The sequence below is a fragment of the Callionymus lyra genome, chromosome 15, assembly GCF_982586985.1.
Source record: "Callionymus lyra chromosome 15, fCalLyr1.hap1.1, whole genome shotgun sequence".
Classification (NCBI taxonomy): domain Eukaryota; kingdom Metazoa; phylum Chordata; class Actinopteri; order Syngnathiformes; family Callionymidae; genus Callionymus; species Callionymus lyra.
In genome coordinates this window covers 24659937-24784011 of record NC_141832.1, presented here as the reverse complement: position 1 = coordinate 24784011, position 124075 = coordinate 24659937, and the positions used below count along the sequence as shown (strand labels likewise).

Here is a 124075-nt window from a genome sequence, read left to right as displayed (position 1 = left end):
TCACGAGAAACCTCAAGAGAAGGAAGTGCCTCCTTAGCGCACAAACTAGGGGGGTCTCTGCACAAGATCTGGTTACGCTATGCAGCCACACGAGACATGAGAGTGAGTCCTTGATCTTAGCAACACACTTTCTTAAAAGTAAGCCTGGCCTCGCTTGGACAGCAGAGGCAATTTCTGCAGGCACGTGGTAGCAAAGTGATGAAGTGGGTGAAGGAATCACAGCTCGGTGAAATAGAGAGCAGGAACATTTGAGGTGAGAGATCGCTAAGATGGCAGTTGACAGATGCTTATTCACACGTTTAAGCTGAGACACAACTGTCGGGCCTACAAAATCATCCAACAGTATTTTAACAGATTTGATAGTAGAGCCTACAATGGCCACTTATCACTCATTAGGACTGTCAGAAATGTTACACATCAGATGTTCAGTAAAATCAATGAAAAATACATGAAGCTGGTCTATTGTTCACGTAGGAAGTTTCCATATGTCCCCTGTAAGATATTCACATCAAGACTACCAAGTTACTCACAGGCCCAGCCTATAACCAGCCTATAGATAAGCCCACTTTGCTCCAGACATTCTCGCCAGGGCTGTGTTTTGCCCTTGCTCCCAAATCTCCATTGACATGAGAGTGTCGGAAAGTGTCAAATCTTTTTCAGAATTACACTCATCACATCTTGGCCTATTTATAGGAAGTCTACTGCGATACAATACGCTATTCATATGTTTCACATTTTTTTGATTAACAACACAATTAAGAGTGGACAAACTGTTTTGTAGTTGTAGTTTGAATCAGATATTAACATTTGATTTTTATATGTTCAATTATACAATTCGTCACACATGGATCCACACAGACTAAATCAAAACTATCTAGGAAATCACATACCTCTGAGAAGAAACCAGTTTAACATTACTTCATCAAAACAAAACATAGATCAAACCAATAAAACAACTTCCATGTCTCGGGTTTAACGCAAGTTTAAAGCCTGGGAATCGACCAGACCAGACAAATCAATACATTTTACTTATTTTTTAAATGCTAGGGACTGAAAGCCAGAGCAATGGTTCGAAGCCATATAAGTAAATGACCTTGACAACCTGTCTACATCCAATTGGAACTACAGAACGCCACCAAAACCTAAATACTAATAAGTTTGCCATTTTAAACACACTTGTCTTTCAGGAATTCCTGTCTCCTTGGCCAAATGTCCCTGTTTATCTGGTATTTAAATCTAAAACTACCCTACAGTAATTACATATGATCTCTCTTTAAGACGTCTATGTATTGAAAATGTAACTGGTCATCCAAGTGTACATAAATGTTTTTGGGCCTCCCGCGACCCTGGCAGGTTAGACAGAGCAGTTGAGCATTCCCTGAGCATTAGATTATATTTAACCCTGTGGCTCCCCTGCTGGACGGCCCTGCCATATACGGACCTGAGAGTGGGCAGTCCAGATACAAATGGACACACAATGAAGAAGTGTTGAAGACAAGATGATGGATGAAGGAAGGACAAGCTGGAAGACCTTCACGGGTCTGTGTTTACAGGAGGATAATAAGATATGGTTCATGCGTTTTGTCACAGGAAACCGTAAATCCACGAAATGACAAATACACAAAACTGTCAGAAGCTAGACAGAACTAGAACTAGACAGAAGCTGTCAGCAGGACACACAAGTCGACAACAACATCTGAGAATATAGAAATGTGACCTTGCAGACAACATTTCTGAGCTGGTCACAGAATGTTCAAGTGTGAGACAAGCGAGCAGCGAGACCGACCAATGGAGGGTATGGTATGTTTCAGACAGGTGTGTCTGTCTATGTGTGTGTGCGTGCATGCGTATGACAGGTGTTTAACTGGAATGGTGTTAAGCTTTAAGTGCTGCCCTGACCAAGCCCTATTCCTGGGATATGTAAACGCACACTTGCACACACACACTACCGAACTTGAGCGATTGTTGGTTCAGTCAAAGCAAACAATCATTTGGTTTCTTGTTGACAACAAGTTGTTGATTTTTGAACCGTGTTTTATTGACTGGATATGACATTTTTAAGCATTTTTACACAGCAACTGTTTTGCAACAATCAGAAAACACACCTGAGAGAAGGACCATATGATACGAAGGAATTTTCTTATTTCCTGAACATCTGCTGAGTGGGAAATATTGACAATAGTTGGAGCAATATTAAGTTTCTTGATGGCCACCAGATATGAAATAAACATATATAAGTTTATGTTGCATTAGTCAATGTAAAATCTGGGCTCTCAATGGTTAACATGGAGAGACTTGTCGGGGTCAACTTGAGTGTTACTGCAGTATAGTTGCAGCCTTAAACGTTTTGCTAGAAAAACATTGAATCTGTGATGTGCCGCCACATGTCACATGTCTTAGGGCATGCAGACTTTGGGTTTGGATTGAAAACAATTAGAAGATTGAATGAACATATCTTCAGATCGGCGTCATTCAAAATCCAAATATGAAAACAGGTTTATCAGTTCGTTGCATCTAGTTTAACATATTTATAATTTTTATAATGTTTATATTTTTTTATTGAATCATATTTCATGTAGACAATTATTACATTTTCTTAGTTCTCGAAGTAACCTTGGTCTCAAATTGGACCTGGAACTAGTAATAATAACAGTCAAAAACATCAGTTAGATCATTTGAAAAAAAATTGTGTGAACTAAAGTAACCTGGCAAATTATTTTCTACTTTCAAACATGCTATGGCAACAGATACATTTTGAATATCTATTTAAGTTGATTAGACACAACAGGGTTACCTCATTTAACTCTAAACAAGAACAGCAGTTTGCAGCGCTCATGTCAACAGTGACGGTTGCTCCTGCACTAAGAAGTGTCAGATCCATAATACATCTTACTTATGTCACTGCGGCTGCTTTGTTTACTTGCACACAGTCCGACCTGCTTGTTTGGGGATAGTTGGAGGGGCTCCTCCATGACCAGTCTGAGGTTATAAATCACCTGCAGTATGCCTGGAGCTCCATTACCGCTGCTGACCAGGATCAAAAACCACAAAGTGCAGAGAGACGAGCCAAGTCAATAATATAACTCTGAGTCTATCCGTGCTACCTGGGGACAACTCTCGGTGGGAGCTTGTGCGGGAAAAGACTGAGTTTGCATCATACATTAATGTGCCTGTGATAGATGGTTTATATCCAGCTTTCAAAGGGGGGTCCTTGCCTCTAATGGTTTGGAAAATGGCAGTAATTAGCAGTGCCGAAGGATCATTGATGCAACCGCCTTCTAAAATAGTTTGCTGAACAGAAGGTCCAATTTCTCCAGAGTGAGTTGACAACACTTCCTATTAATAGTGAGGATTGTCCTTGGGTATTTTTATAAAAGGAGATGCAGTGTGTGTTGGGTGTGTGTGCAAGAGAGAGAGTGTAAGGCAGCGAAACCACACACAGAAAATGATCATGTTACAGCAGACTTACGCACAACTCTTGACCCTGCGTCACACAATCTCTACGCTTCATCCATGCCTTTCCTCGAATCCTCTCCTCTGTCCTTCACTTCTCTTCTCCATATATCTACACAAACTCCTGCCAACTCGAAACGACTGGTGCTAACACCATTTTATAAAAATTAATGTGACATCTCGATATAAGTCGTAGTTCATGAAGAAGACATTTCTCAGTTATGCACATGAATACACACATGCAAAGACACACACTGACAGGGTTTATTTTTAGCATGCTGTGGGGTTTGAAGGTAGAGTTGGTTGACCCCTTGTCTCACCCCAGCTCCAAGCCTTACAAGGACCCCACTGTGGACACGGTTGCTAGGCGACCAGCTGTGTTTGTACCTAAGCTGTGAAGGTCCAGCGAGTGTCCTACAGCAGCCCTCCATCATCTTAATTATAAGTCTTCCTCCTTCACACTGTCATCATATATCCGTAGTTAAAATAAAACAATACTGAGTCTTCCTGTACCCTCTGTTGCCCCCCGTCGATACTAAACTGCTTCATTAAATGATTTAAACCACCACAAAAATGCTTTTTACACATATTCTACATCCGGCTAAATCAATTCAAGTGTGTAGTGAAGACTAGATACTAACAAGGGGTTTCTTCTTTGGGGTGTGAAACATCCACGTGGATTTATTTTCAGGAGCATCTAAACCAGGGATTTAATCTCCAATCTTTGTATTGGGCCTCCTTTACCAAACACTCTATCCAATTCCTTTCCTTGGATAAAAGTTCAACTCTTATTGGATGTCTGAAACATATATCTAAAACAATGACATCTTCATATGTCACAATATCACACAACATTGTATTTTTAATTATTATACTATTATACTATTATATGACTTAATTTCCGACCGGTCAAAGGTCGCCTGAGAGCAGCACTGTGAACTCCGTCAATGTGAGTTAAGAGACTGCCGACCTGTCTCTGTCTGGCTAGAGGTCAGCTGAGGATCGGGACTTTTTCATGAAGCCCTTCAGTGTCATTTATGCTGTGGGTTATATATATATATATATATATATATATATATACCTTTAATACATTATCTGACTATTAAATGACACTTTCCCATACTAGAGTGATTTTTTAAGGAGCATTATAAATATCCCAAATGTATGTCACACTGGTTGGTTTTAAGCACTTATTGATAATATTAGAGTTAGAGTTAATAGCTGAGAAAAGGCAGAAATACACATTTTCACTAGTCAACAGAAGATGAAAATGTTCAGCCACTACTTTTTATATCAAACTTCACCATTTCAAAAAAGCATTATTATCAAACAACAGAGCCCCTGAAGTGAAGTAAAAACTAATACTATGTAGTAATACTAGTGGGCACTAGATACTATGTAGTGAACACTAGATACTATGTAGTTAGCACTAGATACTATGTAGTGAGCACTAGATACTGTGTAGTGAGCATTAGATACTGTGTAGTGAGCACTAGATACTATGTAGTGAGCACTAGATACTGTGTAGTGAGCATTAGATACTGTGTAGTGAGCATTAGATACTGTGTAGTGAGCACTAGATACTGTGCAGTTAGCATTAGATACTATGTAGTGAACACTAGATACTGTGTAGTGAGCATTAGATACTATGTAGTGAACACTAGATACTGTGCAGTGAGCATTAGATACTATGTAGTGACCACTAGGTACTGTGTAGTGAGCATTAGATACTATGTAGTGAACACTAGATACTGTGTAGTGAGCATTAGATACTATGTAGTGAACACTAGATACTGTGCAGTGAGCATTAGATACTATGTAGTGAACACTAGATACTGTGTAGTGAGCATTAGATACTATGTAGTGAACACTAGATACTGTGTAGTGAGCATTAGATACTATGTAGTGAACACTAGATACTGTGTAGTGAGCATTAGATACTATGTAGTGAACACTAGATACTGTGTAGTGAGCATTAGATACTATGTAGTGAACACTAGATACTGTGCAGTGAGCATTAGATACTATGTAGTGAACACTAGATACTGTGTAGTGAGCACTAGATACTGTGTAGTGAGCACTAGATACTGTGTAGTGAGCATTAGATACTGTGTAGTGAGCATTATATACTGTGTAGTGAGCATTAGATACTATGTAGTGAACACTAGATGCTATGTAGTGAACACTAGATACTATGTAGTGAAGACTAGATACTATGTTGTGAGCACTAGATACTATGTAGTGAGCATTAGATACTATGTGGTGAACACTAGATACTATGTAGTGAAGAATAGATACTATGTCGTGAGCACTAGATACTATGTAGTGAGCATTAGATACTATGTAGTGAGCACTAGATACTGTGTAGTGAGCATTAGATACTGTGTAGTGAGCATTAGATACTGTGTAGTGAGCATTAGATACTATGTAGTGAACACTAGATACTGTGTAGTGAAGACTAGATACTATGTCGTGAGCACTAGATACTATGTAGTGAGTATTAGATACTATGTAGTGAGCATTAGATAATGTGTAGTGAGCATTAGATACTATGTAGTGAACACTAGATACTATGTAGTGAAGACTAGATACTATGTCTTGAGCACTAGATACTATGTAGTGAGCATTAGATACTATGTAGTGAGCATTAGATACTGAGTAGTGAGCATTAGATACTATGTAGTGAGCACTAGATATTGTGTAGTGAGCATTAGATACTGTGTAGTGAGCACTAGGTACTGTGTAGTGAGCATTAGATACTATGTAGTGAACACTAGATACTATGTAGTGAAGACTACATACTATTTAGTGAACACTAGATACTATGTAGTGAAGACTTGATACTATGTAGTGAAGACAAGATACTATGTAGTAAAGACTAGATACTATTTAGTGAGCATTAGATACTATGTCGTGAACACTAGATACTATGTAGTGAAGACTTGATACTATGTAGTGAAGACTAGATACTATGTAGTGAAGACTAGATACTATTTAGTGAGCATTAGATACTGTGTAGTGAGCACTAGATACTATGTAGTGAGCACTAGATATTGTGTAGTGAGCATTAGATACTGTGTAGTGAGCACTAGATACTGTGTAGTGAGCATTAGATGCTATGTAGCGAACACTAGATACTATGTAGTGAAGACTTGATACTATGTAGTGAAGACTTGATACTATGTAGTAAAGACTAGATACTATTTAGTGAGCATTAGATACTATGTCGTGAACACTAGATACTATGTAGTGAAGACTTGATACTATGTAGTGAAGACTAGATACTATGTAGTGAAGACTAGATACTATTTAGTGAGCATTAGATACTGTGTAGTGAGCACTAGATACTATGTAGTGAGCACTAGATACTATGTAGTGAGCATTAGATACTATGTAGTGAACACTATATACTATGTAGTGAAGACTTGATACTATGTAGTGAACACAAGATACTATGTAGTGAAGACTTGATATTATGTATTGAAGACTAGATACTATGTAGTGAGCATTAGATACTATGTAGTAAACACTAGATACTATGTTGTGAACACTAGATACTATATAGTAAGCATTAGATACTATGTAGTGAACACTAGATACTATGTAGTGAAGACTTGATACTATGTATTGAACACTTGATACTATGTATTGAACACTAGATACTATGTAGTGAGCACTAGATACTATGTAGTGAACACTAGATACTATGTAGTGAAGACTAGATACTATGTAGTGAAGACTTGATACTATGTAGTGAAGACTAGATACTATGTAGTGAAGACTATATACTATTTAGTGAGCATTAGATACTGTGTAGTGAGCACTAGATACTATGTAGTGAGCACTAGATACTATGTAGTGAGCATTAGATACTATGTAGTGAACACTAGATACTATGTAGTGAAGACTTGATACTATGTAGTGAACACAAGATACTATGTAGTGAAGACTTGATACTATGTATTGAAGACTAGATACTATGTAGTAAGCATTAGATACTATGTAGTAAACACTAGATACTATGTTGTGAACACTAGATACTATATAGTAAGCATTAAATACTATGGAGTGAACACTAGATACTATGTAGTGAAGACTTGATACTATGTATTGAACACTTGATACTATGTATTGAACACTAGATACTATGTAGTGAGCACTAGATACTATGTAGTGAACACTAGATACTATGTAGTGAAGACTAGATACTATGTAGTGTCCCATAGATACTATTAAGTGAGCATTAGATACTATGTAGTGAACACTAGATACTATGTAGTGAGCACTAGATACTATGTAGTGAGCATTAGATACTATGTAGTGAACACTAGATACTATGTAGTGAGCACTAGATACTATGTAGTGAGCACTAGATACTATGTAGTGAGCATTAGATACTATGTAGTGAGCACTAGATACAATGTAGTGAAGACTTGATACTATGTAGTGACGACTAGATACTATGTAGTGAAGACTAGATACTATGTAGTGAGCACTAGATACTATGTAGTGAACACTAGATACTATGTAGTGAAGACTAGATACTATGTAGTGAAGACTTGATACTATGTAGTGAAGACTAGATACTATATAGTGAAGACTATATACTATTTAGTGATCATTAGATACTGTGTAGTGAGCACTAGATACTATGTAGTGAGCACTAGATACTATGTAGTGAGCATTAGATACTATGTAGTGAACACTAGATACTATGTAGTGAAGACTTGATACTATGTAGTGAACACAAGATACTATGTAGTGAAGACTTGATACTATGTATTGAAGACTAGATACTATGTAGTAAGCATTAGATACTATGAAGTAAACACTAGATACTATGTTGTGAACACTAGATACTATATAGTAAGCATTAAATACTATGTAGTGAACACTAGATACTATGTAGTGAAGACTTGATACTATGTATTGAACACTTGATACTATGTATTGAACACTAGATACTATGTAGTGAGCACTAGATACTATGTAGTGAACACTAGATACTATGTAGTGAAGACTAGATACTATGTAGTGACCATAGATACTATGAAGTGAGCATTAGATACTATGTAGTGAAGACTTGATACTATATATTGAACACTAGATACTGTGTAGTGAGCATTAGATACTATGTTGTAAACACTAGATACTATGTAGTGAACACTAGATACTATGTAGTGAGCATTAGATACTATGTAGTGAACACTAGATACTATGTAGTGAAGACTTGATACTATGTATTGAACACTTGATACTATGTATTGAAGACTAGATACTATGTAGTGAGCACTAGACACTATGTAGTGAAGACTAGATACTATGTAGTGACCCATAGATACTATTAAGTGAGCATTAGATACTATGTAGTGAACACTAGATACTATGTAGTGAGCACTAGATACTATGTAGTGAGCATTAGATACTATGTAGTGAACACTAGATACTATGTAGTGAGCACTAGATACTATGTAGTGAGCACTAGATACTATGTAGTGAGCATTAGATACTATGTAGTGAGCACTAGATACAATGTAGTGAACACTTGATACTATGTAGTGACGACTAGATACTATGTTGTGAAGACTAGATACTACGTAGTGAAGACTAGATACTATGTAGTGAACACTTGATACTATGTAGTGAAGACTAGATACTACGTAGTGAAGACTAGATACTATGTAGTGAACACTTGATACTATGTAGTGAAGACGAGATACTATGTAGTGAAGACTAGATACTATGTAGTGAACACTTGATACAATGTAGTGAACACTAGATACTATGTAGTGAACACTAGATACAATGTAGTGAACACTAGATACTATGTAGTGAAGACTAGATACTATGTAGTGACCACTTGATACTATGTAGTGAAGACTAGATACTATGTAGTGAAGACTTGATACTATGTATTGAACACTAGATACTATGTAGTGAGCATTAGATACTATGTAGTAAACACAAGATACTATGATGTGAACACTAGATACTATATAGTGAGCATTAGATACTATGTAGTGAACACTAGATACTATGTAGTGAAGACTTGATACTATGTATTGAACACTTGATACTATGTATTGAACACTAGATACTATGTAGTGAACACTAGATACTATGTAGTGAAGACTTGATACTATGTATTGAACACTTGATACTATGTATTGAACACTAGATACTATGTAGTGAGCACTAGATACTATGTAGTGAACACTAGATACAATGTAGTGAACACTAAATGCTATGTAGTGAAGACTAGATACTATGTAGTGACCACTAGATGCTATATAGTGAGCATTAGATACTGTGTAGTGAGCACTAGATACTATGTTGTGAACACTAGATATTATATAGTGAGCATTAGATACTATGTAGTGAACACTAGATACTATGTAGTGAAGACTTGACACTATGTATTGAACACTTGATACTATGTATTGAACACTAGATACTATGTAGTGAACACTAGATACTATGTAGTGAAGACTTGACACTATGTATTGAACACTTGATACTATGTATTGAACACTAGATACTATGTAGTGAGCACTAGATACTATGTAGTGAACACTAGATACAATGTAGTGAACACTAGATACTATGTAGTGAAGACAAGATACTATGTAGTGACCACTAGATACTATGAAGTGAGCATTAGATACTATGTAGTGAAGACTTGATAATATGTATTGAACACTAGATACTATGTAGTGAGCATTAGATACTATGTAGTAACACTAGATACTATGTTGTGAACACTAGATACTATGTAGTGAGCATTAGATACTATGTAGTGAACACTAGATACTAAGTAGTGAAGACTTGATACTATGTATTGAACACTTGATACTATGTATTGAACACTAGATACTATGTAGTGAGCACTAGATACTATGTAGTGAAGACTAGATACTATGTAGTGACCACTAGATACTATGAAGTGAGCATTAGATACTTTGTAGTGAAGACTAGATACTATGTAGTGAGCACTAGATACTATGTAGTGAGCATTACTATGTAGTGAGCACTAGATACAATGTAGTGAACACTTGATACTACGTAGTGAAGACTAGATACTATGTTGTGAAGACTAGATACTATGTAGTGACCACTAGATACTATGTAGTGAAGACTAGATACTATGTAGTGAACACTTGATACTATGTAGTGAAGACTAGATACTATGTAGTGAACACTAGATACAATGTAGTGAACACTAGATACTATGTAGTGAAGACTAGATACTATGTAGTGACCACTAGATACTATGTAGTGAAGACTAGATACTATGTAGTGAACACTTGATACTATGTAGTGAAGACTAGATACTATGTAGTGAACACTAGATACAATGTAGTGAACACTAGATACTATGTAGTGAAGACTAGATACTATGTAGTGACCACTAGATACTATGAAGTGAGCATTATATACTATGTAGTGAACACTTGATACTATGAAGTGAAGACTAGATACTATGTAGTGAAGACTAGATATTATGTAGTGAAGACTAGATACTATGTAGTGAAGACTAGATACTATGTAGTGAAGACTTGATACTTTGTAGTGAAGACTAGATATTATGTAGTGAAGACTTGATACTATGTATTGAACACTAGATACTATGTAGTGAGCATTAGATACTATGTAGTAAACACTAGATACTATGATGTGAACACTAGATACTATATAGTGAGCATTAGATACTATGTAGTGAAGACTTGATAATATGTATTGAACACTAGATACTATGTAGTGAGCATTAGATACTATGTAGTAACACTAGATACTATGTTGTGAACACTAGATACTATGTAGTGAGCATTAGATACTATGTAGTGAACACTAGATACTAAGTAGTGAAGACTTGATACTATGTATTGAACACTTGATACTATGTATTGAACACTAGATACTATGTAGTGAGCACTAGATACTATGTAGTGAAGACTAGATACTATGTAGTGACCACTAGATACTATGAAGTGAGCATTAGATACTTTGTAGTGAACACTAGATACTATGTAGTGAGCACTAGATACTATGTAGTGAGCACTAGATACAATGTAGTGAACACTTGATACTACGTAGTGAAGACTAGATACTATGTTGTGAAGACTAGATACTATGTAGTGACCACTAGATACTATGTAGTGAAGACTAGATACTATGTAGTGAACACTTGATACTATGTAGTGAAGACTAGATACTATGTAGTGAACACTAGATACAATGTAGTGAACACTAGATACTATGTAGTGAAGACTAGATACTATGTAGTGACCATTAGATACTATGAAGTGAGCATTATATACTATGTAGTGAACACTTGATACTATGAAGTGAAGACTAGATACTATGTAGTGAAGACTAGATATTATGTAGTGAAGACTAGATACTATGTAGTGAACACTTGATACTATGTAGTGAAGACTAGATACTATGTAGTGAAGACTAGATACTATGTAGTGAAGACTAGATACTATGTAGTGAAGACTTGATACTTTGTAGTGAAGACTAGATACTATGTAGTGAAGACTTGATACTATGTATTGAACACTAGATACTATGTAGTGAGCATTAGATACTATGTAGTAAACACTAGATACTATGATGTGAACACTAGATACTATATAGTGAGCATTAGATACTATGTAGTGAACACTAGATACTATGTAGTGAAGACTTGATACTATGTATTGAACACTAGATACTATGTAGAGAGCACTAGATACTATGTAGTGAACACTAGATACAATGTAGTGAACACTAGATGCTATGTAGTGAAGACTAGATACTAAGTATTGACCACTAGATACTATGAAGTGAGCATTAGATACTATTTAGTGAGCATTAGATACTGTGTAGTGAGCACTAGATACTATGTAGTGAGCACTAGATACTATGTAGTGAGCATTAGATACTATGTAGTGAACACTAGATACTATGTAGTGAACACAAGATACTATGTAGTGAAGACTTGATACTATGTATTGAACACTAGATACTATGTTGTGAACACTAGATACTATATAGTGAGCATTAGATACTATGTATTGAACCCTAGATACTATGTAGTGAGCACTAGATACTATGTAGTGAACACTAGATACAATGTAGTGAACACTAGATACTATGTAGTGAAGACAAGATACTATGTAGTGACCACTAGATACTATGAAGTGAGCATTAGATACTATGTAGTGAAGACTTGATACTATGTATTGAACACTAGATACTATGTAGTGAGCATTAGATACTATGTAGTAAACACTAGATACTATGTTGTGAACACTAGATACTATATAGTGAGCATTAGATACTATGTATTGAACACTAGATACTATGTAGTGAGCACTAGATACTATGTAGTGAACACTAGATACAATGTAGTGAACACTAGATACTATGTAGTGAAGACAAGACACTATGTAGTGACCACTAGATACTATGAAGTGAGCATTAGATACTATGTAGTGAAGACTTGATACTATGTATTGAACACTAGATACTATGTAGTGAGCATTAGATACTATGTAGTAAACACTAGATACTATGTTGTGAACACTAGATACTATGTAATGAGCATTAGATACTATGTAGTGAACACTAGATACTACTGTATGTAGTGAAGACTGGATACTATGTATTGAACACTAGATACTATGTAGTGAGCACTTGATACTATGTAGTGAAGACTAGATACTATGTAGTGAAGACTAGATACTATGTAGTGAAGACTAGATACTATGTAGTGAAGACTAGATACTATGTAGTGAACACTTGATACTATGTAGTGAAGACTAGATACTATGTAGTGAACACTAGATACAATGTAGTGAACACTAGATACTATGTAGTGAAGACTAGATACTATGTAGTGAAGACTAGATACTATTTAGTGAAGACTAGATACTATGTAGTGAATACTTGATACTATGTAGTGAAGACTAGATACTATGTACTGAACACTAGATACTATGAAGTGAGCATTATATACTATGTAGTGAACACGTGATACTATGTAGGGAAGACTAGATACTATGTAGTGAAGACTAGATACTATGTAGTGAAGACTAGATACTATGTAGTGAACACTTGATACTATGTAGTGAAGACTAGATACTATTTAGTGAAGACTAGATACTATGTAGTGAACACTTGATACTATGTAGTGAAGACTAGATACTATTTAGTGAACACTAGATACAATGTAGTGAACACTAGATACTATGTAGTGAAGACTAGATACTATGTAGTGACCACTAGATACTATGAAGTGAGCATTATATACTATGTAGTGAACACTTGATACTATGTAGTGAAGACTAGATACTATGTAGTGAAGACTAAATACTTTGTAGTTAAGACTAGATACTATGTAGTGAAGACTTGATACTATGTAGTGAAGACTAGATACTATGTAGTGAAGACTTGATACTATGTAGTGAAGACTAGATACTATGTAGTGAAGACTAGATACTATGAAGTGAACACTTGATACTATGTAGTGAAGACTAGATACTATGTAGTGAGCATTAGATACTATGTAGTAAACACTAGATACTATGTTGTGAACACTATATACTATATAGTGAGCATTAGATACTAGGTAGTGAACACTAGATACTATGTAGTGAAGACTTGATACTATGTATTGAACACTTGATACTATGTATTGAACACTAGATACTATGTAGTGAGCACTAGATACTATGTAGTGAACACTAGATACAATGTAGTGAACACTAGATACTATGTAGTGAAGACTAGATACTATGTAGTGACCACTAGATACTATGAAGTGAGCATTAGATTCTATATAGTGAACACTAGATACTATGTAGTGAGAACTAGATACTATGTAGTGAACACTAGATACAATGAAGTGAACACTAGATACTATGTAGTGACCACTAGATACTATGAAGTGAGCATTAGATACTATGTAGTGAACACTAGATACTATGTAGTGAGTACTAGATACTATGTAGTGAGCATTAGATACTATGTAGTGAGCACTAGATACAATGTAGTGAACACTTGATACTATGTAGTGAAGACTAGATACTATGTTGTGAGGACTAGATACTATGTAGTGAAGACAAGATACTATGTAGTGAATACTTGATACTATGTAGTGAAGACTAGATACTATGTAGTGAACACTTGATACTATGTAGTGAAGACTAGATACTATGTAGTGAAGACTAGATACTATGTAGTGAAGACTAGATACTATGTAGTGAACACTTGATACTATGTAGTGAACACTATATACAATGTAGTGAACACTAGATACTATGTATTGAAGACTAGATACTATGTAGTGACCACTAGATACTATGAAGTGAGCATTAGATACTATGTAGTGAACACTTGATACTATGTAGTGAAGACTAGATACTATGTAGTGAAGACTAGATAATATGTAGTGAACACTTGATACTACGTAGTGAAGACTAGATACTATGTAGTAAACACTAGATACTATGTAGTGAGCACTGAGTACTATGTAGTGCACACTAGATACTATGTAGTGAGCACTAGATGCTATGTAGTAGACACTAGATACTATGTAGTGAGCACTAGATACTATGTAGTGGACACTAGATACTATGTAGTGAGCAATTGATACTATGTAGTGGACACTAGATACTATGTAGTGAACACTAGATACTATGTAGTGAACACTAGATACTACGGAGTGAGCATTAGATACTATGCAGTGAGCACTAGATACTATGTAGTGAGCATTAGATACTATGTAGTGAGCACTAGATACTATGTAGTGAACACTAGATACTATGTAGTGAGCACTAGATACTATGTAGTGAACACAAGTTACTATATAGTGACCACTTGATAGTATGTTTTGAGCCCTAGATAATATGTAGTGAACACTAGATACTATATAGTGAACGCTTGATACTATGTATTGAACACTAGATACTATGTATTGAAGACTAGATACTATGTGGGGAACACTAGATACTATGTAGTCAGCACTTGATACTATGTAGTGGAAACTAGATACTATAAAGTGAAGACTAGATACTATGTAGTGGGCACTAGATACTATGTAGTGAGCATTAGATACTATGTAGAAAACACTATATACTATGTAGTGAGCACTGAGTACTATGTAGTGGACACTAGATACTATGTAGTGAGCACTAGATACTATGTAGTGGACACTAGATACTATGTAGTGAGCACTAGATACTATGTATTGAAGACTAGATACTATGTAGTGAACACTAGATACTATGTAGTCAGCACTTGATACTATGTAGTGGAAACTAGATACTATATAGTGAACACTAGATACTATGTAGTGGGCACTAGATACTATGTAGTGAGCATTAGATACTATGTAGTAAACACTAGATACTATGTAGTGAGTACCAGATACTATGTACTGGACACTAGATACTATGTAGTGAGCATTAGATACTATGTAATGAGCACTTGATACTATGTAGTGAGCACTAGATAATATGTAGTGAACACTAGATACTGTGTAGTGAGCATTTGATACTATGTAGTGAACACTAGATACTATGTAGTGGGCACTAGATACTGTGTAGTGAGCACTAGATACTGTATATTGAGCATTGGATACTATGTAGTGAACACTAGATACTATGTCGTGAGCACTAGATACTGTGTAGTGAGCAATAGATACTGTGTTGTGAGCATTAGATACTGTGTAGTGAGCACTAGACACTATGTAGTGAGCATTAGATACTGTGTAGTGAGCACTAGATACTGTGTAGTGGGCATTAGATACTGTGTAGTGAGCACTAGATACTATGTAGTGAGCATTAGATACTATGTAGTGATCACTAGATACTATGTAGTGGAAACTAGATACTACGGAGTGAGCATTAGATACTATGCAGTGAGCACTAGATACTATGTAGTGAGCACTAGATACTATGGAGTGAGCACTAGATACTGTGTAGTGAGAATTAGATACTATGTAGTGAACACTAGATACTATGTAGTGGGCACTAGATACTGTGTAGTGAGCACTAGATACTGTGTAGTGAGCATTGGATACTATGTAGTGAGCATTAGATACTGTGTAGTGAGCATTAGATACTGTGTAGTGAGCATTAGATACTGTGTAGTGAGCACTAGATACTGTGTAGTGAGCATTGGATATTATGTAGTGAACACTAGATACTATGTTGTGAGCACTAGATACTGTGTAGTGAGCACTAGATACTGTGTAGTGAGCATTGGATACTATGTAGTGAACACTAGATACTATGTTGTGAGCACTAGATACTGTGTAGTGAGCATTAGATACTGTGTAGTGAGCATTAGATACTGTGTAGTGAGCACTAGATACTATGTAGTGAGCATTAGATACTGTGTAGTGAGCACTAGATACTATATCGTGAGCACTAGATACTGTGTAGTGAGCATTAGATACTGTGTAGTGAGCATTAGATACTGTGTAGTGAGCACTAGCTACTGTGTAGTGAGCATTGGATACTATGTAGTGAACACTAGATACTATGTTGTGAGCACTAGATACTGTGTAGTGAGCATTAGATACTGTGTAGTGAGCATTAGATACTGTGTAGTGAGCACTAGATACTATGTAGTGAGCATTAGATACTGTGTAGTGAGCACTAGATACTATATCGTGAGCACTAGATACTGTGTAGTGAGCATTAGATACTGTGTAGTGAGCATTAGATACTGTGTAGTGAGCACTAGATACTGTGTAGTGAGCATTGGATACTATGTAGTGAACACTAGATACTGTGTAGTGAACACTAGATACAATGTAGTGAACACTAGATACTATGTAGTGAAGACTAGATACTATGTAGTGACCACTAGATACTATGAAGTGAGCATTAGATTCTATATAGTGAACACTAGATACTATGTAGTGAGAACTAGATACTATGTAGTGAACACTAGATACTATGTAGTGACCACTAGATACTATGAAGTGAGCATTAGATACTATGTAGTGAACACTAGATACTATGTAGTGACCACTAGATACTATGAAGTGAGCATTAGATACTATGTAGTGAACACTAGATACTATGTAGTGAGTACTAGATACTATGTAGTGAGCATTAGATACTATGTAGTGAGTACTAGATACTATGTAGTGAGCATTAGATACTATGTAGTGAGCACTAGATACAATGTAGTGAACACTTGATACTATGTAGTGAAGACTAGATACTATGTTGTGAGGACTAGATACTATGTAGTGAAGACAAGATACTATGTAGTGAATACTTGATACTATGTAGTGAAGACTAGATACTATGTAGTGAACACTTGATACTATGTAGTGAAGACTAGATACTATGTAGTGAAGACTAGATACTATGTAGTGAAGACTAGATACTATGTAGTGAACACTTGATACTATGTAGTGAACACTATATACAATGTAGTGAACACTAGAAACTATGTATTGAAGACTAGATACTATGTAGTGACCACTAGATACTATGAAGTGAGCATTAGATACTATGTAGTGAACACTTGATACTATGTAGTGAAGACTAGATACTATGTAGTGAAGACTAGATAATATGTAGTGAACACTTGATACTACGTAGTGAAGACTAGATACTATGTAGTAAACACTAGATACTATGTAGTGAGCACTGAGTACTATGTAGTGCACACTAGATACTATGTAGTGAGCACTAGATGCTATGTAGTAGACACTAGATACTATGTAGTGAGCACTAGATACTATGTAGTGGACACTAGATACTATGTAGTGAGCAATTGATACTATGTAGTGGACACTAGACACTATGTAGTGAACACTAGATACTATGTAGTGAACACTAGATACTACGGAGTGAGCATTAGATACTATGCAGTGAGCACTAGATACTATGTAGTGAGCATTAGATACTATGTAGTGAGCACTAGATACTATGTAGTGAACACTAGATACTATGTAGTGAGCACTAGATACTATGTAGTGAACACAAGTTACTATATAGTGACCACTTGATAGTATGTTTTGAGCCCTAGATAATATGTAGTGAACACTAGATACTATATAGTGAACGCTTGATACTGTGTAGTGAGCATTAGATACTGTGTAGTGAGCATTAGATACTGTGTAGTGAGCACTAGCTACTGTGTAGTGAGCATTGGATACTATGTAGTGAACACTAGATACTATGTTGTGAGCACTAGATACTGTGTAGTGAGCATTAGATACTGTGTAGTGAGCATTAGATACTGTGTAGTGAGCACTAGATACTATGTAGTGAGCATAAGATACTGTGTAGTGAGCACTAGATACTATATCGTGAGCACTAGATACTGTCTAGTGAGCATTAGATACTGTGTAGTGAGCATTAGATACTGTGTAGTGAGCACTAGATACTGTGTAGTGAGCATTGGATACTATGTAGTGAACACTAGATACTGTGTAGTGAACACTAGATACAATGTAGTGAACACTAGATACTATGTAGTGAAGACTAGATACTATGTAGTGACCACTAGATACTATGAAGTGAGCATTAGATTCTATATAGTGAACACTAGATACTATGTAGTGAGAACTAGATACTATGTAGTGAACACTAGATACAATGTAGTGAACACTAGATACTATGTAGTGACCACTAGATACTATGAAGTGAGCATTAGATACTATGTAGTGAACACTAGATACTATGTAGTGAGTACTAGATACTATGTAGTGAGCATTAGATACTATGTAGTGAGCACTAGATACAATGTAGTGAACACTTGATACTATGTAGTGAAGACTAGATACTATGTTGTGAGGACTAGATACTATGTAGTGAAGACAAGATACTATGTAGTGAATACTTGATACTATGTAGTGAAGACTAGATACTATGTAGTGAACACTTGATACTATGTAGTGAAGACTAGATACTATGTAGTGAAGACTAGATACTATGTAGTGAAGACTAGATACTATGTAGTGAACACTTGATACTATGTAGTGAACACTATATACAATGTAGTGAACACTAGATACTATGTATTGAAGACTAGATACTATGTAGTGACCACTAGATACTATGAAGTGAGCATTAGATACTATGTAGTGAACACTTGATACTATGTAGTGAAGACTAGATACTATGTAGTGAAGACTAGATAATATGTAGTGAACACTTGATACAACGTAGTGAAGACTAGATACTATGTAGTAAACACTAGATACTATGTGGTGAGCACTGAGTACTATGTAGTGCACACTAGATACTATGTAGTGAGCACTAGATGCTATGTAGTAGACACTAGATACTATGTAGTGAACACTAGATACTATGTAGTGAACACTAGATACTACGGAGTGAGCATTAGATACTATGCAGTGAGCACTAGATACTATGTAGTGAGCATTAGATACTATGTAGTGAGAACTAGATACTATGTAGTGAACACTAGATACTATGTAGTGAGCACTAGATACTATGTAGTGAACACAAGTTACTATATAGTGACCACTTGATAGTATGTTTTGAGCCCTAGATAATATGTAGTGAACACTAGATACTATATAGTGAACGCTTGATACTATGTATTGAACACTAGATACTATGTATTGAAGACTAGATACTATGTGGGGAACACTAGATACTATGTAGTCAGCACTTGATACTATGTAGTGGAAACTAGATACTATAAAGTGAAGACTAGATACTATGTAGTGGGCACTAGATACTATGTAGTGAGCATTAGATACTATGTAGAAAACACTATATACTATGTAGTGAGCACTGAGTACTATGTAGTGGACACTAGATACTATGTAGTGAGCACTAGATACTATGTAGTGGACACTAGATACTATGTAGTGAGCACTAGATACTATGTATTGAAGACTAGATACTATGTAGTGAACACTAGATACTATGTAGTCAGCACTTGATACTATGTAGTGGAAACTAGATACTATATAGTGAACACTAGATACTATGTAGTGGGCACTAGATACTATGTAGTGAGCATTAGATACTATGTAGTAAACACTAGATACTATGTAGTGAGTACCAGATACTATGTACTGGACACTAGATACTATGTAGTGAGCATTAGATACTATGTAATGAGCACTTGATACTATGTAGTGAGCACTAGATAATATGTAGTGAACACTAGATACTGTGTAGTGAGCATTTGATACTATGTAGTGAACACTAGATACTATGTAGTGGGCACTAGATACTGTGTAGTGAGCACTAGATACTGTATATTGAGCATTGGATACTATGTAGTGAACACTAGATACTATGTCGTGAGCACTAGATACTGTGTAGTGAGCAATAGATACTGTGTTGTGAGTATTAGATACTGTGTAGTGAGCACTAGACACTATGTAGTGAGCATTAGATACTGTGTAGTGAGCACTAGATACTGTGTAGTGAGCATTAGATACTGTGTAGTGAGCACTAGATACTATGTAGTGAGCATTAGATACTATGTAGTGATCACTAGATACTATGTAGTGGAAACTAGATACTACGGAGTGAGCATTAGATACTATGCAGTGAGCACTAGATACTATGTAGTGAGCACTAGATACTATGGAGTGAGCACTAGATACTGTGTAGTGAGAATTAGATACTATGTAGTGAACACTAGATACTATGTAGTGGGCACTAGATACTGTGTAGTGAGCACTAGATACTGTGTAGTGAGCATTGGATACTATGTAGTGAGCATTAGATACTGTGTAGTGAGCATTAGATACTGTGTAGTGAGCATTAGATACTGTGTAGTGAGCACTAGATACTGTGTAGTGAGCATTGGATATTATGTAGTGAACACTAGATACTATGTTGTGAGCACTAGATACTGTGTAGTGAGCACTAGATACTGTGTAGTGAGCATTGGATACTATGTAGTGAACACTAGATACTATGTTGTGAGCACTAGATACTGTGTAGTGAGCATTAGATACTGTGTAGTGAGCATTAGATACTGTGTAGTGAGCACTAGATACTATGTAGTGAGCATTAGATACTGTGTAGTGAGCACTAGATACTATATCGTGAGCACTAGATACTGTGTAGTGAGCATTAGATACTGTGTAGTGAGCATTAGATACTGTGTAGTGAGCACTAGCTACTGTGTAGTGAGCATTGGATACTATGTAGTGAACACTAGATACTATGTTGTGAGCACTAGATACTGTGTAGTGAGCATTAGATACTGTGTAGTGAGCATTAGATACTGTGTAGTGAGCACTAGATACTATGTAGTGAGCATTAGATACTGTGTAGTGAGCACTAGATACTATATCGTGAGCACTAGATACTGTGTAGTGAGCATTAGATACTGTGTAGTGAGCATTAGATACTGTGTAGTGAGCACTAGATACTGTGTAGTGAGCATTGGATACTATGTAGTGAACACTAGATACTGTGTAGTGAACACTAGATACAATGTAGTGAACACTAGATACTATGTAGTGAAGACTAGATACTATGTAGTGACCACTAGATACTATGAAGTGAGCATTAGATTCTATATAGTGAACACTAGATACTATGTAGTGAGAACTAGATACTATGTAGTGAACACTAGATACAATGTAGTGAACACTAGATACTATGTAGTGACCACTAGATACTATGAAGTGAGCATTAGATACTATGTAGTGAACACTAGATACTATGTAGTGAGTACTAGATACTATGTAGTGAGCATTAGATACTATGTAGTGAGCACTAGATACAATGTAGTGAACACTTGATAATATGTAGTGAAGACTAGATACTATGTTGTGAGGACTAGATACTATGTAGTGAAGACAAGATACTATGTAGTGAATACTTGATACTATGTAGTGAAGACTAGATACTATGTAGTGAACACTTGATACTATGTAGTGAAGACTAGATACTATGTAGTGAAGACTAGATACTATGTAGTGAAGACTAGATACTATGTAGTGAACACTTGATACTATGTAGTGAACACTATATACAATGTAGTGAACACTAGATACTATGTATTGAAGACTAGATACTATGTAGTGACCACTAGATACTATGAAGTGAGCATTAGATACTATGTAGTGAACACTTGATACTATGTAGTGAAGACTAGATACTATGTAGTGAAGACTAGATAATAAGTAGTGAACACTTGATACTACGTAGTGAAGACTAGATACTATGTAGTAAACACTAGATACTATGTAGTGAGCACTGAGTACTATGTAGTGCACACTAGATACTATGTAGTGAGCACTAGATGCTATGTAGTAGACACTAGATACTATGTAGTGAGCACTAGATACTATGTAGTGGACACTAGATACTATGTAGTGAGCAATTGATACTATGTAGTGGACACTAGATACTATGTAGTGAACACTAGATACTATGTAGTGAACACTAGATACTACGGAGTGAGCATTAGATACTATGCAGTGAGCACTAGATACTATGTAGTGAGCATTAGATACTATGTAGTGAGCACTAGATACTATGTAGTGAACACTAGATACTATGTAGTGAGCACTAGATACTATGTAGTGAACACAAGTTACTATATAGTGACCACTTGATAGTATGTTTTGAGCCCTAGATAATATGTAGTGAACACTAGATACTATATAGTGAACGCTTGATACTGTGTAGTGAGCATTAGATACTGTGTAGTGAGCATTAGATACTGTGTAGTGAGCACTAGCTACTGTGTAGTGAGCATTGGATACTATGTAGTGAACACTAGATACTATGTTGTGAGCACTAGATACTGTGTAGTGAGCATTAGATACTGTGTAGTGAGCATTAGATACTGTGTAGTGAGCACTAGATACTATTTAGTGAGCATAAGATACTGTGTAGTGAGCACTAGATACTATATCGTGAGCACTAGATACTGTGTAGTGAGCATTAGATACTGTGTAGTGAGCATTAGATACTGTGTAGTGAGCACTAGATACTGTGTAGTGAGCATTGGATACTATGTAGTGAACACTAGATACTGTGTAGTGAACACTAGATACAATGTAGTGAACACTAGATACTATGTAGTGAAGACTAGATACTATGTAGTGACCACTAGATACTATGAAGTGAGCATTAGATTCTATATAGTGAACACTAGATACTATGTAGTGAGAACTAGATACTATGTAGTGAACACTAGATACAATGTAGTGAACACTAGATACTATGTAGTGACCACTAGATACTATGAAGTGAGCATTAGATACTATGTAGTGAACACTAGATACTATGTAGTGAGTACTAGATACTATGTAGTGAGCATTAGATACTATGTAGTGAGCACTAGATACAATGTAGTGAACACTTGATACTATGTAGTGACCACTAGATACTATGAAGTGAGCATTAGATACTATGTAGTGAAGACTAGATACTATGTTGTGAGGACTAGATACTATGTAGTGAAGACAAGATACTATGTAGTGAATACTTGATACTATGTAGTGAAGACTAGATACTATGTAGTGAACACTTGATACTATGTAGTGAAGACTAGATACTATGTAGTGAAGACTAGATACTATGTAGTGAAGACTAGATACTATGTAGTGAACACTTGATACTATGTAGTGAACACTATATACAATGTAGTGAACACTAGATACTATGTATTGAAGACTAGATACTATGTAGTGACCACTAGATACTATGAAGTGAGCATTAGATACTATGTAGTGAACACTTGATACTATGTAGTGAAGACTAGATACTATGTAGTGAAGACTAGATAATATGTAGTGAACACTTGATACTACGTAGTGAAGACTAGATACTATGTAGTAAACACTAGATACTATGTAGTGAGCACTGAGTACTATGTAGTGCACACTAGATACTATGTAGTGAGCACTAGATGCTATGTAGTAGACACTAGATACTATGTAGTGAACACTAGATACTATGTAGTGAACACTAGATACTACGGAGTGAGCATTAGATACTATGCAGTGAGCACTAGATACTATGTAGTGAGCATTAGATACTATGTAGTGAGAACTAGATACTATGTAGTGAACACTAGATACTATGTAGTGAGCACTAGATACTATGTAGTGAACACAAGTTACTATATAGTGACCACTTGATAGTATGTTTTGAGCCCTAGATAATATGTAGTGAACACTAGATACTATATAGTGAACGCTTGATACTATGTATTGAACACTAGATACTATGTATTGAAGACTAGATACTATGTGGGGAACACTAGATACTATGTAGTCAGCACTTGATACTATGTAGTGGAAACTAGATACTATAAAGTGAAGACTAGATACTATGTAGTGGGCACTAGATACTATGTAGTGAGCATTAGATACTATGTAGAAAACACTATATACTATGTAGTGAGCACTGAGTACTATGTAGTGGACACTAGATACTATGTAGTGAGCACTAGATACTATGTAGTGGACACTAGATACTATGTAGTGAGCACTAGATACTATGTATTGAAGACTAGATACTATGTAGTGAACACTAGATACTATGTAGTCAGCACTTGATACTATGTAGTGGAAACTAGATACTATATAGTGAACACTAGATACTATGTAGTGGGCACTAGATACTATGTAGTGAGCATTAGATACTATGTAGTAAACACTAGATACTATGTAGTGAGTACTAGATACTATGTACTGGACACTAGATACTATGTAGTGAGCATTAGATACTATGTAATGAGCACTTGATACTATGTAGTGAGCACTAGATAATATGTAGTGAACACTAGATACTGTGTAGTGAGCATTTGATACTATGTAGTGAACACTAGATACTATGTAGTGGGCACTAGATACTGTGTAGTGAGCACTAGATACTGTATATTGAGCATTGGATACTATGTAGTGAACACTAGATACTATGTCGTGAGCACTAGATACTGTGTAGTGAGCAATAGATACTGTGTTGTGAGCATTAGATACTGTGTAGTGAGCACTAGACACTATGTAGTGAGCATTAGATACTGTGTAGTGAGCACTAGATAATGTGTAGTGAGCATTAGATACTGTGTAGTGAGCACTAGATACTATGTAGTGAGCATTAGATACTATGTAGTGATCACTAGATACTATGTAGTGGAAACTAGATACTACGGAGTGAGCATTAGATACTATGCAGTGAGCACTAGATACTATGTAGTGAGCACTAGATACTATGGAGTGAGCACTAGATACTGTGTAGTGAGAATTAGATACTATGTAGTGAACACTAGATACTATGTAGTGGGCACTAGATACTGTGTAGTGAGCACTAGATACTGTGTAGTGAGCATTGGATACTATGTAGTGAGCATTAGATACTGTGTAGTGAGCATTAGATACTGTGTAGTGAGCATTAGATACTGTGTAGTGAGCACTAGATACTGTGTAGTGAGCTTTGGATACTATGTAGTGAACACTAGATACTATGTTGTGAGCACTAGATACTGTGTAGTGAGCACTAGATACTGTGTAGTGAGCATTGGATACTATGTAGTGAACACTAGATACTATGTTGTGAGCACTAGATACTGTGTAGTGAGCATTAGATACTGTGTAGTGAGCATTAGATACTGTGTAGTGAGCACTAGATACTATGTAGTGAGCATTAGATACTGTGTAGTGAGCACTAGATACTATATCGTGAGCACTAGATACTGTGTAGTGAGCATTAGATACTGTGTAGTGAGCATTAGATACTGTGTAGTGAGCACTAGCTACTGTGTAGTGAGCATTGGATACTATGTAGTGAACACTAGATACTATGTTGTGAGCACTAGATACTGTGTAGTGAGCATTAGATACTGTGTAGTGAGCATTAGATACTGTGTAGTGAGCACTAGATACTATGTAGTGAGCATTAGATACTGTGTAGTGAGCACTAGATACTATATCGTGAGCACTAGATACTGTGTAGTGAGCATTAGATACTGTGTAGTGAGCATTAGATACTGTGTAGTGAGCACTAGATACTGTGTAGTGAGCATTGGATACTATGTAGTGAACACTAGATACTGTGTAGTGAGCATTAGATACTGTGTAGTGAGCATTACATACTGTGTAGTGAGCACTAGATACTGTGTAGTGAGCATTGGATACTATGTAGTGAACACTAGATACTATGTTGTGAGCACTAGATACTGTGTAGTGAGCACTAGATACTGTGTAGTGAGCATTGGATACTATGTAGTGAACACTAGATACTATGTTGTGAGCACTAGATACTTTGTAGTGAGCATTAGATACTGTGTAGTGAGCATTAGATACTGTGTAGTGAGCACTAGATACTATGTAGTGAGCATTAGATACTGTGTAGTGAGCACTAGATACTATATCGTGAGCACTAGATACTGTGTAGTGAGCATTAGATACTGTGTAGTGAGCATTAGATACTGTGTAGTGAGCACTAGATACTGTGTAGTGAGCATTGGATACTATGTAGTGAACACTAGATACTATGTTGTGAGCACTAGATACTGTGTAGTGAGCATTAGATACTGTGTAGTGAGCATTAGATACTGTGTAGTGAGCACTAGATACTATGTAGTGAGCATTAGATACTGTGTAGTGAGCACTAGATACTATATCGTGAGCACTAGATACTGTGTAGTGAGCATTAGATATTGTGTAGTGAGCATTAGATACTGTGTAGTGAGCACTAGATACTATGTAGTGAGCATTAGATACTGTGTAGTGAGCACTAGATACTATTTCGTGAGCATTAGATACTATGTAGTGAACACTAGATACTATGTAGTGAAAACTAGATACTATTTAGTGAACACTAGATACTATGTAGTGAGCACTAAATATCGTGTAGTGAGCATTAGATACTATGTAGTGAACACTAGATACTATGTAGTGAAGACTAGATACTGTGTAGTGAGCATTAGATACTATGTAGTGAACACTAGATACTATGTAGTGAAGACTAGATACTATTTAGTGAACACTAGATACTATTTAGTGAACACTAGATACTATGTAGTGAAGACTTGATACTATGTAGTGAAGAGTAGATACTATGTAGTGAAGACTAGACACTATTTTGTGAGCATTAGATACTATGTCGTGAACACTAGATACTATGTAGTGAGCACTAGATACTATGTAGTGAGCATTAGATACTATGTAGTGATCACTAGATACTATGTAGTGGAAACTAGATACTACGGAGTGAGCATTAGATACTATGCAGTGAGCACTAGATACTATGTAGTGAGCACTAGATACTATGGAGTGAGCACTAGATACTGTGTAGTGAGCATTAGATACTATGTAGTGAACACTAGATACTGTGTAGTGAGCATTAGATACTGTGTAGTGAGCATTAGATACTGTGTAGTGAGCACTAGATACTGTGTAGTGAGCATTGGATACTATGTAGTGAACACTAGATACTATGTTGTGAGCACTAGATACTGTGTAGTGAGCATTAGATACTGTGTAGTGAGCTTTAGATACTGTGTAGTGAGCACTAGATACTATGTAGTGAGCATTAGATACTGTGTAGTGAGAACTAGATACTGTGTAGTGAGCACTAGATACTATATCGTGAGCACTAGATACTGTGTAGTGAGCATTAGATACTGTGTAGTGAGCATTAGATACTGTGTAGTGAGCACTATATACTATGTAGTGAGCATTAGATACTGTGTAGTGAGCACTAGATACTATTTCGTGAGCATTAGATACTATGTAGTGAACACTAGATACTATGTAGTGAAAACTAGATACTATTTAGTGAACACTAGATACTATGTAGTGAGCACTAAATATCGTGTAGTGAGCATTAGATACTATGTAGTGAACACTAGATACTATGTAGTGAAGACTAGATACTATTTAGTGAACACTAGATACTATGTAGTGAGCATTAGATACTATGTAGTGAACACTAGATACTATGTAGTGAGCACTAGATACTGTGTAGTGAGCACTAGATACTATGTAGTGAGCATTAGATACTATGTAGTGAACACTAGATACTATGTAGTGAACACTAGATACTATGTAGTGAGCACTAGATACTGTGTAGTGAGCACTAGATACTATGTAGTGAGCATTAGATACTATGTAGTGAACACTAGATACTATGTAGTGAAGACTAGATACTATTTAGTGAACACTAGATACTATTTAGTGAACACTAGATACTATGTAGTGAAGACTTGATACTATGTAGTGAAGACTAGATACTATGTAGTGAAGACTAGATACTATTTAGTGAGCATTAGATACTATGTCGTGAACACTAGATACTATGTAGTGAGCACTAGATACTATGTAGTGAGCATTAGATACTATGTAGTGAACACTAGATACTATGTAGTGAAGACTAGATACTATGTAGTGAGCACCAGATACTATGTAGTGAACACAAGATACTATGTAGTAAACACTTGATACTATGTTGTGAACACTAGATACTATGTAGTGAGCATTAGATACTATGTAGTGAACACTAGATACTATGTAGTGAAGACTTGATACTATGTTTTAACACTTGATACTCTGTATTGAACACTATATATTATGTATTGAGCACTAGATACTATGTAGTGAAGACTTGATACTATGTAGTGAAGACTTGATGCTATGTATTGAACACTAGATAATATGTAGTGAGCATTAGATACTATGTAGTAAACACTAGATACTATGTAGTAAACACTAGATTCTATGTTGTGAACACTAGATACTATGTAGTGAACACTAGATACTATGTTGTGAACACTAGATACTATGTAGTGAACACTAGATACTATGTTGTGAACACTAGATACTATGTTGTGAACACTAGATACTATGTAGTGAACACTAAATACTACGTAGTAAACACTAGATACTATGTTGTGAACACTAGATACTATGTAGTGAACACTAGATACTATGTAGTGAACACTAGATACTATGTTGTGAACACTAGATACTATGTAGTGAACACTAGATACTATGTAGTAACCACTAGATACTATTTTGTGAACTCTAGATACTATGTAGTGAGCATTAGATACTATGTAGTAAACACTAGATACTATGTAGTAAACACTAGATACTATGTTGTGAACACTAGATACTATGTAGTGAACACTAGATACTATGTCGGAATACTAGATACTATGTCGTGAACACTAGATACTATGTAGTGAGCAATAGATACTATGTTGGAGCACTAGATACTATGTTGTGAGCACTAGATACTATGTAGTGAACACTAGATACTATGTTGTGAGCACTAGATACTATGTCGTGAGCACTAGATACTATGTTGTGAGCACTAGATAATATGTAGTGAGCACTCAATAATATGTACTGAGCACTAGATACTATGTAGTGGGCACTAGATACTATTTAGTGAACACTAGATACTATTTTGTGAACACTAGATACTATGTGGTGAGCACTCAATACTATGTAGTGGGCACTTGGTACTATGTAGTGAGCACTAGATACTATGTCGTGAACAATAGATACTATGTGGTGAGCATTAGATACTATGTAGTAAACACTAGATACTATGTAGTAAACACTAGATACTATGTTGTGAACACTAGATACTATGTAGTGAACACTAGATACTATGTAATGAACACTAGATACTATGTAGTGAGCACTAGATACTGTTTAGTGAGCACTAGATACTATGTAGTGAGCATTAGATACTATGTAGTGAACACTAGATACTATGTAGTGAAGACTAGATACTATTTAGTGAACACTAGATACTATTTAGTGAACACTGGATACTATGTAGTGAAGACTTGATACTATGTAGTGAAGACTAGATACTATGTAGTGAAGACTAGATACTATTTAGTGAGCATTAGATACTATGTCGTGAACACTAGATACTATGTAGTGAGCACTAGATACTATGTAGTGAGCATTAGATACTATGTAGTGAACACTAGATACTATTTAGTGAAGACTAGATACTATGTAGTGAGCACCAGATACTATGTAGTGAACACAAGATACTATGTAGTGAAGACTTGATACTATGTATTGAACACTAGATACTATGTGGTGAGCATTAGATACTATGTAGTAAACACTTGATACTATGTTGTGAACACTAGATACTATGTAGTGAGCATTAGATACTATGTAGTGAACACTAGATACTATGTAGTGAAGACTTGATACTATGTTTTAACACTTGATACTCTGTATTGAACACTAGATACTATGTAGTGAGCACTAGATACTATGTAGTGAAGACTTGATACTATGTAGTGAAGACTTGATACTATGTATTGAACACTAGATAATATGTAGTGAGCATTAGATACTATGTAGTAAACACTAGATACTATGTAGTAAACACTAGATTCTATGTTGTGAACACTAGATACTATGTAGTGAACACTAGATACTATGTTGTGAACACTAGATACTATGTAGTGAACACTATATACTATGTTGTGAACACTAGATACTATGTTGTGAACACTAGATACTATGTAGTGAACACTAGATACTACGTAGTAAACACTAGATACTATGTTGTGAACACTAGATACTATGTAGTGAACACTAGATACTATGTAGTGAACACTAGATACTATGTAGTGAACACTAGATACTATGTAGTGAACACTAGATATTATGTAGTAACCATTAGATACTATGTTGTGAACACTAGATACTATGTAGTGAGCATTAGATACTATGTAGTAAACACTAGATACTATGTAGTAAACACTAGATACTATGTTGTGAACACTAGATACTATGTAGTGAACACTAGATACTATGTCGGAATACTAGATACTATGTCGTGAACACTAGATACTATGTAGTGAGCAATAGATACTATGTTGGAGCACTACATACTATGTTGTGAGCACTAGATACTATGTAGTGAGCACTAGATACTATGTCGTGAGCACTAGATACTATGTTGTGAGCACTAGATAATATGTAGTGAGCACTCAATAATATGTACTGAGCACTAGATACTATGTAGTGGGCACTAGATACTATTTAGTGGGCACTAGATACTATTTAGTGAACACTAGATACTATGTCGTGAACGCTAGATACTATGTGGTGAGCACTCAATACTATGTAGTGGGCACTTGGTACTATGTAGTGAGCACTAGATACTATGTCGTGAACACTAGATACTATGTGGTGAGCATTAGATACTATGTAGTAAACACTAGATAGTATGTAGTAAACACTAGATACTATGTTGTGAACACTAGATACTATGTAGTGAACACTAGATACTATGTAGTGAACACTAGATACTATGTAGGAATACTAGATACTACGTCGTGAGCACTAGATACTATGTAGTGAGCACTAGATACTATGTTGTGAGCATTAGATACTATGTAGTGAACACTAGATACTATGTAGTGAAGACTTGATACTATGTATTGAACACTAGATAATATGTAGTGAGCATTAGATACTATGTAGTAAACACTAGATACTATGTAGTAAATACTAGATTCTATGTTGTGAACACTAGATACTATGTAGTGAACACTAGATACTATGTAGTAAACACTAGATACTATGTAGTGAGCACCAGATACTATGTAGTGAACACAAGATACTATGTAGTAAACACTAGATACTATGTAGTAAACACTAGATACTATGTTGTGAGCACTAGATACTATGTAGTGAACACTAGATACTATGTCGGAATACTGGTTACTATGTCGTTAACACTATATACTATGTAGTGAGCAATAGATACTATGTTGGAGCACTAGATACTATGTTGTGAGCACTAGATACTATGTAGTGAACACTAGATACTATGTTGTGAGCATTAGATACTATGTAGTGAACACTAGATACTATGTAGTAAACACTAGATACTATGTTGTGAACACTAGATACTATGTAGTGAACACTAGATACTATGTAGTGAACACTAGATACTATGTAGTAAACACTAGATACTATGTTGTGAACACTAGATACTATGTAGTGAACACTAGATACTATGTAGTGAACACTAGATACTATGTAGTGAGCACTAGATACTGTGTAGTGAGCACTAGATACTATGTAGTGAGCAATAGATACTATGTAGTGAACACTAGATACTATGTAGTGAAGACTAGATACTATTTAGTGAACACTAGATACTATTTAGTGAACACTGGATACTATGTAGTGAAGACTTGATACTATGTAGTGAAGACTAGATACTATGTAGTGAAGACTAGATACTATTTAGTGAGCATTAGATACTATGTCGTGAACACTAGATACTATGTAGTGAGCACTAGATACTATGTAGTGAGCATTAGATACTATGTAGTGAACACTAGATACTATGTAGTGAAGACTAGATACTATGTAGTGAGCACCAGATACTATGTAGTGAACACAAGATACTATGTAATGAAGACTTGATACTATGTATTGAACACTAGATACTATGTAGTGAGCATTAGATACTATGTAGTAAACACTTGATACTATGTTGTGAACACTAGATACTATGTAGTGAGCATTAGATACTATGTAGTGAACACTAGATACTATGTAGTGAAGACTTGGTACTATGTTTTAACACTTGATACTCTGTATTGAACACTAGATACTATGTAGTGAGCACTAGATACTATGTAGTGAAGACTTGATACTATGTAGTGAAGACTTGATACTATGTATTGAACACTAGATAATATGTAGTGAGCATTAGATACTATGTAGTAAACACTAGATACTATGTAGTAAACACTAGATTCTATGTTGTGAACACTAGATACTATGTAGTAAACACTAGATACTATGTTGTGAACACTAGATACTATGTAGTGAACACTAGATACTATGTTGTGAACACTAGATACTATGTTGTGAACACTAGATACTATGTAGTGAACACTAGATACTACGTAGTAAACACTAGATACTATGTTGTGAACACTAGATACTATGTAGTGAACACTAGATACTATGTAGTGAACACTAGATACTATGTTGTGAACACTAGATACTATGTAGTGAACACTAGATATTATGTAGTAACCACTAGATACTATGTTGTGAACACTAGATACTATGTAGTGAGCATTAGATACTATGTAGTAAACACTAGATACTATGTAGTAAACACTAGATACTATGTTGTGAACACTAGATACTATGTAGTGAACACTAGATACTATGTCGGAATACTAGATACTATGTCGTGAACAATAGATACTATGTAGTGAGCAATAGATACTATGTTGGAGCACTAGATACTATGTTGTGAGCACTAGATACTATGTAGTGAACACTAGATACTATGTTGTGAGCACTACATACTATGTCGTGAGCACTAGATACTATGTTGTGAGCACTAGATAATATGTAGTGAGCACTCAATAATATGTACTGAGCACTAGATACTATGTAGTGAACACTAGATACTATTTAGTGGGCACTAGATACTATTTAGTGAACACTAGATACTATGTCGTGAACACTAGATACTATGTGGTGAGCACTCAATACTATGTAGTGGGCACTTGGTACTATGTAGTGAGCACTAGATACTATGTCGTGAACACTAGATACTATGTGGTGAGCATTAGATACTATGTAGTAAACACTAGATACTATGTAGTAAACACTAGATACTATGTTGTGAACACTAGGTACTATGTAGTGAACACTAGATACTATGTAGTGAACACTAGATACTATGTCGGAATACTAGATACTACGTCGTGAGCACTAGATACTATGTAGTGAGCACTAGATACTATGTCGTGAGCATTAGATACTATGTAGTGAACACTAGATACTATGTAGTGAAGACTTGATACTATGTATTGAACACTAGATAATATGTAGTGAGCATTAGATACTATGTAGTAAACACTAGATACTATGTAGTAAACACTAGATTCTATGTTGTGAACACTAGATACTATGTAGTGAACACTAGATACTATGTAGTAAACACTAGATACTATGTAGTGAGCACCAGATACTATGTAGTGAACACAAGATACTATGTAGTAAACACTAGATACTATGTAGTAAACACTAGATACTATGTTGTGAACACTAGATACTATGTAGTGAACACTAGATACTATGTCGGAATACTAGATACTATGTCGTGAACACTAGATACTATGTAGTGAGCAATAGATACTATGTTGGAGCACTAGATACTATGTTGTGAGCACTAGATACTATGTAGTGAACACTAGATACTATGTTGTGAGCACTAGATACTATGTCGTGAGCACTAGATACTATGTTGTGAGCACTAGATAATATGTAGTGAGCACTCAATAATATGTACTGAGCACTAGATACTATGTAGTGGGCACTAGATACTATTTAGTGAACACTAGATACTATTTTGTGAACACTAGATACTATGTGGTGAGCACTCAATACTATGTAGTGGGCACTTGGTACTATTTAGTGAGCACTAGATACTATGTCGTGAACACTAGATTCTATGTGGTGAGCATTAGATACTATGTAGTAAACACTAGATACTATGTTGTGAACACTAGATACTATGTAGTGAACACTAGATACTATGTAGTGAACACTAGATACTATGTAGTGAGCACTAGATACTGTGTAGTGAGCACTAGATACTATGTAGTGAGCATTAGATACTATGTAGTGAACACTAGATACTATGTAGTGAAGACTAGATACTATTTAGTGAACACTAGATACTATTTAGTGAACACTGGATACTATGTAGTGAAGACTTGATACTATGTAGTGAAGACTAGATACTATGTAGTGAAGACTAGATACTATTTAGTGAGCATTAGATACTATGTCGTGAACACTAGATACTATGTAGTGAGCACTAGATACTATGTAGTGAGCATTAGATACTATGTAGTGAACACTAGATACTATGTAGTGAAGACTAGATACTATGTAGTGAGCACCAGATACTATGTAGTGAACACAAGATACTATGTAGTGAAGACTTGATACTATGTTTTGAACACTAGATACTATGTAGTGAGCATTAGATACTATGTAGTAAACACTTGATACTATGTTGTGAACACTAGATACTACGTAGTGAGCATTAGATACTATGTAGTGAACACTAGATACTATGTAGTGAAGACTTGATACTATGTTTTAACACTTGATACTCTGTATTGAACACTAGATACTATGTAGTGAACACTAGATACTATGTCGGAATACTAGATACTACGTCGTGAGCACTAGATACTATGTAGTGAGCACTAGATACTATGTCGTGAGCATTAGATACTATGTAGTGAACACTAGATACTATGTAGTGAAGACTTGATACTATGTATTGAACACTAGATAATATGTAGTGAGCATTAGATACTATGTAGTAAACACTAGATACTATGTAGTAAACACTAGATTCTATGTTGTGAACACTAGATACTATGTAGTGAACACTAGATACTATGTAGTAAACACTAGATACTATGTTGTGAACACTAGATACTATGTAGTGAACACTAGATAGTATGCAGTGAACACTAGATACTATGTTGTGAACACTAGATACTATGTAGTGAACACTAGATACTATGTAGTAAACACTAGATACTATGTTGTGAACACTAGATACTATGTAGTGAGCATTAGATACTATGTAGTAAACACTAGATACTATGTAGTAAACACTAGATACTATGTTGTGAACACTAGATACTATGTAGTGAACACTAGATACTATGTCGGAATACTAGATACTATGTCGTGAACACTAGATACTATGTAGTGAGCAATAGATACTATGTTGTGAGCACTAGATAATATGTAGTAAGCACTCAATAATATGTACTGAGCACTAGATACTATGTAGTGGGCACTAGATACTATGTAGTGAACACTAGATACTATGTCGTGAACACTAGATACTATGTGGTGAGCACTCAATACTATGTAGTGGGCACTTGGTACTATGTAGTGAGCACTAGATACTATGTCGTGAACACTAGATACTATGTGGTGAGCACTAGATACTATGTAGTAAACACTAGATACTATGTAGTAAACACTAGATACTATGTTGTGAACACTAGATACTATGTAGTGAGCATTAGATACTATGTAGTAAACACTAGATACTATGTAGTAAACACTAGATACTATGTTGTGAACACTAGATACTATGTCGGAATACTAGATACTATGTCGTGAGCACTAGATACTGTTTAGTGAGCACTAGATACTATGTAGTGAGCATTAGATACTATGTAGTGAACCCTAGATACTATGTAGTGAAGACTAGATACTATTTAGTGAACACTAGATACTATTTAGTGAACACTGGATACTATGTAGTGAACACTAGATACTATGTAGTGAAGACTAGATACTATTTAGTGAACACTAGATACTATTTAGTGAAGACTTGATACTATGTAGTGAAGACTAGATACTATGTAGTGAAGACTAGATACTATTTAGTGAGCATTAGATACTATGTCGTGAACACTAGATACTATGTAGTGAGCACTAGATACTATGTAGTGAGCATTAGATACTATGTAGTGAACACTAGATACTATGTAGTGAAGACTAGATACTATGTAGTGAGCACCAGATACTATGAAGTGAACACAAGATACTATGTAGTGAAGACTTGATACTATGTATTGAACACTAGATACTATGTAGTGAGCATTAGATACTATGTAGTAAACACTTGATACTATGTTGTGAACACTAGATACTACGTAGTGAGCATTAGATACTATGTAGTGAACACTAGATACTATGTAGTGAAGACTTGATACTATGTTTTAACACTTGATACTCTGTATTGAACACTAGATACTATGTAGTGAGCACTAGATACTATGTAGTGAAGACTTGATACTATGTAGTGAAGACTTGATACTATGTATTGAACACTAGATAATATGTAGTGAGCATTAGATACTATGTAGTAAACACTAGATACTATGTAGTAAACACTAGATTCTATGTTGTGAACACTAGATACTATGTAGTGAACACTAGATACTATGTTGTGAACACTAGATACTATGTAGTGAACACTAGATACTATGTTGTGAACACTAGATACTATGTTGTGAACACTAGAAACTATGTAGTGAACACTAGATACTACGTAGTAAACACTAGATACTATGTTGTGAACACTAGATACTATGTAGTGAACACTAGATACTATGTAGTGAACACTAGATACTATGTAGTGAACACTAGATACTATGTAGTGAACACTAGATATTATGTAGTAACCACTAGATACTATGTTGTGAACACTAGATACAATGTAGTGAGCATTAGATACTATGTAGTAAACACTAGATACTATGTAGTAAACACTAGATACTATGTTGTGAACACTAGATACTATGTAGTGAACACTAGATACTATGTCGGAATACTAGATACTATGTCGTGAACACTAGATACTATGTAGTGAGCAATAGATACTATGTTGGAGCACTAGATACTATGTTGTGAGCACTAGATACTATGTAGTGAGCACTAGATGCTATGTCGTGAGCACTAGATACTATGTTGTGAGCACTAGATACTATGTTGTGAGCACTAGATAATATGTAGTGAGCACTCAATAATATGTACTGAGCACTAGATACTATGTAGTGGGCACTAGATACTATTTAGTGGGCACTAGATACTATTTAGTGAACACTAGATACTATGTCGTGAACACTAGATACTATGTGGTGAGCACTCAATACTATGTAGTGGGCACTTGGTACTATGTAGTGAGCACTAGATACTATGTCGTGAACACTAGATACTATGTGGTGAGCATTAGATACTATGTAGTAAACACTAGATACTATGTACTAAACACTAGATACTATGTTGTGAACACTAGATACTATGTAGTGAACACTAGATACTATGTAGTGAACACTAGATACTATGTCGGAATACTAGATACTACGTCGTGAGCACTAGATACTATGTAGTGAGCACTAGATACTATGTTGTGAGCATTAGATACTATGTAGTGAACACTAGATACTATGTAGTGAAGACTTGATACTATGTATTGAACACTAGATAATATGTAGTGAGCATTAGATACTATGTAGTAAACACTAGATACTATGTAGTAAACACTAGATTCTATGTTGTGAACACTAGATACTATGTAGTGAACACTAGATACTATGTAGTAAACACTAGATACTATGTAGTGAGCACCAGATACTATGTAGTGAACACAAGATACTATGTAGTAAACACTAGATACTATGTTGTGAACACTAGATACTATGTAGTGAACACTAGATACTATGTCGGAATACTGGATACTATGTCGTGAACACTAGATACTATGTAGTGAGCAATAGATACTATGTTGGAGCACTAGATACTATGTTGTGAGCACTAGATACTATGTAGTGAACACTAGATACTATGTTGTGAGCACTAGATACTATGTCGTGAGCACTAGATACTATGTTGTGAGCACTAGATAATATGTAGTGAGCACTCAATAATATGTACTGAGCACTAGATACTATGTAGTGGGCACTAGATACTATTTAGTGAACACTAGATACTATTTTGTGAACACTAGATACTATGTGGTGAGCACTAGATACTATGTAGTGAAGACTTGATACTATGTTTTAACACTTGATACTCTGTATTGAACACTAGATACTATGTAGTGAGCACTAGATACTATGTAGTGAAGACTTGATACTATGTGGTGAGCATTAGATACTATGTAGTAAACCCTAGATACTATGTAGTAAACACTAGATACTATGTTGTGAACACTAGATACTATGTAGTGAACACTAGATACTATGTAGTGAACACTAGATACTATGTAGTGAGCATTAGATACTATGTCGTGAACACTAGATACTATGTGGTGAGCATTAGATACTATGTAGTAAACCCTAGATACTATGTAGTAAACACTAGATACTATGTTGTGAACACTAGATACTATGTAGTGAACACTAGATACTATGTAGTGAACACTAGATACTATGTAGTGAGCACTAGATACTGTGTAGTGAGCACTAGATACTATGTAGTGAGCATTAGATACTATGTAGTGAACACTAGATACTATGTAGTGAAGACTAGATACTATTTAGTGAACACTAGATACTATTTAGTGAACACTGGATACTATGTAGTGAAGACTTGATACTATGTAGTGACGACTAGATACTATGTAGTGAAGACTAGATACTATTTAGTGAGCATTAGATACTATGTCGTGAACACTAGATACTATGTAGTGAGCACTAGATACTATGTAGTGAGCATTAGATACTATGGAGTGAACACTAGATACTATGTAGTGAAGACTAGATACTATGTAGTGAGCACCAGATACTATGTAGTGAACACAAGATACTATGTAGTGAAGACTTGATACTATGTATTGAACACTAGATACTATGTAGTGAGCATTAGATACTATGTAGTAAACACTTGATACTATGTTGTGAACACTAGATACTATGTAGTGAGCATTAGATACTATGTAGTGAACACTAGATACTATGTAGTGAAGACTTGATACTATGTTTTAACACTTGATACTCTGTATTGAACACTAGATACTATGTAGTGAGCACTAGATACTATGTAGTGAAGACTTGATACTATGTAGTGAAGACATGATACTATGTATTGAACACTAGATAATATGTAGTGAGCATTAGATACTATGTAGTAAACACTAGATACTATGTAGTAAACACTAGATTCTATGTTGTGAACACTAGATACTATGTAGTAAACACTAGATACTATGTTGTGAACACTAGATACTATGTAGTGAACACTAGATACTATGTTGTGAACACTAGATACTATGTTGTGAACACTAGATACTATGTAGTGAACACTAGATACTACGTAGTAAACACTAGATACTATGTTGTGAACACTAGATACTATGTAGTGAACACTAGATACTATGTAGTGAACACTAGATACTATGTTGTGAACACTAGATACTATGTAGTGAACACTAGATATTATGTAGTAACCACTAGATACTATGTTGTGAACACTAGATACTATGTAGTGAGCATTAGATACTATGTAGTAAACACTAGATACTATGTAGTAAACACTAGATACTATGTTGTGAACACTAGATACTATGTAGTGAACACTAGATACTATGTCGGAATACTAGATACTATGTCGTGAACACTAGATACTATGTAGTGAGCAATAGATACTATGTTGGAGCACTAGATACTATGTTGTGAGCACTAGATACTATGTAGTGAACACTAGATACTATGTTGTGAGCACTAGATACTATGTCGTGAGCACTAGATACTATGTTGTGAGCACTAGATAATATGTAGTGAGCACTCAATAATATGTACTGAGCACTAGATACTATGTAGTGGGCACTAGATACTATTTAGTGGGCACTAGATACTATTTAGTGAACACTAGATACAATGTTGTGAACACTAGATACTATGTGGTGAGCACTCAATACTATGTAGTGGGCACTTGGTACTATGTAGTGAGCACTAGATACTATGTCGTGAACACTAGATACTATGTGGTGAGCATTAGATACTATGTAGTAAACACTAGATACTATGTAGTAAACACTAGATACTATGTTGTGAACACTAGATACTATGTAGTGAACACTAGATACTATGTAGTGAACACTAGATACTATGTCGGAATACTAGATACTACGTCGTGAGCACTAGATACTATGTAGTGAGCACTAGATACTATGTCGTGAGCATTAGATACTATGTAGTGAACACTAGATACTATGTAGTGAAGACTTGATACTATGTATTGAACACTAGATAATATGTAGTGAGCATTAGATACTATGTAGTAAACACTAGATACTATGTAGTAAACACTAGATTCTATGTTGTGAACACTAGATCCTATGTAGTGAACACTAGATACTATGTAGTAAACACTAGATACTATGTAGTGAGCACCAGATACTATGTAGTGAACACAAGATACTATGTAGTAAACACTAGATACTATGTAGTAAAAACTAGATACTATGTTGTGAACACTAGATACTATGTAGTGAACACTAGATACTATGTCGGAATACTAGATACTATGTCGTGAACACTAGATACTATGTAGTGAGCAATAGATACTATGTTGGAGCACTAGATACTATGTTGTGAGCACTAGATACTATGTAGTGAACACTAGATACTATGTTGTGAGCACTAGATACTATGTCGTGAGCACTAGATACTATGTTGTGAGCACTAGATAATATGTAGTGAGCACTCAATAATATGTACTGAGCACTAGATACTATGTAGTGGGCACTAGATACTATTTAGTGAACACTGGATACTATTTTGTGAACACTAGATACTATGTGGTGAGCACTCAATACTCCGTAGTGGGCACTTGGTACTATGTCGTGAGCACTAGATACTATGTTGTGAGCACTAGATAATATGTAGTGAGCACTCAATAATATGTACTGAGCACTAGATACTATGTAGTGGGCACTAGATACTATTTAGTGAACACTAGATACTATTTTGTGAACACTAGATACTATGTGGTGAGCACTCAATACTATGTAGTGGGCACTTGGTACTATGTAGTGAGCACTAGATACTATGTCGTGAACACTAGATACTATGTGGTGAGCATTAGATACTATGTAGTAAACACTAGATACTATGTAGTAAACACTAGATACTATGTTGTGAACACTAGATACTATGTAGTGAACACTAGATACTATGTAGTGAACACTAGATACTATGTAGTGAGCACTAGATACTGTGTAGTGAGCACTAGATACTATGTAGTGAGCATTAGATACTATGTAGTGAACACTAGATACTATGTAGTGAGGACTAGATACTATTTAGTGAACACTAGATACTATTTAGTGAACACTGGATACTATGTAGTGAAGACTTGATACTATGTAGTGACGACTAGATACTATGTAGTGAAGACTAGATACTATTTAGTGAGCATTAGATACTATGTCGTGAACACTAGATACTATGTAGTGAGCACTAGATACTATGTAGTGAGCATTAGATACTATGTAGTGAACACTAGATACTATGTAGTGAAGACTAGATACTATGTAGTGAGCACCAGATACTATGTAGTGAACACAAGATACTATGTAGTGAAGACTTGATACTATGTATTGAACACTAGATACTATGTAGTGAGCATTAGATACTATGTAGTAAACACTTGATACTATGTTGTGAACACTAGATACTATGTAGTGAGCATTAGATACTATGTAGTGAACACTAGATACTATGTAGTGAAGACTTGATACTATGTTTTAACACTTGATACTCTGTATTGAACACTAGATACTATGTAGTGAGCACTAGATACTATGTAGTGAAGACTTGATACTATGTAGTGAAGACTTGATACTATGTATTGAACACTAGATAATATGTAGTGAGCATTAGATACTATGTAGTAAACACTAGATACTATGTAGTAAACACTAGATTCTATGTTGTGAACACTAGATACTATGTAGTAAACACTAGATACTATGTTGTGAACACTAGATACTATGTAGTGAACACTAGATACTATGTTGTGAACACTAGATACTATGTTGTGAACACTAGATACTATGTAGTGAACACTAGATACTACGTAGTAAACACTAGATACTATGTTGTGAACACTAGATACTATGTAGTGAACACTAGATACTATGTAGTGAACACTAGATACTATGTTGTGAACACTAGATACTATGTAGTGAACACTAGATATTATGTAGTAACCACTAGATACTATGTTGTGAACACTAGATACTATGTAGTGAGCATTAGATACTATGTAGTAAACACTAGATATTATGTAGTAAACACTAGATACTATGTTGTGAACACTAGATACTATGTAGTGAACACTAGATACTATGTCGGAATACTAGATACTATGTCGTGAACACTAGATACTATGTAGTGAGCAATAGATACTATGTTGGAGCACTAGATACTATGTTGTGAGCACTAGATACTATGTAGTGAACACTAGATACTATGTTGTGAGCACTAGATACTATGTCGTGAGCACTAGATACTATGTTGTGAGCACTAGATAATATGTAGTGAGCACTCAATAATATGTACTGAGCACTAGATACTATGTAGTGGGCACTAGATACTATTTAGTGGGCACTAGATACTATTTAGTGAACACTAGATACTATGTCGTGAACACTAGATACTATGTGGTGAGCACTCAATACTATGTAGTGGGCACTTGGTACTATGTAGTGAGCACTAGATACTATGTCGTGAACACTAGATACTATGTGGTGAGCATTAGATACTATGTAGTAAACACTAGATACTATGTAGTAAACACTAGAAACTATGTTGTGAACACTAGATACTATGTAGTGAACACTAGATACTATGTAGTGAACACTAGATACTATGTCGGAATACTAGATACTACGTCGTGAGCACTAGATACTATGTAGTGAGCACTAGATACTATGTCGTGAGCATTAGATACTATGTAGTGAACACTAGATACTATGTAGTGAAGACTTGATACTATGTATTGAACACTAGATAATATGTAGTGAGCATTAGATACTATGTAGTAAACACTAGATACTATGTAGTAAACACTAGATTCTATGTTGTGAACACTAGATACTATGTAGTGAACACTAGATACTATGTAGTAAACACTAGATACTATGTAGTGAGCACCAGATACTATGTAGTGAACACAAGATACTATGTAGTAAACACTAGATACTATTTAGTAAACACTAGATACTATGTTGTGAACACTAGATACTATGTAGTGAACACTAGATACTATGTCGGAATACTAGATACTATGTCGTGAACACTAGATACTATGTAGTGAGCAATAGATACTATGTTGGAGCACTAGATACTATGTTGTGAGCACTAGATACTATGTAGTGAACACTAGATACTATGTTGTGAGCACTAGATACTATGTCGTGAGCACTAGATACTATGTTGTGAGCACTAGATAATATGTAGTGAGCACTCAATAATATGTACTGAGCACTAGATACTATGTAGTGGGCACTAGATACTATTTAGTGAACACTGGATACTATTTTGTGAACACTAGATACTATGTGGTGAGCACTCAATACTACGTAGTGGGCACTTGGTACTATGTAGTGGGCACTAGATACTATGTCGTGAACACTAGATACTATGTGGTGAGCATTAGATACTATGTAGTAAACACTAGATACTATGTAGTAAACACTAGATACTATGTTGTGAACACTAGATACTATGTAGTGAACACTAGATACTATGTAGTGAACACTAGATACTATGTAGTGAGCACTAGATACTGTGTAGTGAGCACTAGATACTATGTAGTGAGCATTAGATACTATGTAGTGAACACTAGATACTATGTAGTGAAGACTAGATACTATTTAGTGAACACTAGATACTATTTAGTGAACACTGGATACTATGTAGTGAAGACTTGATACTATGTAGTGAAGACTAGATACTATGTAGTGAAGACTAGATACTATTTAGTGAGCATTAGATACTATGTCGTGAACACTAGATACTATGTAGTGAGCACTAGATACTATGTAGTGAGCATTAGATACTATGTAGTGAACACTAGATACTATGTAGTGAAGACTAGATACTATGTAGTGAGCACCAGATACTATGTAGTGAACACAAGATACTATGTAGTGAAGACTTGATACTATGTATTGAACACTAGATACTATGTAGTGAGCATTAGATACTATGTAGTAAACACTTGATACTATGTTGTGAACGCTAGATACTACGTAGTGAGCATTAGATACTATGTAGTGAACACTAGATACTATGTAGTGAAGACTTGATACTATGTTTTAACACTTGATACTCTGTATTGAACACTAGATACTATGTAGTGAGCACTAGATACTATGTAGTGAAGACTTGATACTATGTAGTGAAGACTTGATACTATGTATTGAACACTAGATAATATGTAGTGAGCATTAGATACTATGTAGTAAACACTAGATACTATGTAGTAAACACTAGATTCTATGTTGTGAACACTAGATACTATGTAGTGAACACTAGATACTATGTTGTGAACACTAGATACTATGTTGTGAACACTAGATACTACGTAGTAAACACTAGATACTATGTTGTGAACACTAGATACTATGTAGTGAACACTATATACTATGTAGTGAACACTAGATACTATGTTGTGAACACTAGATACTATGTAGTGAACACTAGATATTATGTAGTAACCACTAGATACTATGTTGTGAACACTAGATACTACATAGTGAGCATTAGATACTATGTAGTAAACACTAGATACTATGTAGTAAACACTAGATACTATGTTGTGAACACTAGATACTATGTAGTGAACACTAGATACTATGTCGGAATACTAGATACTATGTCGTGAACACTAGATACTATGTAGTAAACACTAGATACTATGTAGTAAACACTAGATTCTATGTTGTGAACACTAGATACTATGTAGTGAACACTAGATACTATGTAGTGAACACTAGATACTATGTTGTGAACACTAGATACTATGTAGTGAACACTAGATACTATGTAGTGAACACTAGATACTATGTTGTGAACACTAGATACTATGTAGTGAACACTAGATACTATGTAGTAAACACTAGATACTATGTTGTGAACACTAGATACTATGTAGTGAGCATTAGATACTATGTAGTAAACACTAGATACTATGTAGTAAACACTAGATACTATGTTGTGAACACTAGATACTATGTAGTGAACACTAGATACTATGTCGGAATACTAGATACTATGTCGTGAACACTAGATACTATGTAGTGAGCAATAGATACTATGTTTTGAGCACTAGATAATATGTAGTAAGCACTCAATAATATGTACTGAGCACTAGATACTATGTAGTGGGCACTAGATACTATGTAGTGAACACTAGATACTATGTCGTGAACACTAGATACTATGTGGTGAGCACTCAATACTATGTAGTGGGCACTTGGTACTATGTAGTGAGCACTAGATACTATGTCGTGAACACTAGATACTATGTGGTGAGCACTAGATACTATGTAGTAAACACTAGATACTATGTAGTAAACACTAGATACTATGTTGTGAACACTAGATACTATGTAGTGAGCATTAGATACTATGTAGTAAACACTAGATACTATGTAGTAAACACTAGATACTATGTTGTGAACACTAGATACTATGTCGGAATACTAGATACTATGTCGTGAGCACTAGATACTATGTAGTGAGCACTAGATACTATGTCGTGAACACTAGATACTATGTAGTGAGCAATAGATACTATGTTGGAGCACTAGATACTATGTTGTGAGCACTAGATACTATGTAGTGAACACTAGATACTATGTTGTGAGCACTAGATACTATGTCGTGAACACTAGATACTATGTAGTGAGTAATAGATACTATGTTGGAGCACTAGATACTATGTTGTGAGCACTAGATACTATGTAGTGAACACTAGATACTATGTTGTGAGCACTAGATACTATGTCGTGAGCACTAGATACTATGTTGTGAGCACTAGATAATATGTAGTGAGCACTCAATAATATGTACTGAGCACTAGATACTATGTAGTGGGCACTAGATACTATGTAGTGAACACTAGATACTATGTCGTGAACACTAGATACTATGTGGTGAGCACTCAATACTATGTAGTGGGCACTTGGTACTATGTAGTGAGCATTAGATACTATGTAGTGAACACTAGATACTATGTAGTGAAGACTTGATACTATGTATTGAACACTAGATACTATGTAGTGAGCATTAGATACTATGTAGTAAACACTTGATACTATGTAGTGAAGACTTGATACTATGTTTTAACACTTGATACTCTGTATTGAACACTAGATACTATGTAGTGAGCACTAGATACTATGTAGTGAAGACTTGATGCTATGTAGTGAAGACTTGATACTATGTATTGAACACTAGATAATATGTAGTGAGCATTAGATACTATGTAGTAAACACTAGATACTATGTAGTAAACACTAGATTCTATGTTGTGAACACTAGATACTATGTAGTAAACACTAGATACTATGTTGTGAACACTAGATACTATGTAGTGAACACTAGATACTATGTTGTGAACACTAGATACTATGTTGTGAACACTAGATACTATGTAGTGAACACTAGATACTACGTAGTAAACACTAGATACTATGTTGTGAACACTAGATACTATGTAGTGAACACTAGATACTATGTAGTGAACACTAGATACTATGTTGTGAACACTAGATACTATGTAGTGAACACTAGATATTATGTAGTAACCACTAGATACTATGTTGTGAACACTAGATACTATGTAGTGAGCATTAGATACTATGTAGTAAACACTAGATATTATGTAGTAAACACTAGATACTATGTTGTGAACACTAGATACTATGTAGTGAACACTAGATACTATGTCGGAATACTAGATACTATGTCGTGAACACTAGATACTATGTAGTGAACACTAGATACTATGTAGTGAACACTAGATATTATGTAGTAACCACTAGATACTATGTTGTGAACACTAGATACAATGTAGTGAGCATTAGATACTATGTAGTAAACACTAGATACTATGTAGTAAACACTAGATACTATGTTGTGAACACTAGATACTATGTAGTGAACACTAGATACTATGTCGGAATACTAAATACTATGTCGTGAACACTAGATACTATGTAGTGAGCAATAGATACTATGTTGGAGCACTAGATACTATGTTGTGAGCACTAGATACTATGTAGTGAGCACTAGATACTATGTCGTGAGCACTAGATACTATGTTGTGAGCACTAGATAATATGTAGTGAGCACTCAATAATATGTACTGAGCACTAGATACTATGTAGTGGGCACTAGATACTATTTAGTGGGCACTAGATACTATTTAGTGAACACTAGATACTATGTCGTGAACACTAGATACTATGTGGTGAGCACTCAATACTATGTAGTGGGCACTTGGTACTATGTAGTGAGCACTAGATACTATGTCGTGAACACTAGATACTATGTGGTGAGCATTAGATACTATGTAGTAAACACTAGATACTATGTACTAAACACTAGATACTATGTTGTGAACACTAGATACTATGTAGTGAACACTAGATACTATGTAGTGAACACTAGATACTATGTCGGAATACTAGATACTACGTCGTGAGCACTAGATACTATGTAGTGAGCACTAGATACTATGTTGTGAGCATTAGATACTATGTAGTGAACACTAGATACTATGTAGTGAAGACTTGATACTATGTATTGAACACTAGATAATATGTAGTGAGCATTAGATACTATGTAGTAAACACTAGATACTATGTAGTAAACACTAGATTCTATGTTGTGAACACTAGATACTATGTAGTGAACACTAGATACTATGTAGTAAACACTAGATACTATGTAGTGAGCACCAGATACTATGTAGTGAACACAAGATACTATGTAGTAAACACTAGATACTATGTTGTGAACACTAGATACTATGTAGTGAACACTAGATACTATGTCGGAATACTGGATACTATGTCGTGAACACTAGATACTATGTAGTGAGCAATAGATACTATGTTGGAGCACTAGATACTATGTTGTGAGCACTAGATACTATGTAGTGAACACTAGATACTATGTTGTGAGCACTAGATACTATGTCGTGAGCACTAGATACTATGTTGTGAGCACTAGATAATATGTAGTGAGCACTCAATAATATGTACTGAGCACTAGATACTATGTAGTGGGCACTAGATACTATTTAGTGAACACTAGATACTATTTTGTGAACACTAGATACTATGTGGTGAGCACTCAATACTATGTAGTGGGCACTTGGTACTATGTAGTGAGCACTAGATACTATGTCGTGAACACTAGATACTATGTGGTGAGCATTAGATACTATGTAGTAAACACTAGATACTATGTAGTAAACACTAGATACTATGTTGTGAACACTAGATACTATGTAGTGAACACTAGATACTATGTAGTGAACACTAGATACTATGTAGTGAGCACTAGATACTGTGTAGTGAGCACTAGATACTATGTAGTGAGCATTAGATACTATGTAGTGAACACTAGATACTATGTAGTGAAGACTAGATACTATTTAGTGAACACTAGATACTATTTAGTGAACACTGGATACTATGTAGTGAAGACTTGATACTATGTAGTGACGACTAGATACTATGTAGTGAAGACTAGATACTATTTAGTGAGCATTAGATACTATGTCGTGAACACTAGATACTATGTAGTGAGCACTAGATACTATGTAGTGAGCATTAGATACTATGGAGTGAACACTAGATACTATGTAGTGAAGACTAGATACTATGTAGTGAGCACCAGATACTATGTAGTGAACACAAGATACTATGTAGTGAAGACTTGATACTATGTATTGAACACTAGATACTATGTAGTGAGCATTAGATACTATGTAGTAAACACTTGATACTATGTTGTGAACACTAGATACTATGTAGTGAGCATTAGATACTATGTAGTGAACACTAGATACTATGTAGTGAAGACTTGATACTATGTTTTAACACTTGATACTCTGTATTGAACACTAGATACTATGTAGTGAGCACTAGATACTATGTAGTGAAGACTTGATACTATGTAGTGAAGACTTGATACTATGTATTGAACACTAGATAATATGTAGTGAGCATTAGATACTATGTAGTAAACACTAGATACTATGTAGTAAACACTAGATTCTATGTTGTGAACACTAGATACTATGTAGTAAACACTAGATACTATGTTGTGAACACTAGATACTATGTAGTGAACACTAGATACTATGTTGTGAACACTAGATACTATGTTGTGAACACTAGATACTATGTAGTGAACACTAGATACTACGTAGTAAACACTAGATACTATGTTGTGAACACTAGATACTATGTAGTGAACACTAGATACTATGTAGTGAACACTAGATACTATGTTGTGAACACTAGATACTATGTAGTGAACACTAGATATTATGTAGTAACCACTAGATACTATGTTGTGAACACTAGATACTATGTAGTGAGCATTAGATACTATGTAGTAAACACTAGATACTATGTAGTAAACACTAGATACTATGTTGTGAACACTAGATACTATGTAGTGAACACTAGATACTATGTCGGAATACTAGATACTATGTCGTGAACACTAGATACTATGTAGTGAGCAATAGATACTATGTTGGAGCACTAGATACTATGTTGTGAGCACTAGATACTATGTAGTGAACACTAGATACTATGTTGTGAGCACTAGATACTATGTCGTGAGCACTAGATACTATGTTGTGAGCACTAGATAATATGTAGTGAGCACTCAATAATATGTACTGAGCACTAGATACTATGTAGTGGGCACTAGATACTATTTAGTGGGCACTAGATACTATTTAGTGAACACTAGATACAATGTCGTGAACACTAGATACTATGTGGTGAGCACTCAATACTATGTAGTGGGCACTTGGTACTATGTAGTGAGCACTAGATACTATGTCGTGAACACTAGATACTATGTGGTGAGCATTAGATACTATGTAGTAAACACTAGATACTATGTAGTAAACACTAGATACTATGTTGTGAACACTAGATACTATGTAGTGAACACTAGATACTATGTAGTGAACACTAGATACTATGTCGGAATACTAGATACTACGTCGTGAGCACTAGATACTATGTAGTGAGCACTAGATACTATGTCGTGAGCATTAGATACTATGTAGTGAACACTAGATACTATGTAGTGAAGACTTGATACTATGTATTGAACACTAGATAATATGTAGTGAGCATTAGATACTATGTAGTAAACACTAGATACTATGTAGTAAACACTAGATTCTATGTTGTGAACACTAGATCCTATGTAGTGAACACTAGATACTATGTAGTAAACACTAGATACTATGTAGTGAGCACCAGATACTATGTAGTGAACACAAGATACTATGTAGTAAACACTAGATACTATGTAGTAAAAACTAGATACTATGTTGTGAACACTAGATACTATGTAGTGAACACTAGATACTATGTCGGAATACTAGATACTATGTCGTGAACACTAGATACTATGTAGTGAGCAATAGATACTATGTTGGAGCACTAGATACTATGTTGTGAGCACTAGATACTATGTAGTGAACACTAGATACTATGTTGTGAGCACTAGATACTATGTCGTGAGCACTAGATAATATGTAGTGAGCACTCAATAATATGTACTGAGCACTAGATACTATGTAGTGGGCACTAGATACTATTTAGTGAACACTGGATACTATTTTGTGAACACTAGATACTATGTGGTGAGCACTCAATACTACGTAGTGGGCACTTGGTACTATGTCGTGAGCACTAGATACTATGTTGTGAGCACTAGATAATATGTAGTGAGCACTCAATAATATGTACTGAGCACTAGATACTATGTAGTGGGCACTAGATACTATTTAGTGAACACTAGATACTATTTTGTGAACACTAGATACTATGTGGTGAGCACTCAATACTATGTAGTGGGCACTTGGTACTATGTAGTGAGCACTAGATACTATGTCGTGAACACTAGATACTATGTGGTGAGCATTAGATACTATGTAGTAAACACTAGATACTATGTAGTAAACACTAGATACTATGTTGTGAACACTAGATACTATGTAGTGAACACTAGATACTATGTAGTGAACACTAGATACTATGTAGTGAGCACTAGATACTGTGTAGTGAGCACTAGATACTATGTAGTGAGCATTAGATACTATGTAGTGAACACTAGATACTATGTAGTGAAGACTAGATACTATTTAGTGAACACTAGATACTATTTAGTGAACACTGGATACTATGTAGTGAAGACTTGATACTATGTAGTGAAGACTAGATACTATGTAGTGAAGACTAGATACTATTTAGTGAGCATTAGATACTATGTCGTGAACACTAGATACTATGTAGTGAGCACTAGATACTATGTAGTGAGCATTAGATACTATGTAGTGAACACTAGATACTATGTAGTGAAGACTAGATACTATGTAGTGAGCACCAGATACTATGTAGTGAACACAAGATACTATGTAGTGAAGACTTGATACTATGTATTGAACACTAGATACTATGTAGTGAGCATTAGATACTATGTAGTAAACACTTGATACTATGTTGTGAACGCTAGATACTACGTAGTGAGCATTAGATACTATGTAGTGAACACTAGATACTATGTAGTGAAGACTTGATACTATGTTTTAACACTTGATACTCTGTATTGAACACTAGATACTATGTAGTGAGCACTAGATACTATGTAGTGAAGACTTGATACTATGTAGTGAAGACTTGATACTATGTATTGAACACTAGATAATATGTAGTGAGCATTAGATACTATGTAGTAAACACTAGATACTATGTAGTAAACACTAGATTCTATGTTGTGAACACTAGATACTATGTAGTGAACACTAGATACTATGTTGTGAACACTAGATACTATGTTGTGAACACTAGATACTACGTAGTAAACACTAGATACTATGTTGTGAACACTAGATACTATGTAGTGAACACTAGATACTATGTAGTGAACACTAGATACTATGTTGTGAACACTAGATACTATGTAGTGAACACTAGATATTATGTAGTAACCACTAGATACTATGTTGTGAACACTAGATACTACATAGTGAGCATTAGATACTATGTAGTAAACACTAGATACTATGTAGTAAACACTAGATACTATGTTGTGAACACTAGATACTATGTAGTGAACACTAGATACTATGTCGGAATACTAGATACTATGTCGTGAACACTAGATACTATGTAGTAAACACTAGATACTATGTAGTAAACACTAGATTCTATGTTGTGAACACTAGATACTATGTAGTGAACACTAGATACTATGTAGTAAACACTAGATACTATGTTGTGAACACTAGATACTATGTAGTGAACACTAGATACTATGTAGTGAACACTAGATACTATGTTGTGAACACTAGATACTATGTAGTGAACACTAGATACTATGTAGTAAACACTAGATACTATGTTGTGAACACTAGATACTATGTAGTGAGCATTAGATACTATGTAGTAAACACTAGATACTATGTAGTAAACACTAGATACTATGTTGTGAACACTAGATACTATGTAGTGAACACTAGATACTATGTCGGAATACTAGATACTATGTCGTGAACACTAGATACTATGTAGTGAGCAATAGATACTATGTTTTGAGCACTAGATAATATGTAGTAAGCACTCAATAATATGTACTGAGCACTAGATACTATGTAGTGGGCACTAGATACTATGTAGTGAACACTAGATCCTATGTCGTGAACACTAGATACTATGTGGTGAGCACTCAATACTATGTAGTGGGCACTTGGTACTATGTAGTGAGCACTAGATACTATGTCGTGAACACTAGATACTATGTGGTGAGCACTAGATACTATGTAGTAAACACTAGATACTATGTAGTAAACACTAGATACTATGTTGTGAACACTAGATACTATGTAGTGAGCATTAGATACTATGTAGTAAACACTAGATACTATGTAGTAAACACTAGATACTATGTTGTGAACACTAGATACTATGTCGGAATACTAGATACTATGTCGTGAGCACTAGATACTATGTAGTGAGCACTAGATACTATGTCGTGAACACTAGATACTATGTAGTGAGCAATAGATACTATGTTGGAGCACTAGATACTATGTTGTGAGCACTAGATACTATGTAGTGAACACTAGATACTATGTTGTGAGCACTAGATACTATGTCGTGAACACTAGATACTATGTAGTGAGCAATAGATACTATGTTGGAGCACTAGATACTATGTTGTGAGCACTAGATTCTATGTAGTGAACACTAGATACTATGTTGTGAGCACTAGATACTATGTCGTGAGCACTAGATACTATGTTGTGAGCACTAGATAATATGTAGTGAGCACTCAATAATATGTACTGAGCACTAGATACTATGTAGTGGGCACTAGATACTATGTAGTGAACACTAGATACTATGTCGTGAACACTAGATACTATGTGGTGAGCACTCAATACTATGTAGTGGGCACTTGGTACTATGTAGTGAGCACTAGATACTATGTCGTGAACACTAGATACTATGTAGTGGGTACTAGATACTATGTAGTGAACACTAGATACTATGTCGTGAACACTAGATACTATGTGTTGAGCACTCAATACTATGTAGTGGGCACTTGGTACTATGTAGTAAACACTAGATACTATGTAGTAAACACTAGATACTATGTTGTGAACACTAGATACTATGTAGTGAACACTAGATACTATGTAGTGAACACTAGATACTATGTCGGAATACTAGATACTACGTCGTGAGCACTAGATACTATGTCGTGAGCACTAGATACTATGTAGTGAGCATTAGATAATATGTAGTAAACACTAGATACTATGTAGTAAACACTAGATACTATGTTGTGAACACTAGATACTATGTAGTGAACACTAGATACTATGTCGGAATACTAGATACTATGTCGTGAACACTAGATACTATGTAGTGAGCAATAGATACTATGTTGTGAGCACTAGATAATATGTAGTAAGCACTCAATAATATGTACTGAGCACTAGATACTATGTAGTGGGCACTAGATACTATGTAGTGAACACTAGATACTATGTCGTGAACACTAGATACTATGTGGTGAGCACTCAATACTATGTAGTGGGCACTTGGTACTATGTAGTGAGCACTAGATACTATGTCGTGAACACTAGATACTATGTGGTGAGCACTAGATACTATGTAGTAAACACTAGATACTATGTAGTAAACACTAGATACTATGTTGTGAACACTAGATTCTATGTAGTGAGCATTAGATACTATGTAGTAAACACTAGATACTATGTAGTAAACACTAGATACTATGTAGTAAACACTAGATACTATGTTGTGAACACTAGATACTATGTCGGAATACTAGATACTATGTCGTGAGCACTAGATACTATGTAGTGAGCACTAGATACTATGTTGTGAACACTAGATACTATGTAGTGAGCAATAGATACTATGTTGGAGCACTAGATACTATGTTGTGAGCACTAGATACTATGTAGTGAACACTAGATACTATGTTGTGAGCACTAGATACTATGTCGTGAACACTAGATACTATGTAGTGAGCAATAGATACTATGTTGGAGCACTAGATACTATGTTGTGAGCACTAGATACTATGTAGTGAACACTAGATACTATGTTGTGAGCACTAGATACTATGTCGTGAGCACTAGATACTATGTTGTGAGCACTAGATAATATGTAGTGAGCACTCAATAATATGTACTGAGCACTAGATACTATGTAGTGGGCACTAGATACTATGTAGTGAACACTAGATACTATGTCGTTAACACTAGATACTATGTGGTGAGCACTCAATACTATGTAGTGGGCACTTGGTACTATGTAGTGAGCACTAGATACTATGTCGTGAACACTAGATACTATGTGGTGAGCATTAGATACTATGTAGTAAACACTAGATACTATGTAGTAAACACTAGATACTATGTTGTGAACACTAGATACTATGTAGTGAGCATTAGATACTATGTAGTAAACACTAGATACTATGTTGTTAACACTAGATACTATGTAGTGAACACTAGATACTATGTCGGAATACTAGATACTATGTCGTGAGCACTAGATACTATGTAGTGAGCACTAGATACTATGTCGTGAACACTAGATACTATGTAGTTAGCAATAGATACTATGTTGGAGCACTAGATACTATGTCGTGAGCACTAGATACTATGTAGTGAACACTAGATACTATGTTGTGAGCACTAGATACTATGTCGTGAGCACTAGATACTATGTTGTGAGCACTAGATAATATGTAGTGAGCACTCAATAATATGTACTGAGCACTAGATACTATGTAGTGGGCACTAGATACTATGTAGTGAACACTAGATACTATGTCGTGAACACTAGATACTATGTGGTGAGCACTCAATACTATGTAGTGGGCACTTGGTACCATGTAGTGAGCACTAGATACTATGTCGTGAACACTAGATACTATGTGGTGAGCACTCAATACTATGTAGTGGGCACTTGGTACTATGTAGTGAGCACTATATACTATGTCGTGAACACTAGATACTATGTAGTGGGTACTAGATACTATGTAGTGAACACTAGATACTATGTCGTGAACACTAGATACTATGTGTTGAGCACTCAATACTATGTAGTGGGCACTTGGTACTATGTAGTAACAACAAAAGTATCTAAATATCTTCAATAAACACTCAAGAAGACAAATAATTAGTGAAAACAGAATGGAGGCTCTGACTGTTCAGTTGTATTCATTTCAAAATCGTTTATCGTTTATTTCCTTATAAGAAGTGCAAGTTAATAATCTGCTCAAAGCATACACCTCCTAAAAATGTGCTGTAGATCAGTATTTATATAGTTTTGTTAATTTAATTTTGAACCAGGTTTATGTATTGAATGCTCTTGAGGGCCACATGAAATCAGGCCAGACTACACACCAGGGCCATTAACAGGTTCAAGAAACATGAAATGAAATCACTTTCCAGTCCGATGACCAAACACACAAACACGAACATGGTAACAATTTATTGCAATTCAGAAGCTGCTCACAAAATATTTCATGAACTCCAGTAATCATCCAAAAGAATGGCATTAAGCTTTAGAGAAGCACAGATTTGCTGGTAAAATACATCAACGTGTACAAATCTCAATAAAAATACCCTCTTTGTCCCTCTGTCCAGAAGTGGCAAATATATAAGTTACTAGTTTATCACATTATGTGTCATGACAATATTGGTGAATGGCAACACAGATGGTTTGTTTTATATCAAAATGTAAAAAATATACAGAATATACGTTTCTATATAGAAGAGCCCATTTGAGGATGGTTCCAGTTTAAAGTCACCCACTGTAAAAGATTGTTGAATTAAAAATATAAATCCATTTTAAAACGTTTCATGAGCAGGACATATCTACAAAAAAAAGAATGTAAATATTAAATTATACTTCATTTCGTCTGTTCGTAATTTCTTTATAAATGTGACTGATTGTCGGGCTGAGTGTGTGACCATTAATAGATATTAGTGAGGGGAAAGGGGACACACACACACACACACACACACTTCCATAGAAACATGTGCAAGAACACACAAACTCAGAAAATGAACTCATACATACGTCATGGACACACACACTGCATACACTCACAAAAGGTAGACTTGTTTTGGGTTTTCCTTCATTGGCTTACACATGTCCCTGGTTAGTAGCACATTATATACGTAAGTACATGAGTTATAGATAAAGTGAATACTTGTTTTCAATGAGGCATCACGGATTTAAAAAACAAAATCTTAAAACATCAATTTATAACGATAACTTTTTTAGATTTCCTCTTAAGACTCAATAAAATCACATTTGTGTGTGTTGTGTATGTGTGTGTCCCTGTGTGTGTGTGTGTGTACTTTAGATGAGCAGAAGTGGTCTATAAATTACTGAAGAGTTCATTTTTCTTGGTCCAGTCCATAGGTGGGGCTCTCTTGTTGGACCTCTTCTGGTGGGCCAGCTCTTTGACCTGCTGCAGGCTCAGGTTCAGCGCCGGGATGGCCTCCGTCTCGACGCCCTGGAGAGAAGGACAGGAAGTTGGATGGCTCAAGTGAGCGATGTGGCGTCGCAGCAGACTCACCTCAGGGGGGGTGTTGGCTGGCGGGGTCGTGAGCGAGGTGTTGGACGAGGCGTTGGATGGAGACGGACTGATGGACATCTTTGAGTCCCTCTCTGCCTCTCTGGCTCCTCTGCCGTTCACCTGCGAACACACACTTTTAAACATGTAGCTCCACATATCAACGCCAGGGGGAAGTGTGGCTCTGTTTGTTGCAGTGTGCAGAAGCGACTGTTACACGTTAAAGGTGTGGGTTATAAATCAACCAGGATAAGGCAGAATGTTCATTTGGATTAAAAAGAAACGATTTATTATCTGATATTGGAAAGTGCCATTTAAAGTATTTGATTGTTGTTTGTGTTTTTTTTATATAACATAAACAAGAAAATACTGGAGAAAAAACTGAATAAACAAGATTAATAACTAACACGAAAACAGGACCAGAACCCTCTCTTTTGACACTTTTACATTAAAATGCTCAGTAAAAGTAGAAAATCTATCTTTGAAGATTCCATTTGTTACTAGAATCTGTTCTGCAACTCAGCTGCAGGCCCAGTGGAGGGTAACTGTACGCCTCTTTTTGTTAAGAGTCGTGAACAACAATGAAGTTCATGTGAACATGACCAACACCCGCAACACAACACTTTGGATTTTTTAGGCGAAGCTAATGCGACATCTTTAACTATCTTTCTGTTTGTTACCATAAGTCAAGGGGTTTTATGACGCATATTTCAACGACATATATGGGATGATATGATCATTAGACTATATGGTTATGAGCTAATAAGAGCTACCGAGGCCCTGAATGGCAAAAAAAACTGAAAACCTGACATAACAGAATAAATCCACTTTCATGTGAGAAAATATGTTGTTATTGTTTAATAAACACTGCTTTCAGACATAAATAGAAATTTTAAGGACTTAATATTTGAAATACGTCTACTGGAAGAGGTGTGCGCTGTCTTAGCACTTTTCTAGTTATTTATCATTTATGATGAGAAGGAAAAAGGATTATATATCATCATACAAATCATTTTAGCTATTATCTTAGATTCTATATTTAACAATGAAAATGTTTCTGAATGGAAAAATTAAAATAAAGGAGTTTGATTGAATTTGTTTCTTCATGAAAAACTAAATGAAAGACATTGAAAATCAAAGTATTAGAACAGATTGAGGATCTCGTGGAGATCAGAAAAGAGGCCGAGCCTTATCAGGAGTCGGAACACACTTTTAAGAGGATAAAAATAGACTTCAACGAGATCTCAGCCAAATATCGTCATACTATATCGAAACAACGTTACCTTCTCCTCCATGCCTCCGTTGATGACAGGTTCAGGAAGTGGACCTGCAGGGGTCACACAAGAATCAGCCATCGACTCCAAATAATGCACTTTCTTGGTCAGCGTGTCACTGTGTCGTGTTGCCTTCACTGGCCGTCAGGAGCCGAGAGCTTCACTCAGCTGATCTTTGAGCAGCTCAGCTTTCACTCCTCTCATGTCCTACTCTGATATGCTGCACAGGTATGAGCACCACATGTATTATTCACAGCAGCTTCATCTAACCCCCTACAGACCTCAGACCCTCACCTATCAACAGATCGGACTGATACTGAACCTGACACACGCAGATGCTCAGAGACTTCCTCTTACCTGAGCTGCTCTTCCTGTCATGCACTCAACACCACTAGTTACAGGTGTGTCGTACACTTTTGTGTATGTGTCTGCATGTGTGTGTGTGTGTGTGTTTGTGCGTGTGTGTGTGTCAGAAAGCAGTCACTCCAGCAGAGCAGCAGGCTAAGGAGCTACTTCTAGAAAATCCTTGGAAACCAAACAAAGTGTTCTTCTGTGTGTGGACGAGTGTGTGTGTGTGTGTGTGTGTGTGTGTGTGTGTGTGTGTGTGTGTGTGTGTGTGTGTGTGTGCATGCGTGTGTGTGTGTGTGTCAGGTACTTTCTGAGTTGGCTGCATGTGAAGTGCAAGCAGTTACCAAGGAAACATACTGGAATCTCACTCTAGCTGTGATTTTTACATTTTAAACCAGATAAATCTTTAGAAAATGAAAACATGTAAATCCGGTGAATGTTTTACTCTCGTATTTTTGAAACTCAAAAGTGTGTTTCATGAACTTTGACCTTAAGAGTCACTTTGGAAGAATTCAATTTCCTTTATATTTTTTGACAACCGTGAACTTAATAAAATGGTTGCCATGGCGACCAGTGATCGCACGACGGGACAGCAGTCATGTGCCTGAACTCTGGACCAACTGAACACTAAATCACAGACTGGATAAGAGCACCACCTTCAGGCTATAGCTGGCACACACAGATGTTGACCCGGAAGTATGATAAAAAATATGTTGTATAATCTAATAATATATCTATCTTTTTCAGTATTCTTTATTAATGTTAGCCAAGTGTGAGTTTTTAAATGGCTATAAATTTTCGACTAGCTAGGTTAACAGTTACAAAATACAGTTAAAAACTTTACGTTTAAAAACAAAACCTGCCGTGTGAAACTGAGCGAAAAACTGAAATAGTATTGATTAAATTAATTTAAAATATAACGCTTAAAAATACATTATGTAACAGTTGTATTCACAGTTTTGATCTTTTCAAATACATTTTGACATTTTTGGAAAACCATAGTTTATGCTCTCTTGACCTTTGACCCCAAAGCTGGGAGCCAAGGGTAAGGCTCGAATATGTGATGTATTCCGTTCGTATTGGCTTGTTCCTGGATAATGATCTCTCACCAGCACCACTCGGACAGTACAATGTGTCGCACGGCTGTCTGAACTGATCTATTTACGTTGAAAAGATTAACTTTCTCTGCAGGGCTCCAGCATGGGGTGGGAGCAGGAAGTGTCTGAGCTCTGGAGCTATGTGGGTTTTGGCAGTGAAGGAAATCAAAACAGACAGTGCAGGATGAAGTGAGAAGAAGACCGATAGGCACAAAAGGAAACGTCTCAATCATGTTATATAACGTAACGGACGGTAAACCTGTGGTTTAACGTTCACAAGAGAATAGCAATCTTCGACTGCCATCACTCACCGGTGAGGTGGTCCGAGGTAGGGGCCACTCGACACCTCTTGAAGAAAGCATCTGCTTCAGGGTCCACCACCAGCAGACGAGTTTCATTTCCTCCGGCTTTAATGGCTGCCACCACCTCCGAGTGTGTCTTCCCCTCCACGAGTGTGCCGTTCACCTGCGCAGATGTTATATGTTATAGGACCATTGTCTCTTGTGTTCCCACATAGTTTTTATCTCCGTCAGGATTTTCTCTCAATATTATCAGTTTGTCTGCCAGAAGGTTCCAGAACAGGAAATCCTCTTTCCAGACACACACAGCAAACACACACAAACAGAAGACACAACCAGGCTTCATAAAATCTACAACAACACAAATGCATTGTTTCCACTTTGTATTAAAACAGATTATTGTAATTGAATTTGTGTTGTTGTTGTTTTTTCTTTTTTTATAAATAAACCATGCGCTCAATAAATTCATTGTAACAAGCTGAAAATAATTAGTGGATTTGTTTAGAAACGTATGAACACAGCAATTTTCCTAGAACGTCACATAGACATGACACTAAAAGGTATTTTAAATGGTTTAGGACAGCACAATTCTCAATGAGATAAAAGCTAGAGATGGCTAAAAACCTAGCTAAGCTAACAGGATATATAGCTTAAACAGAGGGAGGAATAAACTAAAAGCAAAGATTGCAAATAATTACTGCAAATTGCCTGATACAATTAAAATAGATACACACATTTATGTTGACCTACAGAGCTAGAAATGAATCTTAATTCAGACATAAAATACCTGTAAGTTATCTTAAAATCTAGATAGCAAGATGACCAGTTTAGAAAGAGCCTTGAGGCTCGAGAATGCTATGTATATTAACAGAAAACTGTTTGTGATATATTCATCAACTACAAATATGGTTAGAAAATTACAAAAATAAAACTAAATAAACACAAAACATTCTAAAGAGATAACAGTCTTATAAATAAATAAATAATGCTACACGTGAAGCTATAATATTTAACTTTATGTGTACAATTAGTTTGATAGATTAGTTTAGAGTAATAAAGCTAAATAAATTAAATAAATCTTGCTAAAAAAAGCACAAACTTTAAAATATTTATCTTTCTTTTGCTTGACTACATTAGACTTGTAGACAGATTTTGACCGAATTGTAATCAACAGACCAAAGAAGTTTAAACGTCAAAAAGTATGGACTTGATTGAGTCTTGATACAAGGTGTGCAAACGTAATGTTTAATGTTAAAAAATAAGTCACACAGTCTCTCAGATGCGGGGTGTTCCAGGATTAAATCCTCATGGGAAAACATGTGAATGTCTGAGAGTGTGTGTTGGGTCATAGGGTGGACCTGCCCGTCTAAGCCATTCCCACAGAGGAAGCTGGACAATAGCTGCAGTGACAGTAACAGCAGTAACAATGACTCTCCGTCTTTACAAAGCCCCGCTGCACAGTGGGCGGCAAGGGTGTGTGGGGCCCTCTGGAGGTCTGAAACCCCCGACTGATAAATGGAACATTAATAATCCTATTCATTTAATTTGCTGCAATTACTATTTTCTGTGAGTTTTTATTGTCATTTCAAAGTCATTCACAAAGTAACCCTAATATTAAAATAATACATATATATGATCAACATTATTGACCTTTGTACACATGGAGGATATACACTACTAATAATAATAATAATAATAATAATAATAATAATAATAATACAATAAGCTATTACTAAGAAACAAAGGGTTTGTGTGATGTGTGGTATTTGTCATTAGTTGTGATCATTGATTCTGGACAGAATGATTCAAGTTATCTCAGTGAGGACTGACCAAATGAGATAAACCCGGTCCAGTCACCTGCAGCTTTGGACCTCACACTGCGCTGGTCCCATGACGTCAAGTTCTTTTAATCACTTACTTACAAGCGAACTTCTGACCAGCTCTGAGCTCAGCCTACAGGTAAATTATTGCATGAAAGAATGTTAAATATTTGCTCAGGATTTGGTGAAGAATTCAAGTTGTGTAAACATTTTTAAAGAAATGTCTTCAAACATCCACTTTTTTACAGTAAAAATCTTGATCATTTAAACTATGTGCTGGAAATCATGGTCGCTAGCAGTGGCGGCTGGTGAAAAATATTTTAAGTGGGGGTCTTTTCCAGTTCATTTTTCTGCCTATCCTTTATATTACATATAAAAATCAACACATTAAGTAAGTAAAGGTTATTTGTCCAGCGCCTTTAATCTAATCAGTTTAAGTTAATGATGGAGAATAATGTGAATTATGCTCCTTGTTTCATTCCAAATGAAAACATATCTTATATACATCATACAGAATAAACTAAATTATTTTAAAAAAAAACTAAAAAGCAACCTGTCATCTGCGCCAGAACAATAGAGATACTTTCTACCAAATTATCACAAATATACTGCAAAGAAATTAAAAAAAATATATATGGGTATAAATATATAAATAAATATATAAATATATATATGTATATATATATATTTTTTTAACTTGTTTTATTAAACTAATAAAATAACTAGCTTATTAATAAAAACAACTTATATTAACGAAAAAAAAAGTTAAATTAAAACTCCCGCCAGCCCCAACTGTTCACTAGCAAGGAAGAAGTGTTATTAATTGCCAAAATAAATTAAAAAAAATTCCATTGTTTCAATACTTAACTTTCAACCGTCTTAATATGTTGAACATTTTTAGAATGCTCTCAATGCGCAGTATTTCCCTTTCATTTTTTTATTTTATTTAGTATTATAATTTTTTTAAAGATCCATATAGTACATCTTGTATTTGCATCAATCAGTACATTTGGAATTTAATTGAAATATTATAGACTAATTTGTCTTATACATACCATTAATAATTACATCACTTCCTCAACAGCAATGTATCGGGTTAGTACCTGGATTATCTTGTCTTTTGGCTGCAGACCTGCCCTCTCTGCTGGAGAGTCCTCATCCACCGCTCTGATGTACTGACCCGGCCGTGCCCTCTCGCTGTGCAGGTTGAAGCCATATCCGTTGGCGTCCCTCTGGATCAGACAGAGACGAGGCCTGAGTTCAGCGCTCACCTCCTGCAAGAGAAATGTTATTAGACTGAGTTAGTCCTTTCTCGACGAGAGGAATACCTCAACCATAGACGTCTGGTCTGGCAGCACGAGAGGCACGAAGATCATAGAGAGCTCCAGAGAATCGTTCAGCATGAAAATGAGGCCGAGGCTGAACATACAGGTCGTGTGTGCATGCTGATGTGTGAAGCTGGTGTTTTTTAAACCATGGAGCTCCAATCTAGCTCCACGTGACCTAGAGTGGTCGCCAGGAAGGAAGAGGGTTTTTGGCAAAGAATAGAAACATGTGATTGGAGGTCCAAGACCACTTCCGCAGAGTTGCTTGCTCAAGGTTCTACGAAGGACAATGGAAGCTGGGTGTTGACCTCTTACTACGAACCCCCACCCTGGACGTTCTCTCAACCTGTCCAGCGCTGGGATGGCAGGAAGAGTCCGAGCCATATTGTCATCCAGGAAAAAACTCCCAGAACCTCCCTTCCGTTGAGCAAAGTCTTTTTTTAGGCAAGAATCGTGAACGCTTCACCATCAAAGAAAGTCACACTTAAGAATCGCCAGCTGAATATGATTTTTTTCCGCTGCCTCTCGACACAACGTCATCCAATCCCATACACCAAGACAATGAGCGTCTAAAAATAAAAGCTGGTGACCTGCAGAAACAGAGGCCAGCAAGTCTAAGAGGACATTTATTTTCCAACAAGTAACTACTACAAGAACTTCCTGTTGGCTACGTATATCGCAGCTAGCTAGTCTGAGAGGTTTTTGTATTTAAAAAAAAAATCAAATTTAACATCTCTTTACATCAGCAATGCCTTTAAACAGAAGTTGGTTCATTAGTTTGCCATATCTCCTGACATGTTTATAGCAAATTATGGCAGCATTTTATCACTTTATCCTCTTTCTGTTAAAACAGATTATTGTCATTTTATTTGTGTTGTTGTTGTAAACCATGCGCTCAATAAATTCATTGTAACAAGCTGAAGTTAATTATTGGATTTGTTTAGAAACGTATGAACACAGCAAATTTCCTAAAACATTACATAGACATGACACTAAAAGGTATTTTAAATGGTTTAGGACAGCACAATTCTCAATGAGATAAAAGCTAGAGATGGCTAAAAACCTAGCTAAGCTAACAGGATATATAGCTTAAAAAGAGGGAGGAATACGCTAACAGCAAAGATTGCAAATAATTACTGCAAATTTTCTGATACAATTAAAATAGATACACACATTTATGGTGACCTACAGAGCTAGGCATGAATCTTAATTCAGACATAAAATACCTGTAAGTTATCTAAAAATCTAGATAGCAAGATGACCAGTTTAAAAAGAGCCTTGAGGCTCGAGAATGCTATGTATATTAACAGAAAACTGTTTGTGATATATTCATCAACTACAAATATGGTTAGAGAATTACAAAAATAAAACTAAATAAACGCAAAACATTCTAAAGAGATAACAGTCTTATAAATAAATAAATAAAGCTACACATTAAGCTATAATATTTAACTTTATGTGTACAGTTTCTAGTTTGATAGATTATGTTTATTGCAAATTATTGCAGCATTTTATCACTTATGCAGATCGAGACGCTCGTCCACAAGAACAGTTAAGCTGCAGCAGGGAAGGGCCTTTGGTGTTTTGGAAAGTTGTACACATTTAATCATACTGGGCCTGGAGAAAACAGACTGATGAATTATTAACAAAGACGACGAATGTGATTGCTCGTCCTTCTCTAGAGCTGCAGGCCACCTCAAATAGATTTCTCCTGTCTCTCCCATGAAAAACCTGTTTGTGGCCGTGTCGTATGCATCAGGGCTGCTGCATCCCTGGACCAAGAGGGTCGGTCCTCTGGCTGATGGTTGCTCTCCCACACAGAGGAAGAGAGTCGCTGGCAGCCACTACAGAGGAGGGTTTGTGGTGCAGAGGAGTGGAAGGCAGAAGAATCTCCATGCTTGTATGAAATCTGTGGAATCTGCTGAACACACACGCTGGGAAGTAACTAAGAAGCACACGAGGATCACCTCCCACGACTTGATTGACTATTGCTGCTGCTGATATGAGGCAGTAGAGGAGCGAGGAAGGTGATGAGAGCGAGTGTGTGGTTAATGACCCACAACAAGTATCTTCTGGTGGTTTCTCGACAAAGACTCTTGTGTGCAGTTGAACAGAAAACAAGCAGCTTCCATATGACTTCTCTCACACTCACTTCAGGCCAGGAAACACCTTCACAACAAAGTAGCTGTTATGTAACTCGTCACTCTTTAGTCTTGAACAGTTTGTTTTGCTCCTAAAGGCTGTGGTTAAGTCCGCAATAAGAAATATAGAAAATGAGTATTTTTCCACAATTGTTGATATTTAAATGTCACACTAGAAAACAAAAACAATTTTGTGATTCATCTCAACCCTTGTCTTATCTCTGGGTCAAGGTTGTTCCCCTTAACACAAAGACAACACAAGGGTTAAATGTTCCCCGTTACTCTTGATTTTGAACAGTCGACACAGAACATTATACAGTTGTGTCACAGAAGTAAATTATATTTCAAAGAGAATTATGTGCTAGTTAAGACTTCCAAATACTTGAAATGTTAAGTTTTCATTTCTTAATACTGTATCACAAATTAGAAATCCTCATTTCTTCATATTCAGAATGTCGAGAGAACACAAACAAAACCATGTAATGAGCCCAAGTGATAGAGATATTTACTTGCCCTTCCCTAGCATCTCCAGATTTGTTCAAAAATGTGAAAGTTTGGTTGCAGTGTGGAGCTTCTAATTGTGACATGTATCACATGTTAAGCAATGAAAATAATTAATGAAGAAAAATATATATATTTATATAATTCCCTAATGTTATTTAATCCAGTTAATCCATGCTTTATTCTAGATATGCTACTGTACTTGCCAAGCGTCCCTAAAATCATGACCTCCTGGCTTGTCGTTACTCTCACTCAAACGGACGTTATGTTGTTCTGCTTTTTTTTTGTCAAATACTTGTTCAACATCGCAGTGACACAAACTTTCTTTCCAAAGGTTGAACAGGAACTGTTGACACATCTTCCTTCAATATGCTTCCCTCTGCTTCTGCTCAGCTTCCTGACTTCAAACAGAAACCAATATACAAACGCTCTGGAAACACGTCGCCACAGAACACACCATCTTCAACAAGCTGGCTAGCACGAAACAGTATCAGAAAGAGAACTAGCCTTTAAAAATTCTTTAGATATTTGTGATGAAATGGTGACTCGAGTGAATGTATACACAATGAAAATGATCACGGCAGCTCGTACACTTGATCCCAGCTTGTTTTTAATTATTTTTGAAGCAATTTTGATTTGTCAATCAAATCTTAATAAAGAGTTATAAAGAGTCATTATCTTTCTTTATAAAATAAATGTCTCCAGACCGAATTCATTTTAATTTCCTTTTAGTAATCCAACAACTTGTCAACTCTAAACTTCAAAGCCGCTCCTCTTTCTTCTTGCAACAGTCAAGCTATATTTCTCTACCAATTACCTCTCAGCAAATAACAGATTTCATTACTAACCTTTAAAGATTCATCCATCGTACGGGAGAAGCTGCTGCAGGCTTCTTCCAGACAGCTGGGCATTTATGATTGGGCGTAGCAGACGAGGCTGTGAGGGATTCCATCAGTTGACGGAACAGTGATGGGTTTGTGTGCAGGTTAGAGGCTGGATCTCAAACTTTGAAAGGGATATTAAAAAGTTTGTGTTCCGTTTCTTTTTTAAACTTGATTGATTAGTTGAGGGACTGAAACATGGATTGGCTGCGAACCATCCAACTGTCACTCTAGGCTTCATCTGTTTCTTTTCATTTCTTCCTCCCGCTGCCCCGGCAGTCCTTCAAGAGTTGGGCAGCCCTCCCATGATTCCAGCACCGCGGGGTTCCTTTGATCGGTGTAAAGAAGAAATGACGCTCTGCCAGGCACCGTCGTTACTCAACGACACAGCCAATCCCCGGGCCCCGTGATGGTCATGTGAGGACATAAACAACCCCAGGGACGGACTCAATAAATGATTAATCGGCACATCAGGACTAATGCTCCTCTTTTAAACACCGCCACCAAGTTTGCACTCTTCCGACCCCGAAGTGCAGCAATCTACGCTCGGGCACGGGTGTTGGATTTCAAGCTGGACCATTGAACCAGCTGCTAAGCAGGCGGTGGAGGAAACAAAGCAGCCCAGTGTCCCCCTCCTGTTCCACTCAAGGATGGGACGAACTAGCTCTTGAAAAGACAGCAAAAGGGGTTCTCATTTCAATGCGCTTTAGAAGGTCCAGAAAATAGAAAACTAGTGACAGGCAGCACTGCAGGCGGCCTGAGGACAGTGAACGGATCACAAGAGAGGACAAATCTGAGAGATACTAGATGTTCTATTCTACCAAACCCTCATCTCAGTGACGGACAAAACATACTCTACAACTCACCACACAGTCGATAACTTTATCTTATCAAACAGCTTTCCTGCACCAGTGCACTATGTTCACAAACACACATCAAGTCATGGATTTTAATTCCCCAGTTACGATACAAGATAAAACTGGAACGGAAGAGATGCTGAGAACAGAACACCGTCGATAGCTCATGTTACCTGACTTCAGAAAAACTCAACGTATCAACAGATAAAACAAATTCCATCAAACAAAGATTCAATTGGCTTCCACTTCTTCTGTTCATTAGGAACATGCATAGTTCAGACTTTTGCCAAGCAGCTCATTTCCCACCCATGATCTGAGCCACATTAAAGGCTGTAATAGCTGACATTCCATGGGTCGAAGTTGATAATGTGATATAGATCAAGTATTAAAAGTCAGTATTTGGAGTTATTTTTGTCTTGTGTGCAGATCAGCACTTTTCCTCCTGTGACGTAGGAAGGACTGAAAGATTCTGACTATTTCAGGGGGACGGTGGAGTCATTTCCCCCTCCACCCCGGAGGCCCTGAGACTGATTGTCTGGGCCGGGTGTTGAACCTTCAGCAGTGTGGAATGTTGCATTGTGAAGTCTAGGATGCCACAAACACACACAGAAGAACAACGTCTCACACGCAGGACTTAGACGGACTCGGCAGGATTTGTGACTCAGTCTTGAGTCAGATCAACTTGGAGTTTAAGATAATAAACTCTTGACATCATTAAGCAGCTTTTACTGACCTTAGTGACTGGACCATCACACACTTGGTGGCCTTCCAGTTCCCTTCTCAAATTAAAATGTTCCCCTCAAGAAACACACACTAACCATTCTGATGCACCACTTAAACACAACAAACTATGAAGTTATTTTCACTTCTTTTTTTTGTTGTTACACTTGATTTGTTACACACTTTGCCGCAAATCAGTTGGCGTCCTGGGATCAGAGTTCTGAAATCTTCCTACATACTGACTAATGCTGAAGTGCTTTTGAGCCTGGGAGCACACCTCCATCCATTAGAAGCACAACACCTACTCATTCCCCTCACATCAGTTATGTGTGTTACACAAGTCTCTGTAAAGGACTAATGTTTAGTATCATTGGTACATAGAGCAGGAGCTCTGGGGGAACCTGGACAGGACACCAGTCCATGCCAAAAAATAATTCACTTAAGGGTCACTCATGTGTAACTGTTGTGTAAAAAAAGTTAGGGAACAATTTTGGTCATTATAATTTGAGATATAATCAGTTTTTTGAAGCAGAAACTGAGTAAATGAAAACATCCTTTTACAAGACACTTTCACCTTGTGCTCGGAGACACATCAGTTAGTACACAGCTGTCCATAGAAAACAAAACGCTGCTGGTGATGTTAAATCACTGACAAATCTTGGTGAGATAACATTTTAAAATAGTACTGAAACTTAGTGAGTCATGGAAGCCAACGCCGCAGCTCGTGCCCCTTATATAACAAACGTGTCTCACACTTCTGGTCTCTCATGATTTAATCACAAGGAAACATTTAGAAACAAACAAATCTTAGAGCTCATAAGGACTCTTGCTGCCTCGTCCTGTCGTCCGGATTGTTTCCCCTGAAAGCACCACAACAATCAACAAGAGTAGGAGAGGGAAGGGTTGGTCCCTAAACTTTCTCCCATACAACACACACACACACAAAGATCAGCGTAGAGTAAACACACATGGAACACATGTCCTTGTCAGTGGTGTGATGAATGCCCAGCGACAGCTCCCACCCTGTCAAGCCACCGCAGGGTGAACCAGTAGAACTGACAGACGAACACAAAAACATACACATCTCAACCCAAACACAGAACAACAGGCTTTTGTTACGGCAGTGTCAATTACACGCAGAACAACACGCAGGACAATCAGCTGTTTAGTAACTGGAATCTACCACCTGTCTTTAAGTGTACTGGTCCAGACTCGCTGCATCACCTACCAAACTTGAATTTGATAAGAAACATTTTTTTCTGGCTAAACTTTTATCTATTTAGAATAAAGCTATTTATTTAGCCTTTTTTTTGGGTAATATTTAACATTTTAAAAACATAGTTGTAGGTAAATGGGAAACGTAGCAATATAAGATGAAAATAAATCTGAAAATGATATAAAAAAACATCTAAAATAATATATATACAGTATATATAAATATTACTATAAATTATTATATATATTGTCATATATATATTCATATAATCATAACTATTTCTGAATTAAGACAAATAGAATGTTTAAATATTTTCCACTAAATGAATAGAAACACAATATTAATATTTTATAATTGTGACTACGCCATATCAATGCAATACCTGATTTTATATAGGTAGAACTTTATTGATTACTCAGGAGGTTTCCTTCTGGAAATTGTTTGTTGATTGTTTATAAATCCAGATATATTCAATAGAATCACCACAAAACTAGATTTATTTTAGGAGTATATTGCAAACATAATGTCCTACTCTGATGATTACTACACAATGGATTATTTTAAATATTATAAATCATCTTGATCAAGATTAAATTGAAATAAACATGTGCTAAACAGTCTTGGGGTGAATCATCTTGATGAACTTGAATGATTATCATAATAACTTTCAAGCCACTTGTCATTTGCTGAGGGGAGGATCAGGTTGGGCTGGACGTCCAGCACCAACAATAACAGGAAACTCACACAAAAGTTCTGAGGAAGGCTCAGACCGACTTAGACACCAGCAGGCGGCCAGGAACACGATAGCGACCACCCTGGGCCGAATATTTACTGTAGGTGTGGTCTCTTTCCTGTGGATCTATTAGTTTGCCTATCATCTATGAGCATCGATGACTGATTTAAAGGTCTGTGGATAGAGAGTAATCTAATACAGAGGGAAGCCTCCCACTCAACAGCTTGGGGATGATTTGTTTAGAGAAAACAACATAGCAGGCAGATGGAAAACCTTGTTGGGTTGCAGAAATAAAATGCAGGTTGGCTTTGTAGTAACATGTTTGGAAGGATCTGTCAGGAAGACGATGACGTTCTGCTCTGATCTTCAGATTCTACTTAAACATGTTTTTATCTTGACTCCAACATACTTCCTTAGTGACAATCGTGTGACCGCCCACAGCATTTCTCCATCTAAATGTAACTTCAATGGACATCAAACGGTTTCTGAAAGCATAGAAGCTTCATGATCGTATAACTGTCATGAACACAGTGAAGAGTCTTCAGCACATGCTTCAATAGTAACACTGACTTCTCAGGAGAATAAGCTCATATAAAAAAGGAAAGCAAACAAAAACTTGACAACAATTTATCACACGAATAAGGACAGGTAAAAAAAAATGAGTTCACTGAGAGGAAGGAAGTGGTAGAGATAGGTTAGAAGGACAGCAGGTTTGGAGTGAGAGCCAGAAAGTGTTTATTGAATGAATAACTGAGTCAAGGCTCTTGGGGGTTGTTGTTTCACTATTGTTCGTCTCACTCTAAATGGTGAAGCAATTTTGGTTGGCGTTTTGGAACCATATCACATCAAGAAGAACACCTGGACTCTTCTTTTGTTAAGCAACAGAAACACTTAAACTTCAGAATAAAAAATAATAATACAGTTCACATTACATCCTGAATTTCTTTATTCATATAATATAGAATTTTGACTATGTTATAGATATAAAAAAAAGTATATTTAAACTCACAATAAAGTTTAACTGAGAGAAATGGACATTTTAATTCAAATTACAGTGTAAATCCATCGAACTCAATATACACCTGAATATTATTATCGCAATATTACTACCTACGTCTCAAACCTTTTATTTTTTTAGATGCAGCATTTCTTAACTAACATATAGCCTTTTTATCTATGATTAAAAAAAAAAAAACCTGGTTGCTGTCACTTCTTGACTCATCCTTACAGCAAGAGTGATGCACTCAGTCATCTGGGAGATGCTCAGAGTAGATCTTCTCTGCTGCATTAAACAAAACCAGTAGACGTCTAAGACGTAGTTCAAGACACGTTGAGAGACAAATGCTTTTTTTTTTTTTAAAGCTCAGTGACTGCTGGATTACTCTATTACTTGGCTGCACTCTTAGTGCAGATTTTACTGCCTGGTCAACAAAAAAGAGACAACCTTTGGAACCAAGAGTGTGTTTTTGTGACGGCAGCAGCTGTGTGTTGTTGACCTCCATCATTGAGCTTTTTTTTCTCACTGCTCCTCTGCATCATCTCACTCTCCCCTACCTTCATCTTCACACTTCATACACCACACAAGCTGAACACATCGGCGTAACCGTGGCAACCGTGGCCAATGGAGCCTGGCTTCCGGGGTGGGCACCGCTGTTTAAACTCTCTTTTGTGTCGCTTCTGAAGCAGAGTCAAGCGAACGGACGTCAAGGCTGAGGCTAAAATGCTGTTTGTGTTTTCCAAGGATACAGCACTTGACTCTCGCACTGGAATGCCAGACAGGAAGTTGGTAGAAAAATTCCAGAAAGACAGGATCGAGTGAAAAACACACAGAAAGACTATAACCGTGATATCCACTGAGTCTCCAGCACTTTCGATCACGACAAAGCAACGCTCACGGTTGAAATAAAGTTTGGTTTGTATGACGAAACATTTGTATGACGAAACATTTGTATGACGACATCGGTAGAAAGTATGGAGAGCAAACACTGGAGCAATCGGAGCATATTCAAAGAACAAACAAGAGAAAGGTTCCTCAGTTACTGGAAAATAAACAGTTATTAACCAAAGTCCAAAGTTGCTTTAAATCAAGTGGTCTCACTAACTCATTTGTTTGCTTTAAGCCTGTAAATAATTGTTCATTTGTGGCCTTAACAACGGCAGAGTTTTGAAAAATAAAGATGCATTTACTAGGTACTGCAGATGGCTTTTTACTAAAGTAGTATTATCTTCTTCCTCGTCTGTTAAAAGTGTTGACATGTCTGTGTGCATCAGGATTGTGTAAGTCTGTACAAAAGTATATGTTGATATTAATCTGATATTGAGATCTCTCGACAACAGTAAGTCTAGCAACAAATATGTTTGTTCTCCAAGTTTCCTGAAATTTACCATCAACAATTTTAGTTCTTGAATACATGCACTCGTGTGCACTTTTCAAATCAACTGTGCATCAAAACCGCTTCTTCCTTTCCACCTGCGGATGTTGTTGTTAGCTAACTGCTGGTGCATTGTGGTTATGTTGTGTATCCACTGTCATGAACATCTGCCTACAGTAGTTATCAGGTGAGACGAGGCGTCAGATTGTATTGTTTTATCTGGGATGCGACAGAAAACATGGAATCACAGGAAACCTCTAACACATCCTCTTGTGAGATCAACATGAGACATGGATTTTCAAAGTGAATTATTTGAAAGCAAGATTCTGTTGATGTTTCTTAAGGCGTCAAACGATTCAAGAAGAAAAATGAGGAATAAACACAGTCAAGTATGGAAACTTCATGACAACTTCAGACCTTTGAGATCACAATCTCACATTAATTTTTTCACAATAATAAAGGTATATTTAAGGTTAAGTCTGGCAAAGATGAGCCCAAGACTTCAATCTCCACATCCCTGGGTTTGACTACTTCATTCTTAAAACATCTGGCTAAAAGTTAACATCAAGAACTTGATCCACCATCAGCATGTTCGTCCACATCCATCAACCATCTCCACTGACCAACATCTGACCTCCTCGGAGCTCCTTCAGAACACAGTCTCACTCACCTTGTTGGAGTCGATGCTCAGCTTCTTCTCCACCTGCTCGTGGATCTCCAGCTCGGTGTGTTGCTCCTGCAGGGTCTCCGTGGGGGTCTCGCCCCGCTCCTCCTCCACCTCCTCCGGCTTCTCGCAACACTCAGTCCCGTTCACCTCCAGCACCTCCTCATCCACGACCTCCTCCTCCTGCTCCTCCTCCTCCTCCTCATCGAAGGGGATCGGGAGACCCTCGCTCACGAACTCCTTCAGACACTTCAAGTTGTGCTTCTTGAGCAGCAGCTCCGTGTCCGGGTCCACCACCACGAGCTCCAGGCGGCCCCCCGTGGCGCGTATCCGGGACACGACCTGCTGGTGGCTCTCGGTCTCCACGTCGTCCCCGTTCACGAACACCAGCCGGTCCCCGGCGCGGAGCCCCGAACTCTCCGCGGGACTGTCGGGCTCCACCAGGCGGATGAACTGGCCGGTCTTGCCCTTCTCGCCGTGGAGATGGAACCCGTAGCCGTTGTCGCCCTTATCCAGCGCGCACAGGCGCGGCCGGGTGAACTGGCTCTGGCTCGGCATGGTCTCGCTGCTGCTGCTGGTCAACCTGTGGCTCCAGTGGAAGTGTCTGGAGGGACAGGATGCTGAGGAGGCGTGGACGAGCGGGAGGGACCCCCTCGAACCAACAGCCCCCGCCTCCCTCCTCACCCCTTTAGACCTTCTCTATTCAACAGGGTTTAATACTCAATACTAGTTCTTTTAACCTGGTTTAACCCGAGATCAACGCGCGCCACACCAGGGCCAGAGTGGTGCGTTCAGAGGACGTCCCGACAAGCGTGAACCCAAACGGAAGAGGAAACAACTGGTTTAAAACACAAAGAAGTTATATAACACCCTTTTTTATTAGGCGTTTATTTAATCTGATCGAAAGAACGAGCTGAAGTAAGACTTTTATGCATCACCTGAATTACTTTTAAACCAAATTGTGAAAAGAAAATGAGTGAATTTAGGTTGAACTACCACTTAAAATACTAAACACTATGAAATATTTCGAAGATACCAAAATATTAAACAAAACATAACATAAGAAATATACCGATTTGTACATTAAGCAGTCATTACTAATAATTACTCATTGTCAGTTTAAACGTTTGACCGAATTTAAATGCCGTTTTAACCCTCGTATTAACTTGTCTTAACCTTGACCCAGAGACAACACAAGGGATAAAACGAATTTCTGGAACTCCTATTGTGTTATCAGTTTTATCTTGATCTTTAAAGTTTATACTTTATTGAATATGTTTTGATTTTTTAAGCGCTTTGTGACCCTGGTCTGGAAAAGCGCTATACAAATAAAAAATACTTACTTACTTACTTACTTACATTTGTTTTCAGGTCACTTTGACCCTGAGATAAGACAATGGTTAAAAGGCATTTAAATTCGGTCAAACAATTAAACTTATAATAAATAATCGTTCATGATGACTGCTTAATGTACACATTTATTTACAATGTTTGTTTTTTACTATTAATAATAATATTAGGTCCATTTTTATCCCTTTTTTTCCATTCCCTGCAGTTTTTGTTTAAATTATATTTAACATATTTATTTAGTATTTAAAGTGATAGTTAACCCAAAATGAATTCATGTTCTACTCTACCCTCATGTTGACTAAGGGTTTGAGATTCTTTTCTGAGTAAAACTTTCTTTTTTAGAGTCCTAGGAAAAAAATACATCCATTTTAATCTATTGACTTTGTCTTTGTCTTCATCTTCGTCCAAAAAGACACTTAAAAACATCCAAATACCCCCGTGGTGCTCGTCTGTAACGTTCATCTTGTATTGAAGCCTCGACATGAGGAATTGTTCCGAAGAAAATTAAATAAATCTATATTTTAGAATAATCCAAACCCTTAGTCGAGATGAGTTGAGATGAGAAATTGAATTTAATGTACCTCCAATTTGATCAATAAAAGAAAAGTCCAACTATATGTTGATGGTTTGATCATAGTTTGCAACCACTCACAAGAGTTAGTATACACTGCAAGCAATCTTTGCCAAAATGACCACACATAACATGACACATAACATTATATTTTTATTACATGACCCAAAAATAAAACACTGACTATGGCTCTGCTGATCCACAATTATCAGGGTTTCGCCCAAATTACCATTCGTAAAGTTACATTATTTCGGATCCAGTGATTTATTTGGGAAATCATGTTGGAATTGAACTGGAATTAAAAGTTCACAAACACCACTACAAGTTCATTTCACTGTAGTTTTACAAAACACACAACATCATCTCTGACGTGTAAAAACTACAGCTTTAAAACTGGAGTATCTGCTGCCACACAGTGGTCCATCTGCCTCACTGCATCCCTAATAACTGCACAGACAAACGACATGAGAAAAGGAAAAACCTCTCAAAATATACCCTTTATAGATCTATATATATATATATATAAATTATGATTACAAAGCACGTATTCATGGCACTTTGTGTTCACTGTGATGCTTCAACTGAGGGACAAATGTGACACAGAACTGACATTTAGCTGAAAATTGGGGCACCATTCTGGGTCTGATTTTAGGGATTATATTGCGTTAAATTAATCAGATGGTTATTAGAGTATACAGTATTGGTCTGATTTAATAGATTTAAAGATCAGTTTAGTAAACAGTTTTTCTTATCTTTCTTTTAGCGATTTAAATCTAAAATAATGCCCTTCACCAACACCATACTAAACAAATGATTGTTGTCTTTTCTACCTATTTTATCTGAAACGTATTATATGAATACTGAGGTTATTGGCCATTTAAACAAGCAGAGACCAACAGATATGGAAGCAGCACATGAAACGAACACAGCACTTCCCACACATCATTTAAAGACACACTAACGTCTGACAAGAGCAGGTGACCTATAACATGATGGACAGTAGACAAGGTGTTGCCTTGGTCTTGAGTGTAGGTGGGAACACCTCTAACCAGCCAACTCAACGCTAACAGCAGAATGCAAAGGGAGATGGAATATTTCCAGCTACTAGATGAAGGTAAAGACTGCGAGGTCAGTTGAGTAAATGAAGAAACGTCGCTGAAAAATGCTGTATCCATGTGAATGATGGTGTAAAAGGTTCCCTGCAGATGGATACAGCATTGTCAGTCTCCTGACACAACTATCACCACAAGGACCACACGGATCTCTACACACTGATTTAAATTCACATTTGAGAAAGTCAGAAGAACTGTGTGGCTCAGCAGCCCAGAGGATGGCGCCTCTCCGAGACAGAGCTGTGATTGGCTTTTGTCCTCGAGCTTTTCCTGTTTGTGATCGTGTGTGTGTCTGTTCATGCGTGTGTGTCGGTGTGTGAGAGAGAGAGAACAAGATCAGGAGCAGCTAAGCATGTCCACAGCAGTTGGACTTGTGCTTCTGAGACTCGATGTAGTCGTGGATCTTGAACTTTGGGTCGCTTGGCTGCTGAGTTGCTTGGTGCTTCAGCTCCCTGATGAAGAAGGAGAAAGTGGAGTAAATGAAGATCAAAGTGCTTGACTGATCAGATATATTGATGGGCTGAATAGCAGAGGTTGACAACTAAGCAATAAAAATATACAAAGTATGATAAAGTAGAAATCAAGAAAAAATCTTGTTACTTTATCACAATTATAAAAGGAAATGAGAGGAACTATTAGGTGAGAATTATGTAATTTATTATATATAATCTAGTCAGTATTATTCAATAAAAATGATATTGAAAAATTATAATTGAAGAGAAAAACCTGTTGCCTTTAAAAATATATTAAAAACAATCAAATCTAAATGAATCTCATGAAGAAAATACATATTTATACATATTCATTAATTGTTAATCAATACAAATAAGAATGGTAAAACATTAAGGGTTTATGTTGTTAAAAAGTATAATGTATTTAAAAAAAAATCCAAATTAATTCAATCAAATTTTGTTTAAAGTGCAAATTTATAGAATCTCCCACTTTAGAGTTTAAACTACACATAATAATAGTAGGGGAAAAACAGTCCACCAATCACAATACAATAAAATAAATTAAAATGGAAATGAAAGAAGTGGCATTCAAAATTGTATTTTTGGATTAAGAAATCAAATAGTTGTCAAAAATGAATTAAAAAAGGAAAACAAAATAGGAAACTATCAAAACACCAAGAGCTCCATAGAAACGCTTTTTAAGGTTTCATGAATTCATTTGTCTTCTTGCAGGTATTTCTTCTCCAGCAAATTCAAATGTAGAAAAAACAGAAACAGCTTGAGTGGGCTGAGAAGCCTTGAGCGGGAGGACGGCTCAGAGCGCCTCGAGCAGAAGAGTCGGGCTCCTGCAGACCACCTGTGTCGTCTCCTCAGCAACAACACTTTGTGTACTTCCTGTGTGCAGCAGTGAGTCCGAGCCCAATCCCATCATCCCCAGTCGACAGGAACAAACCACAAATTACATGGAGCTACTGATGGTGTTACTAAGGATGTCAGAAAAATGAAGGTGTAGGTGTTGAAGATTAAAACATAAACCGCTCAGTGAAACGCTTCTGCTGCTTATGCTAGAGCGTGATAAGTACATTTCCTGTCTTACATCTGACAGTGCAGTTTGAGGTTAACGAGTGTGTGCGACGAGTTACATCAAATTGCTGATGAAAACGTGGTTGGTGAGGGAAGGGGTTTGGATCTATTGACAGATAATTACTATATTTCGGTTTCATCTGGGAACTAAGAATTAAATCTGGGGTCCCTCAAGAGTCAATTTCAAGCCATATTATTTTCAAACCAAGCTTGTTTGAACACACAGGTTCATCCTGCAGCTGTTTGTGAGATAATGAACAATAAGAAAGTAAAGAGTGAATTCAGGGTGAAGAGGGAAAACCAGCAGATGGACGCTGAACAAAAAAGAAGCTATATTTAGACAGATGAAAACAAGCCAAATATTTCACATCCTGTTCCATTTCTCGGACTCTTTTAAAGACAGTTTATATACATTTGTTTGCCATGATAATCAACTTTCTCTCATCACTTTTGCCTATCAATTATATTGAAGTTCTTGTCAATATATTAAAATATTTATAAACATTTATATTTAACATTGTCCATATTTTAACTGCCATAGCAGCTTAAGTTAGTTGTTAAATCATTGACAGCAAATCCAAACCTTCCAGGCACAATAAACCTGGAATAACAGGATCTATTGTGTACTGTGAGACTCACTTGGCGATGGCGAGGAAGGCCAGCTCCACATTCACTCCCGTCTTTGCACTCGTCTCCATGAAGGGAACACCATACTCCTGATGAGGAGAAAAAACAATGGAGGTGTGAACAGACGGAAGATAAAAGTGTAGGGTCATGACAAGTCCTACCTTTGCCAGCTTCTCACCGTCTTCTGTCTTCACCACCCGCTCAGCAGCCATGTCTGCCTGAAGGACAGCAAAAGTCATGAAAAGCCTCCAGATCCTCCACAGCTCAGCTCTAGACTGAAAGGACTTCCACCTCAAGCAGAAGAGCAATGCTGTGGCTCTCACCGCCAGCGATCTGATGCGCTGCTGGGTGACATCTGTAACCCTGAGGAAAAGGCCAAATGCACGCTGCTCCACCAGAGGGAGCGTGGAGAGATATAAGAGCTGACTGCTGCTGCTGCTGGCAATTAAAACGTCTTTTACCCTCCGTCACGAGCATTGTGAGGAAAACCATGAAGGCTCAAAGGGAGAAATGAGAGATGTTTGTTTTGTAGGTGTCACAATGACCAAACCCTGATTTGTTTACTTGCAGAACATTCATTTAAAAGCTCCCGGGCTGCTGACTAACAACCGCACGCTGATATTCATGTGTGGAGAATGTTAACTGAAAGTCATTCTCTTGAGAGGTCAAATGTATTTAAAGCGTTCATTGTAGAGTTCTGAACGTTAAATATGTTGTAATGTCATTTTTAATAGGAATAAACAATTTAGTTACTTGCAAAGAATATGGAGAATAGAATTAACACCTGACGTATAAATTAAAAACGATGTTTTCTTTGCAAATAAATAGTATATATTTTAGTACCACACAAAATTGACACCTAACTTTAAAAAAAAAAAAATTGTATAAATATTTGAGTTATTTCACCAATGAACCTGTTCTTAATACACTATAAGGCACATTGAAAATACCTTTATTGTCTAAAAAATTGACGTTTAGATTTTGAAGCTGTTGCGCCTATTAATCCAAAATACTTTAGCTTTACATACCACCCTATAAACGCATGTTGTGGCTATGAAACATTGTTCTGGACGTTTTCAAACCAGCAAGTTCCAACCATTAAGTAAAATATTTTAAATATTTATATTTATATTAGCTATATTGGGTCTGAGCTGAAATCTACCATGCTGTAAAATGTTGTAATTCTTTATATTTCTAAGATTAAATCTTGCTCCTGCAAATACATAACCATGTATAATATAAACATAAACATCAGGACATTGTAATGAAAAGAAAATAATAAAGATATTTAAATAAATCCATGCATTTAAATCTCAAAATGTTGGTTTTGGGGTGTTAAAGAAGATAAATCTGCTCTGAAGAAAACAACAACACTGATTCACTCCTGAGGTGGAAAATATTTTGCAGGTCATACATACTGTGAAAGAAAATTCAAAGATTGAAGCATCATCTGATTTTCTTTTTACCAACAAATGGAGCACCTGCGGTAAATTAGACTTACCTTGTTGCCGAGCAACATGATGACCACATCCTTCTGGGCGTAGTCGTGTATTTCAGTCAGCCATGCCTTGAAGTGCAAGAAAGAGAGAAACATGAGACAAAAACAAATATCAGCAGCTGCTTTCGTCCATGAACAGTTTTATTGCTTTTTATCAGTGTACCGTGTCGCCACGCAAACAATATCATCACGTCTGTTCTGAAGACGGATGAACAAGTACAAAGAGGATGTGGAGCTTCACGGACGACACAGGAAGTGATGAGAAAGGTGGGAGGGGAGAAATGTCATACCCTGATGTTGTCAAATGATAGCTTGCTGGTGATATCATACAGCAGAAGTAACGCTGCAAAGGAAGCAGGAGAATTATGTTTGCACTTTGATTGTTATTTGCACACACACACCCCCCGCACACACAATAATAATAACAAGTATCTCCACCAGGTTGTCTCCAGGCCTACACTCCTCCTTCCCACACACCAACACCATGAGGAAGTGAAATAAATCAACTTAAGGTTACCCTGGGCATCTCTGTAGTAGGCGTGCGTTACGCTGCGGAATCTCTCCTGGCCAGCTGTATCCCAGATCTGTGAGACAAAGCACATAATGAGCAGCAGCTGACCACTCGAGATGTTGGTATTAGAGATTGAGGTGAAAATGATGGCTGTAACGATAATTATTAGGTGATGGTGGAGAATGAACTATGGAGATGATTATGGTGTCTCTGTTGATGATATTTGTTGAGGGTGATAGAGGAGGCGGTGGTAGATGAGGGTGTGGTTGTGATAAGGATTTTAACGATTATTATTTTTGGATGCATCATTTGATAGTGGTAGATGATGGAGGTGATAGAAGATAAATACATTGATAAGGAGGTTAATGATGGAGGTCATAGAAGATAAAGACAATGATAAGGAGGTTGATGATGGAGGTGATAGAAGATAAAGACATTGATAAGGAGGTTGATGATGGAGGTGATAGAAGATAAAGACATTGATAAGGAGGTTGATGATGGAGGTGATAGAAGATAAAGAAATTGATAAGGAGGTTGATGATGGAGGTGATAGAAGATAAATACATTAATAAGGAGGTGGATGATGGAGGTGATAGAAGATAAAGACATTGATAAGGAGGTTGATGATGGAGGTGATAGAAGATAAAGACATTGATAAGGAGGTTGATGATGGAAGTGATAGAAGATAAAGAAATTGATAAGGAGGTTGATGATGGAGGTGATAGAAGATAAATACATTAATAAGGAGGTGGATGATGGAGGTGATAGAAGATAAAGACATTGATAAGGAGGTTGATGTATGTCTTGATGGAAAATGTCGGGTCGATATAAATAATGGAGGTGATGGTAGAGGTGATGATGGAAGTTGACAGTGGATGATGTTATTGACAGAGAGGGGATGTAAGTCTTGTTGGAAGATATAATAATTAATATGGTAGCTTAATGTCGTGAAGGAGAAGGAACACAGCAACAGTGGAATATTTACATATGGAATATCCAAAGTCCAATTTTTGAGAATTACAATATAATAATGTAGGATGATTCAATTGAATAATTTAACTGTGGTAGTTGACAGCACGAGCATAGGAGATGATGACCATTTTAACAAGTGTTTAACGTTTAAGCGTGGTTGCCAAATCCAAAATTTGGACAAACAGATAGAAAAGTCAGATAAATTGAACCTAAAATAGACAGTTTCAATATATACTTCTTCTTCTTAGGTGAATATACATTATGCTTGGCCTGTGTGATTGAGTTTGAACTCGCAGTTTAATAGATAAACCCTGAAAGTAACTCCAGATGGCTGAACATGAACTTCTTCTTTCCTCCACCTAAAACTCCAGTCAAATAAAGAGCCTAATAGAGCAACTCTGTGTTTCAATCCCTTTGGTTACACAGATTAGCCGTTTCAATTTCTCATTCTTTGCAAGGCTGATATTCATAATGGAATTTTAAAGTCAATCAGATTTGCCATCGCGTGAGGCTCACGCATGAGGAGAGAGGATTTACTTAAGCTTCAGGAGAGGAATCTAATTTTGGCCTCCTCACTTAATTTTGAATGAACATGTTGTGATGACAGACAGACATTTTCCTGCCGGCTCAGAACCCTGCAGAGTTATTAATCTTTCATGCCATCATCAGTCCACTTCAACTATTGATTACCGTTTACAAACGGTCATTTGAAGATTTGAAGGAGTCGTTTTTTACACTAACACCTTTCTTTCTCACCTGCAGCTTGACTTTCAGATTGTCCACGTCCACCACTTTATTCTGTGGATGAAAGAAGAGCCGTGAGAGCAGGACAATGGACCGTCAGCTCAATAGGAATGTGCAGCAAAGGGACACGAATGACCAGTTCTTCAGTAGTTCCAGAGACGACACAACATGGTCTGCTGCTGGCAGGGAAAGTAATTTGAAGCGCTCAAGCAACAACAAGGATTTAGATTTAATTACACAACAACTGGCAGCAAAACAACCAACACCCCGTTAATTTCCTGCCGCGGCGTAGGGGTGCCCTTTGATTTCCTGTTGGGCAGAGATCTGCCTAAAATAGTTGAAGGTTCACTTGCTCATGATTTATTTAAAGAGAACAATTTTTTAACAATACTGTGGTTCTTGTGTTGCTAATTTACAAACAGGAAGTAAAGTGTTCTTAACTAATGACTTAACTACTGCGTTTAAACATAATGAATGATGTTTATCTCACAGCTAATTATTATATGAATATGAAAAAGATATTAAGCTTCAAACGACAGGTTTTACTCCAGTAAAATGATGGTAAAAACTGTGTTGTTGGATGTAGCTCTGCGTTTGTTTATTAGCAGATGATGGCTACCGCTTAAACCAGATATAATTCATTATAATTTCTTCCCAGTTGTATAGGGATCTGTTTAAAAGCATAATTTTAGATGGGACTGAAAGAAAATGGGCTGACCTGAGAAAGTAAGTTCACATATAGTCTTCCTACGGTTTAATGGAGTCACAACACAAATTAAAGTGGAGTTCAAGTCATCAGTACAAAGTCACACGACACTGGGAGCGAGCGATTGCAGAGATGATGCAAAATGAGGTCACCCATGTTCAAAATAAATTCAGATATTCCCAAAACACCCTTTCCTGCCGTTTATGACCAGATGTGACTCGCACATGTTGTGCACAATATTGGTGATACATGCTTTCATCGAGCCCGACCGTGATGACAATGACAGAGATGCACGTTTCACAGTCAAATTGCAAACAACAAACGTTCTGCTCAACTTCCTCTGAGCTCTCGATCAGTGACAGGTCACCACCTCCCTGCACAGCCCTACATGCATGTGTGCATGCAAAGAATTTTAGAAAACTCATGAGAAGGAAATAGCTGCCACCTGCTGGATCCCCAGCCTTGACGAAGTGGACATGGTTCAATCCCTACATTAGTTGCCATGGTTTTCCATTTTCCCCCCAATTATGACGGAGAGGAGCCTGCATGCTGAGTAACTGCTACGACGAAGCTAAGCTGAAAATAGATCGGCCATGTTACAAGCTGCCATAACAGCTCGCTGACTCTTCATCCACAAAAGACAAGCTCAGCAATATCGTTCAAATGCTTTTCACCCCCAATATTGGGAGCAGTTTCCCTTTCATTAGAATCAGAATAAAAGGGTCTACAAACAATTATTCTAAATGGAACATAAATGTTTCCTTTAATCACCACTTCCTGTGATTATCAATGGAAATAATACGTTGTCATTTATTTGTCCAGTTGGAAACATAACATTACTTTAATATTTTAGAAATAATATGTTGAGAGACACAATATGCATGTAACTACGACATCCAAGTGCTAATTGATAACTTAGTCAAAGGGATAATTAGCAAAAGAAAGCGTCTTTAATTCTCATTTTACACAAGACAAAACTAAAATAGCATTGAGCATTAGTAATAGAGGCTGAATTTATGACAAAAAATATTTAACTGAAAAAAACCCATAAAAGTCTAGACGTGTAATAATGCAACAACAAAGTATTGAAACTATTCATTAGCTACAGCAGAAGAGTTGAACGATGACAAGTATGTGTGGTAATGACATGTTGCTGAACACTCCACGCCTACACCGCATATAAGCAGTTGACTTGTGTTCCACACTCTGTGACCAAGTGTGTCTGTACGTGGCAAGTCGTGTGTGTGTGAGCATGTGTGTGTGTGTGTGTGTGTCTCCCAGAACTGCAGCCAATCTTTCCAGGAGATGAAGAACGTGGGCAGACATCCTCCAGGACACTTATGAGAGCACACAAGTGGTCTGTGAACTCCACTGATTTGCCAGAGGATTCGTACTTTTGGTGAGCGAGTGATAATCACTTCCACTTGTAACAAGAATGTGACACAAATCAAGTGACAGCAGGAATAATGAATTAGTGGATGATTCATTCTGCGTCCCTCTCACCCTGAAGTCGATCCCGACCGTGGCAATAAAGTTGCCTCCGAGAAACGCTCCGTCTTTGAATCGAACCAGGACGCACGTCTTCCCCACAGCAGAGTCTCCCAGCAGCATCACCTGCACAAGAGCCCAGAGCGACTACAGGTTAATGATCCGTACCAGAGGAGGAGATGAAGACGACAACACACTCATAGCATAAATCCCTATGCCACATGAACAAGCGTGATATTTGAAAGGTCTAGTGTTATGCCTTAATAACCATTTTTATTCCATTTCTTCTTTGTTTCTCCAGTGTGATGCCTGTTTAAATTAAGTGAAAAGTGAAAACACCACATATTTAAATTGAGGTGAAGAAGAGAATATCAAGTCATGGCCAGGGGGGCCAAATCTGGTCACCTGTTCATTGTGAGTTTAAATGGCTATATTTGGCTTAAATTTAAATGCATAACTCACATAAAGTGAAGCAAAACAACGAGTTCATGTTGATACCATGACCCGACAATGTGCTTTAACTCATGGACTGGTTCAATGTGGGAATCATATTCATGGACCGAACTTCATTTAAAACATTTTTCCACTAGTATACAGCTTTATTTTTAGGGGTAAACTTGACTGACATGAGCGTCTTGACATGTCAAGAGTCACAGGGTAATTTTCTTTTCAAAACAAAACACCTTTTCTGTTCGACCCGGTAACAAGCTTTGTGGGATGAAGACATTATTTTTTTTAATTTTTAGAAAAGCTTGCCACTGTTCTGTTGCCATAAAATAAACTCAAATTGTGCTTTTCTCATCAAAACAAGAACACAGCGACCCTGTCAAGGTTTGGAAATGTTGCACCATCGAAACGTGATAAGCGAGTTGTTGTATGTTGCACAATGTTGTGTATCATGCCACTTGATAAAAACTAGGGAAACTGACCAGATGACTGGGACTCTAGTGTTGGGTCATGCCTCTGAGAAAGAGTCTGAAACAAACATTGCTAAAGCAGATTAGATGTGTGTTCTTTTGGGGGTCTCAGCTGCCTCCATGTGGCAAACAAGATTGAACTTTTATGGGCTGTTAAATTGTGGGTCCAGGGAGGGGGGGGGGGCTGGTCAGGAGCAACAAGTCCACCCTCAGCAAACATTTGGGCGGATGAGGATGTACAGCTTAGACGCACTTGTGACACAAACCTATCAAGTTAACATATCCTTCAACGTGGCCATTGTTGAAGCGAGTGAACACAAAGACACAACAATCCAGCACAAATAAAAAGGAAGAATACACACCTTGAAGGCAATATCATAATACTCGTTAACTGAAGCGCAACGTTCCAGGACATATTTGGATGTCCCGTTCTTGGTCTGCTTCTCCGTCAGCGAGGATTTCCGCGCAGACATCGCGAAGTCGTTGAGATCAGAACCACAGTCGTTCCCCGCGCGGCGCGTCTGAGACCCTCAGCTCGAGTCTCCCTGCAGCGGCTGCGCTCGCATGCTGGTCTGGTGCTGCTCTGGTGCTGTTCTAGTGCTGCTCTGGTGCTGCTCTGGTGCTGCTCTGGTGCTGCTCTGGTGCTGCTCTGGTGCTGCTCTGGTGCTGCTCTGGTGCAGCTCTGGTGCTGCTCTGGTGCTGCTCTGGTGCTGCTCTGGTGCTGCTCTGGTGCTGCTCTGGTGCTGCTCTGGTGCTGCTCTGGTGCAGCTCTGGTGCTGCTCTGGTGCTGCTCTGGTGCTGCTCTGGTGCAGCTCTGGTGCAGCTCCGGGGGCTTCACGATCCTCAGCCCAAATATTGACGCTCGACTCGGGGAGGACCAGACCGGAGCGAGAGAGAGACGCTGAGCAGGAGCGGCGCGGGTCTAAGCGTATGCCTCCAGAGGAGGCGAGGATGAAAAAAGAACCGGCCGGAAACACGGGTTCGCACGCTGGCGTGGGCAGATCCACGGAGGAACTCGAGAAGATTTCAATATTAAACGCGACTCCGATGACATGCGTCCATACCGGTCACCAGCGTCCAGGCGACTGACTCATCCACCACAGGTGGCGCTCATGTGAGGTCAAAGGTTGAACACCGCAACCCTCAGAAACGTTTTACGATTACCATTTAACTTTGCATTTCAAATTAATAAATAAATAAACTATATATAAATGCCACACTATTTTTTTTTCTTTACCATAAACTGACAAGATGCCCTTAATTATAGACATATTAGTGATTAAAAAAAAATAATAATCATTTTATGGGGGCATTTACAGAATTTAGATTCTAATATAAGTGTTTTAAAATGTCTTTCACTCCACACTAGATTGAAAAAGTGTCACTCCATCTTACTCCTTTATTTTCATGTCTTAACAAGAAGGATCTGTCTCGCCTGCAGTTGAGTCAGAACTCTGCAGCGAGAATTCTGACCCGCTCCAGTAGAAGAACTCACATTTCTCCGATCCTTAAAACTCTTCACTGGCTTCCAGTTTCTTTCAGGATCAAATTTAAAATTCTGGTTCTTACTTTCAGAGATATTCATGGTCAGCCTCCTCCTTAAATCACTGATCTGATCCAGCCTTACACCCCAGCTCGGGCTCTGAGGTCTGTGGATCAGAATCTACTGATGGTTCCTCGCACATGGTTCAGGACCAGAGGAGAAAAATCCTTCCAGGCTGTTGCTCCTAAACTTTGGAACGATCTTCCTCTCTCTTTGGACTTGATGGAGTCTACTGACTCCTTTAAGAAACATCTTAAGACGTTCTTATTTGTTCAGGCTTTTCCTTGATTTTCTGGAACTCCTGTGTTGTTATCAGTTTTATCTTGATCTTTAAAATATATACTTTATTAAATATTGTTTTGATTGTTTAAGCGCTTTGTGACCCTGGTCTGGAAAAGCGCTACAGTATATAAATAAAAATTACTTACTTACTTACTTACTCCCCAAAATAGCAAATCAACCCTAACAAAGCGTGTAGATACCTGTATGTATGTGACTTAAGCAAAGTGTTTGGCTAGAACATTAACATTAGCGTTACAGGGTGCCATGATTTTTATTAGAGCAATTGACTTGGCTTGTGTTTCCAACAAGTTTCTGGTAAAAACACATTTCAGGAGCCAAACTAAACATTGGAGATGACTAGAAAACAGCTTAAAGAGATCAGTAAACAGACCGTCAGAAGGAGGCTGTCGTGTCACTTTAGTTACTGATCACCCTGAAGGCTTGTTCCTCTGCAGCAGCTCGTGGAGGACTCACGAGAAATATCAATCAAATAGAACATGACTCCATTGGTGAGTCTCGGTCTAATCAGAGGGATCAGCTACAGTCGAGGCGACGGGAGACATCAGATGAACAAGAAGGTGTTAGGAAATGCTGCATGAGTTCAGATCCTCACTCCTGCACGGCTCAGGTAATGAAGCTTCAGCGGTCCGTCACGTCTGGATGGAAATGATAGACTGCCATTCCAGTTTATTCGTCGCACATCAGCGGTTACAGAAGATCAAGATCCTGTTTCTCCGTCATGCCATAGGACTCTGGCATGAGCATTGTAATATGCATTATGTTTGTTAATGTATAATTAAAGGTTGAAGGTAGAAGAAGAAAAGCAGTTAAGGCATTATCTAACAAGATCCCAATCTTCTTCAAAGGACTAGGGATTCAATTGATTGACATATTTTATTAGTTTCTTAGTAACCACAACACACCTCCCCCCTAGGCACTTTATGTGTTCGGCACTTGTGTGTCTGGCTTTCATTAAAATAACCAAATATCCCATTGTATTTCAATTACATATTGGTGTTCTAGTTCTATCTGGATTCACTTGTATGGCTTCTAACTGCTGCCAGCTCTATGAACCAGCAATAACAGAATCAAAACACAGCATACCATTACTGGAAATGGGTCAATAACTGTTCTGTTCATTTAATGATGATGATTTATGATTGCTCTCAACTGATCCGGCTTTTGGACCTCAAGTGACAAGGTGCGACCCGAATCAAGAAATACATTGAAGTTTACTTAATAAAATGTATGGTGTATTAAAACGGTTAAAACTCGTTCCAACACGACGTCACGTCCGGGTCTTAATACTTTGCTTTATGGAGAAAAAAGGTCAAATGCAGAGTGTACGGGTCGTTTATTCGCCGCTTCAAGTCAAACAAAGATACAAACTTTTACGATCGATCGGACACGAGAGGTCCTCCCCCTATCGCCCTATTGGTTCCCTCAAACTCCCTGTGTCACGATCTCCTGTGGAGAGCTCCTCCCACTTTGCTTCCTTTTCCAATCATGCAAATGCTCTTCGGTGGAGGTTACTGTCTCCTAGCCCCCCCCCCTCAGGGTGTGTCCCTGCTTCGTTCTTTTGATCCACGACCCAAGGTGTGAAAAGGGCAGAAAAACACGTTTGAATAACCGTTGTCGTTGACTACGTCTGTTCCAAGCTTGCCCCGAAAACAGTGTGTCAGTCTGGAGTGAAATGTTGACTGTGAATGTGTATTCAAACGTCCAAGCTCCTAGATGAAGCCAGTAACCTATACTTTATATTTTGATTATCTTTTAGCATTAATTTAAGTTTGGCGCATACGTATAGTGTATAATAATTTCCAATCTAACAGTATATTAAAGGGGAAAATTCCGTTTTGGTAAAACTGTAATTGTATGCTGTTAAGGGCTCCTTGGCAGAAGCGTGCACTGTTGTTTCACATACTGTATATCTCCATCTTGCACCGTGAACATGTATTAACAGTGATATTTTTGGGGGGATACAATGTGACCAATCCTTCTGTGTTTCGGAGAGTGAAGACAGACAGACGGTAATCTGCGTCAAAGCAGCTCATGGTCCACGTCTGGAAGATAGATAGAATAAATAATCAGCAGAGAAAATAAATGGAACATGTCAGATGGCCTGGAGACAGAGTGAGAAGTGATTTGTGAGCTGTGTCACTTCTCCAACTTGTCAAGAAACCACACTCTCTCTCCAAATGTTTGTATCTGAAAAAACCTGGTACGCTGCCAGCACCTAGTCAGCAACACGGTTATCACATCAAATGCAAACTTGTATCATTTTCTTTACTATTGAAACAGTATTAAAGATCCATTAAAGATTTCAAGAAATAAGGCCATTGCTCTATCAATAGTTCCAATCAGCGCTTTGTCTCCCTCCAGTGTCCAAACGTGTGCAATATATCCGAGCACGTAAGGTTAAAGTGATTATTCTTTTATGTAACAACGAGGTCAGTCAGAGTCTTGGCTGAAGCTGCGGGCAGGATGTCTTGCTGCAGGCTCCACTGCACATTAACACAGAGATTAAATATTCATGTTTTCAGCTGGATCTTTTCTGCTGAGTTGATTTTTCTGTCGAAAAAAGTAAACAGCAGAAATGCACGAAAACACATTATATTATAAAACGACTCAAAATAGACGGTGCAGTGTAGGTAATCGCAAGTAAACAGGCAAAATACGAATTGTAAAAATGTTTTGGTGTGTAAAAATCATATTGTACTCTGAACGCCTTCTTGTTTCAGGTGTTTGTATCATTGGAAGTGATATAGCCTGCCCTGAGTGTGTTTGACTTAAGCACTAAATCCCCAAAAAAGTACTTCAAAGCAGATGCTGAATCTGAATCACTCCTGGCAACAGCCTTAACACCGTAAAGAGGTTTATAGGTTCTTATCCTTGACCTTAAACGCATCATCTCAGCACCTTCAAACACAGTGGATCTTATGCAAATGAAAGAGGCAAAGACACTCCACAAGCTGAAGAATATTGGAGAGGAAGGTCCTTTATAGCTTCATAACACACACACTCACTGTAGGAAAAAACTTCTGATTTGTTATCGTTTGCTACCATTTAACATGGCTGAGGTATAAAACCATGAATATTCTGACAGCATTTTCACTCTTACGCTTGGTAATAGATTCAGTGAGAAGTAGCATCTCATCATGAGGAACATTTCTGACTCACGCAGTCAAACATCCATCTCACTAATGCTGCATCACAGACCATTCCTGCGCTCAAGTTCCTCAAGTGTGGAAGATGATTGAATACATAAATATAAATCATTGTTAAGGGATTGATTTTCAGCCTGTAGAGCTGGTCGTATGAAAAATATTCATAACAGACTGTAATTTTTTGAGAATCGATATCTTGTCGAAATACTGACAATACTGCATTGAGAAAATCAATATAACAAAGAATTAAATATCTAAAAATGGTGTCATTTATTGTTATTCCTAGTCCCATAATATAAGGGAATTTAGATAAGATATAAACAAAAAGACATAACATAAAAAATAGTAAATTAAATTGCAACATTTAAGATAAAATTTTCACTTTTTAAAACAAAATAATTAAGAGACATTTTTTGTTTGTTTGCGTTTTGATACTGTTGAATTATATATACTCTTTCAATAGCTGAGATGTATTCTAATAAATAATGTTCTTAATTCAACTTAAATGTGTATTATTCCGATTAAAAAAGCAATAAATGTGTATTCAATTAGGAAAATGAAAACCTTAAAAAAAACAAGAGACTACCATAAATCCACCAATCCCTTCAATTAAATCATTTCAACAAAAATAAGTTTCAATATTTTTTTTGGTAGAAAAAGAAGTATATACGAGACTTCACAGTGGATGAGGATAATGTGAAAGAGAGAATAATTCACTTGCAGTGAAGCCAACACACACAGTGAAAGTAAGATCCCAGGATGAACTTGGACCAGGATGCAGGTCTTGCTCCACCAGGATGGTCTGAGGAAAGAAGAGAGACACGTCTGCTCTGCCTCCTCTGTGAAGGTCAGAGTTCAGACTGTGTTTCTGAACATTGATGAGTCGCAGAAAAAAAACACTTGTCTCTTTTTTGCCTCGCAGAAGCTTGAACATGCATCGTTAGATCTATAGATCAAGATAAAACCGTCTGCTCCGGAGAGATGTGGCCACAGTTTCCATTGTTGAAGCAGATGACGGCTTCTTTTGTTGACGTTCCTCCTCCTCCTCTCTACCCCAGCGCTCTTATCTCAGAGAGCCCACATATGCAGCAGCGTGAGCGTCTCTCGTCTTAATCACCGAAGCTTCTCACAGCAGCCCTCGGAAGAAGAAGCTCGTCTCAGCAGATATGGAAGAATTAAAGTGCTTCCAAATGAAGAGTAATGACAGGGAAGCAGCTGGTTACGTAAGTTCTTATTCCTGCACGCAGGGATGTGATGAGTAACCAGTTAGCACTAGGCACAAGGCTTCCTTCCACAGCCACGAACATACAGCTGATCACTCACTCACTGGTAATAAACTGACCTAGTGTGCGTCTGGGGTTACAATAAAACAACCATCATTCTGAAAGTGAAGACAGTTTTTCGACAGGAGAGATCATTCTATTGTTTTCTTTTCATGTCTGTTATGGGAATGAAAATATTAACAATTTGAATTTGGTAAAATGGTATGTCAGAGTTATTGTGTCATATAATAAGAAACATTAGCTGTTCCTAGATAATAAGTAAGTAAGTAAGTAAGTAATTTATATTTATATAGCGCGTTTCCAGACCAGGGTCACAAAGCGCTTAAACAATCAAAACAATATTCAATGAAGTATATACTTTAAAGGGCAAGTTAAACTGATAACACAACAGGAAAATCAAGGAAAAGCCTGAACAAATAGAAACGTCTTAAGATGTTTCTTAAAGGAGTCAGTAGATCCATCAAACACAGAGGGAGAGGAAGATTATTCCAAAGCTTAGGAGCAACAGCCTGAAAAGATTTCTCTCCTCTGGTCCTGAACCGTGTGCGTGGAACCATCAGTAGATTCTAATCCACAGACCTCAGAGCCCGAGCTGGGGTGTAAGGCTGGATCAGATCACTGATGTAAGGAGGAGCCTGACCTTGAATAGCTCTGAAAGTAAGAACCAGAATTTTAAAGTTGATCCTGAAAGAAACTGGAAGCCAGTGAAGAGTTTTAAGGATCGGAGAAATGTGAGTTCTCCTACTTGAGCGGGTCAGAATTCTCGCTGCAGAGTTTTGACTCAACTGCAGCCGAGACAGATCCTTCTTGTAAGTTAAGGTAAGGTAAGGTAAAACTTTATTGATCCCTCAGGAGGTCTCCTTCGGGAAATAGTTTTTTACCAATAGCCAGCAATTTTTCATAAACAATAAAATAAAAAATAATACATAAAAAAAAAAATAAGAAGAAGAACAAAAAGAGGAAGAACAAGATGACACAATCTAAGTCTAAAGATAAAGACAACGAACATAGGTCAAAGAAAAAAACAAAGACAAAGGATACAAAGACTAACATGGAACAGAACATCCAGATACTCTCACTCCACTCCTGCCCCCGAACTCAGAATTGTACAATTTAATAGCCCGAGGGATGAATGAGTCCCTGAGTCTATTTGTTTTGCACCTGGGTAGGAGCATTCGTGCACTCATTCTGCTTCTCTGCTCACTGATGACAGTGCTCAGAGGATGACTGTCATCATCCATGATGGACAGTAGTTTGTTCAATGATCTCCTCTCAGCAACTGTCACCAGTGAGTCCAGCTTCATTCCAACCACAGAACCAGCCCTCCTGATCAACCTGTCCAACCTGTTGACACTCCTCTTGGACACATTTCCACCCCAACACACCACAGCATAGAACAGGACACTGGCCACCACAGACTGGTAGAACATGCAGAGGAGGTTCTTGCAGATGTTAAATGATCGAAGCCTCCTCAGAAAGTACAGTCTACTCTCAACTTTCTTATATACATGGTCTGTATTGCAGGACCAGTCCAGTTTACTGTCCAGCCACACGCCGAGGTACTTATAGTTGTCCACTATCTCCACCTCGTCGCCTCTGATGGACACTGGACGTGGCTTTGTCCTCGACCTCCCGAAGTCCAAGACCAGCTCCTTGGTCTTTGAGATGTGCAAGTGGTTCCTCTCACTCCAGTCCAAAAAGTCACTTATCAGACTCCTATACTCGTCTTCGCTGTTGTCCCTGATGCATCCAACAATGGCAGTGTCGTCAGCATACTTCTGGACGAGACTCAGCTCTGAGTTGTAGCAGAAGTCCAAAGTGTAGATGGTGAAGAGGAGAGGGGCCAGTACTGTCCCCTGAGGTGCTCCTGTACTGCACACCACAGTGTCAGACTTGATATCCTTCAGCCTGACATACTGTGGTCGATCAGTAAGATAGTCCGTAATCCAGGAGACCATACCAGGGTCAACATGCATCTTAGTCAGTTTGTCCTGGAGCAGAGTGGGTTGGATAGTGTTGAAGGCACTAGAAAAGTCCAGGAACAGGATTCTCACTGAACCGCTTCCTTTATCCAAGTGGGAGTAGGTCCGATGCAGGAGATGAAGGATGGCATCTTCCACACCAACTGCTGGCTGGTAGGCAAACTGCAGGGGGTCTTGCGCATGCTGGACTTGTGGCCTAAGATGTTTGAGGACCAGCCGCTCCAGTGTCTTCATCAGCTGCGAAGTCATTGCCACCGGTCTGTAATCGTTCAGCACACTCGGTCGGATCTTTTTAGGGACTGGAACGATACAGGAAGTCTTCCACAGAGTTGGTACTTTCTCCAGCCGTAGACTGAGGTTGAAGACATGCTGGAGTGGCGCAGCTAGTTCAGCAGCGCAGGTCTAGCAGTCGAGCAGACACCTTATCAGGACCAGCAGCCTTCCCTGGACGAATCCTCCGAAGTACATCCTGTACCTGGAGTGAGGTGAAGCTGGGAAGTGGTTGTGTGGAGCTGAGGGGGGCACAAGAAGGTGGGGCAGGTCCTGAGGCGGGCAGCAGTGAGGGTGAGGTGACCTGCTTAAACCTTTAAAAGTTGTTCAGTCCATTTGCCTCCTCCACCGTGTCCACTGCAGTCAGAGAGGCCTTGGTCTTGTGTCCAGTGATGATTTTAACACCATCCCAGACCTCTCTTATTTCTTCTCGGCTCAGCTTCTCCTCCAACCTCCTCCTGTAGGTGTCCTTTGCCTCCCTCAAACATTGCTTCACCTCCTGCTGAGCTGACCTCATGGCGTCCCTGTCCCTGCTCCTGAAAGCCACTTTCTTCCTGTTAAGGACATCCTTGACCTCCTTTGTTACCCACGGTTTATTATTAGGGTAACAGCGGACAGTCTTAGCAGGGGCGACAACGTCCAAGCAGAAATTTAAATAATCCGTTAGACAGTGTGTCTGACCCTCGATGTCCTCACCATGAGACCTCAGCAGCACATCCCAGTCTGTTGTTTCAAAGCAGTCTCTGATGGCGTCCTCCACAGCTGGTGTCCACTTTCTGATTGTCTTAGTGGTCACAGTCTGTCTCTGCACCAGAGGAATGTACTGTGACTGAAGGTGGACCAGGTTATGATCGGACATGAATAACATGACATTGTTAAGACATGAAAACAAACTGTTGCAGTAGTCCAGGCGAGAAGACACAAATGCCATTTTATCAAGATGTACTATAGTATGAAGGGTTAATAAGTGGAAATTCCTAGAGTAGAAATAGTTCATGGCCACCTGGCTGAGACAATAACGCAACATTAAAGACCAAGATGTTCAGATAAAGACATCTTAACTCAAACCTTCAGGTTCACTGGTTGAAGAAGGAGCACATCTCAATTGTGACTAGATCTAAACATGAATGAGTCTACATGCTACACGCGTGCTTACATTAGCGTTGAATCCCACAGGCATCCCATAATGTGAGCCTGAATGACTCACTTAAAGCCCTCTCATTCATCTGCTAAATGTTTCAGTCATCAAGAGTGTTTTTCTCCTGCAGGCTCAGCTGAGTAACCAGGCCTCCGTCTGCCAACTCAGCCGGAGACATTCAAGTCATTTTCCCCACAGTAGTCATTACAAGGAAAACAAAATCATTCTCCTGGATAGAAGAAGGCGTTTAAGATTCTTGTAGCGAGTTCTGTGTTCCAGTTAATCTGCTTGTCCAGAAGATGGGGATCAGCACCTCCAGTGTTAAGTTCATCAAAGGTAGAACTTTGCCGATGATGTTGGGAATCAGTAGACCAACACCTAGTCCCATTCATTTGTCTATTCCTTGAACTCGTTCCTCAAGCACAAAGTTCCAGCCAAAAGTGAGGGCTGTCCTAAAAGTTGAGGAATAAGGAAGGAGTGTGAGGCTGTAGCTTCCTCACTTTTGAGATTCTGGTCTACCTTGGTAGTAAGTGGTATCCCAGAATGCCTTGCGCATTAAGGCTGAAATAAATGGGCGGCTATAACCAGAAAACCACAAATGTAAGTATTTTCTTTGTCAATAGAGGTGTAAAAATTACGAAGATCACACGGTTGTCTTAATTTATTCATTCTAAAGTCCTTTTCTAGATCACATACATTTTTTCATCTTTAGCCGGGTGCAGACGATCCAGCATTGAGCTTCAAAATGTATTTTCTTTTTGGGTGCTTAAGCTGTTTTATTAAGATGTAAACTATATACAGAACATGTAGGGTTAATTATAGCTACGACTGGTGAATCAGTTTAATGTTACCAATCTTGGCCCCGTTATGATGTAATTTCCACCAAATATGTCCGTAGTTGCTGTATTTTTACAGGTTATTTGGTTGAATTCCTGCCTATAATAAACTATTAACAAGTCAACATACTGCACTCCTGACCTCACCACCATACTGACTAGTGTGAGGGGCCAGAAAAAAGTCCAAGAGCTAGGATTTATATTCTTAACATTTATATACATTAATTCAAGATACACAATATATGTCATATTTAGAAAATAAGTCATAAACTCTTTAAATTTAATTGGTGAAAACATAAAATAAATTAGCTTAAGTTAACCTCACGTGGGCTGTATTGATACAAAATAAAGGGCCAAACATGGCCCCCAGGCCAGTTTGGAGGATGACTAGTCAATACAGAAATGAACTAAACAATAACTGGAATTAAGGTAAGGTAAGGTAAAGTAAAACTTTATTGATCCCTCAGGAGGTCTCCTTCGGGAAATTGTTTTTTTCCAACAGAAAATACAGCAATTTATCATAAAAAATAAATCAAAATAAAATAAGAACAAGAACAAAGAGAAATAAAGAGAAATAAGATGATACAATCTAAGTCTAAAGATAAAGATAAAGAACATAGATCAAATTCACACCTAAATGGATTTAAAGGAAAATTAAAATGTCTCGTTTTCTACTCACCCTCATGTCCACTAAGGGTGGGATTTTATCTGAATAATTCTTGTGCTTTTGGAGTTATAGGCAAAAATGTATGTGTGCATGATTGTAGCGAACAGTGCTTATTTACTTCTCCCTCCTTGTCAATAAAGACACAATGGAAAAGAAATCTCCACATAACTCCGTGCAGGTGCTGCCACAGGTCACCATAACTTTTTATTTCCAGCCGTTTGTCTGGAGACTTCATGAGGAGGAACTGTGTTGAAGGAAGTGAAGAGGAAATGGAGGAAGAGGTTCTGTTCTCCGGAACATTCGTCTGCTACACAGATGCATCAGAAAACCAACATGTACACATCCGGAGGAAGAAAAAGATAACAAACCTTTTCATCTGATGTATATACAAATTCATCCTAGAAGGACGTGCATAAGAAAGACACTCATCATTTCACAATTTCTCTTTATTGAGTAATGAAATCTTTGCTGTAGAATGTTCCAGCTCCACATTTGTTTAAAAACAAGAGGATGACTCACAACCACTGCACCCCCGCCCCTTTTTTTTCTCACAAAAACACAGGGTGTCGCGCAGATAAACACAGTTCATAATCATTACCATAGAAAAATAACAGGCTCACAAGGTCACTTAAGAACTCCAGACCAACAAATGGCCTCTGATTGCACATCAATTTCAACTTGACCAGAGATGGAACCAGGCGTTTCTGGGACATTTTTGGATATTAAGTCCATTTAGCTAAGACATTATGACAAAGTGGGCGTTAAGAAGAAGCATTAAGATATATTTTTGACCCAATTATATCCTTGTCTATTTAAATCCAGAAATAATCTATTGTCTTTCTGCATGTACAGGAATACACTTGGTCATCAAAACAAGGCAAATCCTGTCAAAACAACTAATCCTTCCTGCTTCTAACACAACAATATATAAAATTGTTGCTAAAAATAACTCACTGACAGGTGCCATGACAACCACCAGTCGCTCCGCTATCAGTGGTCATAAAGTATTGCAGAGTGTGAAATGAAGCTCAGGAGTTGTGTAGGACATCAATATTTGCACGGCTAATATTCTTACAAGCGTTTCGTTTACATCTGCAAGGAGGTGAATAATCACAGTAATTCTTAACTATTTTGTGTAACAGAAGAGTAGCAGCAAGAGGGACAATTGGTGATGTCAATTAGAGATGCTCAGGTTTTCATTGGGATTGATGACATGTGGTGAAGAACCTCAGTGCTTGACCAATCACAGCAAGATCTGCCTGGTTATAGTCATCAATATTTTAGTGGGCGGGGCTTAATCACATTTTCTTATGTTAATATTTCAATAAAAAGAAAGTTTTTTTTTTACAAACAGACACATACTGATGAATACAATAGAGTTCCAAGATCTATTTAAGAAACTCATAAATCAACTTTAGTTGCCCTTCAAGATGGATGACTGATAGTAAATGATGAAAGAAAAGGACTATAAACACAACAGTGATCTTGTTTCATTTACAATGTTGCATATAAAATGAACAATTAAAATCATTGTGTGGAAAATAAATACCACAGATCTCTGGCATTCCAACGGCACCTGAACGCACCACAACTACAAGTGTAAACAGTCTCCAAGCAATCCAAACAAATCTTTGCACAGTACGACTCTTGGTTTGAAATACATTTGTTTGCACAAGGTGACAAAGGGTACATAGGTATTTTTAAATGAATTGAAATGGACTGAAATGTTGAAAACAACTTGAGAGTGGTTTTATACACATTTTGTTCAAACTAAAACTGTTCTTAGAAGCACGATGGGGATCTCCTATGTAAGAAGGCCACAACTAAATACTTCTGTGAAGAAATTCTAAACAGTATGAGGTGTTATCATGAAAAGTAAAATAAAAAACCAGTAAACAAAACCTACAAGGATCTTATGATTAAAAAGTTGTAGCTGCAAACTTCATCTTGGTCGTAACTAACATTGTATCGTCTGGTCACATGACTAGGCACTTTCTTTGAATTTGACACTGCAGCTGGCTAGGCTTATGAGGAATAGAAATGAGGACAGGACACTGACCAGTGCTTTAAATAATTAAAAAAGGGGAACAATTTAAATTTTAAAAGGTTAATAAGTAAAAAAAATATTTTTTTGTGTCATCACTCAGTCCGTCTGATGCTTTATGTCATTATTCACAAATAATAAATACTTCTTGTCATACTTTTCCTCACACTTTGGAAAAAGAGCCCAAATGATAATCTAAATATTTTCCTTACATAAAAGAGGTAAAAAAAACTAATGAACCAAACCCTTTGTCCCTAAACTGATTGATCTTTAATAAATAAATAGTTTATAATGTAATGTTTGGAAAACAAAAGTGAAATTGTTTTCAAAAATATTTTTAAATGGGAGGCTTTTTGAAACCACATTTAATTTCAGCTGCAAGCACAAAAATGTGCATGTTCTACCAGAAAAATAATTAATGAAGCGGTTTTCATAAAAATGTAGAAAAAATATTTTTGATTCTCAAGACAACGCTCTCACTGTAACAACTATTCAGATTATTAATGAACAACATCAAACTAGTAAATCAAATAAAGGTTAAAAACACTTGATCGAAGCGTCTGTGCTGGTATTTCGTCTCACATGGACATGAAATGAAAAACGAGGGAACTCTTCCTTCCAAACTTTAGCTCCTCTTGTGACCTCTTGTGACAGGTCATCGTCCTACAGTAAAGTGCACTTCTGCCTCTCATGCTTAAGCAATAATGCTTCAAAATAAGCACAATAACACGATTCTCCCTTGAAATGAAGACAGAACACAGCAAAGAGCTCAGCACCAGGGGTCTGGGCTGAAGCTTTGAACGTGTGTGTGACCCAGACTGACAATAATCATGATACATCTGGATCTGTGTAACCATTCAGCAAACCATCTGTTTGCGGTCAATAATGTGCAAATTTCAGGCTTTCAGTTTTGTGTTTTAAAGTCTCCGTACCGAGTTGGGGGCTACCTGATTCTGCCGTCTCCCTTTACTGGAAACAGTTCAGATTTGGGGTCTGGCGACAGGGAGCTCCAGGAGGTTTTGGAGCACAGAGGCAGAGAAGGACAGGAGGAAGTCTGTGCCGCACAAACCTCCCCAATAGTCCAGAATTTCCCCATGCTGTGGTCCACCCAGGCTTCAAGGGCCTGGCCCACCAGCTGGGCTTGACGCTGAGCCTTCTGCATGGCAGCTTCTTGTGGAGGAAGATTCAACACTGAGCTCAGCTGCTGGAGGCTCTGGTCCAGGTACAGGTTGCCTGGTGGACCTGCATGCAGCCAGGTGTCCTCGTCTGCAATAGCCATAGTAGATATTAAAAGTAGAAAATTAAAATATGAATAAAATGAAAACCTACCTGAGCGAAGAGGTTCCTTATTGTTTACCGTCAACGGAACAACCAGGAAGTGAACTTCTGCCACTCGACGCCACTGTTTTAACACTTGCACTGTCCATGCGCCAGGCCGCAGGGGGCGCTGGAGAGGTGGTTTGTATTGAGTGTATTCTGTGTCCAGGTCCAGAGTGATGTCGTAGGAGGCCGCCACCACAAGAGCTGGGTCGATCCACACCACGGTAAAGGTGAGGTTTGGACCACGAGCCCACTTCTGCACCGCCAGAGGCTCATCTAGAGGTCCGATGATGCCTCCGAAATTCCTGAAGATTCGTTCTTTAGGGTCCCACTCTGTGCTGATCTGTAGAGAAAAACATAACCAAACATTTTTGAATTCATATTAAGATTATTTTGCAATAATTTTAAATGATAAATGTTATTTTATTAAAAAAGAAATGTAAAAAGAAAGTTTGTCAGCGTTGACACGTGTTTGCATGCAAGAATATTGACAGAAACTAAAATCCTTAATGTTTTTGTCCAGAGCAAACATCAGATTCCTTTATCTACGCTTCGCTGACTCACTCTTGACTCACCTCCAGGCTCTTCAGGCGTTCAAACTCCTTCAGGTTTGTCTCCAGAACAAGAGTCGCCTGAGGCACTGCCCACATCTCCAACATCTCTCTGACCTTTGACCCTTTGGCCTGCACTTCCTGTCGCAACAGGTAACCTTGAAAGTGGTCGTCGTAGAAGTACAAGTGAACGGAGTGGAGGTCTCCCACCTGGTCAAACCTACCGAAAAGGTAAAACATTCTTGATGAAGCAGATTTTGCTGTGTATGTTTTATTTACCAATGTTTGACTCGTACACTGACCTGCAGGAGTTTGTGCTGCTCGGCGTGGGGAGAAGATTCTTCAGGCCGAGTCGAACAAGAGAGGAGTAGGCAGTGAAGGCCACGTCACTGAGTGAGCTCATGCCGTCTGATTTATCATACAGACTTTCCCAGTAGGCCTTGATGGCCAGTGTGCCAGGGGCATACTGCCCGTACAGGTGAGTGTCCAGGATGTCTATGGCCTCCTGGTTCACCGTGGACTCGAACTTGCGAGCGAAGAACGTCGGCCGAGTCAGTTGCTGGGAAGAAGAAGAAGGAAGAATCCAGAAAAACTTGCCAGAGATGGTCACATGACTTCAGGTGGGCTCACTCACCTGGATGCGGATGAGATCTTGAGGTTTGAAGTCGTTGGGAGAGCAGCCGCACCAGTCCACGATGTGCTTGTACTGGCACTTGCAGCCCAGTTTGCGATTCCAGTTTGTGACACGCAGGTTGTTGTCCACAAGGCTTTCGCACATGTGGCTGTTCCCAAGCACGGTGTGGAAGAAGGACTGTGGGGAAAGAAAGAGGGAGAGAGGGAGAGGATGTTAAAACCTGACTTCTTTTGTCACTGCAAGGGCTGAAACATTCACTAAAAAAACTTAAACGCCATTTAAAATAAATAAAATAAGATCAACAGACAGACAATTATACAATCTAATAGCACGAAGAATGAATGAGTCCCTGTCTCTCCTCTCTGCAACCGTCTCCAGTGAGTCCAGCTTCATGCCAACCACAGAGCCAGCCCCATGATCAACCTGTCCAACCTGTTGACACTCCTCTTGGACACATTACCACCCCAACACACCACAGCATAAAATTAAACCTAACAAGTGGAAATAAATATGTGTTGAATAAATCACTATTTCTGTGGTAAAACTGACCAATTACCAATCATGTGACATAACATGTTCTAGATTCCTACAGACTCAAAATATCAGTAAAAGATTGTGTATTATTCACAGAATATGTACTTCCTTTAATGCAAGTGAGGATCTGTCAAACAAGCGTCTTATGCAGGCGTGCCTAATGTGTCGATCGCAATCTACTGGTCGATCGCAAAGCTGTTGCGGTAGATTGCGTGAGACAATAAAAACGGCCTCTCTTTTAGTGTACGCACGGCAAAGTTCATATGTATCAAGAATGAAAGGAGCAAAAAGAATTTCTGACAGGCATTTCACATAATTCAGAAAAACAAGAAGGAATTATAAGTTTGTTTTCATAATATAACAAACTAAATAATGCACATTGGTTTACTTTACATCTTCGTTACGAGAGTCACAGAAACAACATCATGTCAGTTTAATCTAACTGAAGCTGCAGGTTTAAATGAAAGCGCAACAAAAGCTGTTTACCATCATGTGATGATGTGATCGGAGAGACATCATTAAAAACACACCTGTATTAATACACCATCACATGATGACCATATGTAAAACATATATTACATATTTTACCTTTAAATATATAATACGCGCATGTGTTGTATAGGTAAGCAACAAATTCTACTGAAGCTAAGAGACGACCAGACAAAGTGCTCAGTAGTTTCTGATTAACAGTTTTATTCTGGTTGAACTTCATGTGAAGATGTTTTAAATAAGCCACTGGTCGCCTCTGTAAATACAGTGTTCTTGGTAATAACCGTGTATGTAAAATATAAACATTTACACCAGAGCTTGTCTAAACTCATTTTCAACAGTGTGATTATTTTTAGAAATGTTTAAAAGTAACAAATATAAACCGTTAATCCAGTTTAAATTTATGTTTCCACTTGTGGTTTATTTATTTGTGGTTTGGAAGTTACTCTTGGAAGAAAGGGTGCAAATATGAGTAAAAATGCAACTTTCTTGACGGCAATATCCAACTCTACTTATTTATATTATTATTAAGTAATTCTTCTATAAAGATGATTAAATCCACACATCCTTCCATCATGACTTATTATCAGTTCATTCAGTGCAAGTCTTATTACTTATTTTTAGCAAATTTGATTAAGGTATACCTTTTGGACGAACCGAAAAAGTGTGGGCACCCTGGTCTTAAGAGTTACCTTGAAGTCACTTGCATTATTTATTAGTGTGGCAAGCTTTAATGAAGTTTAAAATCATGAAATCAAATTTATAGCACACGTTTATCAGACTATAAATACTTTGCCCAAGGACATTTGCAGAAGCAGCTCTTTTCACCAATAACATCATGCTGTGCTCAGAAAGCTTTATTCCCATCTCTTATCCAAATTGTCAGAGCAGGCCTGGTTCCAGGCAGGAATATTAATCCATCTACATGGGAGATAAAAATGACACCTCTGGCTTAGTTACCTCAGCAGGGAGCAGAGCGTATGAATAGAACTGCTTCAGTCCAGACACCAGTGCATCCTGGGAGTTGACAACATACTCCACGAAGCGGTGGGTGAGTGCAAACCAGTCGGATCCGCCAGAGACTTCCAGGCCGTTTGGAATGCTGCGCTCGCCCAGGCGCCACATATGGTTGTCGCACTCGTGGAAGAGGCGATCGAGGCCCTGTTTTTTGATGAAGCTGAGGTGCACAGCACATGGTTTAGTCGCAAGAATATTTAAATGACACAATCATCAGAGAAACTTCAGATCTCACCGAGCATTCTCTCGACCGTGAGACTTAAGGAAGTTCTTGTCTCTGTTCTGTGACAAAAATGCAACAAGCTCATCGTTTGTTCTGGTGAGTAAAGAGAGGAGAAGACGTGTCAAAATGTTGCAATTTTAAGATGTAGCATCTGCTACTCTATTGTTGACTCCTCTACTGCTGTGAAATAATTTTCCCACGTGGCTGAACAGACCTGGTGGGGAAGTCTGTGGCGCTGAGGTTGATGAAAAAGTCCCACTTCCAGTCCAGCATGGAGAGCAGGTCCTGCATGCTGCGCAGATAAGCCTTTAGCAGACTTGCTCCACCCCAGATGGTCACCATCCGCCAGGGCGTGGCACGGATATTTGGGTACTGCTGGGCAATCTGCAGGACCTCCCTGTGCATGTAACCGGACCGCTGTTGGGCGTCAAACAACACAGACAGAGGATTAATATCAGTGTCTTGGTGACTGCAGGCAACACAGAGACCAGAGGACTTGATATGTGGACAAATTATTCACACAATTAAACATTTTGACCACGTCTTTGATAAAACAGACCACGATCTGGGAGATAGCAAAATAAATGTTGGTGTTTTATAAAGCGGGAAGACATTTTCAAAAGGAATTTAGGGAGGTCAGAACAAACCACTGAGTAAAAAATAGACAGCTGGAACAATAAAAAAAACCATCAGAAAGGACAATTTCGAAAAAAAATAATTGTGGAATAAAATTGAGAATAAATTATGCAAGACCAACAAGATGCACTGACACACATATATTATAAATACAAATGCAGAAGGCCAGAAGAGGAAGTAGAGAGAAAAAACAAGATCAGAGATTTTTTTTAAAAAGCAGAAAAATATGAAGAAAAGATGAAACAAGAGGGTTGACAGAGAAAGACAATTTATATAAAATAATAAATCAATAGAAAAAGAAAATAATAACTTGCTGAGGCAATATTTGGAAAGAAAAGAGCAGTAGTTTAAGAGAAATTATTCACGATAAAAGATTAACATTTATCTAATTAAGGAACCATAAGAAATGATTGCAAAGTGTAAACAGAAGTTTTGGATAATGGATAATAGTAATGGACCTGGCAGCTCATCAGGTCTCACGCTACAACCTGAGAGCTTTGAGGCACGGCAGCCATGAAGTCTTTAACCTTTCAGCTGCACATGACAGCGGCCTTCATCACAAAGAAATCCAGCCTCAAGAATAGGCACTAAGCTATCCGGGCTAATCCCTAGTGAGCCCCTTTGGGATAAATTTAACCTTCAAAGGCATCAAGATGCAGGCCGGTACAGGTGGCTTGCAGCAGGGGGCCAAACATATTGTTTAATATGCAGCATGCCCACAGGAAAAGGAAAAACAGCACAAAACATGTCTTCAATAACACATTCTTTCAAACTAATTCAGGCAACTAACTTTGCAGCAATGAGAGATCAGTTGTGTTTGGATTTAAATTTCCCAAACACAAGCTGACAAAAAGGATCCATCACATTTCAGCACAGACCAACAGACTGAACTGAGGAAAACAACTTCCAGCTCTAAAATTACAGTCAAGCCAAAACATTATGACCACATACTTGGCCAGAGTACTGGTACATTTCAATACTACTTTAAAAAAGCCATTATAAGAGTCATGCGGAAGGAGACTGCCACATGTGATCTGACTTAAGTGATGATTTAATGTTGGACCTGATAGAAAGAGACAGTACAGTTGCCACGTACGATGCTCTGCATGTCAGCTGCAGTTGAAATCTAAAACTGAATCATCTTGTTCAGAATCAGAAATCTTTATTGTCATTATTAGTGGAGAGGTTCCACCAATTAGGAATTTTCTTTGGTCAAATTGTGCAAGATCAAACATTACATTAACATTTATAATTTGGCTATTTACAAAGTGGAGTTGTTGGCTCTTCTACTATTACACGATTGATTATTATTATTATCTAATCATATGGTATTTGATGTCTCGGATTCTATGAATCTGCAGTGTTCGAAATACCAAGCTGCAGTCTGCAATTTGCAGATCAATTGCAGAATAAAAATAAAACAACTTGCAATTTTGCACAAGTCTAAAAGTCGGACCGGTTATCGGTGAAAAAGCTGCCATCCATGCATCCGAACCAAGCAGTGTAATGACTATATTTGCGCTGACATCCCGCGCCGGCGCTGCTAACAGCTGCTTTAGCAGCGTCTCTGCTGCAGAGAAGATGTGAGCAGATGTTTGGAGAGCAGAGGAAAAAAAAACGCTTCACAAGATTTAACACTACTTACTATATTAAGCATCTAAAAGGCATGATGACAAAACTATTAAAAGATCAGAGAAAAAAGACGAAACAAAATGAAGCCATTTGAATTTAGACAACAATAAACGTTCTTGTAAGTGTTAATGTTGACTTCATCATTGGCATCTTTCGCATAACTTAAAAAGAGAGTTTGTGTTTAATACTGTTTTAATAAAGTCTGACAGCGCCGAGTTCCATGTGTGTGACTTCAGCCAGCGGATGCTCTGTAAAATTTGATGATGACACAAAAATAACACCGATAAACGCTTTACTTACCAACTTAAATCATTTTGATCACTAATGTGATTATGATAGTCGTTTCTTGTATTAATATTATTTTTAAAACCGTGATCATGACTAAAAGTCACTCAGACCTCTGTGCTCTAAGGTCCTTCCATGCATTCGCACCTTTTGTAAATCAGATTCAGACTAGTTTATTGGATTTGTTTACATCATTTGTGTCACGGTCCCCTTCCAGGGTCATTTACTTTGTATTAGTGTTTCCTCTCTCCAGTCCCCTGTGCTGCGCTCCGTCAGGCTATCAACCACCAGGGATGAAGCCCAGACACACCCGACAGTCAGCGTCAACAGGTTGCTTCCGATACCCTGGTAAATCTTGCTACTTCCCTGACCTTTTTTCAACTCTGTACTTGTTCCTCGATTGTTGACCTGACCACCTTATGAGTCAGCGTTATGTGTTCCTCTGTGAGTTGTCTACTTCTTTTATTTCTCCTCTCCCCTAGTGGATCTCGTGCCAGCCGCCCAGAATTGTTTTCTCTTTACCTTGGTCATTTAGTTGGACTACACCAACGTTGAGAAAACAGACTCTTGAGCCCCTATTTTTATTTCTTTAGTCGTTTGTACTTTGCGATGAAACTGTGCATTTTATTGTTACCTTTGTGGTCTTTCTTTATCTTCTTCTGCACTTAGGTCTTTTGTTTAATAAATCTTTACAATTTGTTTTGTTCTAATATATTATTATACTGAATGTGCTTCTTTTATTATATTTTTTCTCAAAACCTTATTTTAAAGCAGGGAAGACTCTAAGAATACTTTTATTTGACTTGTTTATTCTAAGTGTAATTACAAAATTGTTATTATTAAGTTCTGGACTTTTTGTGATCACTCAATAATCTTGACACTTGCAGGGTTGTTTGCACTTTGTTTCACATTGTCACTCTTAGTATTTTGTTTCACCAACTTGTCAACTTCACAGACCGTCTATGTATTTTCAGGTTATAGGGAAACAAAGTTTGCCATTTTAATTTTCTTTTTGTTCTCAAGATGCTGATAAACATTTAACTATCAATTTGAATAAATGACAACTTTGTAATTGTATACGTTATTATTGTGGTGATACCTTTATTCGTATGTTTTATGAAAGGATGATGTGAAGGTGTGATGAATACTACATTTATAAATTGATTGATATACTTCTAGTTGTAGTAACACAAGGGAGAGGGGAATGAAAGAGCAGTGGAGGTATCAGGGAATGATAACTTTGCTGCAGATGAGGATCTGTGAACACTGAAATTAAAAGTACAGTGAGATAATAAAGAGTAACAGTAATGTTATGGGTTACAAAGCTATATATGATGTAAATGTATTTTTTTTTTATTGCAGAACACTGAAAAAAAGTATTTCTACCACTGCTCTGGTACATGCAAGTATTACTGCAAGTCCTGACCTTGTCCACATGAATATAGTAGTAGTGGTCCTGGTGGTAAATGGCTTTGATGAGACGTTTAAGTTGACGGACGGCTCGACCATGTACCATCAACACAAATGCCACCCGGACTGGGTTCTCCACTTTGGACAGACTGTTCTCCAGCTCACCCACAGCCTGGACCAGATTCAGGACACCTGGTGAAGAGAGACTTTTATTTCCTCACTCGGAACCCGGTCAGAACAATGATGCATTCATGGAGAAGACTTACCTATCTGAGGGCACAACTGTGGTAGTGCGTCTGGCATGAGCTGCCCAGCCTGATGCAGGCACACTATGTTGGCGATCTCCTGTCGACACTGCGGCGAGCCTGCGCGATGCAACGCAGAAAGAGCATCTTTGCCTATGATGTCACACTTTGGCTCAAAGTCACTGCTAGAGGCCTGGTGTGCTCCGTCCACGCTGCCAGGCTCACCTAGTAAAGTAGCAATTGGTAACCGGGCCACATCAGGCCCACTTCTTGCATCGCTAAAGTTACGACTGCTGGATGGGTCATGAGGGACCACACCCTCCAGTATAGTTCCAATACCCCCTGCTGCTTGAGGAGCTTTTAACCTGATGCTGGGCTTCCCTCCTCTGCGACTAGTACCTCTCCTGAGAGCGCTGGCCGCTGTGCCCCCAGTCCTTTCTAACTTGGAACTCCATCTCCCCCGGTTTCTTCCTGACAATGAGTTTTGCCTCTCCACATGAGCAGAGTCCCTCTTGATGTCCTGGCTGTTGTGGTCAGGCAGCTTAGAGCGTCTTGTTTTTTTCTGCAGAGAAGTAAAAAGAATGAAGAGCCATGAGATGTGTGGTAGTGAAAGATATGGTGAACCAACATGAACACCAAAACTGCTTCATGAGGTATTTTTTTTGTTTATGTCATCTTATTCATTTCCTCCCAGTTTTTGCTGATCCAAGTTATATTTAGCAGTGTTTTTGGAATAACCTAAAAACTGAGGCACATACTGACAGAGATGAATGACTATGGTGAACCAAAACCTCAAGCAGCCCATAGAGAATAAATCCAGGCGTGCTGACAAATTGTTTATACATATACTGTACTACACCTGATGAGGCGCTTGTATTGGGAGAAAAGAGACGCACGGATATCAAATCATAAATGTTTCTAAAAATCACTCAATCAATCTTTTTCATCACAGAAGACGATCATTGGTGACCAAAATTGGACAGCAAAGGAGACGTAAAGTTTGCATCCTTCGACATATGCAATGGAATAGAAAACAAACACTTGGAGTAACATGGGGAGTTTAAGGCTCAGAATGAGAAGAGGAGTCAGAGCAGCACCAGTTAGACACAGCCATGACCTCATAAGGTTGATGAATAGAAGGCAACGCAACCAGCCAGGAAATAATTAAATTCATTAGATGTTCATTCTTTCTTAGTGGTTAAAGACACTGGGTTCAGCCGAATGTCCTCTCCTCTACTGGGAAGTAAACTGTGGACAAAAACACCTTGGAGAAGCTCCACTTTTTTTTTAAAATAATAATCTACCCGCAATGCTCATCAACAAGTCTGTTGTCACCTTTTACCTGCACAACAGATTTTAGTAACTCATGATACTTTATTTGAAAGAGACCTGCATTTTCCACTGTATCCTCTATTACTTGAAATTGTTTAATATTTGCAATGCTGTGAGGCCAATCTTATTTTACTTTCTGCAATATTTACCAGTTGAGAGCGTTGAAATGTTTTCCTGTTACTGAATATTTGCATTGTGCTTGCTAGGGTTTTGTTTCTCTTGATGAAGCATGTATTCCTCTTAATTTAGTTTATTCTATGGATATTTTTTCCAGATAATTTAGCCAGTAGCACTCATCAAATATAAATCCAAAAAGTGTCCACTAGTCTACGTGATCGGTACCTTTGATAGGCAGCATCAAACATGATTGGACTATCCATCATGTCTACACAACTGAAGAAACACAGCAGTACAATTAACATGAGTAAATAATAGCAGGATAAAATTAATATAGTTCTTAAAAAACAGCATATCCACTCTGGTTGACTCAATAACACATGTTTGTAAAGCCTCTTCAGAGGGCCAAGAGCTTCCAGTTTCCTACAGATTGTGCAGCAGAACCCATTTTATTCTGTTTACTGCAGATGGCATTGAGACAGCAGAAAGAATGGCTGGTGATTTGGAATAGAGACCACAAGAAAACCCCTTGCCAACCAAAACAGATGTGTCAGCATGTACGCATTCAACACTGAGAGACAGTGGAAGGATTTAAGTCATTGTTTGCATTCAGAGATGATGCGGTTTTCTTTTCATCACCACAATCACAGGCACATTTGCTTGCATCAAGATGAATATATTCGCCAATATGTTTGCCACTTTCATTTTTTTTTACAAGTCGACTACATCATAAACAAACAATATTCAATGTTTATAAGAAAAAAATTGTTGCAAAAAGATCTGCAACTATTATAACAAGTTTTAGATCTAATCATTTTTTGTGTCCAACAATAGATAAATAAACAATATCAATTACAACAATATTTAGAAGTTGTATGTTGTGCACAGCAACATTAGGGCCAGAAAGCTTGATAAAAACTCAATTAACTTAAGTGTTACTTCCTTGGCTAAGCTTGGCTATGTGTGGTATCGATAATTTTCAAAATGAGTATAATATCCCGGTAGTACAACATTTTAGTATCAATACTTTTCGAATTTAATACTTTTGACAACTCTACTTGCTGTGTGACAGCAAGTTCAGCTAGGTTTTCCATGTGGTTGTATCCTAACTGAATTAGCCTTTGGCAGGAAGAAATGGCTCTACTTGACCACTGGGTCAGCCAGATGGATGCATCTTATTCCCTCTCATTTTGGTTCAACAAATATAAATCAGATCACACATTGTGAAGGCATGATCTTAAAAGAGATTGTTGAAGAACCTTTGAGGTTATCCAAAACCACATCGATGACATCCCCTTTTATAAATCATGCCGTGTATATTTATCTTCAGATTCCAGTAGTGACATTTTTTGCAGACCTTTAAATGAACAGATAGAGAAACATGTTTGAACCTGAAAACAACCGATGAGACTAAAGAATGCCCGACGGCTGAGCCAGTAACTTTGTGAAGTGGGTCCTTAATGAAATTATATTTTACTCAAGTATGCATCACATGACAATTGTCCTTAATTTGTAGCTGAAGCAGAGACGTAAGCCTGTACAATGAACACTTTGTTTGCCCTTTTAAAATTTGAACTTTCATTGGGGACAAAGAAGACGGAACACTTTGGGGTTTTATGGACAAGGGAGTAGTAAAATCATTAGCTGCTTATTGTTACCATGACACACCTGGTCCACCGCCTTTATATTGACTGCATTTCACTTTAAGAGAGCAAAGAACAGCAACTGATTACACGTTTAAAGTTAATAGAGGTTCCGTTTTAGAGTAAAAAGTTTAAAGAGTTTAAAATGAAGAAACCCAAAAGGGAAAATAGGAAAAATGCTTTTGTCTACATTACAAGCGCCTTATGTATTTGTTTGCGAACTCCGTTTGTATTCGTCGTGTTGGGGGAACTTTAATATAACGGTCTACCTATTTCCCTAGAATTCCAAATAGTTTTAAGCATGTGTCATGTTTTCCCGGATCGCTCGGAGTCAAAGTTTTCCGTTCTTGCCCCGTTATTCCAAAATCACGACTTCGTTTCCTAACCTCTCCTGCCTGGAAATGTAAAGGACCATTCATTGTGACAGCCACCGCAATTCTTAGCCCACAGTTTATTTCCGTTACAGGGTCAGTGGAGAAGCTTAGGTTAAGTCTTAGGTTAATTCCAGTCATCTTAGCATCCTGTGCTACCACCGCTAGCGTCGCTGCATCAACACACAGGAGAGCTAACTAGAGCTAGCGCTCGATAAAAACCCATTCTACGGACTGACACTGAGCGGAAAACAAACCAGGCGGTTATTCACCTCAGTTTCTCCTTCCTCCAGACTCCGCAGGCTCCACACCACGAGTCCCTGGATCAGGAGTATAGTTAACGCGGCGGCAATGGCTAGTTTGTATCGTCGCAGAAGCTTCTGCACTCGAACGCTGGCCACCATCTTTTCCTCTCCTGGAACTCGGGAGCGCGCACACGACACGTTCTGCTAGGCGCGTCCACGCGGTTTGGCCCGTAACGTGTCGTTTGTATAATAACAACAATTCATTTATTTTACGTTACAGTAAGTGTAACACATATTATAGTATTATAGAACCACATCATGATATCAGTGAAGCGAGTCATCTTCTTGTGTAAACTCAATCAATGAGTAGGATTTAACTACACAAATAGAAAGTGAAAGCGAGTAAAATAATAATAGACTTAAACCAAATAAGACATTTAAGTTTCGCTGATACTTACTTTACCTTTTGTTAATTGTTTTGGTTATTTTAATAAAAATCATCAATTCAATACAAACAACTTTATTCATCCCCACAGGGCAATTCAGTTCGCAGCCACAGCCACATTAAACATTAACATACAGACCAAAAACAAATAAAGCAGCACTTTCAGCAGCACAAGTTGTCATGAGCAATAGGAGGACACAGCAGAGCAATAAAAATGTCTCTTTGTGACCCTGGTCTGGAAAAGCGCTCTACACATATAAATGACTTACTTACTTACTCTTAATGGAAGGTTATTTGAAATATTATAATTTGTAATTAAATCGAGTAGAATTTACTTGTGCAAATATTATTATATTTTATTATATTTAAGTTAAGGACCATCCCAGGGAAAATAGTAGATGCGTCGAGCTCTTTTGTCACCAGGGGGCCCCTAATCACAGCCATTAAAGCGCATCTTGGTCCTTTCAGATTAAACATTCTAACAATGCAATAACACCTTAATTATGTTCACAATATGACACCTTCGATCGTTATAATGATCAGAAATCGCACGAGTTCAACAAATATTTAGTAGATGTCTATGGAATTTCAGGAGGGAATATATATATATATATATATATATATATATATAGTATATTAAATTGCCTTAACTGTGAAAACCCAACTCTCACTAACTCTAACTTACTCGCATGTTTCAAATGTTGAAATCTTCCTCTCCAAGATGCAGTAAGTCTCTCATCATTACAGAGTTTTGAAGTTATTTCTTTATTAAGTTCTCCCCATCTGAAATCTTGGCAAACGAGAGGTTATGAGAGCGGAGCCCATTGTTATTTAATAATGGCTTCACTTCTCCAGCCATTAGTAATTACGCCCCACTTTGTTTTTACAACGATTCCCTTGGAGGTGGAGACTTCTAATGAAGCACCTTGATGCTTGACCAATCAAAGTAGATTATGTGGTTATGGTAAACAAGATTTAATCACCAGAAAGTGTTAAGTGGGCAGGTCTTAAGCACATTTTCCAATTTAATATTGTAAATGAAATGAGAGTACACTAGAGGTCCAAGATCCATTTAACAGACTCTCAAATCACAAACACATTAGCCATTTAAGTTCTTTACCATGTTGCGTGGGTTTACTCCAGGCACTCAGATTTCCTCCCACAGTACACAGATCCAACAACATCGCAATGGCTACAGTGTTAACTACACATGTAAAAGTTAAGGCCCACGTGCCAAATCAGGAACATAAAGTCATTTTTGTTGCCCACTGGATGTTTGGCAAAATGAAAATGTATGTTCATATGGTTGACATAAAAAAAATGTCTAAGTTTCCAAGATAAGATATTAAACCGATCAATGTTAACAATTGTAACAATTGAGACTTTTAATCAGGTATGTTGAGGGAGAGGAATTTCATGTAGGGTAGATGCAGAGATAATTGAGATTGAGCTTTTAATATTAAAACTCAGACTTTTTTTGGGTAAATATAATTTTTTTTGCCTAAATATGCTAAAGTTTGGCCCCTTTTGTTATTGAGTTTTACATCATGGTGTAAACAAACAGTTATTCTTTGGTTAAAGTATAATCCAATGCGTATAGATTTTGCAGTGACAACAAACGTCTTTCGTAATATATAGATTTGCTTTCAAAAACATCGAGCTGGTACAACAAACCACCATGAATACTAATGCTGTTCGTGTGTGTTTTTGGTAAAAAGAAGAGAAAAAAATGGTGGTCTCCAGGGTGACCAGACCTCCGCTCAGGCATGCACTTTGTTAACCTCCTGCTCTGGATGACATCCATCAGTCTGAGGAGGCAGCAGGAGCTACAGTTCGGACTATTTTTAGCAGACATACATGACAGTTAGAAAACTCCGTATAACGACCAGTCGTTTCCATTCGGAGCAGACGCGCGCTCGACGTCACGCAGCGTGCGTGGAGGCGTCGGTGCGTCCTGATACGCGCACACGCGCGGACATGTGGACACAGATGTGTGAGCAGACGATGAGCAGAGACACCAGTTGAAAACTTTCTACTCAAAGAAGCTGAAACGAAAGCTCTGGACATGCAGTTGACGACTTCAGGAGGATTCTTGACAGCAGCGAATGCGACAGAAACTTCAACAACTCCGAATCCAAACATGCCCGGTTTGGCGCTGTCGTCCGTGCAGATCGCGGTGCTCTCGGTGTCCGGTGAGTGAACACAGAAACATGTCATGATGATTTAAGTGTGTTTGTGTTACATCTATTCACACGAATATCAATATGAGCAAAGTTAAAAGGTTAACAACGATAACTAGTTTCAAGAGGAAATCCATTTGAATGAAAAAAGCAATTTCCTGGAGAAAGTTCCTATAAAAAGTTAATTATTTGTACATATAAAATTGTGTTTGCACGGTCTGCTGGCAGTTGTTTACAACCCTCTTACTTACCCAGGACAAGTTCCTCTTTGCATTGCAATAAAATCAGGCAAAAAAACTTTTTCCCACCTCCTGTATTTGTCCAATCTTATGTTGTATGTTAAAACAGATTATTATTTCATTGAGCAGATGAATGTATCTTTGACATTGACCTTCAAGGGTTTAAGTGATGACACCTGCTGTTTCTGGTCTCACTTTGTAGTAGTCAGAGCATATACGCTTTAAGGGGTACAATAAACTTATGGAATAGAATGATATGATAATATATATATACATATATATGAACATTTTGGTAAAAGTGTAATGTTATGTTATAAAAAGAGGGGTATATTCGTTTTAATAGTGTCATTAAAATATGCATTAGGTAATTTACTGCGGTTATCTCACAATATCTTCCACTTACAAATTACAGTTATGATTCTTGTGATACATTTTAACATTTTTAACATTAACAAGTCCCATGTGGCATTATTTTTTAGATTTTCCGGCTTTCGACAAATTAAAAAAGGACATCAATAACAGTAACGTTACTCTCTTCTAGTATTCTTTCTCATCCTTTTGTCCCTGGATTATGTCATCAAACGGAACGCTGCTCAGGGTTGCAGGCTTGATTCCTGTCGGAGAAGACATGCAGATATGGTAAGGACAAAATATTTTGCGTTTTAAATATTAGTAGTATTAACAAATCATTGAGGAAGCCAATCAACGATCGGTCCCATAATACAGTGCCACTAATGAAGCTCCTACTTTATATTTTGAATGGTTTTAAGTTCTAAATCTGTTGAAAGACACCCTATGTGGACGGGCCACTTCCTCAGGTGACCCTTGACTCTTGCCCCGAGAAGCTGTAATTGGCTCCAGCCCATAAAAACATCTTCTTCTTTGTCTTTTTGTTTGAATTTCCTTCTGTCGGATATTAATAAAATAGGTCTCGTAGAGACTAATACACACAAATGAATGGATGTCAGCAGATGGATGACTCAAGATTGACTTGTTAAAGGTATATAAATAGTATTTTTAATAAGCGTGGGATTGGTAAAGTTGGTATAGATAAGTATTGTTGAATAAATGGAATGATTCCTGTATGTGTAGATTGATGAAGACAAACAGGATGTTTTGCATTTTTTTCACTCTTAAAAAAGTAATGACCTGCAATTTCTTGGCTTAGGCTTTCGTGCCGTGAACAAGAATCCTTCCATATGAGTTGTATCACTGTAACGGTGGAAGTGCTCTCGCCACTCTGTGACATTCTCATCTCCTCTCGCACATCTAAATGAGCGGCTCGCTTCTACCAGGCTGCAGAACAACAAAAACAAATCTCGCATGAGTGAAGATAACAGAGTTGAGAGGAAATGTAAACACACTGTTGTCACGGTAACCTGTTTCGCTGACCGTACTTGTCTGTTATCACCATGTAGCAGGAATACGACTCTTGCTTCACCCTCAAGACACAGAGTGCTCTGCTCAAGAGAACTTGTGTCAATGTAGAGGACTGACAGAACTGGAACAAAGTGAGCAGCTGATAAGACAAATGTCTGCTCAGACTAGACTCGTCATTCTGTTTTGGACTTAAGAAAATTCTCCTGACTAAGGAGATAAAGATTTAGGATATTTGCTATTCTTGATAAAATGAAAGAAGAATTCACTTTGTCACCCATCCATCCATCCACCCATCTGTTGACTCTAGTTTACTCAACCACTCAAATATATCATCAATGCATCACTCAACCCATCTACTTTATTTAGTAATCACAGTTATCACTTGTCAGCTAATCCACATTCTTGTCTTCGTTTGTTTTTTATTTAATTAATCCGATCTCACTATCATTCATCCTGCCTTCTATTTATTTTTACTTACTGATCTTTACTTATTGTTTCTCAAAGTGTTCTCTTCAAGAGTGTATCCATAAAAGCCAATTATCTCTTATTAATTATCTTATTATTAATTATCTTAAGACGTTTTTATTTGTTCAGGCTCTTCCTTGATTTTCTGGAACTCCTGTTATGTTATCAGTTTTATCTTGACCTTTAAAGTATATACTTTATTGAATATTGTTTTGATTGTTTAAGCGCTTTGTGACCCTGGTCTGGAAAAGCGCTACATAAATAAAAATGACTTACTTACTTACTTGCTCGACAAGTAAAACATTTGGGATCAGAAAGTTCGAGTTAAAATTCCAAACATCAGAACTTCATCTAAAAACTATCTAACAGGCTTAAATGCAGAATTTAAACTCAGATTTGACGAAATATTGTGCTACTTTGGTTTGAGGTGTCTGGTGATTAAGATAGATTAGTTAAAGATAGAGAAGCTTCGTCATTCGGTCTGGGAAACGCACACAAAAACGAGACGCTTCTTTTGTGCCTCCAGTGAACATTTCATGTCTTCAACTTCATCGTCGCATACCTCTCTCTGCTTCACTTTGCACCGTGAATGGTGGAGAGACCCCTCTGTGGGTGTTGGGGGGACACACGAAGACAATGCATCTCCTTTAGGCTGCGGCGGTGAAAAATGCACACTGGGAGTGGGATCCTCCCCCGACTTCAACACTGATTTTACACGGTTGCGCTTTTTCACATTGGCTGAATCAATGTCAGCGCACAAAAGGACAACTCTCCCTTCTACTCTTCTTTGCATTTGTTTTGGAAAAAGGTACAAACCGGCAAGGGAAAGTGACCTTTGACATGTTTTTAAGCTTCATGGCAAAGGTCGTTAGTGTGCGTCAACATAAGAATGAGTCACGTCTTTGTCTGAAGTCCCTGTGAAGGAAAATAGACTTTTGATTGAATGCATTAGTGGTAAACTTGAAGTTGGTCTCACTCTGGAGTTTTAAATCACAGGCTTGAGGCTTTAATGTGTCCTTGAGTGCTTGTTAACAGCTACCTGCTACACTTACGAGCGGAATAAAGAGATAGGGAACACAACTCTCTCTGTGGGTTGTTGCCCAGGAACACTGATGACACAGTAGGACGTCACATTGTCCCGCAAACAAAGGCGACTCATTTAAAGTCAAGACAATCGGCTAGTGTCGCCAGTTGCCTTAGCTCAGGATGTTAACACCTCATACAGTGAGTGCCTGACTGGTCAAGTCGTAAAAGGGGGTGGCTTTGGGAGGAGGCACGGAAATCCGAGGGTGGTCGTAGTATTGATTGGACAATTTATGGTATCGCTTAAGCCGCCAGTGTCTACAAAGATTAAACAAGGCATGAAAAATCGGTCAATCAGGCTGAAAGTAGTGGAGATCTGGCTAATTGAGGGGTTTGGTCACAGGACGAGCAGCAGGGAGGCAGGACATAAAAATACAAACAGAGGTCACACTTTTCACTGATTGCTCTTCAGTGTAGCCACTAGTCATAGCAACTGTACTGTGATAAACTTCTCTTTTATCCACATCTTTTTTGTGCCCTTTTTCTTTCCATCCATGAAACACTAAGAATCAATTTGTCTCACTCTTCGGCAGGACTCTCGTCCCCAGTACAGCAGCAGACAGACACTTGTTGGGTCGACCTGTCACATCGACACACAGGTAAGTCATAATGGAGCATGTTGTTCAACTATGGTTTGATCCATCAGAAAATTTTAAATCTGACATAAAAATTAATTATTTTGGAATTAGCAAAATTAATTTGAGTTGTTCTGTAGCAAGCACACTCAATATGAGTCGGTGCACAAAGTAATTTCCCCACCAACTGAGTGTTACGGATCATGTTAGCTAACCTAACAATGTGTTTGGAAAATGTAAATATAATAAAAAAAAAAGGCAAACAAGGACTTTCAGAGTTCAGACTATCATAAATTTGTTTTAAAGTGTGGTAGGCCTCTCCAGGGAGAAGAATAACATGGACAGAATTCACAAGCAGATGATCCCTGTAATATTGCAATTGATAAAAAATATAGTCAAGTAATTGCAAATAATACACAATTTTTGAAAGACAGTGTGAAGTTAACACCAATAGAAAGTTCCTCACACATTTGAATGATGAACATTTAGTACATAAAACTTTACTTGAGCTAGTTCAATATCGAGAGAACATTCAATTGATTATATTTACATTCTTGTTGACTAAATGTATGTAAATACAAAAAAAAGGAATTATTTAAAAAGTAAAGGAAAACTACTAACAACCTGTCCTCTGCACCAGGAAATCAGAGCTATTTTCTACACACTCATCACAAACAGACACAAAGACACTGCAAATAACAAATAATATATATTTTTAAACGTTTTAAATTAAAATGTCGAGAGCAGGGTGCGTTACGTTGTGAGCCAGGCTATTGTCACAGAAGTACCATGGTTGCTTTTTCCAGCGCCCCAAAATCATATTCAGAGACAACGCTTCTCTGATTTTCAGACTAAAGAAAGATAAATTATAACAAACATTTTTCATTAAATTAAACATAAAAAGATAAAGAAATAAAAAACAGCCAAATCGATGGGAGGGCCTATGGGCTAGCCGCCACAAGTAAATAGTAACTAGAGAAGCACTGAGACAGCCAAGGATCTATTTTTTACATGACTTAATGAAAAATACTGCACACAATTAAAGGTTTTTCTGGTTCTGAGCAGCAGTGAATAAGAAATATTTCGAAACCTCCCTGAATCCATATTACTACAAAGTGAAATAGGCAATTCTTTTTTTGATATCAACATTTTTTTCTTTTTACATTTTATGTGTTATTCATGCTGGCTGGTGAAAAATATTCTTGGTGGGACTCTTTGTGCTGACACATTTATCTGGGTAAAACTAGTGGTCTAATCATTTTGACAGTAGCCACTAGGCGCCCTGTATGAACCAGCTGCCACTGGTGTTATAACTTACTAAGGTTGTTTTGCTAACAGACAAACAACCACTACAATCACATAACCTATGAGGCAACAAAGAAAATATACATGCATCATCCATTTTCTTATGTGAAAAGTAAAGATATTGAAAGAAAGTGACCGTGAAGCTAGAATGAATTAATGAAGGAATAAATACTTATTAGATTTGAAGCACTATAACACTTTTTGTATGTATGAAACATGTTTGAACTTGTCTGTACAGTTAAATCGATTACCACGGCTCCTGGTGAAAGCGTGAAATATTGGCATTTTAAGGGCAACTTATGTGTTGGTTTAAGTGTCCCTCTGGATCTCTATTGTACTCATCAGTATGTGTCTATTTGTACAAAACTCTCTTTTAATTAATATATAGACTTAAGAAAATGTGCTTTAGCCCCGCCCACTGAAAACACTTGAACAATGAACTCTTGTTTACCATAACCACACTGCTGTGATTGGTCAAGCATATCAGGGATTGTCACCATGCATCATCAATCCACGAAGTCTTCACCTCAAAGGGACTCATTGTATAAACAAAGTGGGGAGTGTATACAGATGGCTGGAGGAGAGGTGAAGTCCATTAATAAGTCATAATGGGTTCCACTCTTGTAACTTCTTGTTCACCTACATTTCCTATGAGGAAGAAGTAATAACTTGACGAGGGACTAACTACATCTTGGAGAGGAAGAACTTAACATTTAAAATGTTGTATGTTTGTCATTAGTTGCCTTTTAATGACTATAAAGAAGTAATGGGCCTAAAATTGATCTGTGGAGAGCTCCGCTTTGAGTCAATTAATATTGAAAAGTTAAACTAACAAACTCCTATTGTCTGCTTGTGTGTAGGTTGGCGAGCCCTTCTATGTTGGTCAGCCCTCAAGCTACAGACTCCCGACTCTAGAGGGCACAGGGCTACCAAGGGCTGCCACCCCCCCCTCCAGACTGCCCTCTTACGAGAGTGTCCGGAAAAAGGATCGCCAGAGGCAAATCCACATGATGATCGCAAACCGCTTTGGCCTGAATGCAGCCTTTGTGATGGACGTGAGTGAATTGAAACATTAAATTACTTTGATCACTTTTCAGTGCCAGTAAGATGAATAAGATGTGAACACATCCACACTGTCCACACACACAACTGGCTTCTATAACAACAGCTTCAGATTTGCAGATGGTAGCCATGGTGGAGGTTTTTGAACATGTTGACCTTTAGCTCAGCGTTAAACGATTGCTTAAGCTAACAACAGAACGTAATAAAAAACAGAATTAAAACAAGGTGTTTTAACCATCCTTTTTACATACTCCTTATAGTATCACTTCACTATATAATATATATAATATATAATCATTTTTTTCCTGTTACTCATTTACATTTTTTAGTATTTAAATCAATTTAAATCAACTTTTTCCACTTTAAATAACATTTTAATATTAATTCATGTTTCATTTGAATATAATATAATAATGATTGTATTAAAATGATAGTTCACCCAAGATTCTAGTTTAATTCGTTTTCTACTATCCCTTAATGTCAACTTAGGTGTGGGGTTATTTTCATAGTACTATGTATATTTTTGGAGTTACAAGCAGAAATGTATGTCCATATGACGGTTGAGAATTGAAGCTCATTTGTTTTTGTCTAAACTACTGCTAAAAATATCTACTGTCTACACTTGGAGTTTGAGCAAAGATGACCTTTCTTTGTTACATTTAAGCTTCTGTTACAAACAAGCATATTTTTTTAAATTTATTTTATTATTCCTCTTGTCTGCGTGCCATTACAAGAGGGGGGACATTACACACGAGCAGTATGGAGGTATTTGGATGTCTTTTTGGCTCTTATGGACATACTATTCTGCCTATAACTCCAAAAAGACACTGTTTTCAGGTGAAATTTAAATCTTATGAACTATCTCAGTCATGTTGACGACCCGGCATCACTCAGTTTAGTCGTCCATTCACCTCTGTTCATTTACAGCTCCATGGGCTCAATCTCCTTTGTCGGTCCACTGGCCTGCGGCGTGAAAGCTGTAAAAATGTATAAGTCAGTGGCCTGGTCACAGGTCCGGGTCGTAAGGTCAGACTGGTTCCCTGCTGACCCTGAAGTAATAAAAAAACACAATAGAATTGTATTGTTCTACATGAAAATGTACTTTGGGAGTAAAGTGGGTAAAATGGAATACATTTAGAATGGGTTGAGGCAGACGAGAGGACAGTTCACCTGCGTATGGCACCAACTAATAGTTTGGAGTTGCTTACTTACTGTAGAAGTCTTCTTAAAAAGTGCATTTCTACATGCTGGTCCAAAGTGATTTGTAAGAATGCAGCACATTTCAAGATGCTTTTTTTTTTAGCTTTATCTTCAACTGAACCAAATAAGTACTGTAGTTCTCGGAGGTAAGAATATCGGCTCTGAAGGAAACCCACATGAGGATAAAACTAATTCCTTGCATTATTTAGACAGGAAAACAGGCATCTGACAATCCGTTTTAAGCACTTTAACTAATCTTCTCTTTGACTTGATGACAACATTTATAATGAAGTTGTGTTCTCCTATTTTAACGACTAATATTTCCTGTAATATCTCTTTATATTTAACAGTCTCCGCCAACATATGAAGAAACCATCCGTCAATCTGTGGATCTGCCGTACGACATTCTCGGACCCAATCTCGACAATTCTTTTCCTCAAAGAACCAGTTCGGAGCCCGACCCTCCTCCACTACAAAACTCCCCAGTTTTTCATGTATGATGAAACTGATGGTCTTCACTCAAGATCTATTATGCCAAAGATTAAATGCTGCACATTTGAGACAAGACGTTAAACTCTCAGTTCCATTCCCAAGAAATCACTGTGTTTGTAGAAGAGGTGTAAATGTAAGGTGGCTGGTTCACCTTAATCAAAGAAGTAACAGCTTAATTACATCTCATTTTATGTACCTTTTTTTTTTCATTTTCTCATTTGTCCTTCAGATCCTGAGCCAATGAATGGACTGCAAGAACAGTCATATCTGATCTGAGATTGTGATTGTTTATTTTGTTTTTCTTCAGATTTTTCTTTTTGTACAACCATTTCATTATTAAAAAGTTTAAAAACATTTATACATCTGGCCCCAGGATCAGTGTTCTTACACCACTGACTTCCTCTCTGGTGTTTTTAATAGAAATTTGAGTTGTGAAAACTGAAAATATGATCGGTTGAAATAGGCAAGTTAAAATAATGGGTTATGCAGTTATTAAAAAAGATTTTCTGTTTGAAGATGTTTGAATACTTGAATTACAAAATTGCATATTGTGAACATAGCTTTGTATCGGTTTTTGAACTAATGATAATAATAGTTATTATTGTTTTACACATTCATTTTGTTTTTAATATTTGAAACAAGTTACATTAATATGATATTTCTATAACTAGGTGACAACAAATAATGTTAAATGATGTAATATGTAAGGATACATGAAAAACAAACAGTTAAATTAACTCAAATCATCACTTCAGTTCCATGTGACGAGTCTCAGTGCTATCCAATCAGAGGACATGAACGTGTCACATATTCTGTGAATGTTGTTAGGGGCTGTCAAGCCAAAAGAAAGATGAAAACATCCCTAAAAAATGTCATTAGGCTGTGACATTTATTAAGCTAAATAAGCTGCAATTTTATTCTTGAAGAAATGTTTTGAAAAAAACTCATAAATACAACTGACTTAAAAAGAGTGCTTTGAGGGATTAATATATACTCGAAAAATCTCACACAAAAAGGAGTGTTATGTAAAAATGTAAAATAATAATAATACAAAAAACATTTGCTTA

General features: G+C 37.4%; 4 protein-coding genes across 5 annotated transcripts; 1 reads left to right on the top strand and 3 right to left on the bottom strand.

The window, feature by feature from the left end:
• Nucleotides 1-57299: 57299 nt before the first annotated feature.
• On the bottom strand, nt 57300-75430 carry nherf1b (NHERF family PDZ scaffold protein 1b). 2 transcript variants are annotated; one of them, XM_087808562.1, is made up of 6 exons: nt 74662-75426; nt 64349-64519; nt 61438-61591; nt 59691-59734; nt 58411-58530; nt 57300-58347 (listed from the first exon to the last, which is right to left on the bottom strand). In XM_087808562.1, exons 1-6 carry the CDS (start codon nt 75211-75213, stop codon nt 58210-58212), a joined length of 1179 nt encoding a protein of 392 aa, XP_087664688.1. In that variant the 5' UTR covers nt 75214-75426; the 3' UTR covers nt 57300-58209. The 2 variants fall into 2 exon arrangements, with proteins under 2 accessions (XP_087664688.1, XP_087664687.1); XM_087808561.1 differs by having other exon boundaries at nt 57300-58530; nt 74662-75430.
• A 1286-nt stretch (nt 75431-76716) lies between these two features.
• LOC148065509 (ras-related protein Rab-37) lies at nt 76717-87758 on the bottom strand. Its single transcript, XM_087808560.1, has 9 exons — nt 87049-87758; nt 85785-85895; nt 83588-83629; nt 81866-81932; nt 81639-81691; nt 81352-81417; nt 80012-80068; nt 79863-79939; nt 76717-78140 (listed from the first exon to the last, which is right to left on the bottom strand). The coding sequence occupies exons 1-9, from the start codon at nt 87157-87159 to the stop codon at nt 78035-78037; spliced, it is 690 nt and encodes a 229-aa protein (XP_087664686.1). The 5' UTR covers nt 87160-87758; the 3' UTR covers nt 76717-78034.
• A 10526-nt stretch (nt 87759-98284) lies between these two features.
• Nucleotides 98285-112757, bottom strand: xylt2 (xylosyltransferase II). The gene is made up of 11 exons (XM_087808832.1): nt 112610-112757; nt 108896-109436; nt 108646-108821; nt 104881-105083; nt 104679-104759; nt 104387-104603; nt 102404-102580; nt 102072-102328; nt 101794-101989; nt 101228-101561; nt 98285-101164 (listed from the first exon to the last, which is right to left on the bottom strand). Exons 1-11 carry the CDS (start codon nt 112739-112741, stop codon nt 100842-100844), a joined length of 2637 nt encoding a protein of 878 aa, XP_087664958.1. The 5' UTR covers nt 112742-112757; the 3' UTR covers nt 98285-100841.
• Nucleotides 112758-115014: 2257 nt separating this feature from the next.
• Nucleotides 115015-123362, top strand: LOC148065507 (uncharacterized). Its single transcript, XM_087809459.1, has 5 exons — nt 115015-115219; nt 115988-116085; nt 118908-118973; nt 121115-121309; nt 122867-123362. The coding sequence occupies exons 1-5, from the start codon at nt 115093-115095 to the stop codon at nt 123014-123016; spliced, it is 636 nt and encodes a 211-aa protein (XP_087665585.1). The 5' UTR covers nt 115015-115092; the 3' UTR covers nt 123017-123362.
• Nucleotides 123363-124075: the final 713 nt, after the last annotated feature.

Bases quoted from the DNA above. Each gene is read 5' to 3' on its own strand.
- LOC148065507 (XM_087809459.1), top strand. From the start codon at position 115,093: ATGCAGTTGACGACTTCAGGAGGATTCTTGACAGCAGCGAATGCGACA. The intron at 115,220-115,987 runs GTGAGTGAACAC...ACTCTCTTCTAG, and splicing joins CGCGGTGCTCTCGGTGTCCG to TATTCTTTCTCATCCTTTTG. The intron at 121,310-122,866 runs GTGAGTGAATTG...TATATTTAACAG, and splicing joins ATGCAGCCTTTGTGATGGAC to TCTCCGCCAACATATGAAGA.
- nherf1b (XM_087808561.1), bottom strand. From the start codon at position 75,213: ATGCCGAGCCAGAGCCAGTTCACCCGGCCGCGCCTGTGCGCGCTGGAT. The intron at 61,592-64,348 runs GTACTAACCCGA...ACATCTGCGCAG, and splicing joins CAAAAGACAAGATAATCCAG to GTGAACGGCACACTCGTGGA. The intron at 58,531-59,690 runs GTAACGTTGTTT...GTGTGTTCGCAG, and splicing joins ACGGAGGCATGGAGGAGAAG to GTGAACGGCAGAGGAGCCAG.
- LOC148065509 (XM_087808560.1), bottom strand. From the start codon at position 87,159: ATGTCTGCGCGGAAATCCTCGCTGACGGAGAAGCAGACCAAGAACGGG. The intron at 81,692-81,865 runs GTAACCTTAAGT...CTTCCTTTGCAG, and splicing joins CTACTACAGAGATGCCCAGG to CGTTACTTCTGCTGTATGAT. The intron at 79,940-80,011 runs GTAGGACTTGTC...TCTCCTCATCAG, and splicing joins ACGGTGAGAAGCTGGCAAAG to GAGTATGGTGTTCCCTTCAT.
- xylt2 (XM_087808832.1), bottom strand. From the start codon at position 112,741: ATGGTGGCCAGCGTTCGAGTGCAGAAGCTTCTGCGACGATACAAACTA. The intron at 102,581-104,386 runs GTAACTAAGCCA...CTTTCCCCACAG, and splicing joins ACGCTCTGCTCCCTGCTGAG to TCCTTCTTCCACACCGTGCT. The intron at 101,562-101,793 runs GTGAGTCAAGAG...TTTTCTCTACAG, and splicing joins AACGCCTGAAGAGCCTGGAG to ATCAGCACAGAGTGGGACCC.